The sequence below is a fragment of the Gadus chalcogrammus genome, chromosome 7 (genome assembly GCF_026213295.1).
Source record: "Gadus chalcogrammus isolate NIFS_2021 chromosome 7, NIFS_Gcha_1.0, whole genome shotgun sequence".
Taxonomy (NCBI): domain Eukaryota; kingdom Metazoa; phylum Chordata; class Actinopteri; order Gadiformes; family Gadidae; genus Gadus; species Gadus chalcogrammus.
In genome coordinates this window covers 4,692,283-4,832,915 of record NC_079418.1, presented here as the reverse complement: position 1 = coordinate 4,832,915, position 140,633 = coordinate 4,692,283, and the positions used below count along the sequence as shown (strand labels likewise).

The following is a 140,633-nucleotide window of genomic DNA, read 5'->3' as shown; positions in this document are numbered from 1 at the left end:
TCCCAGCAGCCAGACCAGCCCCTCCAGCACCACCTGCCCGCGGATGCCTCTGGTCTGGCTGCAACAATCAGAGGGCCGCTGGCCCCGGAGCTCTACGACCTCATGGTGAAGCAGCAGAGTGCCGCCGCCACCGCCACCGCCACCGCCCCCCCGGACCTCAGCCCGCTCTCAGCCGCGGCCACCGCTCCAGCCATTGCCGTCGCCATTGCTGGAGCCATGCCCCGCACCACTGCCTGGAGGCACAGGGTCCTGGAGGAGAAGGAGCGTCGTGCCCGGGAGCTAGGGGTCTACCTCAAGCCCCCTAAAAAGGTCTCCTCCTTTACCTGCAAGCGCTGTGGCCAGCACAAGACCAGGGAGAACGGCCACAGCCGCTACAAGCGGGAGACCTTTTGCGCCCGGGCCGACGGGGGAACGGTGGAGCAGTGGCGCCGAGATCGGCTGGCCAGAGACCGCGAGGCCCCCCCCCCGCCGCCACCCTGACATTCTCTCCCCCCCCCCCCCCCCCCCCCCCCCCAGCAGCAGTGTGGAGCTGGCTGTGTAGAGGGACCACCAGCCATTGTAAATTATGTATTATATATATAAACAGCCTACCGTTACCGAAAGACTCTGTGTTTTGTGTGGAAGAAAGAACGATTTTTGCTCAAATCACATCACAAAAAGAAAACACGCCTTAAAAGCTGGTTGAAAAAACACCATTCTTTATTAAACAATGTATAAATTAACAACACATAAAAGAGGGTTGCTAAAAGTCATTATTTTTTCCAGATCATGCATACGCATCCATTAATTTCTGCTACCTTTTTGGCTGTCCGAGTATTTTCCTTAAATCATGTCTTTAACTGCCACACACATACACACACACACACACACACACAACACTTCAAACAGCATGATGGACACACACACATCACACACATCTATCATGACAGTAGCAGTGGGAATTAGAAGTGAAGCGCAGAGAGCCCCCCCCCCCCCCCGACACCCTGAGTTCATTTCACACCTCCAACTTGGACTCTTTTGTCTATCAGGATGACTGATCAAGCCAAGACAAAAGATCAGACAGGGCAGCTGGCCTCGGGAAAGTCTCCCGTGTGCAGGTGAAGGTGAAGGTCCACCCCTTTCTCGTACAAGGTTCAAATAGGGCTGCAGGAGATGCCTCTAAACCACACTACGATGGAAGCCACTAACAGCAACCTCGGAGCGCAGCCTGAGCCAGAGGCCGTGGAACCAGAAGGTGTGTATCTAACTTGCTAAATTGTTGTGTGTGTGTGTGTGTGCACATCCATCCATTTAATTTGATCTAGACTAAAAGTGTTCTATATTGCCTTGTGTTCAGAGTCCGACAGCGCTGCTGCTGCTCCTCCTCCTCCATCAAAGAGGAAAAGGAAGCAAAAAAGGAAGCCAAGCAGGGTTACCATTTGCCGCCACAAGTCCCAACTGAGGCAGGACACCCGGGTGCTGGAGGAGCAAAAGGGGAAGCCCCAATGCCAGCCGGGGGACCCCTGCCCCACGTGCGCCCAACCCAGGACCCTGGACACGGGGCACGCGCTCTACAAGAGCAGTGCGTACTGCGAGTCAGAGGCGGGCCCTGGGGGCCTCACCGCTCGTGAGTGGCTAATCAGCCAACAGGCCCCCGAGGACGCCGGGAAGGTGCCCAGGACCACCCTCTGGAACATCGCCCGCAGGAAGGAGGTCGGCGACTCCTCTTCCCCTGGGCGCAAACCGCACAAGCTGCGGATCTGCCAGCGGTGCCTCCAGCCGGCGCAGAAAGATTTTGGCCACAGCCGGTTCGACGGGGAGAACTTCTGCTCCCTCTACGCCGGCAAAGGCGTAGACCTGTGGCTGGCCGAGAAGAGGGACCGCAAGAGGCGAAAGCCAAAGAGGTGAATTGATTGTTTCTGAATGCGTTTCGAAGTAAACTGCTTGCATTTACCTAAAGAACTAAAATTCGATGTTGAAATCCGTTCACCAGGAAGCAGAGGAAGCAGCGGGAGGAGAGGAGGGCGAAGGGCCCGGTGTCAGCCCCTGGAGAGGAACACAGCCCCGGCAGAGTGTGAGGCTGCTCCTCCCCGGGAACCCCCCTCCTGTGTTGTGCATGTTTTTAATTTAATAAATCTATTTGAATTACACACGCTTGTCCCTTCTTTTTACTTTAAGCAACAAGTCCACAACAACAATGATAACAAACGTTTTTAGTTTAATAATAAAAAAGCAATACATTAGAAACAGTGTAAAAGCGTCTCGAAATAAAGCCATTCTTTAAGAAACAATCACATTGAAAATAAAGCCTTTAATAAACACATTGAAAATAAAGCCATTCTTTAAGAAACAATCACATTGAAAATAAAGCCTTTAATAAACACATTGAAAATAAAGCCATTCTTTAAGAAACAAGCAATATATTGAAAATAAAGCCGCTCTTTGATAAACAATCAATACATTGAAAATAACGCCATTCTTTAATAAGCAATCACATTGAACATTAAAGCCTTCTTTGATAAACAATTGTGGCGACCCGGCGGCCCCAAACCCCTCAAGCCGGGCGGCCAGAGGGAGAGGCGGTGGATGGCGTATACCGCCGATGTCCACCAGCCGGAGCCCAAGAGGCCTCACCGACGGGGGTGACGAGACCCGCCCGGCCGGAGAGACAATTGCCATGGACACCACCGTGGCTCACCGAGTCACACGTATGATTTCTGATTTTCCCCTTATTTATAATAAATGAATATATAAATGAATTTATAATAAATGAATAAACGCCCTACCGAACGACTTGGCGTGTGTTGATTTCGGCGTGAGAGAGACGTTCCACACAATCGATACATTGAAAATAAAGCCGTTCTTTAACGAACAAGCAATACGTTGAAAATATAGCCTCTCTTTGATAAACAAGCGACGCGTTGCGATAACGGACACGGGTCGAATCAGACGAACGCTTGTTTATAACGGCACCGGTCCCTCGACATGGGCGTTTCCACCCGTGTCCCGACCCGACCCCGTGCGTTCCGTTTCGTTCCGATCGTTCCGATTTCGGCCTCTGCTCAAAGCAGACGGTGCGTTCCAATTCGACCCCGAACCGTCGGTTCGACCGGTTGGACCGAACTTATTCTCGGTCCGAGGTGCCCGCGGGGGCCGGGACGGCCCGAGGTGCGGCGGCCGAAAGGGGGCGCCAAAGCGGTCCGTCCCGCGGCTGCGCCGCGGGCCGGACCCCGATAGAGAAGAACGGTAACCTTCCTTTGCGCAGGGGCCATGCTAATCTTCTCTGTATCGTTCCAATTTTAGTAGATGTGATACCGAAGTAACACAAATACTGCCTAATCCTCAGTTAGCTATGTACCTCTGCTCAGACACCAAACGCTATCTGCTGGTGGAGCTACAACAGACGATTCCTACGTTGGACGATTTGCGGTTGCTGAGAAACGGAAAGCTTCGATGGACAGATGGCGCAAAAGATAACGTGGCTGAGAAACGTTCTTATCTTTATTTATCCGACAGAAAAGAGGAAAAAACCCACCTCACTCATCGCGTCGATAAAGAACTTTTTTTTTTACGACCCAGCAAAAAAGAGACACCAAAAGCGTTGGATCGAATCCCCGTGAAATCAACGCTTTTGACCTGCCGTTCTCGTCGGAAATGAAGACGAGAACCCTTTATTGTGTTATAATTATTATTACAATACTATATGCAAAATATGACAGACCAAAAGCACTTATTGTGAATTTTATTTTCTTGTCTTGTTACTTATAGACCTGAATTGCATCCTTGTCCAATAGGTGGCGCTCTTGAATAATGTCTGTAGAGCGTGGTGTGGGGAGGGGGGTCTTGACCTTGGTATGGTAACCGTTTTGTATTTATTTAGAATGAGATCGTATTTACTTAACGGTTGCTAAGTTATACTTTATGTCCAATAGGGGGCGCTCTCGAATAATATTCAGGATCGGAACGAGCCCAGCAAAAAAAAGGTATAAAAAAAAAAAAATGAAATTTTATCGGTTTTAAGTTATTTTCTCGGCCTAGGAAGGGTCTAGAAGCATAAATCCTGCAGATTCAGGATCGGAACGAGCCCAGCAAAAAAAAGGTTAAAAAAAACAAAAAAAAATGCAATTTTATCAGTTAGAAGTTATTTTCTCGGCCTAGGAAGGGTCTAGAAGCATAATTCATGCAGATTCAGGATCGGAACGAGCCCAGCAAAAAAAGGGTTAAAAAAAACAAAAACAAAAAATTAATGAATTTTCAAATTTCAAATTTGAAAAAAAAAAAGAATATATATGAATGTCCAAAAAAATGCACCACAGACCACCACCAAACGACTCAAAATGGCCTAAAACGTGATCCTAGACACTTTCTGTGGGGATTCCACACTTTTCACCAATTTTCACAAAATGTTCACAACATTTTCCAAGTATTTTTACATTGGGGTCAACGGCAGCTATGTGAAGGAAGTGAGCTACAACTCCAAAGATTCCCACACATGTAGAAGGAGCCTGGAAAACCTTCCACACCAATTTTCTTCAAAAGAAAATATTGGTAACACCCCTTTTTCCCGCGTTTAGTGAAAAACTTCAAATGCGATTTCTATACCAAAACAAGCCACCAGGTGGCCAGAACTTGGCACAGACTTAGCCCTGATCCATAGCTACCACTCCATAGGGTTTATATTCCCACGCCTCTCTCCCTGTTCCCATGGCAACGCTTTTAGGTGTTTTCCAATGTTAAAAAATGTTGCCACTAGGGGCGCCAAATTCCCTTCTGCTTCATATTTACCGTACCAAAATGAACCTTTAAATGGGGGGGGTCAATGGCAGCTATACGAAGGAAGTTGGCTAGAACTCCGAAACTTTGAATTAAAACTTAAAAGATAGAACGCTTCACGAATTTGCGTGTCATCCTTGCGCAGGGGCCATGCTAATCTTCTCTGTATCGTTCCAATTTTAGTAGATGTGATACCGAAGTAACACAAATACTGCCTAATCCTCAGTTAGCTATGTACCTCTGCTCAGACACCAAACGCTATCTGCTGGTGGAGCTACAACAGACGATTCCTACGTTGGACGATTTGCGGTTGCTGAGAAACGGAAAGCTTCGATGGACAGATGGCGCAAAAGATAACGTGGCTGAGAAACGTTCTTATCTTTATTTATCCGACAGAAAAGAGGAAAAACCCACCTCACTCATCGCGTCGATAAAGAACTTTTTTTCTACGACCCAGCAAAAAAGAGACACCAAAAGCGTTGGATCGAATCCCCGTGAAATCAACGCTTTTGACCTGCCGTTCTCGTCGGAAATGAAGACGAGAACCCTTTATTGTGTTATAATTATTATTACAATACTATATGCAAAATATGACAGACCAAAAGCACTTATTGTGAATTTTATTTTCTTGTCTTGTTACTTATAGACCTGAATTGCATCCTTGTCCAATAGGTGGCGCTCTTGAATAATGTCTGTAGAGCGTTGTGTGGGGAGGGGGGTCTTGACCTTGGTATGGTAACCGTTTTGTATTTATTTAGAATGAGATCGTATTTACTTAACGGTTGCTAAGTTATACTTTATGTCCAATAGGGGGCACTCTCGAATAATGTTCAGGATCGGAACGAGCCCAGCAAAAAAAAGGTATAAAAAAAAAAAAAAAAGACATTTTATCGGTTTTAAGTTATTTTCTCGGCCTAGGAAGGGTCTAGAAGCATAATTCCTGCAGATTCAGGATCGGAACGAGCCCAGCAAAAAAAGGTTAAAAAAAACAAAAAAAAATGCAATTTTATCGGTTTGAAGTTATTTTCTCGGCCTAGGAAGGGTCTAGAAGCATAATTCATGCAGATTCAGGATCGGAACGAGCCCAGCCAAAAAAGGGTTAAAAAAAACAAAAACAAAAAATTAATGAATTTTCAAATTTCAAATTTGAAAAAAAAAAAAGAATATATATGAATGTCCAAAAAAATGCACCACAGACCACCACCAAACGACTCAAAATGGCCTAAAACGTGATCCTAGACACTTTCTGTGGGGATTCCACACTTTTCACACCAATTTTCACAAATGTTCACAACATTTTCCAAGTATTTTACATTGGGGTCAACGGCAGCTATGTGAAGGAAGTGAGCTACAACACCAAAGATTCCCACACATGTAGAAGGAGCCTAGAAAACCTTCCACACCAATTTTCTTCAAAAGAAAATATTGGTAACACCCCTTTTTCCCGCGTTTAGTGAAAAACTTCAAATGCGATTTTCTATACCAAAACAAGCCACCAGGTGGCCAGAACTTGGCACAGACTTAGCCCTGATCCATAGCTACCACTCCATAGGGTTTATATTCCCACGCCTCTCTCCCTGTTCCCATGGCAACGCTTTTAGGTGTTTTCCAATGTTAAAAAATGTTGCCACTAGGGGCGCCAAATTCCCTTCTGCTTCATATTTACCGTACCAAAATGAACCTTTAAATGGGGGGGTCAATGGCAGCTATACGAAGGAAGTTGGCTAGAACTCCGAAACTTTGAATTAAAACTTAAAAGATAGAACGCTTCACGAATTTGCGTGTCATCCTTGCGCAGGGGCCATGCTAATCTTCTCTGTATCGTTCCAATTTTAGTAGATGTGATACCGAAGTAACACAAATACTGCCTAATCCTCAGTTAGCTATGTACCTCTGCTCAGACACCAAACGCTATCTGCTGGTGGAGCTACAACAGACGATTCCTACGTTGGACGATTTGCGGTTTGCTGAGAAACCGTGAAAAGCTTCGATGGACAGATGGCGCAAAGATAACGTGGCTGAGAAACGTTCTTATCTTTATTTATCCGACAGAAAAGAGGAAAAAAACCCACCTTCACTCATCCGCGTCGATAAAGAACTTTTTTTTTTACGACCCAGCAAAAAAGAGACACAAAAAGCGTTGGATCGAATCCCCGTGAAATCAACGCTTTTGACCTGCCGTTCTCGTCGGAAATGAAGACGAGAACCCTTTATTGTGTTATAATTATTATTACAATACTATATGCAAATATGACAGACCAAAAGCACTTATTGTGAATTTTATTTTCTTGTCTTGTTACTTATAGACCTGAATTGCATCCTTGTCCAATAGGTGGCGCTCTTGAATAATGTCTGTAGAGCGTGGTGTGGGGAGGGGGGTCTTGACCTTGGTATGGTAACCGTTTTGTATTTATTTAGAATGAGATCGTATTTACTTAACGGTTGCTAAGTTATACTTTATGTCCAATAGGGGCGCTCTCGAATAATGTTCAGGATCGGAACGAGCCCAGCAAAAAAAAGGGAATAAAAAAAAAAAAAATGAAATTTTATCGGTTTTAAGTTATTTTCTCGGCCTAGGAAGGGTCTAGAAGCATAATTCATGCAGATTCAGGATCGGAACGAGCCCAGCAAAAAAGAGTTAAAAAAAACAAAACAAAAAATTAATGAATTTTCAAATTTCAAATTTGAAAAAAAAAAAAGAATATATATGAATGTCCAAAAAAATGCACCACAGACACACCACCAACGACTCAAACTGGCCTAAAACGTGATCCTAGACACTTTCTGTGGGGATTCCACACTTTTCACCAATTTTCACAAAATGTTCACAACATTTTCCAAGTATTTTGACATTGGGTCAACGGCAGCTATGTGAAGGAAGTGAGCTACAACTCCAAAGATTCCCACACATGTAGAAGGAGCCTGGAAAACCTTCCACACCAATTTTCTTCAAAAGAAAATATTGGTAACACCCCTTTTTCCCGCGTTTAGTGAAAAACTTCAAATGCGATTTTCTATACCAAAACAAGCCACCAGGTGGCCAGAACTTGGCACAGACTTAGCCCTGATCCATAGCTACCACTCCATAGGGTTTATATTCCCACGCCTCTCTCCCTGTTCCCATGGCAACGCTTTTAGGTGTTTTCCAATGTTTAAAAAAATGTTGCCACTAGGGGCGCCAAATTCCCTTCTGCTTCATATTTACCGTACCAAAATGAACCTTTAAATGGGGGGGGTCAATGGCAGCTATACGAAGGAAGTTGGCTAGAACTCCGAAACTTTGAATTAAAACTTAAAAGATAGAACGCTTCACGAATTTGCGTGTCATCCTTGCGCAGGGGCCATGCTAATCTTCTCTGTATCGTTCCAATTTTAGTAGATGTGATACCGAAGTAACACAAATACTGCCTAATCCTCAGTTAGCTATGTACCTCTGCTCAGACACCAAACGCTATCTGCTGGTGGAGCTACAACAGACGATTCCTACGTTGGACGATTTGCGGTTGCTGAGAAACGGAAAGCTTCGATGGACAGATGGCGCAAAAGATAACGTGGCTGAGAAACGTTCTTATCTTTATTTATCCGACAGAAAAGAGGAAAAAACCCACCTCACTCATCGCGTCGATAAAGAACTTTTTTTTTTACGACCCAGCAAAAAAGAGACACCAAAAGCGTTGGATCGAATCCCCGTGAAATCAACGCTTTTGACCTGCCGTTCTCGTCGGAAATGAAGACGAGAACCCTTTATTGTGTTATAATTATTATTACAATACTATATGCAAAATATGACAGACCAAAAGCACTTATTGTGAATTTTATTTTCTTGTCTTGTTACTTATAGACCTGAATTGCATCCTTGTCCAATAGGTGGCGCTCTTGAATAATGTCTGTAGAGCGTGGTGTGGGGAGGGGGGTCTTGACCTTGGTATGGTAACCGTTTTGTATTTATTTAGAATGAGATCGTATTTACTTAACGGTTGCTAAGTTATACTTTATGTCCAATAGGGGGCGCTCTCGAATAATGTTCAGGATCGGAACGAGCCCAGCAAAAAAAAAGGTATAAAAAAAAAAAAAAATGACATTTTATCGGTTTTAAGTTATTTTCTCGGCCTAGGAAGGGTCTAGAAGCATAATTCCTGCAGATTCAGGATCGGAACGAGCCCAGCTAAAAAAAACAAAAAAAACAAAAAAAAATGAAATTTTATCGGTTTTAAGTTATTTTCCTCGGCCTAGGAAGGGTCTAGAAGCATAATTCCTGCAGATTCAGGATCGGAACGAGCCCAGCAAAAAAAAGGTTAAAAAAAAACAAAAAAAAATGCAATTTTATCGGTTTGAAGTTATTTTCTCGGCCTATGAAGGGTCTAGAAGCATAATTCATGCAGATTCAGGATCGGAACGAGCCCAGCAAAAAAAAGGGTTAAAAAAAACAAAAACAAAAAATTAATGAATTTTCAAATTTCAAATTTGAAAAAAAAAAAAAAGAATATATATGAATGTCCAAAAAAATGCACCACAGACCACCACCACCAACGACTCAAAATGGCCCTAAAACGTGATCCTAGACACTTTCTGTGGGGATTCCACACTTTTCCACCAATTTTCACAAAATGTTCACAACATTTTCCAAGTATTTTTACATTGGGGTCAACGGCAGCTATGTGAAGGAAGTGAGCTACAACTCCAAAGATTCCCACACATGTAGAAGGAGCCTAGAAAACCTTCCACACCAATTTTCTTCAAAAGAAAATATTGGTAACACCCCTTTTTCCCGCGTTTAGTGAAAAACTTCAAATGCGATTTTCTATACCAAAACAAGCCACCAGGTGGCCAGAACTTGGCACAGACTTAGCCCTGATCCATAGCTACCACTCCATAGGGTTTATATTCCCACGCCTCTCTCCCTGTTCCCATGGCAACGCTTTTAGGTGTTTTTCCAATGTTAAAAAATGTTGCCACTAGGGGCGCCAAATTCCCTTCTGCTTTCATATTTACCGTACCAAAATGAACCTTTAAATGGGGGGGGTCAATGGCAGCTATACGAAGGAAGTTGGCTAGAACTCCGAAACTTTGAATTAAAACTTAAAAGATAGAACGCTTCACGAATTTGCGTGTCATCCTTGCGCAGGGGCCATGCTAATCTTCTCTGTATCGTTCCAATTTTAGTAGATGTGATACCGAAGTAACACAAATACTGCCTAATCCTCAGTTAGCTATGTACCTCTGCTCAGACACCAAACGCTATCTGCTGGTGGAGCTACAACAGACGATTCCTACGTTGGACGATTTGCGGTTGCTGAGAAACGGAAAGCTTCGATGGACAGATGGCGCAAAAGATAACGTGGCTGAGAAACGTTCTTATCTTTATTTATCCGACAGAAAAGAGGAAAAAACCCACCTCACTCATCGCGTCGATAAAGAACTTTTTTTTTTACGACCCAGCAAAAAAGAGACACCAAAAGCGTTGGATCGAATCCCCGTGAAATCAACGCTTTTGACCTGCCGTCTCGTCGGAAATGAAGACGAGAACCCTTTATTGTGTTATAATTATTATTACAATACTATATGCAAAATATGACAGACCAAAAGCACTTATTGTGAATTTTATTTTCTTGTCTTGTTACTTATAGACCTGAATTGCATCCTTGTCCAATAGGTGGCGCTCTTGAATAATGTCTGTAGAGCGTGGTGTGGGGAGGGGGGTCTTGACCTTGGTATGGTAACCGTTTTGTATTTATTTAGAATGAGATCGTATTTACTTAACGGTTGCTAAGTTATACTTTATGTCCAATAGGGGGCGCTCTCGAATAATATTCAGGATCGGAACGAGCCCAGCAAAAAAAAGGTATAAAAAAAAAAAAAATGAAATTTTATCGGTTTTAAGTTATTTTCTCGGCCTAGGAAGGGTCTAGAAGCATAATTCCTGCAGATTCAGGATCGGAACGAGCCCAGCTAAAAAAAACAAAAAAAAACAAAAAAAAATGAAATTTTATCGGTTTTAAGTTATTTTCTCGGCCTAGGAAGGGTCTAGAAGCATAAATCCTGCAGATTCAGGATCGGAACGAGCCCAGCAAAAAAAAAGGTTAAAAAAAACAAAAAAAAAATGCAATTTTATCAGTTTGAAGTTATTTTCTCGGCCTAGGAAGGGTCTAGAAGCATAATTCATGCAGATTCAGGATCGGAACGAGCCCAGCAAAAAAAGGGTTAAAAAAAACAAAAACAAAAAATTAATGAATTTTCAAATTTCAAATTTGAAAAAAAAAAAAGAATATTATATGAATGTCCAAAAAAATGCACCACAGACCACCACCAAACGACTCAAAATGGCCTAAAACGTGATCCTAGACACTTTCTGTGGGGATTCCACACTTTTCACACCAATTTTCACAAAATGTTCACAACATTTTCCAAGTATTTTTACATTGGGGTCAACGGCAGCTATGTGAAGGAAGTGAGCTACAACACCAAAGATTCCACACATGTAGAAGGAGCCTAGAAAACCTTCCACACCAATTTTCTTCAAAAGAAAATATTGGTAACACCCCTTTTTCCCGCGTTTAGTGAAAAACTTCAAATGCGATTTTCTATACCAAAACAAGCCACCAGGTGGCCAGAACTTGGCACAGACTTAGCCCTGATCCATAGCTACCACTCCATAGGGTTTATATTCCCACGCCTCTCTCCCTGTTCCCATGGCAACGCTTTTAGGTGTTTTCCAATGTTAAAAAATGTTGCCACTAGGGGCGGCCAAATTCCCTTCTGCTTCATATTTACCGTACCAAAATGAACCTTTAAATGGGGGGGTCAATGGCAGCTATACGAAGGAAGTTGGCTAGAACTCCGAAACTTTGAATTAAAACTTAAAAGATAGAACGCTTCACGAATTTGCGTGTCATCCTTGCGCAGGGGCCATGCTAATCTTCTCTGTATCGTTCCAATTTTAGTAGATGTGATACCGAAGTAACACAAATACTGCCTAATCCTCAGTTAGCTATGTACCTCCTGCTCAGACACCAAACGCTATCTGCTGGTGGAGCTACAACAGACGATTCCTACGTTGGACGATTTGCGGTTGCTGAGAAACGGAAAGCTTCGATGGACAGATGGCGCAAAAGATAACGTGGCTGAGAAACGTTCTTATCTTTATTTATCCGACAGAAAAGAGGAAAAAACCCACCTCACTCATCGCGTCGATAAAGAACTTTTTTTTTTACGACCCAGCAAAAAAGAGACACCAAAAGCGTTGGATCGAATCCCCGTGAAATCAACGCTTTTGACCTGCCGTTCTCGTCGGAAATGAAGACGAGAACCCTTTATTGTGTTATAATTATTATTACAATACTATATGCAAAATATGACAGACCAAAAGCACTTATTGTGAATTTTATTTTCTTGTCTTGTTACTTATAGACCTGAATTGCATCCTTGTCCAATAGGTGGCGCTCTTGAATAATGTCTGTAGAGCGTGGTGTGGGGAGGGGGGTCTTGACCTTGGTATGGTAACCGTTTGTATTTATTTAGAATGAGATCGTATTTACTTAACGGTTGCTAAGTTATACTTTATGTCCAATAGGGGGCGCTCTCGAATAATGTTCAGGATCGGAACGAGCCCAGCAAAAAAAGGTATAAAAAAAAAAAAAAATGAAATTTTATCGGTTTTAAGTTATTTTCTCGGCCTAGGAAGGGTCTAGAAGCATAATTCCTGCAGATTCAGGATCGGAACGAGCCCAGCAAAAAAAAAGGTTAAAAAAAACAAAAAAAAATGCAATTTATATCGGTTTGAAGTTATTTTCTCGCCTAGGAAGGGTCTAGAAGCATAATTCATGCAGATTCAGGATCGGAACGAGCCCAGCAAAAAAAGGGTTAAAAAAAAACAAAAACAAAAAATTAATGAATTTTCAAATTTCAAATTTGAAAAAAAAAAAAAGAATATATATGAATGTCCAAAAAAATGCACCACAGACCACCACCAAACGACTCAAAATGGCCTAAAACGTGATCCTAGACACTTTCTGTGGGGATTCCACACTTTTCACACCAATTTTCACAAAATGTTCACAACATTTTCCAAGTATTTTTTACATTGGGGTCAACGGCAGCTATGTGAAGGAAGTGAGCTACAACACCAAAGATTCCCACACATGTAGAAGGAGCCTAGAAAACCTTCCACACCAATTTTCTTCAAAAGAAAATATTGGTAACACCCCTTTTTCCCGCGTTTAGTGAAAAACTTCAAATGCGATTTTCTATACCAAAACAAGCCACCAGGTGGCCAGAACTTGGCACAGACTTAGCCCTGATCCATAGCTACCACTCCATAGGGTTTATATTCCCACGCCTCTCTCCCTGTTCCCATGGCAACGCTTTTAGGTGTTTTCCAATGTTAAAAAATGTTGCCACTAGGGGCGCCAAATTCCCTTCTGCTTCATATTTACCGTACCAAAATGAAACCTTTAAATGGGGGGGTCAATGGCAGCTATACGAAGGAAGTTGGCTAGAACTCCGAAACTTTGAATTAAAACTTAAAAGATAGAACGCTTCACGAATTTGCGTGTCATCCTTGCGCAGGGGCCATGCTAATCTTCTCTGTATCGTTCCAATTTTAGTAGATGTGATACCGAAGTAACACAAATACTGCCCTAATCCTCAGTTAGCTATGTACCTCTGCTCAGACACCAAACGCTATCTGCTGGTGGAGCTACAACAGACGATTCCTACGTTGGACGATTTGCGGTTGCTGAGAAACGGAAAGCTTCGATGGACAGATGGCGCAAAAGATAACGTGGCTGAGAAACGTTCTTATCTTTATTTATCCGACAGAAAAGAGGAAAAAACCCACCTCACTCATCGCGTCGATAAAGAACTTTTTTTTTTTACGACCCAGCAAAAAAGAGACACCAAAAGCGTTGGATCGAATCCCCGTGAAATCAACGCTTTTGACCTGCCGTTCTCGTCGGAAATGAAGACGAGAACCCTTTATTGTGTTATAATTATTATTACAATACTATATGCAAAATATGACAGACCAAAAGCACTTATTGTGAATTTTATTTTCTTGTCTTGTTACTTATAGACCTGAATTGCATCCTTGTCCAATAGGTGGCGCTCTTGAATAATGTCTGTAGAGCGTGGTGTGGGGAGGGGGGTCTTGACCTTGGTATGGTAACCGTTTTGTATTTATTTAGAATGAGATCGTATTTACTTAACGGTTGCTAAGTTATACTTTATGTCCAATAGGGGGCGCTCTCGAATAATGTTCAGGATCGGAACGAGCCCAGCAAAAAAAAAGGGAATAAAAAAAAAAAAAAAAATGAAATTTTATCGGTTTTAAGTTATTTTCTCGGCCTAGGAAGGGTCTAGAAGCATAATTCATGCAGATTCAGGATCGGAACGAGCCCAGCAAAAAAAAGGGTTAAAAAAAACAAACAAAAATTAATGAATTTTCAAATTTCAAATTTGAAAAAAAAAAAAAGAATATATATGAATGTCCAAAAAAATGCACCACAGACCACCACCAAACGACTCAAAATGGCCTAAAACGTGATCCTAGACACTTTCTGTGGGGATTCCACACTTTTCACCAATTTTCACAAAATGTTCACAACATTTTCCAAGTATTTTTACATTGGGGTCAACGGCAGCTATGTGAAGGAAGTGAGCTACAACTCCAAAAATTCCCACACATGTAGAAGGAGTCGATTCCTACGTTGGACGATTTGCGGTTGCTGAGAAACGGAAAGCTTCGATGGACAGATGGCGCAAAAGATAACGTGGCTGAGAAACGTTCTTATCTTTATTTATCCGACAGAAAAGAGGAAAAAACCCACCTCACTCATCGCGTCGATAAAGAACTTTTTTTTTTACGACCCAGCAAAAAAGAGACACCAAAAGCGTTGGATCGAATCCCCGTGAAATCAACGCTTTTGACCTGCCGTTCTCGTCGGAAATGAAGACGAGAACCCTTTATTGTGTTATAATTATTATTACAATACTATATGCAAAATATGACAGACCAAAAGCACTTATTGTGAATTTTATTTTCTTGTCTTGTTACTTATAGACCTGAATTGCATCCTTGTCCAATAGGTGGCGCTCTTGAATAATGTCTGTAGAGCGTGGTGTGGGGAGGGGGGTCTTGACCTTGGTATGGTAACCGTTTTGTATTTATTTAGAATGAGATCGTATTTACTTAACGGTTGCTAAGTTATACTTTATGTCCAATAGGGGGCGCTCTCGAATAATGTTCAGGATCGGAACGAGCCCAGCAAAAAAAAGGTATAAAAAAAAAAAAAATGAAATTTTATCGGTTTTAAGTTATTTTCTCGGCCTAGGAAGGGTCTAGAAGCATAATTCCTGCAGATTCAGGATCGGAACGAGCCCAGCAAAAAAAAGGTTAAAAAAAACAAAAAAAATGCAATTTTATCGGTTTTAAGTTATTTCTCGGCCTAGGAAGGGTCTAGAAGCATAATTCCTGCAGATTCAGGATCGGAACGAGCCCAGCAAAAAAAAAGGTTAAAAAAAACAAAAAAAAAATGCAATTTTATCGGTTTGAAGTTATTTTCTCGGCCTAGGAAGGGTCTAGAAGCATAATTCATGCAGATTCAGGATCGGAACGAGCCCAGCAAAAAAAGGGTTAAAAAAAAACAAAAACAAAAAATTAATGAATTTTCAAATTTCAAATTTGAAAAAAAAAAAAGAATATATATGAATGTCCAAAAAAAATGCACCACAGACCACCACCAAACGACTCAAAATGGCCTAAAACGTGATCCTAGACACTTTCTGTGGGGATTCCACACTTTTCACCAATTTTCACAAAATGTTCACAACATTTTCCAAGTATTTTTACATTGGGGTCAACGGCAGCTATGTGAAGGAAGTGAGCTACAACTCCAAAAATTCCCACACATGTAGAAGGAGTCGATTCCTACGTTGGACGATTTGCGGTTGCTGAGAAACGGAAAGCTTCGATGGACAGATGGCGCAAAAGATAACGTGGCTGAGAAACGTTCTTATCTTTATTTATCCGACAGAAAAGAGGAAAAAACCCACCTCACTCATCGCGTCGATAAAGAACTTTTTTTTTTACGACCCAGCAAAAAAGAGACACCAAAAGCGTTGGATCGAATCCCCGTGAAATCAACGCTTTTGACCTGCCGTTCTCGTCGGAAATGAAGACGAGAACCCTTTATTGTGTTATAATTATTATTACAATACTATATGCAAAATATGACAGACCAAAAGCACTTATTGTGAATTTTATTTTCTTGTCTTGTTACTTATAGACCTGAATTGCATCCTTGTCCAATAGGTGGCGCTCTTGAATAATGTCTGTAGAGCGTGGTGTGGGGAGGGGGGTCTTGACCTTGGTATGGTAACCGTTTTGTATTTATTTAGAATGAGATCGTATTTACTTAACGGTTGCTAAGTTATACTTTATGTCCAATAGGGGGCGCTCTCGAATAATATTCAGGATCGGAACGAGCCCAGCAAAAAAAAAGGTATAAAAAAAAAAAAAAATGAAATTTTATCGGTTTTAAGTTATTTTCTCGGCCTAGGAAGGGTCTAGAAGCATAATTCCTGCAGATTCAGGATCGGAACGAGCCCAGCAAAAAAAAGGTTAAAAAAAAACAAAAAAAATGCAATTTTATCGGTTTTAAGTTATTTTCTCGGCCTAGGAAGGGTCTAGAAGCATAATTCCTGCAGATTCAGGATCGGAACGAGCCCAGCAAAAAAAAGGTTAAAAAAAACAAAAAAAAAAAAAAAAAATGCAATTTTATCGGTTTTAAGTTATTTTCTCGGCCTAGGAAGGGTCTAGAAGCATAATTCCTGCAGATTCAGGATCGGAACGAGCCCAGCTAAAAAAAACAAAAAAAACAAAAAAAAAATGAAATTTTATCGGTTTTAAGTTATTTTCTCGGCCTAGGAAGGGTCTAGAAGCATAATTCCTGCAGATTCAGGATCGGAACGAGCCCAGCAAAAAAAAGGTTAAAAAAAACAAAAAAAATGCAATTTTATCGGTTTTAAGTTATTTTCTCGGCCTAGGAAGGGTCTAGAAGCATAATTCCTGCAGATTCAGGATCGGAACGAGCCCAGCAAAAAAAAGGTTAAAAAAAAACAAAAAAAAATGCAATTTTATCGGTTTGAAGTTATTTTCTCGGCCTAGGAAGGGTCTAGAAGCATAATTCATGCAGATTCAGGATCGGAACGAGCCCAGCAAAAAAAGGGTTAAAAAAAACAAAAACAAAAAATTAATGAATTTTCAAATTTCAAATTTGAAAAAAAAAAAAAGAATATATATGAATGTCCAAAAAAATGCACCACAGACCACCACCAAACGACTCAAAATGGCCTAAAACGTGATCCTAGACACTTTCTGTGGGGATTCCACACTTTTCACCAATTTTCACAAAATGTTCACAACATTTTCCAAGTATTTTTACATTGGGGTCAACGGCAGCTATGTGAAGGAAGTGAGCTACAACTCCAAAAATTCCCACACATGTAGAAGGAGTCGATTCCTACGTTGGACGATTTGCGGTTGCTGAGAAACGGAAAGCTTCGATGGACAGATGGCGCAAAAGATAACGTGGCTGAGAAACGTTCTTATCTTTATTTATCCGACAGAAAAGAGGAAAAAACCCACCTCACTCATCGCGTCGATAAAGAACTTTTTTTTTTACGACCCAGCAAAAAGAGACACCAAAAGCGTTGGATCGAATCCCCGTGAAATCAACGCTTTTGACCTGCCGTTCTCGTCGGAAATGAAGACGAGAACCCTTTATTGTGTTATAATTATTATTACAATACTATATGCAAAATATGACAGACCAAAAGCACTTATTGTGAATTTTCTTTTCTTGTCTTGTTACTTATAGACCTGAATTGCATCCTTGTCCAATAGGTGGCGCTCTTGAATAATGTCTGTAGAGCGTGGTGTGGGGAGGGGGGTCTTGACCTTGGTATGGTAACCGTTTTGTATTTATTTAGAATGAGATCGTATTTACTTAACGGTTGCTAAGTTATACTTTATGTCCAATAGGGGGCGCTCTCGAATAATGTTCAGGATCGGAACGAGCCCAGCAAAAAAAAGGTATAAAAAAAAAAAAAATGAAATTTTATCGGTTTTAAGTTATTTTCTCGGCCTAGGAAGGGTCTAGAAGCATAATTCCTGCAGATTCAGGATCGGAACGAGCCCAGCAAAAAAAAGGTTAAAAAAAACAAAAAAACAAAAAAAAATGCAATTTTATCGGTTTTAAGTTATTTTCTCGGCCTAGGAAGGGTCTAGAAGCATAATTCCTGCAGATTCAGGATCGGAACGAGCCCAGCTAAAAAAAACAAAAAAACAAAAAAAAAATGAAATTTTATCGGTTTTAAGTTATTTTCTCGGCCTAGGAAGGGTCTAGAAGCATAATTCCTGCAGATTCAGGATCGGAACGAGCCCAGCAAAAAAAAGGTTAAAAAAACAAAAAAAATGCAATTTTATCGGTTTTAAGTTATTTTCTCGGCCTAGGAAGGGTCTAGAAGCATAATTCATGCAGATTCAGGATCGGAACGAGCCCAGCTAAAAAAAACAAAAAAACAAAAAAAAATGCAATTTTATCGGTTTTAAGTTATTTTCTCGGCCTAGGAAGGGTCTAGAAGCATAATTCCTGCAGATTCAGGATCGGAACGAGCCCAGCAAAAAAAAGGTTAAAAAAAAACAAAAAAAAATGCAATTTTATCGGTTTGAAGTTATTTTCTCGGCCTAGGAAGGGTCTAGAAGCATAATTCATGCAGATTCAGGATCGGAACGAGCCCAGCAAAAAAAGGGTTAAAAAAAACAAAAACAAAAAATTAATGAATTTTCAAATTTCAAATTTGAAAAAAAAAAAAGAATATATATGAATGTCCAAAAAAATGCACCACAGACCACCACCAAACGACTCAAAATGGCCTAAAACGTGATCCTAGACACTTTCTGTGGGGATTCCACACTTTTCACACCAATTTTCACAAAATGTTCACAACATTTTCCAAGTATTTTTACATTGGGGTCAACGGCAGCTATGTGAAGGAAGTGAGCTACAACTCCAAAGATTCCCACACATGTAGAAGGAGCCTAGAAAACCTTCCACACCAATTTTCTTCAAAAGAAAATATTGGTAACACCCCTTTTTCCCGCGTTTAGTGAAAAACTTCAAATGCGATTTTCTATACCAAAACAAGCCACCAGGTGGCCAGAACTTGGCACAGACTTAGCCCTGATCCATAGCTACCACTCCATAGGGTTTATATTCCCACGCCTCTCTCCCTGTTCCCATGGCAACGCTTTTAGGTGTTTTCCAATGTTAAAAAATGTTGCCACTAGGGGCGCCAAATTCCCTTCTGCTTCATATTTACCGTACCAAAATGAACCTTTAAATGGGGGGGGTCAATGGCAGCTATACGAAGGAAGTTGGCTAGAACTCCGAAACTTTGAATTAAAACTTAAAAGATAGAACGCTTCACGAATTTGCGTGTCATCCTTGCGCAGGGGCCATGCTAATCTTCTCTGTATCGTTCCAATTTTAGTAGATGTGATACCGAAGTAACACAAATACTGCCTAATCCTCAGTTAGCTATGTACCTCTGCTCAGACACCAAACGCTATCTGCTGGTGGAGCTACAACAGACGATTCCTACGTTGGACGATTTGCGGTTGCTGAGAAACGGAAAGCTTCGATGGACAGATGGCGCAAAAGATAACGTGGCTGAGAAACGTTCTTATCTTTATTTATCCGACAGAAAAGAGGAAAAAACCCACCTCACTCATCGCGTCGATAAAGAACTTTTTTTTTTACGACCCAGCAAAAAAGAGACACCAAAAGCGTTGGATCGAATCCCCGTGAAATCAACGCTTTTGACCTGCCGTTCTCGTCGGAAATGAAGACGAGAACCCTTTATTGTGTTATAATTATTATTACAATACTATATGCAAAATATGACAGACCAAAAGCACTTATTGTGAATTTTATTTTCTTGTCTTGTTACTTATAGACCTGAATTGCATCCTTGTCCAATAGGTGGCGCTCTTGAATAATGTCTGTAGAGCGTGGTGTGGGGAGGGGGGTCTTGACCTTGGTATGGTAACCGTTTTGTATTTATTTAGAATGAGATCGTATTTACTTAACGGTTGCTAAGTTATACTTTATGTCCAATAGGGGGCGCTCTCGAATAATGTTCAGGATCGGAACGAGCCCAGCAAAAAAAAGGTATAAAAAAAAAAAAAAATGACATTTTATCGGTTTTAAGTTATTTTCTCGGCCTAGGAAGGGTCTAGAAGCATAATTCCTGCAGATTCAGGATCGGAACGAGCCCAGCTAAAAAAAACAAAAAAACAAAAAAAAATGCAATTTTATCGGTTTTAAGTTATTTTCTCGGCCTAGGAAGGGTCTAGAAGCATAATTCCTGCAGATTCAGGATCGGAACGAGCCCAGCAAAAAAAAGGTTAAAAAAAACAAAAAAAAATGCAATTTTATCGGTTTGAAGTTATTTTCTCGGCCTAGGAAGGGTCTAGAAGCATAATTCATGCAGATTCAGGATCGGAACGAGCCCAGCAAAAAAAGGGTTAAAAAAAACAAAAACAAAAAATTAATGAATTTTCAAATTTCAAATTTGAAAAAAAAAAAAGAATATATATGAATGTCCAAAAAAATGCACCACAGACCACCACCAAACGACTCAAAATGGCCTAAAACGTGATCCTAGACACTTTCTGTGGGGATTCCACACTTTTCACACCAATTTTCACAAAATGTTCACAACATTTTCCAAGTATTTTTACATTGGGGTCAACGGCAGCTATGTGAAGGAAGTGAGCTACAACTCCAAAGATTCCCACACATGTAGAAGGAGCCTAGAAAACCTTCCACACCAATTTTCTTCAAAAGAAAATATTGGTAACACCCCTTTTTCCCGCGTTTAGTGAAAAACTTCAAATGCGATTTTCTATACCAAAACAAGCCACCAGGTGGCCAGAACTTGGCACAGACTTAGCCCTGATCCATAGCTACCACTCCATAGGGTTTATATTCCCACGCCTCTCTCCCTGTTCCCATGGCAACGCTTTTAGGTGTTTTCCAATGTTAAAAAATGTTGCCACTAGGGGCGCCAAATTCCCTTCTGCTTCATATTTACCGTACCAAAATGAACCTTTAAATGGGGGGGGTCAATGGCAGCTATACGAAGGAAGTTGGCTAGAACTCCGAAACTTTGAATTAAAACTTAAAAGATAGAACGCTTCACGAATTTGCGTGTCATCCTTGCGCAGGGGCCATGCTAATCTTCTCTGTATCGTTCCAATTTTAGTAGATGTGATACCGAAGTAACACAAATACTGCCTAATCCTCAGTTAGCTATGTACCTCTGCTCAGACACCAAACGCTATCTGCTGGTGGAGCTACAACAGACGATTCCTACGTTGGACGATTTGCGGTTGCTGAGAAACGGAAAGCTTCGATGGACAGATGGCGCAAAAGATAACGTGGCTGAGAAACGTTCTTATCTTTATTTATCCGACAGAAAAGAGGAAAAAAACCCACCTCACTCATCGCGTCGATAAAGAACTTTTTTTTTTACGACCCAGCAAAAAAGAGACACCAAAAGCGTTGGATCGAATCCCCGTGAAATCAACGGTTTTGACCTGCCGTTCTCGTCGGAAATGAAGACGAGAACCCTTTATTGTGTTATAATTATTATTACAATACTATATGCAAAATATGACAGACCAAAAGCACTTATTGTGAATTTTATTTTCTTGTCTTGTTACTTATAGACCTGAATTGCATCCTTGTCCAATAGGTGGCGCTCTTGAATAATGTCTGTAGAGCGTGGTGTGGGGAGGGGGGTCTTGACCTTGGTATGGTAACCGTTTTGTATTTATTTAGAATGAGATCGTATTTACTTAACGGTTGCTAAGTTATACTTTATGTCCAATAGGGGGCGCTCTCGAATAATATTCAGGATCGGAACGAGCCCAGCAAAAAAAAGGTATAAAAAAAAAAAAAATGAAATTTTATCGGTTTTAAGTTATTTTCTCGGCCTAGGAAGGGTCTAGAAGCATAATTCCTGCAGATTCAGGATCGGAACGAGCCCAGCTAAAAAAAACAAAAAAAACAAAAAAAAATGAAATTTTATCGGTTTTAAGTTATTTTCTCGGCCTAGGAAGGGTCTAGAAGCATAAATCCTGCAGATTCAGGATCGGAACGAGCCCAGCAAAAAAAAGGTTAAAAAAAACAAAAAAAAATGCAATTTTATCAGTTTGAAGTTATTTTCTCGGCCTAGGAAGGGTCTAGAAGCATAATTCATGCAGATTCAGGATCGGAACGAGCCCAGCAAAAAAAGGGTTAAAAAAAACAAAAACAAAAAATTTATGAATTTTCAAATTTCAAATTTGAAAAAAAAAAAAAGAATATATATGAATGTCCAAAAAAATGCACCACAGACCACCACCAAACGACTCAAAATGGCCTAAAACGTGATCCTAGACACTTTCTGTGGGGATTCCACACTTTTCACCAATTTTCACAAAATGTTCACAACATTTTCCAAGTATTTTTACATTGGGGTCAACGGCAGCTATGTGAAGGAAGTGAGCTACAACTCCAAAGATTCCCACACATGTAGAAGGAGCCTGGAAAACCTTCCACACCAATTTTCTTCAAAAGAAAATATTGGTAACACCCCTTTTTCCCGCGTTTAGTGAAAAACTTCAAATGCGATTTTCTATACCAAAACAAGCCACCAGGTGGCCAGAACTTGGCACAGACTTAGCCCTGATCCATAGCTACCACTCCATAGGGTTTATATTCCCACGCCTCTCTCCCTGTTCCCATGGCAACGCTTTTAGGTGTTTTCCAATGTTAAAAAATGTTGCCACTAGGGGCGCCAAATTCCCTTCTGCTTCATATTTACCGTACCAAAATGAACCTTTAAATGGGGGGGGTCAATGGCAGCTATACGAAGGAAGTTGGCTAGAACTCCGAAACTTTGAATTAAAACTTAAAAGATAGAACGCTTCACGAATTTGCGTGTCATCCTTGCGCAGGGGCCATGCTAATCTTCTCTGTATCGTTCCAATTTTAGTAGATGTGATACCGAAGTAACACAAATACTGCCTAATCCTCAGTTATCTATGTACCTCTGCTCAGACACCAAACGCTATCTGCTGGTGGAGCTACAACAGACGATTCCTACGTTGGACGATTTGCGGTTGCTGAGAAACGGAAAGCTTCGATGGACAGATGGCGCAAAAGATAACGTGGCTGAGAAACGTTCTTATCTTTATTTATCCGACAGAAAAGAGGAAAAAACCCACCTCACTCATCGCGTCGATAAAGAACTTTTTTTTTTACGACCCAGCAAAAAAGAGACACCAAAAGCGTTGGATCGAATCCCCGTGAAATCAACGCTTTTGACCTGCCGTTCTCGTCGGAAATGAAGACGAGAACCCTTTATTGTGTTATAATTATTATTACAATACTATATGCAAAATATGACAGACCAAAAGCACTTATTGTGAATTTTATTTTCTTGTCTTGTTACTTATAGACCTGAATTGCATCCTTGTCCAATAGGTGGCGCTCTTGAATAATGTCTGTAGAGCGTGGTGTGGGGAGGGGGGTCTTGACCTTGGTATGGTAACCGTTTTGTATTTATTTAGAATGAGATCGTATTTACTTAACGGTTGCTAAGTTATACTTTATGTCCAATAGGGGGCGCTCTCGAATAATGTTCAGGATCGGAACGAGCCCAGCAAAAAAAAAGGTATAAAAAAAAAAAAAAATGAAATTTTATCGGTTTTAAGTTATTTTCTCGGCCTAGGAAGGGTCTAGAAGCATAATTCCTGCAGATTCAGGATCGGAACGAGCCCAGCAAAAAAAAGGTTAAAAAAAACAAAAAAAAATGCAATTTTATCGGTTTGAAGTTATTTTCTCGGCCTAGGAAGGGTCTAGAAGCATAATTCATGCAGATTCAGGATCGGAACGAGCCCATCAAAAAAAGGGTTAAAAAAAACAAAAACAAAAAATTAATGAATTTTCAAATTTCAAATTTGAAAAAAAAAAAGAATATATATGAATGTCCAAAAAAATGCACCACAGACCACCACCAAACGACTCAAAATGGCCTAAAACGTGATCCTAGACACTTTCTGTGGGGATTCCACACTTTTCACCAATTTTCACAAAATGTTCACAACATTTTCCAAGTATTTTTACATTGGGGTCAACGGCAGCTATGTGAAGGAAGTGAGCTACAACTCCAAAAATTCCCACACATGTAGAAGGAGTCGATTCCTACGTTGGACGATTTGCGGTTGCTGAGAAACGGAAAGCTTCGATGGACAGATGGCGCAAAAGATAACGTGGCTGAGAAACGTTCTTATCTTTATTTATCCGACAGAAAAGAGGAAAAAACCCACCTCACTCATCGCGTCGATAAAGAACTTTTTTTTTTTACGACCCAGCAAAAAAGAGACACCAAAAGCGTTGGATCGAATCCCCGTGAAATCAACGCTTTTGACCTGCCGTTCTCGTCGGAAATGAAGACGAGAACCCTTTATTGTGTTATAATTATTATTACAATACTATATGCAAAATATGACAGACCAAAAGCACTTATTGTGAATTTTATTTTCTTGTCTTGTTACTTATAGACCTGAATTGCATCCTTGTCCAATAGGTGGCGCTCTTGAATAATGTCTGTAGAGCGTGGTGTGGGGAGGGGGGTCTTGACCTTGGTATGGTAACCGTTTTGTATTTATTTAGAATGAGATCGTATTTACTTAACGGTTGCTAAGTTATACTTTATGTCCAATAGGGGGCGCTCTCGAATAATGTTCAGGATCGGAACGAGCCCAGCAAAAAAAAAGGTATAAAAAAAAAAAAAATGAAATTTTATCGGTTTTAAGTTATTTTCTCGGCCTAGGAAGGGTCTAGAAGCATAATTCCTGCAGATTCAGGATCGGAACGAGCCCAGCTAAAAAAAACAAAAAAACAAAAAAAAATGAAATTTTATCGGTTTTAAGTTATTTTCTCGGCCTAGGAAGGGTCTAGAAGCATAATTCCTGCAGATTCAGGATCGGAACGAGCCCAGCAAAAAAAAGGTTAAAAAAAACAAAAAAAAATGCAATTTTATCGGTTTGAAGTTATTTTCTCGGCCTAGGAAGGGTCTAGAAGCATAATTCATGCAGATTCAGGATCGGAACGAGCCCAGCAAAAAAAGGGTTAAAAAAAACAAAAACAAAAAATTAATGAATTTTCAAATTTCAAATTTGAAAAAAAAAAAAGAATATATATGAATGTCCAAAAAAATGCACCACAGACCACCACCAAACGACTCAAAATGGCCTAAAACGTGATCCTAGACACTTTCTGTGGGGATTCCACACTTTTCACCAATTTTCACAAAATGTTCACAACATTTTCCAAGTATTTTTACATTGGGGTCAACGGCAGCTATGTGAAGGAAGTGAGCTACAACTCCAAAAATTCCCACACATGTAGAAGGAGTCGATTCCTACGTTGGACGATTTGCGGTTGCTGAGAAACGGAAAGCTTCGATGGACAGATGGCGCAAAAGATAACGTGGCTGAGAAACGTTCTTATCTTTATTTATCCGACAGAAAAGAGGAAAAAACCCACCTCACTCATCGCGTCGATAAAGAACTTTTTTTTTTACGACCCAGCAAAAAAGAGACACCAAAAGCGTTGGATCGAATCCCCGTGAAATCAACGCTTTTGACCTGCCGTTCTCGTCGGAAATGAAGACGAGAACCCTTTATTGTGTTATAATTATTATTACAATACTATATGCAAAATATGACAGACCAAAAGCACTTATTGTGAATTTTATTTTCTTGTCTTGTTACTTATAGACCTGAATTGCATCCTTGTCCAATAGGTGGCGCTCTTGAATAATGTCTGTAGAGCGTGGTGTGGGGAGGGGGGTCTTGACCTTGGTATGGTAACCGTTTTGTATTTATTTAGAATGAGATCGTATTTACTTAACGGTTGCTAAGTTATACTTTATGTCCAATAGGGGGCGCTCTCGAATAATGTTCAGGATCGGAACGAGCCCAGCAAAAAAAAGGTATAAAAAAAAAAAAAAATGAAATTTTATCGGTTTTAAGTTATTTTCTCGGCCTAGGAAGGGTCTAGAAGCATAATTCCTGCAGATTCAGGATCGGAACGAGCCCAGCAAAAAAAAGGTTAAAAAAAACAAAAAAACAAAAAAAAATGCAATTTTATCGGTTTTAAGTTATTTTCTCGGCCTAGGAAGGGTCTAGAAGCATAATTCCTGCAGATTCAGGATCGGAACGAGCCCAGCTAAAAAAAACAAAAAAACAAAAAAAAATGAAATTTTATCGGTTTTAAGTTATTTTCTCGGCCTAGGAAGGGTCTAGAAGCATAATTCCTGCAGATTCAGGATCGGAACGAGCCCAGCAAAAAAAAGGTTAAAAAAAACAAAAAAAATGCAATTTTATCGGTTTTAAGTTATTTTCTCGGCCTAGGAAGGGTCTAGAAGCATAATTCCTGCAGATTCAGGATCGGAACGAGCCCAGCAAAAAAAAGGTTAAAAAAAACAAAAAAAAATGCAATTTTATCGGTTTGAAGTTATTTTCTCGGCCTAGGAAGGGTCTAGAAGCATAATTCATGCAGATTCAGGATCGGAACGAGCCCAGCAAAAAAAGGGTTAAAAAAAACAAAAACAAAAAATTAATGAATTTTCAAATTTCAAATTTGAAAAAAAAAAAAGAATATATATGAATGTCCAAAAAAATGCACCACAGACCACCACCAAACGACTCAAAATGGCCTAAAACGTGATCCTAGACACTTTCTGTGGGGATTCCACACTTTTCACCAATTTTCACAAAATGTTCACAACATTTTCCAAGTATTTTTACATTGGGGTCAACGGCAGCTATGTGAAGGAAGTGAGCTACAACTCCAAAGATTCCCACACATGTAGAAGGAGCCTGGAAAACCTTCCACACCAATTTTCTTCAAAAGAAAATATTGGTAACACCCCTTTTTCCCGCGTTTAGTGAAAAACTTCAAATGCAATTTTCTATACCAAAACAAGCCACCAGGTGGCCAGAACTTGGCACAGACTTAGCCCTGATCCATAGCTACCACTCCATAGGGTTTATATTCCCACGCCTCTCTCCCTGTTCCCATGGCAACGCTTTTAGGTGTTTTCCAATGTTAAAAAATGTTGCCACTAGGGGCGCCAAATTCCCTTCTGCTTCATATTTACCGTACCAAAATGAACCTTTAAATGGGGGGGGTCAATGGCAGCTATACGAAGGAAGTTGGCTAGAACTCCGAAACTTTGAATTAAAACTTAAAAGATAGAACGCTTCACGAATTTGCGACCGGAATGTTGTTGTGCTCTACACCTGTGTTTCACTTGTTTCACTTGCTCCCCCGCCCTCGCGGAAAAACCACTCCTGTCTGATTGGTCTGTTTCATTTACTGGGCCAAAACCACGCATGGTTTGATTGGACTGTTTCATTTGCGTCCTGAGACGTGATTGGCTGCCGGCGGGGAGCGCAAGTTATCATAAGCTCCTCCAGCCGAAAAATGGCCACTACTTTGAAAGTTTTCAACCGTGTTCGACCATCACTTAAGTAAATTAATCGTGGAAACTGCATTAAAATGTGAGAGGACGATTTGGTTATATGCTATAGACCCTAGTGTGTATGTGGTATAAATGCTGGGAGGAATTTCGAATTATAAATATGTTAAACTTAATGTTGAAATTACGGAGTAGCGATCCCCATTGAAAGTGGTGGCGCGGCGGTTAGCATTCACAACGAGTGCTGTTAAATCTTGAAAAATGCATTAAAATGTGAGAGGGCGACTCGGTTATATGCTATAGACCCTAGTGTGAATTACGGAGTAGCGATCCCCATTGAAAGTGGTGGCGGGGCGGTTAGCATTCACAACGAGTGCTGTTAAATCTTGAAAAATGCATTAAAATGTGAGAGGGCGACTCGGTTATATGCTATAGACCCTAGTGTGTATGTGGTATAAATGCTGGGAGGAATTTCGAATTATAAATATGTTAAACTTAATGTTGAAATTACGGAGAGTAGCGATCCCCATTGAAAGTGGTGGCGCGGCGGTTAGCATTCACAACGAGTGCTGTTAAATCTTGAAAAATGCATTAAAATGTGAGAGGGCGACTCGGTTATATGCTATAGACCCTAGTGTGTATGTGGTATAAATGCTGGGAGGAATTTCGAATTATAAATATGTTAAACTTAATGTTGAAATTACGGAGTAGCGATCCCCATTGAAAGTGGTGGCGCGGCGGTTAGCATTCACAACGAGTGCTGTTAAATCTTGAAAAATGCATTAAAATGTGAGAGGGCGACTCGGTTATATGCTATAGACCCTAGTGTGTATGTGGTATAAATGCTGGGAGGAATTTCGAATTATAAATATGTTAAACTTAATGTTGAAATTACGGAGTAGCGATCCCCATTGAAAGTGGTGGCGCGGCGGTTAGCATTCACAACGAGTGCTGTTAAATCTTGAGAAATGCATTAAAATGTGAGAGGACGACTCGGTTATATGCTATAGACCCTAGTGTGTATGTGGTATAAATGCTGGGACGAATTTCGAATTATAAATATGTTAAACTTAATGTTGAAATTACGGAGTAGCGATCCCCATTGAAAGTGGTGGCGGGGCGGTTAGCATTCACAACGAGTGCTGTTAAATCTTGAGAAATGCATTAAAATGTGAGAGGACGACTCGGTTATATGCTATAGACCCTAGTGTGTATGTGGTATAAATGCTGGGACGAATTTCGAATTATAAATATGTTAAACTTAATGTTGAAATTACGGAGTAGCGATCCCCATTGAAAGTGGTGGCGGGGCGGTTAGCATTCACAACGAGTGCTGTTAAATCTTGAAAAATGCATTAAAATGTGAGAGGGCGACTCGGTTATATGCTATAGACCCTAGTGTGTATGTGGTATAAATGCTGGGAGGAATTTCGAATTATAAATATGTTAAACTTAATGTTGAAATTACGGAGTAGCGATCCCCATTGAAAGTGGTGGCGCGGCGGTTAGCATTCACAACGAGTGCTGTTAAATCTTGAAAAATGCATTAAAATGTGAGAGGGCGACTCGGTTATATGCTATAGACCCTAGTGTGTATGTGGTATAAATGCTGGGAGGAATTTCGAATTATAAATATGTTAAACTTAATGTTGAAATTACGGAGTAGCGATCCCCATTGAAAGTGGTGGCGCGGCGGTTAGCATTCACAACGAGTGCTGTTAAATCTTGAGAAATGCATTAAAATGTGAGAGGACGACTCGGTTATATGCTATAGACCCTAGTGTGTATGTGGTATAAATGCTGGGACGAATTTCGAATTATAAATATGTTAAACTTAATGTTGAAATTACGGAATAGCGATCCCCATTGAAAGTGGTGGCGGGGCGGTTAGCATTCACAACGAGTGCAGTTAAAGCAATGCATTGAAAATAAAGCCTTCTTTGATAAACAAGCGATGTATTGCAATAACGGACACAGGTTGAATCAGACAAACGCTTGTTTAACGGACACAGGTTGAATTAGACAACGCTTGTTTATAACGGCACCGCACCGGTCCCTCGACATGGGCGTTTCCACCCGTGTCCCGACCTGACCCCTGTGCGTTCCGTTTCGTTCCGTTTCGTTCCGATCGTTCCGATTTCGGCCTCTGCTCAAAGCAGACGGTGCGTTCCAATTCCGACCCCGAACCGTCGGTTCGACCGGTTGGACCGGACGAATTCCCGGTCCGAGGTGCCCGCCGGGGCCGGGACCGGCCCGAGGAGCGGCGGCCGAAAGGGGGCGCCAAAGGGGACCGTCCCGCGGCTGTGCCGCGGGCCGGACCCCCATAGAGAAGAACGGTAACCTTCCTTTGCGCAGGGGCCATGCTAATCTTCTCTGTATCGTTCCAATTTTAGTAGATGTGATACCGAAGTAACACAAATACTGCCTAATCCTCAGTTAGCTATGTACCTCTGCTCAGACACCAAACGCTATCTGCTGGTGGAGCTACAACAGACGATTCCTACGTTGGACGATTTGCGGTTGCTGAGAAACGGAAAGCTTCGATGGACAGATGGCGCAAAAGATAACGTGGCTGAGAAACGTTCTTATCTTTATTTATCCGACAGAAAAGAGGAAAAAACCCACCTCACTCATCGCGTCGATAAAGAACTTTTTTTTTTACGACCCAGCAAAAAAGAGACACCAAAAGCGTTGGATCGAATCCCCGTGAAATCAACGCTTTTGACCTGCCGTTCTCGTCGGAAATGAAGACGAGAACCCTTTATTGTGTTATAATTATTATTACAATACTATATGCAAAATATGACAGACCAAAAGCACTTATTGTGAATTTTATTTTCTTGTCTTGTTACTTATAGACCTGAATTGCATCCTTGTCCAATAGGTGGCGCTCTTGAATAATGTCTGTAGAGCGTGGTGTGGGGAGGGGGGTCTTGACCTTGGTATGGTAACCGTTTTGTATTTATTTAGAATGAGATCGTATTTACTTAACGGTTGCTAAGTTATACTTTATGTCCAATAGGGGGCGCTCTCGAATAATGTTCAGGATCGGAACGAGCCCAGCAAAAAAAAGGTATAAAACAAAAAAAAATGCAATTTTATCGGTTTTAAGTTATTTTCTCGGCCTAGGAAGGGTCTAGAAGCATAATTAATGCAGATTCAGGATCGGAACGAGCCCAGCAAAAAAAGGGTTAAAAAAAACAAAAACAAAAAATTAATGAATTTTCAAATTTCAAATTTGAAAAAAAAAAAAGAATATATATGAATGTCCAAAAAAATGCACCACAGACCACCACCAAACGACTCAAAATGGCCTAAAACGTGATCCTAGACACTTTCTGTGGGGATTCCACACTTTTCACCAATTTTCACAAAATGTTCACAACATTTTCCAAGTATTTTTACATTGGGGTCAACGGCAGCTATGTGAAGGAAGTGAGCTACAACTCCAAAAATTCCCACACATGTAGAAGGAGTCGATTCCTACGTTGGACGATTTGCGGTTGCTGAGAAACGGAAAGCTTCGATGTACAGATGGCGCAAAAGATAACGTGGCTGAGAAACGTTCTTATCTTTATTTATCCGACAGAAAAGAGGAAAAAACCCACCTCACTCATCGCGTCGATAAAGAACTTTTTTTTTTACGACCCAGCAAAAAAGAGACACCAAAAGCGTTGGATCGAATCCCCGTGAAATCAACGCTTTTGACCTGCCGTTCTCGTCGGAAATGAAGACGAGAACCCTTTATTGTGTTATAATTATTATTACAATACTATATGCAAAATATGACAGACCAAAAGCACTTATTGTGAATTTTATTTTCTTGTCTTGTTACTTATAGACCTGAATTGCATCCTTGTCCAATAGGTGGCGCTCTTGAATAATGTCTGTAGAGCGTGGTGTGGGGAGGGGGGTCTTGACCTTGGTATGGTAACCGTTTTGTATTTATTTAGAATGAGATCGTATTTACTTAACGGTTGCTAAGTTATACTTTATGTCCAATAGGGGGCGCTCTCGAATAATGTTCAGGATCGGAACGAGCCCAGCAAAAAAAAGGTATAAAACAAAAAAAAATGCAATTTTATCGGTTTTAAGTTATTTTCTCGGCCTAGGAAGGGTCTAGAAGCATAATTCATGCAGATTCAGGATCGGAACGAGCCCAGCCAAAAAAGGGTTAAAAAAAACAAAAAAAAAAAATTAATGAATTTTCAAATTTCAAATTTGAAAAAAAAAAAAGAATATATATGAATGTCCAAAAAAATGCACCACAGACCACCACCAAACGACTCAAAATGGCCTAAAACGTGATCCTAGACACTTTCTGTGGGGATTCCACACTTTTCACCAATTTTCACAAAATGTTCACAACATTTTCCAAGTATTTTTACATTGGGGTCAACGGCAGCTATGTGAGGGAAGTGAGCTACAACTCCAAAAATTCCCACACATGTAGAAGGAGCCTGGAAAACCTTCCACACCAATTTTCTTCAAAAGAAAATATTGGTAACACCCCTTTTTCCCGCGTTTAGTGAAAAACTTCAAATGCGATTTTCTATACCAAAACAAGCCACCAGGTGGCCAGAACTTGGCACAGACTTAGCCCTGATCCATAGCTACCACTCCATAGGGTTTATATTCCCACGCCTCTCTCCCTGTTCCCATGGCAACGCTTTTAGGTGTTTTCCAATGTTAAATTGTTTTGCCACTAGGGGCGCCAAATTCCCTTCTGCTTCATATTTACCGTACCAAAATGAACCTTTAAATGGGGGGGGTCAATGGCAGCTATACGAAGGAAGTTGGCTAGAACTCCGAAACTTTGAATTAAAACTTAAAAGATAGAACGCTTCACGAATTTGCGTGTCATCCTTGCGCAGGGGCCATGCTAATCTTCTCTGTATCGTTCCAATTTTAGTAGATGTGATACCGAAGTAACACAAATATTGCCTAATCCTCAGTTAGCAATGTACCTCTGCTCAGACACCAAACGCTATCTGCTGGTGGAGCTACAACAGACGATTCCTACGTTGGACGATTTGCGGTTGCTGAGAAACGGAAAGCTTCGATGTACAGATGGCGCAAAAGATAACGTGGCTGAGAAACGTTCTTATCTTTATTTATCCGACAGAAAAGAGGAAAAAACCCACCTCACTCATCGCGTCGATAAAGAACTTTTTTTTTTACGACCCAGCAAAAAAGAGACACCAAAAGCGTTGGATCGAATCCCCGTGAAATCAACGCTTTTGACCTGCCGTTCTCGTCGGAAATGAAGACGAGAACCCTTTATTGTGTTATAATTATTATTACAATACTATATGCAAAATATGACAGACCAAAAGCACTTATTGTGAATTTTATTTTCTTGTCTTGTTACTTATAGACCTGAATTGCATCCTTGTCCAATAGGTGGCGCTCTTGAATAATGTCTGTAGAGCGTGGTGTGGGGAGGGGGGTCTTGACCTTGGTATGGTAACCGTTTTGTATTTATTTAGAATGAGATCGTATTTACTTAACGGTTGCTAAGTTATACTTTATGTCCAATAGGGGGCGCTCTCGAATAATGTTCAGGATCGGAACGAGCCCAGCAAAAAAAAGGTATAAAACAAAAAAAAATGCAATTTTATCGGTTTTAAGTTATTTTCTCGGCCTAGGAAGGGTCTAGAAGCATAATTCATGCAGATTCAGGATCGGAACGAGCCCAGCAAAAAAAGGGTTAAAAAAAACAAAAACAAAAAATTAATGAATTTTCAAATTTCAAATTTGAAAAAAAAAAAGAATATATATGAATGTCCAAAAAAATGCACCACAGACCACCACCAAACGACTCAAAATGGCCTAAAACGTGATCCTAGACACTTTCTGTGGGGATTCCACACTTTTCACCAATTTTCACAAAATGTTCACAACATTTTCCAAGTATTTTTACATTGGGGTCAACGGCAGCTATGTGAAGGAAGTGAGCTACAACTCCAAAAATTCCCACACATGTAGAAGGAGTCGATTCCTACGTTGGACGATTTGCGGTTGCTGAGAAACGGAAAGCTTCGATGGACAGATGGCGCAAAAGATAACGTGGCTGAGAAACGTTCTTATCTTTATTTATCCGACAGAAAAGAGGAAAAAACCCACCTCACTCATCGCGTCGATAAAGAACTTTTTTTTTTACGACCCAGCAAAAAAGAGACACCAAAAGCGTTGGATCGAATCCCCGTGAAATCAACGCTTTTGACCTGCCGTTCTCGTCGGAAATGAAGACGAGAACCCTTTATTGTGTTATAATTATTATTACAATACTATATGCAAAATATGACAGACCAAAAGCACTTATTGTGAATTTTATTTTCTTGTCTTGTTACTTATAGACCTGAATTGCATCCTTGTCCAATAGGTGGCGCTCTTGAATAATGTCTGTAGAGCGTGGTGTGGGGAGGGGGGTCTTGACCTTGGTATGGTAACCGTTTTGTATTTATTTAGAATGAGATCGTATTTACTTAACGGTTGCTAAGTTATACTTTATGTCCAATAGGGGGCGCTCTCGAATAATGTTCAGGATCGGAACGAGCCCAGCAAAAAAAAGGTATAAAACAAAAAAAAATGCAATTTTATCGGTTTTAAGTTATTTTCTCGGCCTAGGAAGGGTCTAGAAGCATAATTCATGCAGATTCAGGATCGGAACGAGCCCAGCAAAAAAAGGGTTAAAAAAAACAAAAACAAAAAATTAATGAATTTTCAAATTTCAAATTTGAAAAAAAAAAAGAATATATATGAATGTCCAAAAAAATGCACCACAGACCACCACCAAACGACTCAAAATGGCCTAAAACGTGATCCTAGACACTTTCTGTGGGGATTCCACACTTTTCACCAATTTTCACAAAATGTTCACAACATTTTCCAAGTATTTTTACATTGGGGTCAACGGCAGCTATGTGAAGGAAGTGAGCTACAACTCCAAAAATTCCCACACATGTAGAAGGAGTCGATTCCTACGTTGGACGATTTGCGGTTGCTGAGAAACGGAAAGCTTCGATGGACAGATGGCGCAAAAGATAACGTGGCTGAGAAACGTTCTTATCTTTATTTATCCGACAGAAAAGAGGAAAAAACCCACCTCACTCATCGCGTCGATAAAGAACTTTTTTTTTTACGACCCAGCAAAAAAGAGACACCAAAAGCGTTGGATCGAATCCCCGTGAAATCAACGCTTTTGACCTGCCGTTCTCGTCGGAAATGAAGACGAGAACCCTTTATTGTGTTATAATTATTATTACAATACTATATGCAAAATATGACAGACCAAAAGCACTTATTGTGAATTTTATTTTCTTGTCTTGTTACTTATAGACCTGAATTGCATCCTTGTCCAATAGGTGGCGCTCTTGAATAATGTCTGTAGAGCGTGGTGTGGGGAGGGGGGTCTTGACCTTGGTATGGTAACCGTTTTGTATTTATTTAGAATGAGATCGTATTTACTTAACGGTTGCTAAGTTATACTTTATGTCCAATAGGGGGCGCTCTCGAATAATGTTCAGGATCGGAACGAGCCCAGCAAAAAAAAGGTATAAAACAAAAAAAAATGCAATTTTATCGGTTTTAAGTTATTTTCTCGGCCTAGGAAGGGTCTAGAAGCATAATTCATGCAGATTCAGGATCGGAACGAGCCCAGCAAAAAAAGGGTTAAAAAAAACAAAAACAAAAAATTAATGAATTTTCAAATTTCAAATTTGAAAAAAAAAAAGAATATATATGAATGTCCAAAAAAATGCACCACAGACCACCACCAAACGACTCAAAATGGCCTAAAACGTGATCCTAGACACTTTCTGTGGGGATTCCACACTTTTCACCAATTTTCACAAAATGTTCACAACATTTTCCAAGTATTTTTACATTGGGGTCAACGGCAGCTATGTGAAGGAAGTGAGCTACAACTCCAAAAATTCCCACACATGTAGAAGGAGTCGATTCCTACGTTGGACGATTTGCGGTTGCTGAGAAACGGAAAGCTTCGATGGACAGATGGCGCAAAAGATAACGTGGCTGAGAAACGTTCTTATCTTTATTTATCCGACAGAAAAGAGGAAAAAACCCACCTCACTCATCGCGTCGATAAAGAACTTTTTTTTTTACGACCCAGCAAAAAAGAGACACCAAAAGCGTTGGATCGAATCCCCGTGAAATCAACGCTTTTGACCTGCCGTTCTCGTCGGAAATGAAGACGAGAACCCTTTATTGTGTTATAATTATTATTACAATACTATATGCAAAATATGACAGACCAAAAGCACTTATTGTGAATTTTATTTTCTTGTCTTGTTACTTATAGACCTGAATTGCATCCTTGTCCAATAGGTGGCGCTCTTGAATAATGTCTGTAGAGCGTGGTGTGGGGAGGGGGGTCTTGACCTTGGTATGGTAACCGTTTTGTATTTATTTAGAATGAGATCGTATTTACTTAACGGTTGCTAAGTTATACTTTATGTCCAATAGGGGGCGCTCTCGAATAATGTTCAGGATCGGAACGAGCCCAGCAAAAAAAAGGTATAAAACAAAAAAAAATGCAATTTTATCGGTTTTAAGTTATTTTCTCGGCCTAGGAAGGGTCTAGAAGCATAATTCATGCAGATTCAGGATCGGAACGAGCCCAGCAAAAAAAGGGTTAAAAAAAACAAAAACAAAAAATTAATGAATTTTCAAATTTCAAATTTGAAAAAAAAAAAGAATATATATGAATGTCCAAAAAAATGCACCACAGACCACCACCAAACGACTCAAAATGGCCTAAAACGTGATCCTAGACACTTTCTGTGGGGATTCCACACTTTTCACCAATTTTCACAAAATGTTCACAACATTTTCCAAGTATTTTTACATTGGGGTCAACGGCAGCTATGTGAAGGAAGTGAGCTACAACTCCAAAAATTCCCACACATGTAGAAGGAGTCGATTCCTACGTTGGACGATTTGCGGTTGCTGAGAAACGGAAAGCTTCGATGTACAGATGGCGCAAAAGATAACGTGGCTGAGAAACGTTCTTATCTTTATTTATCCGACAGAAAAGAGGAAAAAACCCACCTCACTCATCGCGTCGATAAAGAACTTTTTTTTTTACGACCCAGCAAAAAAGAGACACCAAAAGCGTTGGATCGAATCCCCGTGAAATCAACGCTTTTGACCTGCCGTTCTCGTCGGAAATGAAGACGAGAACCCTTTATTGTGTTATAATTATTATTACAATACTATATGCAAAATATGACAGACCAAAAGCACTTATTGTGAATTTTATTTTCTTGTCTTGTTACTTATAGACCTGAATTGCATCCTTGTCCAATAGGTGGCGCTCTTGAATAATGTCTGTAGAGCGTGGTGTGGGGAGGGGGGTCTTGACCTTGGTATGGTAACCGTTTTGTATTTATTTAGAATGAGATCGTATTTACTTAACGGTTGCTAAGTTATACTTTATGTCCAATAGGGGGCGCTCTCGAATAATGTTCAGGATCGGAACGAGCCCAGCAAAAAAAAGGTATAAAACAAAAAAAAATGCAATTTTATCGGTTTTAAGTTATTTTCTCGGCCTAGGAAGGGTCTAGAAGCATAATTCATGCAGATTCAGGATCGGAACGAGCCCAGCCAAAAAAGGGTTAAAAAAAACAAAAAAAAAAAATTAATGAATTTTCAAATTTCAAATTTGAAAAAAAAAAAAGAATATATATGAATGTCCAAAAAAATGCACCACAGACCACCACCAAACGACTCAAAATGGCCTAAAACGTGATCCTAGACACTTTCTGTGGGGATTCCACACTTTTCACCAATTTTCACAAAATGTTCACAACATTTTCCAAGTATTTTTACATTGGGGTCAACGGCAGCTATGTGAAGGAAGTGAGCTACAACTCCAAAAATTCCCACACATGTAGAAGGAGCCTGGAAAACCTTCCACACCAATTTTCTTCAAAAGAAAATATTGGTAACACCCCTTTTTCCCGCGTTTAGTGAAAAACTTCAAATGCGATTTTCTATACCAAAACAAGCCACCAGGTGGCCAGAACTTGGCACAGACTTAGCCCTGATCCATAGCTACCACTCCATAGGGTTTATATTCCCACGCCTCTCTCCCTGTTCCCATGGCAACGCTTTTAGGTGTTTTCCAATGTTAAATTGTTTTGCCACTAGGGGCGCCAAATTCCCTTCTGCTTCATATTTACCGTACCAAAATGAACCTTTAAATGGGGGGGTCAATGGCAGCTATACGAAGGAAGTTGGCTAGAACTCCGAAACTTTGAATTAAAACTTAAAAGATAGAACGCTTCACGAATTTGCGTGTCATCCTTGCGCAGGGGCCATGCTAATCTTCTCTGTATCGTTCCAATTTTAGTAGATGTGATACCGAAGTAACACAAATATTGCCTAATCCTCAGTTAGCTATGTACCTCTGCTCAGACACCAAACGCTATCTGCTGGTGGAGCTACAACAGACGATTCCTACGTTGGACGATTTGCGGTTGCTGAGAAACGGAAAGCTTCGATGTACAGATGGCGCAAAAGATAACGTGGCTGAGAAACGTTCTTATCTTTATTTATCCGACAGAAAAGAGGAAAAAACCCACCTCACTCATCGCGTCGATAAAGAACTTTTTTTTTTACGACCCAGCAAAAAAGAGACACCAAAAGCGTTGGATCGAATCCCCGTGAAATCAACGCTTTTGACCTGCCGTTCTCGTCGGAAATGAAGACGAGAACCCTTTATTGTGTTATAATTATTATTACAATACTATATGCAAAATATGACAGACCAAAAGCACTTATTGTGAATTTTATTTTCTTGTCTTGTTACTTATAGACCTGAATTGCATCCTTGTCCAATAGGTGGCGCTCTTGAATAATGTCTGTAGAGCGTGGTGTGGGGAGGGGGGTCTTGACCTTGGTATGGTAACCGTTTTGTATTTATTTAGAATGAGATCGTATTTACTTAACGGTTGCTAAGTTATACTTTATGTCCAATAGGGGGCGCTCTCGAATAATGTTCAGGATCGGAACGAGCCCAGCAAAAAAAAGGTATAAAACAAAAAAAAATGCAATTTTATCGGTTTTAAGTTATTTTCTCGGCCTAGGAAGGGTCTAGAAGCATAATTAATGCAGATTCAGGATCGGAACGAGCCCAGCAAAAAAAGGGTTAAAAAAAACAAAAACAAAAAATTAATGAATTTTCAAATTTCAAATTTGAAAAAAAAAAAAGAATATATATGAATGTCCAAAAAAATGCACCACAGACCACCACCAAACGACTCAAAATGGCCTAAAACGTGATCCTAGACACTTTCTGTGGGGATTCCACACTTTTCACCAATTTTCACAAAATGTTCACAACATTTTCCAAGTATTTTTACATTGGGGTCAACGGCAGCTATGTGAAGGAAGTGAGCTACAACTCCAAAAATTCCCACACATGTAGAAGGAGTCGATTCCTACGTTGGACGATTTGCGGTTGCTGAGAAACGGAAAGCTTCGATGTACAGATGGCGCAAAAGATAACGTGGCTGAGAAACGTTCTTATCTTTATTTATCCGACAGAAAAGAGGAAAAAACCCACCTCACTCATCGCGTCGATAAAGAACTTTTTTTTTACGACCCAGCAAAAAAGAGACACCAAAAGCGTTGGATCGAATCCCCGTGAAATCAACGCTTTTGACCTGCCGTTCTCGTCGGAAATGAAGACGAGAACCCTTTATTGTGTTATAATTATTATTACAATACTATATGCAAAATATGACAGACCAAAAGCACTTATTGTGAATTTTATTTTCTTGTCTTGTTACTTATAGACCTGAATTGCATCCTTGTCCAATAGGTGGCGCTCTTGAATAATGTCTGTAGAGCGTGGTGTGGGGAGGGGGGTCTTGACCTTGGTATGGTAACCGTTTTGTATTTATTTAGAATGAGATCGTATTTACTTAACGGTTGCTAAGTTATACTTTATGTCCAATAGGGGGCGCTCTCGAATAATGTTCAGGATCGGAACGAGCCCAGCAAAAAAAAGGTATAAAACAAAAAAAAATGCAATTTTATCGGTTTTAAGTTATTTTCTCGGCCTAGGAAGGGTCTAGAAGCATAATTCATGCAGATTCAGGATCGGAACGAGCCCAGCAAAAAAAGGGTTAAAAAAAACAAAAACAAAAAATTAATGAATTTTCAAATTTCAAATTTGAAAAAAAAAAAGAATATATATGAATGTCCAAAAAAATGCACCACAGACCACCACCAAACGACTCAAAATGGCCTAAAACGTGATCCTAGACACTTTCTGTGGGGATTCCACACTTTTCACCAATTTTCACAAAATGTTCACAACATTTTCCAAGTATTTTTACATTGGGGTCAACGGCAGCTATGTGAAGGAAGTGAGCTACAACTCCAAAAATTCCCACACATGTAGAAGGAGTCGATTCCTACGTTGGACGATTTGCGGTTGCTGAGAAACGGAAAGCTTCGATGGACAGATGGCGCAAAAGATAACGTGGCTGAGAAACGTTCTTATCTTTATTTATCCGACAGAAAAGAGGAAAAAACCCACCTCACTCATCGCGTCGATAAAGAACTTTTTTTTTTACGACCCAGCAAAAAAGAGACACCAAAAGCGTTGGATTGAATCCCCGTGAAATCAACGCTTTTGACCTGCCGTTCTCGTCGGAAATGAAGACGAGAACCCTTTATTGTGTTATAATTATTATTACAATACTATATGCAAAATATGACAGACCAAAAGCACTTATTGTGAATTTTATTTTCTTGTCTTGTTACTTATAGACCTGAATTGCATCCTTGTCCAATAGGTGGCGCTCTTGAATAATGTCTGTAGAGCGTGGTGTGGGGAGGGGGGTCTTGACCTTGGTATGGTAACCGTTTTGTATTTATTTAGAATGAGATCGTATTTACTTAACGGTTGCTAAGTTATACTTTATGTCCAATAGGGGGCGCTCTCGAATAATGTTCAGGATCGGAACGAGCCCAGCAAAAAAAAGGTATAAAACAAAAAAAAATGCAATTTTATCGGTTTTAAGTTATTTTCTCGGCCTAGGAAGGGTCTAGAAGCATAATTCATGCAGATTCAGGATCGGAACGAGCCCAGCCAAAAAAGGGTTAAAAAAAACAAAAAAAAAAAATTAATGAATTTTCAAATTTCAAATTTGAAAAAAAAAAAAGAATATATATGAATGTCCAAAAAAATGCACCACAGACCACCACCAAACGACTCAAAATGGCCTAAAACGTGATCCTAGACACTTTCTGTGGGGATTCCACACTTTTCACCAATTTTCACAAAATGTTCACAACATTTTCCAAGTATTTTTACATTGGGGTCAACGGCAGCTATGTGAGGGAAGTGAGCTACAACTCCAAAAATTCCCACACATGTAGAAGGAGCCTGGAAAACCTTCCACACCAATTTTCTTCAAAAGAAAATATTGGTAACACCCCTTTTTCCCGCGTTTAGTGAAAAACTTCAAATGCGATTTTCTATACCAAAACAAGCCACCAGGTGGCCAGAACTTGGCACAGACTTAGCCCTGATCCATAGCTACCACTCCATAGGGTTTATATTCCCACGCCTCTCTCCCTGTTCCCATGGCAACGCTTTTAGGTGTTTTCCAATGTTAAATTGTTTTGCCACTAGGGGCGCCAAATTCCCTTCTGCTTCATATTTACCGTACCAAAATGAACCTTTAAATGGGGGGGGTCAATGGCAGCTATACGAAGGAAGTTGGCTAGAACTCCGAAACTTTGAATTAAAACTTAAAAGATAGAACGCTTCACGAATTTGCGTGTCATCCTTGCGCAGGGGCCATGCTAATCTTCTCTGTATCGTTCCAATTTTAGTAGATGTGATACCGAAGTAACACAAATATTGCCTAATCCTCAGTTAGCAATGTACCTCTGCTCAGACACCAAACGCTATCTGCTGGTGGAGCTACAACAGACGATTCCTACGTTGGACGATTTGCGGTTGCTGAGAAACGGAAAGCTTCGATGTACAGATGGCGCAAAAGATAACGTGGCTGAGAAACGTTCTTATCTTTATTTATCCGACAGAAAAGAGGAAAAAACCCACCTCACTCATCGCGTCGATAAAGAACTTTTTTTTTTACGACCCAGCAAAAAAGAGACACCAAAAGCGTTGGATCGAATCCCCGTGAAATCAACGCTTTTGACCTGCCGTTCTCGTCGGAAATGAAGACGAGAACCCTTTATTGTGTTATAATTATTATTACAATACTATATGCAAAATATGACAGACCAAAAGCACTTATTGTGAATTTTATTTTCTTGTCTTGTTACTTATAGACCTGAATTGCATCCTTGTCCAATAGGTGGCGCTCTTGAATAATGTCTGTAGAGCGTGGTGTGGGGAGGGGGGTCTTGACCTTGGTATGGTAACCGTTTTGTATTTATTTAGAATGAGATCGTATTTACTTAACGGTTGCTAAGTTATACTTTATGTCCAATAGGGGGCGCTCTCGAATAATGTTCAGGATCGGAACGAGCCCAGCAAAAAAAAGGTATAAAACAAAAAAAAATGCAATTTTATCGGTTTTAAGTTATTTTCTCGGCCTAGGAAGGGTCTAGAAGCATAATTCATGCAGATTCAGGATCGGAACGAGCCCAGCAAAAAAAGGGTTAAAAAAAACAAAAACAAAAAATTAATGAATTTTCAAATTTCAAATTTGAAAAAAAAAAAGAATATATATGAATGTCCAAAAAAATGCACCACAGACCACCACCAAACGACTCAAAATGGCCTAAAACGTGATCCTAGACACTTTCTGTGGGGATTCCACACTTTTCACCAATTTTCACAAAATGTTCACAACATTTTCCAAGTATTTTTACATTGGGGTCAACGGCAGCTATGTGAAGGAAGTGAGCTACAACTCCAAAAATTCCCACACATGTAGAAGGAGTCGATTCCTACGTTGGACGATTTGCGGTTGCTGAGAAACGGAAAGCTTCGATGGACAGATGGCGCAAAAGATAACGTGGCTGAGAAACGTTCTTATCTTTATTTATCCGACAGAAAAGAGGAAAAAACCCACCTCACTCATCGCGTCGATAAAGAACTTTTTTTTTTACGACCCAGCAAAAAAGAGACACCAAAAGCGTTGGATCGAATCCCCGTGAAATCAACGCTTTTGACCTGCCGTTCTCGTCGGAAATGAAGACGAGAACCCTTTATTGTGTTATAATTATTATTACAATACTATATGCAAAATATGACAGACCAAAAGCACTTATTGTGAATTTTATTTTCTTGTCTTGTTACTTATAGACCTGAATTGCATCCTTGTCCAATAGGTGGCGCTCTTGAATAATGTCTGTAGAGCGTGGTGTGGGGAGGGGGGTCTTGACCTTGGTATGGTAACCGTTTTGTATTTATTTAGAATGAGATCGTATTTACTTAACGGTTGCTAAGTTATACTTTATGTCCAATAGGGGGCGCTCTCGAATAATGTTCAGGATCGGAACGAGCCCAGCAAAAAAAAGGTATAAAACAAAAAAAAATGCAATTTTATCGGTTTTAAGTTATTTTCTCGGCCTAGGAAGGGTCTAGAAGCATAATTCATGCAGATTCAGGATCGGAACGAGCCCAGCAAAAAAAGGGTTAAAAAAAACAAAAACAAAAAATTAATGAATTTTCAAATTTCAAATTTGAAAAAAAAAAAGAATATATATGAATGTCCAAAAAAATGCACCACAGACCACCACCAAACGACTCAAAATGGCCTAAAACGTGATCCTAGACACTTTCTGTGGGGATTCCACACTTTTCACCAATTTTCACAAAATGTTCACAACATTTTCCAAGTATTTTTACATTGGGGTCAACGGCAGCTATGTGAAGGAAGTGAGCTACAACTCCAAAAATTCCCACACATGTAGAAGGAGTCGATTCCTACGTTGGACGATTTGCGGTTGCTGAGAAACGGAAAGCTTCGATGGACAGATGGCGCAAAAGATAACGTGGCTGAGAAACGTTCTTATCTTTATTTATCCGACAGAAAAGAGGAAAAAACCCACCTCACTCATCGCGTCGATAAAGAACTTTTTTTTTTACGACCCAGCAAAAAAGAGACACCAAAAGCGTTGGATCGAATCCCCGTGAAATCAACGCTTTTGACCTGCCGTTCTCGTCGGAAATGAAGACGAGAACCCTTTATTGTGTTATAATTATTATTACAATACTATATGCAAAATATGACAGACCAAAAGCACTTATTGTGAATTTTATTTTCTTGTCTTGTTACTTATAGACCTGAATTGCATCCTTGTCCAATAGGTGGCGCTCTTGAATAATGTCTGTAGAGCGTGGTGTGGGGAGGGGGGTCTTGACCTTGGTATGGTAACCGTTTTGTATTTATTTAGAATGAGATCGTATTTACTTAACGGTTGCTAAGTTATACTTTATGTCCAATAGGGGGCGCTCTCGAATAATGTTCAGGATCGGAACGAGCCCAGCAAAAAAAAGGTATAAAACAAAAAAAAATGCAATTTTATCGGTTTTAAGTTATTTTCTCGGCCTAGGAAGGGTCTAGAAGCATAATTCATGCAGATTCAGGATCGGAACGAGCCCAGCAAAAAAAGGGTTAAAAAAAACAAAAACAAAAAATTAATGAATTTTCAAATTTCAAATTTGAAAAAAAAAAAGAATATATATGAATGTCCAAAAAAATGCACCACAGACCACCACCAAACGACTCAAAATGGCCTAAAACGTGATCCTAGACACTTTCTGTGGGGATTCCACACTTTTCACCAATTTTCACAAAATGTTCACAACATTTTCCAAGTATTTTTACATTGGGGTCAACGGCAGCTATGTGAAGGAAGTGAGCTACAACTCCAAAAATTCCCACACATGTAGAAGGAGCCTGGAAAACCTTCCACACCAATTTTCTTCAAAAGAAAATATTGGTAACACCCCTTTTTCCCGCGTTTAGTGAAAAACTTCAAATGCGATTTTCTATACCAAAACAAGCCACCAGGTGGCCAGAACTTGGCACAGACTTAGCCCTGATCCATAGCTACCACTCCATAGGGTTTATATTCCCACGCCTCTCTCCCTGTTCCCATGGCAACGCTTTTAGGTGTTTTCCAATGTTAAATTGTTTTGCCACTAGGGGCGCCAAATTCCCTTCTGCTTCATATTTACCGTACCAAAATGAACCTTTAAATGGGGGGGGTCAATGGCAGCTATACGAAGGAAGTTGGCTAGAACTCCGAAACTTTGAATTAAAACTTAAAAGATAGAACGCTTCACGAATTTGCGTGTCATCCTTGCGCAGGGGCCATGCTAATCTTCTCTGTATCGTTCCAATTTTAGTAGATGTGATACCGAAGTAACACAAATATTGCCTAATCCTCAGTTAGCTATGTACCTCTGCTCAGACACCAAACGCTATCTGCTGGTGGAGCTACAACAGACGATTCCTACGTTGGACGATTTGCGGTTGCTGAGAAACGGAAAGCTTCGATGTACAGATGGCGCAAAAGATAACGTGGCTGAGAAACGTTCTTATCTTTATTTATCCGACAGAAAAGAGGAAAAAACCCACCTCACTCATCGCGTCGATAAAGAACTTTTTTTTTTACGACCCAGCAAAAAAGAGACACCAAAAGCGTTGGATCGAATCCCCGTGAAATCAACGCTTTTGACCTGCCGTTCTCGTCGGAAATGAAGACGAGAACCCTTTATTGTGTTATAATTATTATTACAATACTATATGCAAAATATGACAGACCAAAAGCACTTATTGTGAATTTTATTTTCTTGTCTTGTTACTTATAGACCTGAATTGCATCCTTGTCCAATAGGTGGCGCTCTTGAATAATGTCTGTAGAGCGTGGTGTGGGGAGGGGGGTCTTGACCTTGGTATGGTAACCGTTTTGTATTTATTTAGAATGAGATCGTATTTACTTAACGGTTGCTAAGTTATACTTTATGTCCAATAGGGGGCGCTCTCGAATAATGTTCAGGATCGGAACGAGCCCAGCAAAAAAAAGGTATAAAACAAAAAAAAATGCAATTTTATCGGTTTTAAGTTATTTTCTCGGCCTAGGAAGGGTCTAGAAGCATAATTCATGCAGATTCAGGATCGGAACGAGCCCAGCCAAAAAAGGGTTAAAAAAAACAAAAAAAAAAAATTAATGAATTTTCAAATTTCAAATTTGAAAAAAAAAAAAGAATATATATGAATGTCCAAAAAAATGCACCACAGACCACCACCAAACGACTCAAAATGGCCTAAAACGTGATCCTAGACACTTTCTGTGGGGATTCCACACTTTTCACCAATTTTCACAAAATGTTCACAACATTTTCCAAGTATTTTTACATTGGGGTCAACGGCAGCTATGTGAAGGAAGTGAGCTACAACTCCAAAAATTCCCACACATGTAGAAGGAGCCTGGAAAACCTTCCACACCAATTTTCTTCAAAAGAAAATATTGGTAACACCCCTTTTTCCCGCGTTTAGTGAAAAACTTCAAATGCGATTTTCTATACCAAAACAAGCCACCAGGTGGCCAGAACTTGGCACAGACTTAGCCCTGATCCATAGCTACCACTCCATAGGGTTTATATTCCCACGCCTCTCTCCCTGTTCCCATGGCAACGCTTTTAGGTGTTTTCCAATGTTAAATTGTTTTGCCACTAGGGGCGCCAAATTCCCTTCTGCTTCATATTTACCGTACCAAAATGAACCTTTAAATGGGGGGGGTCAATGGCAGCTATACGAAGGAAGTTGGCTAGAACTCCGAAACTTTGAATTAAAACTTAAAAGATAGAACGCTTCACGAATTTGCGTGTCATCCTTGCGCTATCTGCCCAGCGATGCTCTCTGTCTCTCAGCCAATCGTGGACCTTCCGCGTTGACCTGCACCCAATCAGCATTAAGTCCTTGGACTGACCTTCGCCCAATCAGCATTAAGTCCTTGGACTTTCCGCGTTGACCTTCGCCCAATCAGCAACCCGCATCAGCATCAACTCCAGGAAAACCTTCCACGTGTGTCAGCCATTATCTCTGCAGTCGGTGATAAGGTAGGATGTGGCGATTAGCCTTGAAAACGAGAGCTGGTAAACCGTGAAAAATGCGTTAAAATGTTAGAGGACGACTCGGTTATATGCTATAGACCCTATTGTGTATGTGGTATAAATGCTGGGACGAATTTCGAATTATAAATATGTTAAAATTAATGTTGAAATTACGGAGAGTCGCGATTGCCATTGAAACGGATTGCGCGGGAGTTAGCCTTGAAAACGAGTACTGGTAAATCGTGAAAAATGCGTTAAAATGTTAGAGGAAGACTCGGTTATATGCTATAGACCCTAGTGTGTATGTGGTATAAATGCTGGGACGAATTTCGAATTATAAATATGTTAAAATTAATGTTTAAATTACGGTGAGTCGCGATTCGCATTGAAACTGGTGGCGCGGCGATTAGCATTCCAACCTTTCAAACCTTCTGTTATCTTTCCTGTAAGCATCCATGAACATAAAAGTCACTTTAAGGTAGTAAACTGTAATGCTTGTTTAATGCAATGCTCGTTTAATGCTGTGTCGTGTCATTTGTTGTCATTGTAGATGTCTTTTGCAAATTTAAAACTGACGCCGTCGCATCAGTTGGTCCTGCGGGCCTCTGATGCGGCGGCGGCCTTCACCGCCGCCATGGGGCCACGCGGGACCCAGGCTCCCGCCAGCGCCAAGAGGCCGGAGGAGGTGGAGCAGGAGGCCCGAGCCCGCGTCGTCTCCGAGGGTGGTGACCCCGGGAACCCCATGCTGGTGCTGGGCTGCCACAGCATCCAGCCTGGCAAGTACCGGGGTCAGACCTTCCGGTGGCTCCTGGAGAACGACGCGGGCTACGCCTGTCACCTGGTCGCCAGTCACCAGCGGGAGCGGGAGACGAGTGCCTTGGACAGCCCGTTCATGGCCAACAAGGACAGCCTCGCCCGCTACTCCTGCGCCCACCCCGCTTTTGCGGAGCACCTCAAGTTCCGCCGGGCGCAGGAGGAGGCCCGGGCTCGCGCCACTCTGCCCGGGCGGGGGGGCGAGGCGCTTGTTGGCTTCGGGCTGTTCAAGGAGGACACCCTGAAGGACCTGTACGAATCCAAGGACAAGGACCGTCAGGAGTAAGTCATATTGTGGTGAAGGGCAGTGGAGACGGTGCTGTGACATGTTTATATTTTTTGATTTTCGATCATTGTCTTGCAGCTACGTCAAGTGGCTACGACGGAAGACACCGCAGCCTGGGAGCTCCATGGACGCCGCCATTCAGTACTTCTTGGGCCGAGACAAGGAGCGGTCGGCGGAGGCGGCTGCTACACCCCCTCCGCCCGCCAGCAGCAGCACCAGCAGCGGCCCCAGCACCACCACCAGCCAGGCCGCTGCTTCCACCGTGCTGCCGCCCCGCAAGCCGACCGCTCCCAATTTCTCGGCCCTTGTGCGCGGGCGTCCGATGGGCCCCAGGGAGCTGCAGGCCCAGATCAGGAGACTGATGAGCCCACCAGCACGGCCTGCAGCTCCAGGTCGGTAGCTCTTTCTTTCTGTTACACACAACAGAGGTTGAGTGTATACGATTTACTGACCGTTGCCCCCCCCCCCCATAGCGGTGTCTTCCGTCAGAGACCAGCGCCCCTCGGTTCCGCCGCCCCCCACCACAGAGGTGACGGACGAGGAGCTGGTCCGGATGGTCACTGATGTAGAAATGGGTAACTGGCACCACACCGGACGTGTCGCACTGTAACATTGGCCTTGGATATCTATTCTTGAGTCAGTATGTTTGTATTAACTGTAACTTTTTAATTTGCTGGTCGCTAAAGCTGATGCCTGAAGGATAAAGGTAGGTTTATCAGGTGATGTAGCCGTCTTTGTAGGTGGTAGACGCGCCGTCCTCTCTCACGTGGTGGTAATGTGGATTTGATTAAACTCCCAGTCTAGCCTTGTAACTAACAGTCGCCTTGTAGCACACCTCTTAACGTTCGCCTTGTAGCACTAAACCATTTTATCTAATCAACGGCATGCTGCACGTCATGAATGCTCAGACTCACTTAGTCTCGCTTGCCCGTGTGTTGCCCCGTCACTCTCATTGTGCTGATGCCATTTGGTTGTGCGTGACCGTGTCTGAAGCTGGCGTACAGGTCCTTCAGGCCCTCCCGCTCCCGCTGGTGACGCCTCCGACTCCACCTCCCCCGGCACCGTCCTCCACCCCACCACCACCACCACCACCACCACCACCACCACCACCACCACCACCACCACCACCACAAGTTGCGGCTGCTCCACCGACGGTCGGGCTTCCTGCTCGGGCTCCGGCGCAGACCAGGGTGGAGCCTCGTGGCGTCTCCGTGGAGGAGACGCCGTGCGGGGAGGCCACCCTGGCGCCGGAGCCGAAGAAGAAGAGGAGGAAGACGACGACGACGGGCGACGTGGAGCAGCCGGCAACGCCCGCTCCTGCTCGGGCTGAGGTACAGACACACGCCCGTCGTACTCACAGACACACGACTCGGTGGAGACGACCGTCAGACTGTGTACGCAGCAGCGACTCGCCCTCCTCACGGTGTGTTTGTCTGTGTTGTCTTCATCTTCCTCACAGACCCGGTTGCCTGAGGGCTGGCGGACAGCCCTCACCGGGGCAGAGCAGGAGTGGATCGGCCGGGCGCTGTTCCAGCAGACCAGCGGGGGGTCCCTCAAGCTAACCACGGACCTCAAGCTGTGGTGGGACCCCCCCCAGCCCCGGCTGAACTATACTCAGCCACCCGCCTCGGCGGCTGCCTTCTTCGCGTGTCGGTTGTTCCTCTGGGCGCCCCTGCACATGTGGGGTCCCCGGCCGACATGCTGCCAGAAACATCTCACCAAGTGTGGGATGTACAAGACCATCCGGAAGGTCTTGGACATCGACGGCTGGTACTTGATGGCCACCGAGTACCTGGAGTGCCGTCGGTGTCGGAGGAAGGTAGCCGCCTGGTCGCAGGAGGTCGTGAGGCAGCTGGGAGAGGGGCATCGCGCCCTCTTCCCGGCGATCCTCACCTACAAGTAAGCAGCTGTCTGAAAACTGTCGGTGTGTCTGCGTGTGGCTCTTCTGTAACACGTGCGCTCCCCTGTAGGCTTGCCTGCGACCGGCGGGTCATCATCCAGCTGCGTGAGCGTACTCGGGGGAACAGCGCCACGCAGCTGCAAAAAAAACTCTGTGAGGCACACACAGAGGCCTGGATGCGGCGGTCCATACACTACCTCAGCGTCATGGAGCCCTTCACGTCGACGGGTGTCGTGCGCCAGTGCACCCCACCGCCGAAACCATCGCCAGACGTGCCGCAGTACGGCTGGCTGTTGGTGGTGTACTGCCACGACATCCTGTCTCGCCTGGAGGACGTGAAGGCCCGGGTCACCTCAGTCTTCGGATCCATCTTGAAGATGGATTCGACCAAGAAGGTGAATGTGGTGTCGGAGCACGAGCGTTACTCTCTTGCGACGTGCGTGCAGCCCTATTGACTTGCGACGTGCGTGCAGCCTTATTGACGTGTGTGTGTGTGTGTGTGTGTGTGTGTGTGTGTGTGTCTGTGTCTGTGTCTGTGTCTGTGTCTGTGTCTGTCGCCTCGCCTTCAAACAGGTGACCCGGAAGCTCGCCGGTGCCGCCGCCCATACCGCAGCCTGGGCGACCAACGTGGGCAACGAGCACGGGCAGGTGCTAATGTCCGTGCTCACGGCCACCGAGGGGGGTGGCCTGTTGCCCATGGCCGCGGGGTTAATGCGGCGGTACCGGGACGCTGGGGTAGCGCAGCCTCGCGTCCTCTACGTCGACCGGGACTGCTGTTCGTCCCACGGGGGGTCCAAGGCAGCTGCTGCGTTCCAGGAGTGGGACAAGCTGGTGGTCCGGTTGGACATTTGGCACCTGATGCGACGCTACGCATCAGGTGTCACAACCGAGAGCCACCAGCTCTACAAGCCCTTCCTGCAGCAGCTGTCCGCCAGTATCTTCCTGTGGGACCCAGAGGACACAGCCCGGTTGCTCAACGCCAAGAGGAGGACGCTAGAGGCGCAGGGGATGACCTTCTCGTCCGAAGCCGGAGTGTGGAGGCACGTCAGCCGCAGGGAGATGGCTCTCCATTGCCGTCGCCGCACGCGTGGAGCTGCGGCGACCGAGCGGCTGATTGATGACCTCCTGCAAACCTTCGGCGGTGCCAACGGGCGAGACACCATGGGGATTCCCCTGCTGGACCGAGACCGCATCCAGGCAATCCGTGCGGAGCAGCGACGGCACCTCGAGTGCATCCAGGACCCGCCGGGCGTGGAGCTGTACACGGAGACAGGCAGGCTGACCAAGGGGGGGATCAGCCTGCCGACGTACCGTTGTGCGCGCGGCTCCACGTCCCTGGAGTCGTTCCATCTCCACCTCAACCGCTTCATTCCAGGTAAACCACGGGTTTCACCGTCGTGTCTATCTTTCACCGCCGCCGCCCTCGTTGTCGTTCACGTTGTGCGTGCTGACTAAACCGCTAAACGCGTCTGTGTTCCTCCTCAGGAGAAAGTGCCAACCCTTGGCACTTCCAGGCTTTTCTCCTGGAGGGGTTGGTGAGATGGAACGAGGACAGGGCGGCGTCCGCGGCACAGGAGGGTCGTCCGCTGCTCCGCACCTACAGTGGCCCCCTGCAGCACTCCCTTGACCAGCTCAGCCAACGGGTGCTTGGCTCGAGTTTGGTCAGGGACTACACCAAGCCCAGGGAGTACACGGGTAAGAACGTTTGAGCCGCCGTCACCACGCTTACACGTGTCCGCGCCGAGCGATGTTTGTACCAGATTGAGTGACGATGCCGTTGTGCTTCAGGGGAACTCATCGGCATCGAGTACCTGTACTCCCAGACGGGCAGAGTGCTGCAGGACGTCAGCTTGGACCCTGACGTTCCGGACGCGGGTCCACCGCCTACCGAGGAGGACGACGAGCTCGCCGAAGGCCGGCATGAGTTGGAGGACCTCACACTCCACGTGCCTGGCGAGTTCACCGCTCCTCGGACGGACCCGCGGTCAGGGCAACCAGCTGACGCACCCGCGCCCGAGCCATCCCGTCCGACCGATCCCCCCGAGCCCGCGCCCCGCTCCCCCGGCCGGTCCTCACCAGAGCCTCAGCAGACCGCTGAGGTGAGTGCGACAGCGGTGCGACTCACTGGCTCGATCAAACGCAGCGCTCTGTGGCGTCCGTCTGACTTGTTGTTTTCTGTATCCGCTTGTGTTCGCAGGACTACCGAGGACCAGACGACCAGCCGGGGTACCTGGCCGTGGTCCGCTTGGCCACGGCCTTAGTGGGGCTGCGCCACGAACAGGCCCTGTCCGAGGGGAGGGTAGACGAGCTCATCGGGCTCTACGAGGCCCTGTCCCCGTTCGACAGGGCCCGAGTAGTTTACCCTCCCCGCTACACGGACGGGGCAGCTCGGGGGGGTCGATTCATGGCAGCGAAGCCAGGCCGCACCAGTATCCCTGGTGTGGAGAGCCTGCGACGGTGAGGAGGCTAAGCTTCGGTCGTACATTTCCCCGACGTACACGCAGGCCGCTTTACGTAACGTCTGTCGTTGTTTTTGTCCCTCGTCCGCAGCTGCCTGGTCGGACAGACCTCTGGACCCGCCAGCAGTCCCAGCACAAGCCGGCTGGTAGAAGCAGTGTGCGTCCAGCTCTGCAACCTGTACCCTACGGGCACCCGTGTGCAAGGCGGCGCCCGGGGTACACGGTGGGACAGCGCACTGCTTCGTTACCGCCACATCCGGGAGCTTGTGCTGGGACACCAGAGGTTGATGGCTCGGGCGCCCGTTCAGCTCTTTGAGCTGAACGCTAGGACCCTCTCGCTGTGGTGCGTTGGATGCTTTGGGCAGTGACACGCTTGAACCACACGCTCTCGATGGTGTAACTGTGACTAAAACACTATGTCGCCACCCGCTCTCAGGTTTACCCGGACGCAGCGAGAGAAGGAGAGGGCTGTGCTGACTCCAGGCGTTGCAGCAGACGGAGGACGACCACCGGCGGCGGCGGCCGCGGCGACAGCGCCGGGCCCGGCCTCAGCAGCGGCGGTGGATCGTCCGGCGGCAGCAGCAACGGCGACGCCGGCGGTGCCTCAAGGCCGGGCGACGACAGCGGCAGCGAGGGGGGCGGCGGCGGCGGCCCCGGCAGCGGCACCGGCTGTGGCAGCACCGGTGCCCGCTCTGCCGGCGCCCAGACGGCTACTGGCACCTCGACAGCCCGCCCCCTCGGCTGCTTACCCGGTCTTCCTGCCGACGGCTGCTGCTGCCGCAGCTGCAACTGGACCTTTAAGAGCAGCACAGCCTCTCCTTGTGGACCTCTCACTGCCCCGGCAGTATGTGTGGGTGCTCCCCGTCCCCCCCCCCCACCTGACGCTCCCTCGGACATTGCCGGCTCCACACGTCCTCCCTCGGCCGCTGGCCGCCGCACAGCACGCCGGCCCTGAGCTGCCTGTAGCCCTGCCCGCCGCACAGCACGCCGGTGAGCTCCCTGTACCCCTGAGAACTGTACAATGGAGGAGGCTGACCGCCGAGCGGCGGGCGGAGGGGGGGAACCGCTCTAGCCGGGCCAACGTGGGCGTGCCACAGGCACATAAGTGCAGTAAATGCGGCCAGCCGAGGCGGAGGGAGACCGGACACTCCCGCCACGGCAGAGAATACTTCTGCTCTGTCGCGGCGGGTCAGAGTGTGGAGGACTGGCTGAGGGAGAAGAAGGAGCGGGACCAGGGTGGAGCCCCGCGCTGATGCGCACTCACTTGCCGGGGATGGTGTTGTACATAGTTATTTTGTATATAGTTGTTATTCTGTTGTGTATATAGTTATTTTGCAGTGTTAGTGTATATAGTTATTTTGCAGTGTATATAGTTGTTTAGTGTGTATAGTTCTGTTTTGTTGGTTAATTACTAAGTGCATACACACTGCCATATTTATTCATATGGCATATAACATAACATAGCATATAACATATAACATAGCATCTAACTTCGCGGAGGACGGTTCACGACTCATTAATTCCTGATAATGGACACCTCGTCGGGCATCATCCCTTACATACATATATATATATATATATACTGTATATGAATGAATAATAAAATAAGTTTTCTCTTTCGACAGTACATGCTTGTCCCTTGTTTTTTCTTCTTTAGCAAAAAGTCCACAAGAATAATAATTAATGGTTTATTTCAATAAAGTCATAACACTGACAGCAAATGGATTCTAAATATATACATAAAGCAATAAGTTGACAATAAATGATGTTCTTTTAATATAATACTCACAAGAATAATAATAAATGGTTTTTTTATTTCAATAAACTCATAACACTGACAGCAAATGGATTATAAAAAGATATCATTGAAAGCAATAAGTTGACAATAACAAATGGCATTATTTTAATATAAAAAATCACAAGAATAAATGGTTTGTTTAATTCAATGAAAGCAAGTAATATAAGCGTTGGTTTGACGGGGGTTCGATCCGACGCTTTGGGCTTCTCCGTCGTAGTCGTCGTCCTCGTCGCTGATTGGTGGGTCGTCAAAAAAAACTTTCTTTATCGGCCGCGAGGGGGCGGGCTTTTTCGTCTTTTTCTGCAGGATCAACACAGGAGTGCGGGGTGTCAAAACAGAGAGGAATGCGGGGTGTCCTTTGCGCCACCGGAATGTTGTTGTGCTCTACACCTGTGTTTCACTTGTTTCACTTGCTCTCCCGCCCTCCCCCGCCCTGGCGGAAAAACCACTCCTGTCTGATTGGTCTGTTTCATTTACTGGGCCAAAACCACGCATGGTTTGATTGGACTGTTTCATTTGCGTCCTGAGACGTGATTGGCTGCCGGCAGGGAGCGCAAGTTATCATAAACTCCTCCAGCCGAAAGATTTTCATTACTTTGACAGTTTTCAACCGTCACTAGTTTTCCGTTCACTACCATCACGTAAGTAAATGACTAGAATCGTGGAAACTGCATTAAAGTGTGAATAGACGACTCGGTTATATGCTATAGACCATAGTGTGTATGTGGTATAAAGGCTGGGACGAATTTCGAATTATAAATAAGTAAAACGAATTGTTGAAAGTACGGAGCTTCCCTCTTCCCATTCAAACGCATTGCGCGACGGTTAGCCTTCTCAACATCGAGAGCTTCTGGTAAATCGTGAAAAATGCATAAAAATGCGAACAGACGACTCGGTTGTATTCTATGGACCATAGTGTGTATGTGGTATAAAGGCTGGGACGAATTTCGAATTATAAATAAGTAAAACGAATTGTTGAAAGTACGGAACATTCCCTCTTCCCATTCAAACGCATTGCGCGACGGTTAGCCTTCTCAACGTCGAGTGCTTCTGGTAAATCGTGAAAAATGCATAAAAATGCGAACAGACGACTCGGTTATATTCTATAGACCATAGTGTGTATGGGGTATAAATGATGGGACGAATTTCGAACTATAAATATGTAAAACGAATTGTTGAAAGTACGGAGATTCGCGCTTCCCATTCATACGTATGGGGAGTGCTGCTTGTAAATCGTGAAAAATGCATTGGTGTAATTGTGATATAAAGGCTGGTCTAAATGTGAAATTATTAATGTGTGATTTCGGTGTTTGAAATGCAACCGCGATTTGCATAGGAGAGGTGTTAATAGTGGGGGGAGAGCAACAGGTCACTTTCAGGCTAAACCTAATGGTCTCTTGACATTAACGTTGACAGTATTAACCTAACACCCCTGATGGTTAAAGGCCTCTTTTTGTATATTGGGTAAAAAAACCCTCTAATTTGCCGAAATTGAGTGATAGGTTATACAATTAAGAATAAACAACGGTGGGCCTCTTCATGACTAATTTATATATATTTTTAATTCAATAATGTAATTGTTATTATGTATTTATTTTTACAAACCTTAATTCTGCCCCCCCCCCCCCCCCCCCCGGGGGGCCTGCCTAATGGGCTGATCTCCTGACATTAACATTGTTATCAACATTGTTATCTTAACACCCAATTAGTACATTGTAATACACTTCACTGACTTGTTTTGTTTCTTCTTGTCTTTCAGAAAATGTCTTTTGCTCCCCTTTTCCGGTTCGAACCCTCTTCCTCCGAGCTCACCCTTCGCCCCTCTGATGCCGCTGACGCAGTGGCAAGCAAACGCCAGGCCTCTACCACTGGGTCTCAGGTGAAGAGGGGTGATGTGGTTCGAGCCGAGGCGAGGGCCAGAGCCCTGCAGAAGGGTGGCATGTCGGGCGAGTTTGTGCTGGCGGAGAGCGAGGTGCAGTTTGGCCTGTACCGCGGCCAAACTTTCCAGTGGCTGCTGGGAAATGCGGTGGGGTACGCCGTCACCATCTTGGTGTCCCACCAGATGGAGAGAGAGGGAGGAGACACCAGCAAGTCGCCCCTCATGGAGAACAAGGACGCCCTCGCCTCCTACGCCGGGCTGTTCCCACCCATGGTGACGGCCGTCGCCAGGCGTAGGTTGTGCGAGGGCTCCGGGTCTTCCAGGGGGCTGGACGACGCGCTGGTGGGGTTCGGGGTGCATTCACACCGGACCTACAAGTCCCTGTATGGCGCGCGGGACCAAGAGAGTCGAACGTAAGTAGTGTGTGTGTGTGTGTGTGTTGATTTTATGTGTGTGTGTGTGTGTGTGTGTGTGTGTGTGTGCTGATTTTGTGTGTTTTTTCTTTGCTCTACTACAGCTATGTGGCTTGGGTCAGGACGCAGAAGGTGGGAGCTACTGCGTCAAGGATGGGGACCCTGAAGCAGTATGTGCTGGCCCGGGACGCTGAGCCCACAGCAGCACCGGAGCCAGGACATGTCCTCCCACGGCCAGGTAACTGCACCGTCTACAAAACAGCCTGGGAGGTGCTTTTAACAACACACCAGTGCTTCATCAGTTCATGTTGTCGTCTCGTTGTCGTTCTTTGCAGGTGTCTCCTACTCTGACCCGACCGACGCCGAACTGCTCGCCGCTGCCAACGAGGTCGACCCTCCCAGTGAGTATACGTTTTGATGTGAATACACTTGTACCGCACGTGTAACGTACCTCCCTAACGCTCATATGGGTTGTCAGGCACGTCCAGGGACGCCCCGCCGGCCGCGGCCCCGCTGGAAGGACCAGCACCAGGTCCAGGACCAGGACCGATGGCCACGAGGCCTGCCTCCGGCAAAGAGGTTTGTATAATGTGTGTGTGTGTGTGTGTGTGTGTGTATATGATGTGTGTGTGTATGTGTGCCTGTCTGCTGAACATTCACACCCGCTAACTGTGTGTGTCTGCTGCGTGTGTGTTTCAGCTGCTTCCCCTCAGCTGGAGGAAGACGCTGCCTGAGGAGCAGCAGGAGTGGGTGGGCCGGGCGCTGTTCCGCAGGGACCCCAGCAGCGGGAAGGCTGTGCTCACCACACCGCCCCGACTGTGGTGGTACCCGCCAGGCGCCCGGCTCCTCTACACTCAGCCCCCCGCCACTGCCCACTCCTTCTTCCAGCGCCCCTTCTTCCTCTGGCTTCCGTACCGGATGTGGGCGTACCACCTCAAGTGCCCCGCCGATGGGGGTAAGCTGATGGGCGCTGGCCTATACAAGACCGTGCGGAGGGTCTTGGACAGGAGCGGGTGGTATTATATGGCCACAGAGTGCCTTCAGTGCCCCTCCTGCGGCAAGAAGGTGGCGGGCTGGTCCCAGGACATCCTGGAGCAGCTGGACGTTGCTCACCGCGAGCAATTCCCGGCCGTTCTTACCTACAAGTATGTCACTTTTAGTCATTCTGCGTTTACCCAGCGTTTTGTCGCTCGTGGTTAACTACGGTTAACTGTCTGTGTTCTCTGTTTCCAGGTTGTCCTGCGACAGGGCGGTGATAGCCATGCTCAAGGAGCGCACCTTGGGCAACGGCGTCTCTCGCCTCCGTGCCTCCCTGGTGGAGCAGCACTCCAGGGACTGGATGCAGCGCTCCATCGCCTACCTGTCTGTGCTCCGCAAGCTGAGGGGACCCGGAGCGGCCCGGAAGGACGACGTGTCCCTGCCGACCTTCGTCAAGGTGCCCGGGCTCACCTGGTTTGGTCGGGTGTACGTGCTGGAGGCCGTGACCAGGCTGGACGAGACCAAGGCCAGGGTGACGTCGATCTTCGGCGACATCCTAAAGATGGACTCCACCAAGAAGGTGAGGTTTCTCTCTCCGTGTGCCGTCGCCTCGTATGACGTCTGTGTGCCGTCCGTCCGTCCGTGTGTCTAAACGTGTGTTTGTGTCTTGCAGATCGCCAAAAAGCTTGCGGGCGCCGCCGCCGGGTCTGCCGCCTGGATGACCAACGTTGGCAACGAGTACGGGCAGGTGCTCGTGTCCGTTCTCACCTCGGCCGAGGGGGAGGGACTTACCAACATGGCGGTCGGCCTCATGCGGCGGTACCGCGAAGCCGGGAAGGCCCCTCTGAGGGTCCTGTATGTGGACCGGGACTGCTGTGCCGCCGTGGGCAATTCTGCCACGCACGGCATGTACCACGAGTGGCAAGAGCTGGTGGTGCGGCTGGACGTGTGGCACCTCATGCGGTGCTTCGCGAGGGGCGTCACCACCGACAGCCACCAGCTCTACGGCCTCTTCATGGCCAGGCTGTCCTTCGCCATCTTTGAGTGGGACGGCGAGGACGTGCGGCGCCTGAAGGAGGCCAAGCAGTCCTCGGAGGGGAGGGACGCCCAGGTCACGCTGTCCGCCAAGGAGCTGGCTCGCCACTGTCGCCGCCGTACGAGGGGTGCGGCGGAGACGGAGCGGCTCATCCAGGAGGTGCTGGACGCCTTCTGGCATGTGACGGACACCATGGGCGTCGCTTTGATCGACCGCGCCCGCATGGAGGACATCTGGGGCACGCAGCGCCGCCACCTCGACTGCGTCCAGGACCCAGAGGGGGTGGAGCTGTACACCAAGACGGGAGAGATCACCAAGGGTGGTGTGAGGCTCCCCGTCTTCCGGTGCGCTCGCGGCTCCACCTCCCTCGAGTCCTTCCACCTGCACCAGTGCCGCTTCGTTCCGGGTAAATCTATTTCCACCGCGTTGACAAAGTTCTGCTTGTTTGTTTTCCTTTTTCACTAACTCTTCTCCCCCTCGTGTTTTATGTACAGGTACCACCTCGAGTGACGTCCACTATCAGGTGTACCTGCTGGAGGGCCTGGCTCGGTGGAACGAGGACCGCGGCAGGGCGGCAGTCGAGGGAGGACCGCGAGCGGCGCTGCGGTGCTACAGCGCCCGGCTGCAGCACAGCTTCAACGAGCTGGCCTCTGAGGTCAACGGGGTCCAGCCGGTCGACGACTTCACCCAGCCCAGAGAGTACACAGGTACATGGAGATTAGCGACAGAGAGTGTTTGCTGCGGCTGTTCTTGTGGCATCTGCTAATGTGTGTGTGTATGTGTGTGTGTGTGTGTGTGTGTGTGTGTGTGTGTGTGTGTGTGTGTGTGTGTGTGTGTGTGTGTGTGTGTGTGTGTGTGTGTCTCTCTCTCTGCAGGGGAACTCTTAGGGGTGGAGTACTTGTACTCCCAGTCGGGCGCTGTGCTGCAGCCGGATCCCGAACCTCTGGATGGGGCAGAGGAGGAGGAAGAGGCCGCCGCCGATGACGGCTTCGAGGAGGAGGAGGAGCACCCGGAGGAGGAGCCAGAGGAGATCCGTCTCCTGGCACACCACAGCGCCCTGCTCCAGGAGCCCTGCGGTGTGCTCCAGGTCCAGGTCGATGCCACCTTGGGATTGCCCCTTTCCGAGGTGGAGGAGGAGATGGAGGAGGAGGAGGAGGAGGAAGTGAGTGGCAGTCGCCTGTCCACATTTCATATCGGCCGCGGTGTTTGTGTGCGGCGTCTCATCGTGTGCCGTGTCTGTGCGTTTTTTTCAGGACGTCGTCGGGCCGGACGGTCAGCCCGGGTACCACCACGCGGTGGCCCTGGCCCACGGCCTCGTGGAGCTGCGTAACCACGCCTTCGTCACCGCCCGTCAGACCAGAGGCATCATCGCTCTCTGGGAGAGGCTGACGGAGCGGGACAAGGCCGCGGTGACCTTCACCCCCCGCCACCAGGACCGGCTGGCTAAAGGTCGGTTCAAGACCAGCAACCGCCACGGCCACATCCCGGGAGTGGACAGTGTGAAGCGGTAAGCAGTGCATTAACAATTTCCTTCAATCTTTTTTTTTTTAACAGCCCCCTATAATCAGTAACTAACACGCTCTCGCTCTCTCTCTCTCTCTCTCTCTCTCTCTCTCTCTACAGTGTCGTCGTGGGTAAGGGTGCGGGAGCGGCACAGTACCCAAGCCTCAGCAGGGTCGTCGAGGCCATCATGTTGGAGCTGTGCCGCGTCCACAGCGGCGACGCCAAGACCATCGCCGGGGCACGCCTCAACCGCTGGGGTGCCGTCATGAGGGACTACAAGTTGATCCAGGACAACGTGGTCAACTGTCCTGCCCTCATGGCGAGCACCCGCATCCAGCTGTACGACGTTAACCAGCGGACCCTGTCCATGTGGTAAGTCCATATACTTTGGCTCGCAGAACTGATGTGTGTGTGTGTGTGTGTCGTCGTGATTGATATCTTTGTCATAATTAACGCATTGTTTCTATTTCTTGAAAGGCAAAACACCAGGGAAAAAAAAATGATGAGGGACACCCTCTCCATCGCAGTCCCGGGGCCCAGCGCTCCCCAGACTGCAGCGGAGCCCCTGTCGGCCCCACGGACTCTTCTGCAGCAGCCCCAGCAGCCAGACCAGCCCCTCCAGCACCACCTGCCCGCGGATGCCTCTGGTCTGGCTGCAACAATCAGAGGGCCGCTGGCCCCGGAGCTCTACGACCTCGTGGTGAAGCAGCAGAGTGCCGCCGCCGCCACCGCCACCGCCACCGCCCCCCCGGACCTCAGCCCGCTCTCAGCCGCGGCCACCGCTCCAGCCATTGCCGCTCCGGCCGTCGCCATTGCTGGAGCCATGTCCCGCACCACTGCCTGGAGGCACAGGGTCCTGGAGGAGAAGGAGCGTCGTGCCCGGGAGCTAGGGGTCTACCTCAAGCCCCCTAAAAAGGTCTCTGCCTTTACCTGCAAGCGCTGTGGCCAGCACAAGACCAGGGAGAACGGCCACAGCCGCTACAAGCGGGAGACCTTTTGCGCCCGGGCCGACGGGGGAACGGTGGAGCAGTGGCGCCGTGATCGGCTGGCCAGAGACCGCGAGGCCCCCCCCCCCGCCGCCACCCTGACATTCTCTCCCCCCCCCCCCCCCCCCCAGCAGCAGTGTGGAGCTGGCTGTGTAGAGGGACCACCAGCCATTGTAAATTATGTATATATATATATAAACAGCCTACCGTTACCGAAAGACTCTGTGTCGTTTGTGTGGAAGAAAGAACGATTTTTGCTCAAATCACATCACAAAAAGAAAACACGCCTTAAAAGCTGGTTGAAAAAACACCATTCTTTATTAAACAATGTATAAATTAACAACACATAAAAGAGGGTTGCTAAAAGTCATTATTTTTTCCAGATCATGCATACGCATCCATTAATTTCTGCTACCTTTTTGGCTGTCCGAGTATTTTCCTTAAATCATGTCTTTAACTGCCACACACATACACACACACACAACACTTCAAACAGCATGATGGACACACACACATCACACACATCAATCATGACAGTAGCAGTGGGAAATAGAACTGAAGCGCAGAGAGCCCCCCCCCAACACCCTGAGTTCATTTCACACCTCCAACTTGGACTCTTTTGTCTATCAGGATGACTGATCAAGCTAAGACAAAAGATCAGACAGGGCAGCTGGCCTCGGGAAAAGTCTCCCGTGTGCAGGTGAAGGTGAAGGTCCACCCCTTTCCCGTACAAGGTTCAAATAGGGCTGCAGGAGATGCCTCTAAACCACACTACGATGGAAGCCCCTAACAGCAACCTCGGAGCGCAGCCTGAGCCAGAGGCCGTGGAACCAGAAGGTGTGTATCTAACTTGCTAAATTTGTGTGTGTGTGTGTGTGTGTGTGTGTGCACATCCATCCATTTCATTTGACCTAGACTAAAAGAGTTCTATATTGCCTTGTGTTCAGAGTCCGACAGCGCTGCTGCTGCTCCTCCTCCTCCAACAAAGAGGAAAAGGAAGCACAGGGGGACGCCACACAGGGTTACCCTGTGCCGCCACAAGTCTCACCTAAGGCAGGACACCCGGGTGCTGGAGGAGCAAAAGGGGAAGCCCCAATGCCAGCCGGGGGACCCCTGCCCCACGTGCGCCCAACCCAGGACCCTGGACACGGGGCACGCACTCTACAAGAGCAGCGTGTACTGCGAGTCGGAGGCGGGCCCTGGGTGCCTCACCGCTCGTGAGTGGCTCATCAGCCAACAGGCCCCGGAGGACGCCGGGAAGGTGCCCAGGACCACCCTCTGGAACATCGCCCGCAGGAAGGAGGGACAGGTCGGCGACTCCTCTTCCCCTGGGCGCAAACCGCACAAGCTGCGGATCTGCCAGCGGTGCCTCCAGCCTGCGCAGAAAGATTTTGGCCACAGCCGGTTCGACGGGGAGTACTTCTGCTCCCTCTACGCCGGCAAAGGAGTAGACCTGTGGCTGGCCGAGAGGAGGGACCGCAAGAGGCGAAAGACAAAGAGGTGAATTGATTGTTTCTGAATGCGTTTCGAAGTAAAACTGCTTGCATTTACCTAAAGAACTAAAATTCGATGTTGAAATCCATTCACCAGGAAGCAGAGGAAGCAGAAGAAGCAGCGGGAGGAGAGGAGGGCGAAGGGCCCGGCGTCAGCCCCTGGAGAGGAACACAGCCCCGGCAGAGTGTGAGGCTGCTCCTCCCCGGGAACCCCCCTCCTGTGTTGTGCATGTTTTTAATTTAATAAATCTATTTGAATTACACACGCTTGTCCCTTCTTTTTACTTTAAGCAACAAGTCCACAACAACAATGATAACAAACGTTTTTAGTTTAATAATAAAAAAGCAATACATTAGAAACAGTGTAAAAGCGTCTCGAAATAAAGCCATTCTTTAAGAAACGACTGAACGACTTGGCGTGTGTTGATTTCGGCGTGAGAAAGACGTTCCACACAATCGATACATTGAAAATAAAGCCGTTCTTTAACGAACAAGCAATACGTTGAAAATAAAGCCTATAAACAAGCGACGCGTTGCAATAACGGACACGGGTCGAATCAGACGAACGCTTGTTTATAACGGCACCGGTCCCTCGACATGGGCGTTTCCACCCGTGTCCCGACCCGACCCTGTGCGTTCCGTTGCGTTCCGATTTCGGCCTCTGCTCAAAGCCGACGGTGCGTTCCGATTCCGACCCCGAACCGTCGGTTCGACCGGTTGGACCGGACGAATTCCCGGTCCGAGGTGCCCGCCGGGGCCGGGACCGGCCCGAGGAGCGGCGGCCGAAAGGGGGCGCCAAAGCGGTCCGTCCCGCGGCTGCAGGGGCCATGCTAATCTTCTCTGTATCGTTCCAATTTTAGTAGATGTGATACCGAAGTAACACAAATACTGCCTAATCCTCAGTTAGCTATGTACCTCTGCTCAGACACCAAACGCTATCTGCTGGTGGAGCTACAACAGACGATTCCTACGTTGGACGATTTGCGGTTGCTGAGAAACGGAAAGCTTCGATGGACAGATGGCGCAAAAGATAACGTGGCTGAGAAACGTTCTTATCTTTATTTATCCGACAGAAAAGAGGAAAAAACCCACCTCACTCATCGCGTCGATAAAGAACTTTTTTTTTTACGACCCAGCAAAAAAGAGACACCAAAAGCGTTGGATCGAATCCCCGTGAAATCAACGCTTTTGACCTGCCGTTCTCGTCGGAAATGAAGACGAGAACCCTTTATTGTGTTATAATTATTATTACAATACTATATGCAAAATATGACAGACCAAAAGCACTTATTGTGAATTTTATTTTCTTGTCTTGTTACTTATAGACCTGAATTGCATCCTTGTCCAATAGGTGGCGCTCTTGAATAATGTCTGTAGAGCGTGGTGTGGGGAGGGGGGTCTTGACCTTGGTATGGTAACCGTTTTGTATTTATTTAGAATGAGATCGTATTTACTTAACGGTTGCTAAGTTATACTTTATGTCCAATAGGGGGCGCTCTCGAATAATGTTCAGGATCGGAACGAGCCCAGCAAAAAAAAGGTATAAAAAAAACAAAAACAAAAAACAAAAATGAAATTTTATCGGTTTTAAGTTATTTTCTCGGCCTAGGAAGGGTCTAGAAGCATAATTCCTGCAGATTCAGGATCGGAACGAGCCCAGCAAAAAAAAGGTTAAAAAAAACAAAAAAACAAAAGAAAATGAAATTTTATCGGTTTTAAGTTATTTTCTCGGCCTAGGAAGGGTCTAGAAGCATAATTCCTGCAGATTCAGGATCGGAACGAGCCCAGCAAAAAAAAGGTTAAAAAAAACAAAAAAACAAAAGAAAATGAAATTTTATCGGTTTTAAGTTATTTTCTCGGCCTAGGAAGGGTCTAGAAGCATAATTCCTGCAGATTCAGGATCGGAACGAGCCCAGCAAAAAAAAGGTTAAAAAAAACAAAAAAACAAAAAAAAATGCAATTTTATCGGTTTTAAGTTATTTTCTCGGCCTAGGAAGGGTCTAGAAGCATAATTCATGCAGATTCAGGATCGGAACGAGCCCAGCAAAAAAAGGGTTAGAAAAAAAAAAATTAAAAAAAATAATGAATTTTCAAATTTCAAATTTGAAAAAAAAAAAAGAATATATATGAATGTCCAAAAAAATGCACCACAGACCACCACCAAACGACTCAAAATGGCCTAAAACGTGATCCTAGACACTTTCTGTGGGGATTCCACACTTTTCACCAATTTTCACAAAATGTTCACAACATTTTCCAAGTATTTTTACATTGGGGTCAACGGCAGCTATGTGAAGGAAGTGAGCTACAACTCCAAAACTTCCCACACATGTAGAAGGAGCCTGGAAAACCTTCCACACCAATTTTCTTCAAAAGAAAATATTGGTAACACCCCTTTTTCCCGCGTTTAGTGAAAAACTTCAAATGCGATTTTCTATACCAAAACAAGCCACCAGGTGGCCAGAACTTGGGACAGACTTAGCCCTGATCCATAGCTACCACTCCATAGGGTTTATATTCCCACGCCTCTCTCCCTGTTCCCATGGCAACGCTTTTAGGTGTTTTCCAATGTTAAAAAATGTTGCCACTAGGGGCGCCAAATTCCCTTCTGCTTCATATTTACCGTACCAAAATGAACCTTTAAATGGGGGGGGTCAATGGCAGCTATACGAAGGAAGTTGGCTAGAACTCCGAAACTTTGAATTAAAACTTAAAAGATAGAACGCTTCACGAATTTGCGTGTCATCCTTGCGCTATCTGTCCAGCGATGCTCTCTGTTTCTCAGCCAATCGGCAGCCGCAAATCTTCCCTCGACTTTCGCCCGCCCAATCAGCAACCCCGCATCGACTCGAGGGACCTCAGCTCGAGGGACTCCCCGCCCAATCAGCAACCCGCATCAGCATCAGCATCAACTCGAGGAAAACCTTCCACGTGTGTCAGCCATTATCTCTGCATTCGATGATAAGGTAGGATGTGGCGATTAGCCTTGAAAACGAGAGCTGGTAAACCGTGAAAAATGCGTTAAAATGTTAGAGGACGACTCGGTTATATGCTATAGACCCTACTGTGTATGTGGTATAAAGGCTGAGACGAATTCCGAATTATAAATATGTTAAAATTAATGTTGAAATTACGCAGAGTCGCGATTCCCATTGAAACGGATTGCGCGGCAGTTAGCCTTGAAAACGAGTACTGGTAAATCTTGAAAAATGCTTTAAAATGTGAGAGGACGACTCGGTTATATGCTATAGACCCTATTGTGTATGTGGTATAAATGCTGGGACGAATTTCGAATTATAAATATGTTAAAATTAATGTTGAAATTACGGAAAGTCGCGATTCCCATTGAAACGGATTGCGCGGGAGTTAGCCTTGAAAACGAGTACTGGTAAATCGTGAAAAATGCATTAAAATGTGAGAGGACGACTCGGTTATATGCTATAGAGCATAGTCTGTATGTGGTATAAAGGCTGGGACGAATTTCGAATTATAAATATGTTAAAATTAATGTTGAAATTACGGAGAGTCGCGATTCCCATTGAAACGGATTGCGCGGCGGTTAGCATTCCAACCTGTCAAACCATCTGTTATCTTTCATGCAAGCATCCATGAACACAAAAGTCACTTTAAGGGAGTGAACTGTAATGCTCGTTTAATGCAATGCTCGTTTAATGCTGTGTCGTGTCATTTGTTGTCATTGTAGATGTCTTTTGCAAATTTAAAAATGACGCCGTCGCCGTCGCATCAGTTGGTCCTGCGGGCCTCTTCACCGCCGCCATGGGGCCACGCGGGCCCCAGGATCCCGCCAGGGCCAAGAAGCCGGGGGAGGTGGAGAAGGAGGCCCGAGCCCGCGTCGTCTCCGAGGGTGGTGACCCTGGGAACCCCATGCTGGTGCTGGGCTGCCACAGCATCCAGCTGGGGAAGTACCAGGGTCAGACCTTCCGGTGGCTCCTGGAGAACGACGCGGGCTACACCTGTCACCTGGTCGCCAGTCACCAGTGGGAGCGGGAGACGAGTGCCTTGGACAGCCCGTTCATGGCCAACAAGGACAGCCTCGCCCGCTACTCCTGCGCCCACCCCGCTTTTGCTGAGCACCTCGAGTTCCGCCGGGCGCAGGAGGAGGCCCGGGCTCGCGCCACTCTGCCCGGGCGGGGGGGCGAGGCGCTTGTTGGCTTCGGGCAGTTCAAGGAGGACACCCTGAAGGACCTGTACGACTCCAAGGAGAAGGAGCGTCAGAAGTAAGTCATATTGTGGTGAAGGGCAGTGGAGACGGTGCTGTGACATGTTTATATTTAATATTTATATATAGTTGATTTTCGATCATTGGCTTGCAGCTACGTCAAGTGGCTACGGCGGAAGACCCCGCAGCCTGGGAGCTCCATGGACGTCGCCATAAAGTACATTCTGGGCCGAGACAAGGAGCGGTCGGCGGAGGCGGCTGCTACACCCCCTCCGCCCGCCAGCAGCAGCACCAGCAGCGGCCCCAGCACCACCACCAGCCAGGCCGCTGCTTCCACCGTGCTGCCGCCCCGCAAGCCGACCACTCCCAATTTCTCGGCCCTTGTGCGGGGGCGTCCGATGGGCCCCAGGGAGCTGCAGGCCCAGATCAGGAAACTGATTAACCCACCAGCACGGCCTGCAGCTCCAGGTCGGTAGCTCTTTCTTTCTCTTTCACACAACAGAGGTTGAGTGTATACGATTTACTAACCATTGCCCCCCCCCCCCCCATAGCGGTGTCTTCCGTCAGAGACCAGCGCCCCTCGGTTCCGCCGCCCCCCACCACAGAGGTGACGGACGAGGAGCTGGTCCAGATGGTCACTGACGTAGAAATGGGTAACTGGCACCACACCGGACGTGTCGCACTGTAACATTGGCCTTGGATATCTATTCGTGAGTCAGTATGTTTGCATTAACTGTAACTTTTTCATTTGCTGGTCGCTAAAGCTGATGCCTGAAGGATAAAGGTAGGTTTATCAGGTGATGTAGCCGTCTTTGTAGGTGGTAGACGCGCCGTCCTCACTCACGTGGTGGTAATGTGGATTTGATTAAACTCCCAGTCTAGCAAACCTCGCCTTGTAACTAACAGTCGCCTTGTAGCACATCTCTTAACGGTCGCCTTGTAGCACTAAACCATTCTATCTAATCAACGGCATACTGCACGTCATGAATGCTCAGACTCACTTTGGCCCTTTCCCAATCCTTTGGTCTAAAGAAAATCTCAGCCCTAGCCCTCGCTGTTGCGCGTGCACGCACCGTGGAGCAATGTCCCAATACCGCTTTAAGGTAGCTTTAAGGGGTAAGGGGGAGGACTAACATCCCCTCAAAATTGAGATTTTCGATGGGCACCCTCAAAGCGATTCAATTCTGACTTGCTCCCACAATACCTTGCGAGAAAACGGAAAATCCAGAAATATCCTAGACAAGATGGAGGACGAAAAGATGCGACAGGATTGGAAAAACACAAATGTAAGTATTTTCTCTGTAATTAACTAGTAATTATTTTATTAATTATACTCTGCAGCCCGGCTGCGGGCTTCGAAGCCCGGCCAAGGACTCTCGGAAGATCGCGAAAGTCTGTGGCCGACTTTCGCGGAAGATCGCGAAAGTGCCCGGCCGACTTTCAAGGGCCGCCCGACCCCGGTTCTCGGCCGGGCTGCAGCCCGTGATCGTGCTCTGCGGCCCGGCCGAGAGCCGGGGTCGGGCGGCCCACTCTGCGGCCCGGCCGTCTGACTTTCGCAGGCCACCCGACCCCGGTTCTCGGCCGGGCTGCAGCCCGTGATCGTGCTCTGCGGCCCGGCCGAGAGCCGGGGTCGGGCGGCCCACTCTGCGGCCCGGCCGTCGGACTTTCGCAGGCCGCCCGACCCCGGTTCTCGGCCGGGCTGCAGCCCATGATCGTGCTCTGCGGCCCGGCCGGGAGCCGGGGTCGGGCGGCCCGCGGGGGTCCGACGGCCGGGCTGCAAGACCGGGCTGGATATCATGTCGTATGATATCCAGATCTTCCATGTTCTAGTGACTCCAGGTTAAAAATAAGCTTTATACTAATAAATTATATTATATTAGTAACATTCTATAAGTAATATTATATATACTAATATATTATATTATATTAGTAATATTACATGGTTAATCAACGTAATTTTTGGCAGTACTATATTGTGTACATAGCTATTATATATTGTACGTAACATATGGCCATATCACCCAGTTCTGGCATATAATTCCTAATTCCTTCTTATTCGTTTTCTTTCAGTACATCATTGAGTCCACTGCCACCAGCCCCCCCACCTCTCCCTCATGCTCCTCCACCCCAGGCACCTCTTCCACCACCCCAGACACCCCTTCCAAGAGGAGAGTGCCAGGGAGCAGGCGAGGCATGAGGAGAGCGAGGCAAAGTTGGCGGAATGGTGGAGAAGATGTGATTCTCCACCATTCTCTCAAAAGCTGAGAGAGGGTGTGTGTGTGTGTGTGTGTATTTTTAGGTGTGCGTGTGTGTGTATTTTTTGATGTGTGGTTCAGTGTTTATTTAAATAAAGTGTTTCTTCTAAAGTGTTCTTGTTCTTAACCGATTATTATCTAAGGGTGCACTCACACACCTTTAACATGTAGCTAAGTGACATTCAAAATAAAGGTATATTACGAGGGACAAATAGTATTATTATTTTTATTTTTTTTCAACACTTTATTTAAACATGCCAATTACAAAATATAAGTACCATTTCAGGTTAAACATCTTTACAATGGGTCTTGCTCGTTGCCCGAGACAATGGCAGCCAGTCTGTCTCTTGTAACATTGCTAGGGGGCACGGGGAGGCCATGATGACGTCACAGGGTAGGTTTGTCCCATTTGGTAGGGTCGGTTAGGGGTAGCAATGAGGGGTAGCAATGAGCATGAGCAATGAGGGTTAGGGTTGAGATGTAGGGTTGAGACAGTGAGCAAAGAAACGGGATTGGGCCTTAGTCTCGCTTGCCTGTGTGTTGCCCCGTCACTCTCATTGTGCTGATGCCATTTGGTTGTGTGTGACCGTGTCTGAAGCTGGCGTACAGGTCCTTCAGGCCCTCCCGCTCCCGCTGGTGACGCCTCCGACTCCACCTCCCCCGGCACCGTCCTCCACCCCATCCCCACCACCACCACCACCACCACCACCACCACAGGTTGCGGCTGCTCCACCGACGGTCGGGCTTCCTGCTCGGGCTCCGGCGCAGACCAGGGTGGAGCCTCGTGGCGTCTCCGTGGAGGAGACGCCATGCGGGGAGGCCACCCTGGCGCCAGAGCCGAAGAAGAAGAGGAAGACGACGACGACGGGCGACGTGGAGCAGCCGGCAACGCCCACTCCTGCTCGGGCTGAGGTACAGACACACGCCCGTCGTACTCACAGACACACAACTCGGTGGAGACGACCGTAAGACTGCGTACGCAGCAGCCTCCTCACGGTGTGTTTGTCTGTGTTGTCTTCATCTTCCTCACAGACCCGGTTGCCTGAGGGCTGGCGGACAGCCCTCACCGGGGCAGAGCAGGAGTGGATCGGCCGGGCGCTGTTTCAGCAGACCAGCGGGGGGTCCCTCAAGCTCACCACGGACCTCAAGCTGTGGTGGGACCCCCCCCAGCCCCGGCTGAACTACACTCAGCCACCCGCCTCGGCGGCTACATTCTTCGCGTGTCGGTTGTTCCTCTGGGCGCCCCTGCACATGTGGGGTCCCCGGCCGACATGCTGCGAGAAGCATCTCACCAAGTGTGGGATGTACAAGACCATCCGGAAGGTCTTTGACATCGACGGCTGGTACTTGATGGCCACCGAGTACCTGGAGTGCCGTCGGTGTCGGAGGAAGGTAGCCGCCTGGTCGCAGGAGGCAGCTGGGAGAGGGGCATCGCGCCCTCTTCCCGGCGATCCTCACCTACAAGTAAGTAGCTCTCTGAAAACTGTCGGTGTGTCTGCGTCTGGCTCTTCTGTAACACGTGCGCTCCCCTGTAGGCTTGCCTGCGACCGGCGGGTCATCATCCAGCTGCGTGAGCGTACTCGGGGGAACAGCGCCACGCAGCTGCAAAAAAAACTCTGTGAGGCACACACAGAGGCCTGGATGCGGCGGCCCATACACTACCTCAGCGTCATGGAGCCCTTCACGTCGACGGGTGTCGTGCGCCAGTGCACCCCATCGCCGAAACCATCGCCAGACGTGCCGCAGTACGGCTGGCTGTTGGTGGTGTACTGCCACGACATCCTGTCTCGCCTGGAGGACGTGAAGGCCCGGGTCACCTCAGTCTTTGGATCCATCCTGAAGATGGATTCGACCAAGAAGGTGAATGTGGTGTCGGAGCACGAGCGTTACTCTCTTGCGACGTGCGTGCAGCCTTATTGACTTGTGTGTGTGTGTGTCTGTGTCTGTGTCTGTGTCTGTCGCCTCGCCTTCAAACAGGTGACCCGGAAGCTCGCCGGTGCCGCCGCCCATACCGCAGCCTGGGCGACCAACGTGGGCAACGAGCACGGGCAGGTGCTAATGTCCGTACTCACGGCCACCGAGGGGGGTGGCCTGTTGCCCATGGCCGCGGGGTTAATGCGGCGGTACCGGGACGCTGGGGTAGCGCAGCCTCGGCTCCTCTATGTCGACCGGGACTGCTGTTCGTCCCACGAACGCAGCAACTGCTGCGTTCCAGGAGTGGGACAAGCTGGTGGTCCGGCTGGACATTTGGCACCTGATGCGACGCTACGCATCAGGTGTCACAACCGAGAGAGCCAACAGCTCTACAAGCCCCTCCTGCAGCAGCAGTCTGCCAGTATCTTCCTGTGGGACCCAGAGGACACAGCCCGGTTGCTGAACGCCAAGAGGAGGACGCTATAGGCGCAGCGGATGACCTTCTCGTCTGACGCCGGAGTGTGGAGGCACGTCAGCCGCAGGGAGATGGCTCTCCATTGCCGTCGCCGCATGGTGGAGCTGCGGCGACGGAGCGGCTGATCGATGACCTCCTCCAAACCTTCGGCGGTTGATGAGATGGAACGAGGACAGGGCGGCGTCCGCGGCCCAGGAGGGTCGTCCGCTGCTCCGCACCTACAGTGGCCCCCTGCAGCACTCCCTTGACCGGCTCAGCCAACGGGTGCTTGGCTCGAGTTTGGTCAGCGACTACACCAAGCCCAGGGAGTACACGGGTAAGAACGTTTGAGCCGCCGTCACCACGCTTACACGTGTCCGCGCCGAGCGATGTTTGTACCGGATTGAGTGACTTATGCCCTTGTGCTTCAGGGGAACTCATCGGCATCGAGTACCTGTACTCCCAGACGTCAGCTTGGACCCTGACGTTCCGGACGCGGGTCCACGTCCTACCGAGGAGGACGACGAGCTCGCCGAAGGCCGGCAGGAGTTGGAGGACCCCACCCTCCACGTGCCTGGCGAGTTCACCGCTCCTCGGACGGACCCGCGGTCAGGGCATCCGGCTGACGCACCCGAGCCATCCCGTCCGACTGATCCCCCCGAGCCCCGCTCCCCCGGCCGGTCCTCGCCAGAGCCTCAGCAGGCCGCTGAGGTGAGTGCGACTCACTCGCTCGATCAAACGCTGAGCTCTGTGGCGTCCGTTTGACTTGTTTTCCGTGTCAGCGTGTGTTCGCAGGAGTATCGAGGACCAGATAACCAGCCGGGGTACCTGGCCGTGGTCCGCTTGGCCACGGCCTTAGTGGGGCTGCGCAACGAACAGGCCCAGCCACCCCCAGCCCTGGAAACACACACAGCCATGACACAGAGACCCCGCCCACACCAAGGTCACTTGTGTGCGCAGTGACACTGAGCACACAGCCCGAACCCACCGTACCCTTTTCAATGCAATTGTTCTTGCAAGAGGACCTCCACAGTTTGTTCCATGACCAACACATGTCACCCACATCCACAGACGCATTTAATGCATACTTAACTGATCCAATTGGCTAACTTGTGTTCCATTGTTGATATGTTCCATTGTTGTTATGTTAATATATTCTATTGTTGATATGTTTAAATGTTCCAATGTTACAGCATTAATAAGTAAATGCTTTATTGTTGACCGTCTTATCGTCTTGTTTAGTGATGAAGTGACATTTTTAATTAGGAATAATTATGGCCAAATCCATCTCAACACATATTATATATAGAATATACATAAAACCCTGTAGATGTTGGTGTGTTTGTGACAATGTTTTGATTTTGACAAATTATAAATACTTTTATTTAGTTTATTTATAATTCGTTTATAGTTTAGTTTATTTGTTTGCTCAAGAATTAGTCTCAGCATTGAACATGTGTTGATTTGTAAATTGGATTTTTTGTCAGTGTCACCATTGAACATTAACACCAGTTAATTTCGGATTACAAATGCATTGTTACTGAGATTTGTTCAGAGTAAAATATTACCTTTTTTTGTAATGCCTTACATTGCCGCAAAAAGTAATACATTACAGTAATCACATTACTTTTGTAAGGCGTTACTCCCAACACTCCTCATGAGTAGATCTTGATGGAACTTTACTTGACGAAAATTGTACCGGCCTACGTCATAAATTGTCCGTTACCAGGCAACGGACAACAGATTACGTAAGGGGTTGTCCGATGCCAGGCAGGTTTCAATCGCACTCATGTTGCCGAAGACGAAATAATATAATACAGATAACGGATCGCTAGATAACACTTGTTTTTACTTTATATTTGTATTGCATTTAATTGTTTAATCGAATTTAGCTAGTAAACTGAGTGTTTAATGTGTATCATAGTCTAGCTAACTTGTGTTCACTTAATTTCCTTAATTCAATTTAGAGAATAGATTATAGGTAATAGATAGATAGTTATCTGTCTTGTCGCGCTCAATGAACGAGTTCGCGAATGTTCAAGAACCTTCCACGTCATTCGACGCGATCGTCTGTTGCCAGGCAGGTTTGGAATGGATTAGTATGGATGACGTAGGCCGGTACAATCTTCGCCCCCGGTACAACTTTAACGTGACACCGCCCATAGGTTTGGCATAGTTATAATGGCGCTCGACGGCGTATTTATGCGTTTTGATGTAAACTACAACTTTTTTGAAAACAATGTGTTATTTTGGAAAACGAAGGGGGGGAAATATTTGTTTCTATAAATACCCTGCTACGTATAAACGTGGCCTGAAACAGCATGCTCGAAGGCGCATTCAGGGCTCTCTTGGCTTGGGTGTGAGGAGAGACCAGCCGTTGTGGCTGTGGTGGTTCCACCCAGCGGAACCAGGCAGTGGATCCCGCCAATTATCTTTTTGTTATTTTAAGTAAAAGATCCTTGTTTTGTATTATTAAAAGTGTCTTTGTGGCTTAAGAACTAAAGAGAATCGTGTGCTGTTTGAGGAGGCGGTCCAGTCCCCGAGCCGGGTTGCCACAGTATGTGTGAATGAATGAATCAGGGGGGTATACCACGAACCTCGCTGAACATACCCAGGCTTTCTTGGGAAAACCTGGCTCGACAGAGCCGCAACTCGCAATCAGAGTTAAATGGTACCACAACGCTCACTTTAGATTCAATTAGTTGAACCAGGTTTTCCGCTTTAGGTTCAATGCGCGTTCACATAAAAGGGGCGTTTCTCGCATCATTTGACTCACCCTTATGCAAAATAAATCGCGCGAGAGCGGTGTATTTCATCCAAGGCGAGCAGTGTATTATTATGAACTCCTACAAGGAATTCAAAGTTCAAATCACAGCCAAGGGGAACACGGTTGCCCATAATATAGCTATGTGAAATAAGTGGCTGCCTCTGCCATGAATCGTCCCCCCCAAGTTGCGTATGGCAAAAACCTGTTACTTTATGCAACTAATTGCTGACTCAAAAGGGGAAAGCAATGAGCCCCGGGCTTAAGCCCGGTTCACTCCGCGGTTACCTATTGATCTCTGGCCTCTCCAACTGAATCACGCGCTATTGCCCGTCAAGTGGGCGTGGCCTATGTGAAGTGGGCGTGGCCTATTAGCATCGGCTTCCTCACCTGTCTGAGGTGCTGCCTTCTGTGGATGGAGTAGCTATTGCAGCCTTCAGTAAGGTCCTGCTCCCCTTGTGGCTATGTACAGTATTTACGGCTTATATGTTCGGTCCTGCTTCCTAATGGCTATGTGGGGGCAGCTTATGTGCTTAAAATACAAACATATTAAAGATTTATATCAAAGCGAGATTGTTAAAGATATAATGGAGTTACGGCTAAGGCCAAGGATTATTTTGGATAGGATTCTTAAATTATTAAACACAGTTCTGTTGTTCAAGTGCCAGTGACTCATGTTGTCAACTGCTCCATCAGAAGTAATGAATTTCCTGTGCCCCGGAAAAAGGCAATTATAACTTCCATTCACAAGTCTGGTTCAGCGGACCTGGGGCCTGTACTGCGAAGCTCGATTAGAGGATTAGCGAGATATGTTGAGCTGAAAGCCTGGGTTAGCTGTACCACTTAAATCTCTTTAAGCGTCGCTGTATCACGATGGTGACTTATGCTCGCAACCAAACCTGGTCGGGAGCAGCTTTTCAGCTTAGTCTACCTGGAGATCGGCTACTTAATCGGTGTGCGCAGCTTCCTAGCCCCTCCTCCGACAATGGTGTCACCATTTTTGGTTGTTCCCGTGGACCTCTGCACACTATTCGTACAGGCGTCTCTCTGGAGAGACAGAACCGATCCCCTGGCATTGTCTGACGATATTCTTTAGAGATACAGATTCTCATCAGAGGGTATTCGTTATTTGATTGTCCTTGTTGGACCGTATGTAGGTAATGCTACACAAAGAAGCCGTGCACTTACTGTTGCGCAGTGTGTCTGTGTTTGAAGTTCAAAGGTGGCCCCACGTTCAACGTACATTAACCTTGGATAGTCAAGTGCCGTGTTGTCCATTATCCCTTACATAACCGCTATGCCAGTGACACAATTAGGCCTAGGCATTTTTTATTCTCCAAATTCATATTATAGCTGTGAGAATTGTTAAGAAAAATCTCCTCCATAGCCGCCCTGGAGTCACAGGCCGACAGAGTCTCCTGCAAGAATCTAGGGAAACCTAGACATTCTTTCCAAAGATTAAACATTTAGAAGATACGTGACACTTTGCTTTGATACTTATATACCTCTGATTGTAGATTGATCGTCGGCGGCTCCTCCAAAATAATGTTTGTACCTTCAACTAAAAATGACACAATTAATTTACACTTAATCATTTCACATTTGATTAGCAAGACAATTATTTATGTCCATTGCCAATACATGAATACATGCTCATTTCAAATGCCTTGGATGTCGAGGCAGTGGGGTCAGAGGACATCCCCCCTTCCACTCCTACCATCATCGGCCGACCTTTGTTATTAATTGGCGAGCCAGCTCCTCCGAAGTGGTGAAGAGAACTCCCCCTCCCAGTCGTATTAATTTGGGTTTTCTTTTTATTTGCTACAGGTAATCAACATGAGATTAAAAGGTTGGAACCTAGGCCATTGCAAATCATAGGCTAGATTCACCTGAAATTATTCAAATGGATGCTTACAACTTACCACATTGAATAATATTTTTATATTTATTTTTGACTTGGCCCCATGTTCGTAGGAGCGTGCTGGCACCACATCTATGGGGGTAAATGGCATGATGATAGCTACATGATATTCTTTAGACCAGCCGTTCTCAATCTGTGGTACGCGTACCACTGGTGGTACGCGAGCGCCCTCCGTTAAAAAGCAGGGATGGGCGTGGAGAATCGATAACTCGAGTACTACTCGTTACAAATGAACTCGGTTGGTGGACAGGCAAACTCGAGTTTGCATACACACAAACAAACAAAGTTTTCTGAAGCAAATGTATCAATTTTCTGTGCGGCGCCACTAACGCATGCCGTGGGCACAAAGCAAATTAAATGTATCCATTTCTGTGTGGCGCATTCCGTGCCGTGTGCAGGCACGCCAGAATAAGAGATGGCGGTTAAAGCAAAGCGCAGCGAAGAATTGAAATAGGCCTACTTTAAAGAAATAGGAGATCATAAGGTGAAATGTAAAATATGCCAAGCGAAATCGAGCTACCAGAGTAGCTACTACAAGCACTAGGCGGCAACATATGCTCCTGAAACACAACGGTGAGTTTGGGAAAGCAGACCCGCAGCAACCAAGTGTGTCGCTATTTTAACCGCCGCAAGACGCAGCCGTAATCCCGGCCGTGTAGAGAAGATCACAATGCGTAATCCATAGTCCATTTGCTGCCGTTTTATTTGCAGCTTTAAATTATTTGCAATGGTTAGGCTACTTGTTTCATTTTAGTTTTTTTTTAAACTGTTACAGGCCTTGGTTCGACGTGATTTAAATTGTGAGACGCATAGGCCTATTTATTTTTGTAAGGAAAATGTGTTTTGAACGTTTGCAAAAATAAATAATGAATACTCTGATAACGCTGACTGTTTTGATGGAGAATAAGCATTAGGCCTACATGTTTGGTTGGTAATATTGCCGTTCATCATCAGGCCTCTTCCTGCTGCAGTTGCGTTGCATTCTAAAAATAGATTTGATTAAACGAGTACTCGATCTCGATTGATCCTCGAGGATTTCCTTCGATCACTCGAGTTTACTCGTGCCCATCCCTAGGCCATGTACCCATCATATGCAATCATCTTAAACCTGCATTGACTAACTGCTGTGACGACGAGTAGGGGAAGCAACATTTTTGCAAAATCGTCCTGTGACGAGACGTTGAAAGTCTGCTTTCAGAGGCCAGACATTTCTGGACTTTTGGATGCAGCGACGCAGCGAATATCCTGCGCTTTCAGACAAGGCTGTGCGCTTTCTCATTCCATTTGCGACCAGGCTTCTCTTGGTCGCAAATGGTCGCAAATCTTAATTTATCCCCAAAAACGCAGCTGATCGGACGCATCACACGATTCGGAGGCATGCATCACATTTAACATTTAATTTTTTTTAAAAAATGCATTCGGAAGAGAAGGGAGACTAGCGTTGCTCACGGGTTGGAATGAAAGTGAGAAAAGGGGACAGAGTTGCCTGCGGAAGCGATGTCTGAGATGCAGAGACTGCTTCACGCTACCAGTGTCAGTTTCGTACGGTGTGGAATGAGAGCTCGGGAAGGCACTATTGCGCAAATACGCCTGCGTGCTGGCGCAATAGCATACTGCCCGAGAATGCAGTATCGCTGTCAAATCTGTCCCTGGGAAAAGTAACGTTGCTTGCGCCGAATTGAAAAAGGAAACCGCTATAATGAAATAGCGGTAATATTTCCACATTAATTGATAAAATAACAGGGGATGGCTGTTTCAGAAGGGGGATGATTTTGATCATTTTAATTCCAAAGGGGGATGCCATCCCCCCTCAACTTGTGTGCTGGAAGCAGGTTGGATACTGAACCAAGTCTGAGGCTAAAGCTAACCTCAATCGACCCAGACATCACACCCCTCCCACTAAGCATGATCGGCCTAATTTTCAATGTGTGCCTGAGTACATTCTCCTTCAAACCTAAACATAGTTTATATTCTGACTTTATGGCACTTACTGCAGTATTTTTTAATACTGAATACGTTGTTTTTCTATGATACACTTGTTCTTACTCATGATAGTTTGATCACAGTGTTATCGCAGTACACATGATTTCTCTCTTTGCTGCGCATGATTACTTATAACAGGATTGTTTGACTCCAGTATTTAAATATTCATGTTCAATTCTTTGAATGTTTTGATGCAGTACAATTTACCTCACATGATTGGTTGACTGCAGTTGTTAAAATTAATATTCAGTGCTCTGAATGCTTTAATGCAGTATACTTGTTAATAACCTCACTAGATTGACTGGTATGTTATATGCCAGATGATATCCCCATTTGCTGGGTAGCCCTATTGAGGCAGTTGTTCAATTGTTAGTATTATCCCGTTGCAAGTGTTTAAATACAATACATGAGTTATAGACAATTGGTTGCTTCAGTCAAGTCAAGTTATGTGAATAATAAATCGTGTTATTAGGGGTCCAAGCCAACAGGTTGGATCCCTATTGTTTTTGTAGTGTTTATTATTATACTTCCGTGGTTAGAAGTGGTACTACAGCCCAAACCGTAAATGTTGCACACAAGCCCATTACATGACTAGATCCAGATCTGTTCGGACTACGCAGACGCCAAAATCCAGACATTTTGGTCACTAGGTGGCGCTATACCTAAGAAAACGTATTTGGGGCTCTAACTCCCACACCGAACCTCCCACAGCACAAAACGTTATACCAGCAGATGCACTGGAGTCTGCTGCATCTTTTGGCCTGGGCCACGCCCATTTGCGTCCATGAATATTTTTCGCTAAATCGCGAAAACCGCAAAACTGTATTTTCGCTACTTCTCCCACATTTATTGACCAATCAACACCAAACTTTGCACAGGGCATCTTCAGACGCACACGCAAAGAGATCATAGACAGTTTTTTGATCCAACCTTCGACGACGAAACGGTAGAGTTTTGAATATTTGTTTATAAGCTAAATTAGACGTGGAAAATTAAAAAACAAAAAAATCCAAAATTCGACATCGGATCGAGTCTGGGGCTATAACTCCCACACCGAACCTCCCACAGTCCAAAACCTTATACCCACAGATGCACTGGAGTCTGCTGCATCTTTTGGCATAGGCCACGCCCATTTGCGTCCATAATTTTTTTTCGCAAAATCGCGAAAACCGTAAAACTGTTTTTTTGCTACTCCTCCCACATTTCTTGACCAATTGACACAAAACTTTGCACACGGCATCTTCAGACGCACACGCAAAGAAATCATAGACACTTTTTTGATCCGACCTTCGACGACGAAACGGTAGCGTTTTGAATATTTGTTTATTAGCTAAATTAGACGTGAAAAATCAAAGATCCAAAGAAATCCAGAATTATACATCGGATCGAGTCCAAATTTTACAGACATGTCGGTGCTAACCTTAATGACGTTCGATAAAAATATCGGAACATTTCGCCATTAGGGGGCGCAATAAACGAGGAAGTTGTATATTTTCTACAAAATTTCGCCGCAAAAACGCTACACTGACTTCTCGCTACTCCTACCACAGTCAAATCCTTTGTATCCACAGGTTCAGGGTAGCGTTTTGAACACATGCTTCGCGTTGTGCCGGCGAAATGCACACTTCTTGGACCCCTGCATAACTGCTTGCAGTTCTAGTTATTAGGGGTCCAAGCCAACAGGTTGGATCCCTATTGTTTTTGTAAGGATTTTTCTTCCTATTATTAGGGGTCCAAGCCAACAGGTTGGATCCCTATTGTTTTTGTAAGGATTTTTATTAGGGGTCCAAGCCAACAGGTTGGATCCCTATTGTTTTTGTAAGGATTATTAGGGGTCCAAGCCAACAGGTTGGATCCCTATTGTTTTTGTAAAGATTTTTCTTTTTTTTTTATTAGGGGTCCAAGCCAACAGGTTGGATCCCTATTGTTTTTGTAAGGATTATTGGGTGTCAAGCAACTATGTTGCGAGACAACCTATTGTTTTTGTACGAATTCCTATTATTATTATTGGGTGTCAAGCAACTATGTTGCGAGACAACCTATTGTTATTGTACGAATTCTTATTATTGGGTGTCAAGCAACTATGTTGCGAGACAACCTATTGTTATTGTACGAATTCTTATTATTGGGTGTCAAGCAACTATGTTGCGAGACAACCTATTGTTATTGTACAAATTCTTATTGGGTGTCAAGCAACTATGTTGCGAGACAACCTATTGTTATTGTACGAATTCTTATTATTGGGTGTCAAGCAACTATGTTGCGAGACAACCTATTGTTATTGTACGAATTCTTATTATTATTATTGGGTGTCAAGCAACTATGTTGCGAGACAACCTATTGTTATTGTACGAATTCTTATTATTGGGTGTCAAGCAACTATGTTGCGAGACAACCTATTGTTATTGTACGAATTCTTATTATTATTATTATTATTATGCTGCCATTGGAGTCAATGGCAGCCCATAGAACCGCTTGGCGAAAAGTTGTGAAATTTGGCACACTTGTTCAGGACTGCCCCATTAGCCCATTAAGCCAATCTAAGGTTGCTAGCCCAACAGCTCTAGCGCCACCAACAGGTCAAAGTTGGGCATGCATTCATGTTCATAACTTTTGACCTATTCGACCAATTTTCACAAACCAGGTATCATTGGATTCCTTGAACCAAGCCCAGTTCAACACATCATATGACGTCATTGCGCCATGACGTATATGTCCGCCATCTTGGTTTATGTCAAAAACCTTCAAAATGCTACTCCTATCACAAATCTTGTCCAATCATCTCGAAACTTGGCACACATGATCTTCTGGCCATCCTTGATGAAAAACATCGAATAGATTTGTCAAATTCAAAACCGTTTGCCCGCTAAAGCCAATCGAATTTGGCGGCGAAGCCGCCAAACAGGAAGTGAGCCGATTTCTCAGCATCCCTTTGACATATCATAACCAGACTTGGTATATAGACCCATGGCCTCATAAAGGTGACACTGATTTAATTTGGTGACCTTTGACCTGTAGGGGGCGCTGTTATTAATGTCCATGTGTTTTGACCTCTTTCTCTTCACATGAGTACATTTAGAACTTATTTTCAATGTCTGGTGATACTATCAGACCTCCCCGTATAGCTAGTATATTATAACTTGCACAAATATCCGCGACAGCCAATGATATTCAACCGCGAAGCCGCCAAACTGGAAAAACGCCAATATCTCAGTATCCCTTGGACAAATCATAACCAAACTTGATACATAGACCCATAACATCATTATGGGGACACTCAATGAATTTGGTGACCATTGACCTCTAGGGGGCGCTATAATTAATGAAGACGTGTTTTAACTCCTCTCTCTTCACATGAGTACATTTCAAACTTATTATCAATGTTTAATGATACTGTCAGACCTCCCCATATATCTTGTAAATTATTTTGTTGATATTGTTCCGAATACCCCTATGTATTTGTGACATTTGTTCTGTCAGGCAGACTGCATTGCGCCCTTACCTCTAGGTGGGGTCCTTTTTCCCATTTACTCATCCCACCGGCTGTCGGCATTGCCGATTTCCGAGGCGGTCGTCATGTAGCCCCCTGGCCAAATGCGTCTATCCGGCAGAATTAGCCTACCGAGTCCGATTATGCTTGACACCCACATTGCTGCTCGCAGCTATATTTATTATTATCCTTCAGTGGGAGTCAATGGCAGCCCATAGAACCGCTTGGCGAAAAGTTGTGAAATTTGGCACACTGGTTCAAGACAGCCCCATTAGCCCATTAACCCAATCTCAGGTCGCTAGCCCCACAGCTCTAGCGCCACCAATAGGTCAAAGTTGGACATGCATTCATGTTCATAACTTTCGACCTATTCGACCAATATTCACAAACCAGGTATCATTTGATTCCTTGAACCAAGCCCAGTTCAACAAACCCTATGACGTCATTGCGCCATGACGTATATTTCCGCCATCTTGGTTTATGTCAAAAACCATCAAAATGCTACTTCTATCACAAATCTTGTCCAATCATCTCGAAACTTGGCACAAATGATCTTCTGGCCATCCTTGATGAAAAACATCGAATAGATTTGTCAAATTCAAAACTCTTTGCCCGCTTAAGCCAATCAAATTTGGCGGCGAAGCCGCTAAACAGGAAGTGAGCCGATTTCTCAGCATCCCTTAGAAATATCATAACCAGACTTGGTATATAGACCCATGGCCTCATAAAGGTGACACTGATTGAATGTGGTGACCTTTGACCTCTAGGTGGCGCTGTTATTAATGTCGAAGTGTTTTGACTCCTCTCTCTTCACATGAGTACATTTCAAACTTATTTTCAATGTCTGGTGATACTAACAGACCTCCCCGTGTGGCTAGCATATTATTTATTGCAGAAATATCCGTGACAGCCAATGATATTCGACCGTGAAGCCACCGAACCGGAAACACGCCAATATCTCAGCATCCCTTTGACATATCATGACCAAACTTGTTAAATAGACCCATAACATCATCATGGGAACACTCAATGCATTTGGTGACCATTGACCTCTAGGGGGCGCTATAATTAATGAAGACGTGTTTTAACTCCTCTCTCTTCACATGAGTACATTTCAAACTTATTTTCAATGTTTAATGATACTTTCAGACCTCCCCATATATCTTGTAAATTATTTTGTTGATATTGTTCCGAATACCCCTATGTATTTGTGACATTTGTTCTGTCAGGCAGACTGCATTGCGCCCTTACCTCTAGGTGGGGTCCTTTTCCCATTTACTCATCCCACCGGCTGTCGGTATTGCCGATTTCCGAGGCGGTCGTCATGTAGCCCCCTGGCCGATTGCGTCCATCCGGCAGAAAAAGCCTACCGAGTCCAAATATGCTTGACACCCACATTGCTGCTCGCAGCTATATTTGGGTGTCAAGCAACTATGTTGCGAGACAACCTATTGTTATTGTACGAATTCTTATTATTGGGTGTCAAGCAACTATGTTGCGAGACAACCTATTGTTTTTGTATGAATTCCTATTATTATTATTATCCTTCAGTGGGAGTCAATGGCAGCCCATAGAACCGCTTGGCGAAAAGTTGTGAAATTTGGCACACTGGTTCAGGACAGCCCCATTAGCCCATTAAGCCAATCTCAGGTCGCTAGCCCAACAGCTCTAGCGCCACCAACAGGTCAAAGTTGGGCATGCATTCATGTTCATAACTTTCGACCTATTCGACCAATATTCACAAACCAGGTATCATTGGATTCCTTGAACCAAGCCCAGTTCAACACACCCTATGACGTCATTGTGCCATGACGTATATTTCCGCCATCTTGGTTTATGTCAAAAACCTTCAAAATGCTACTTCTATCACAAATCTTGTCCAATCATCTCGAATCTTGACACACATGATCTTCTGGCCATGCTTGATAAAAAACATCGAATAGATTTGTCAAATTCAAAACCGTTTGTCCGCTAAAGCCAATCAAATTTAACCGCCAAGTTGCCAAACCGGAAGTAAGCCCATATCTCAGAAGCCCTTTGACCTATCATAACCAACCTTGGTAGAGAGACCCATGACCGCATCACGGTGACACTGAATGAATTTGGTGACCCTTGACCTCTAGGTGGCGCTGTTATTAATGTCGATGTGTTTTGACTCCTTTCTCTTCACATGAGTACATTTAAAACTTATTTTCAATGTCTGGTGATACTATCAGACCTCCCCATATAGCTCATATATTACGTCTTGCAGAAATATCCGCGACAGCCAATGATATTCGAGCGCGAAGCCGGAAAACCGGAAACACGCCAATATCTCTGCAGCCCTTTGACATATCATAACCAAACTTGATACATTGACCCATAACATAATCATGGGGACACTCAAAGAATTTGGTGACCATTGACCGCTAGGGGGCGCTATAATTAATGAAGACGTGTTTTAACTCCTCTCTCTTCACATGAGTACATTTCAAACTTATTTTCAATGTCTGATGATACTGTCAGACCTACTCATATAGCTTATAAATTATTTCTCATTATTATTGGGTGTCAAGCAACTATGTTGCGAGACAACCTATTGTTATTGTACGAATTCTTATTATTCTTATTATTGGGTGTCAAGCAACTATGTTGCGAGACAACCTATTGTTTTTGTACGAATTCCTATTATTATTATTGGGTGTCAAGCAACTATGTTGCGAGACAACCTATTGTTATTGTACGAATTCTTATTGGGTGTCAAGCAACTATGTTGCGAGACAACCTATTGTTATTGTACGAATTCTTATTATTGGGTGTCAAGCAACTATGTTGCGAGACAACCTATTGTTATTGTACGAATTCTTATTATTGGGTGTCAAGCAACTATGTTGCGAGACAACCTATTGTTATTGTACGAATTCTTATTATTATTGGGTGTCAAGCAACTATGTTGCGAGACAACCTATTGTTATTGTACGAATTCTTATTATTGGGTGTCAAGCAACTATGTTGCGAGACAACCTATTGTTATTGTACGAATTCTTATTATTATTATTGGGTGTCAAGCAACTATGTTGCGAGACAACCTATTGTTATTGTACGAATTCTTATTATTGGGTGTCAAGCAACTATGTTGCGAGACAACCTATTGTTATTGTACGAATTCTTATTATTATTGGGTGTCAAGCAACTATGTTGCGAGACAACCTATTGTTATTGTACGAATTCTTATTATTATTATTATTATTATGCTGCCATTGGAGTCAATGGCAGCCCATAGAACCGCTTGGCGAAAAGTTGTGAAATTTGGCACACTTGTTCAGGACTGCCCCATTAGCCCATTAAGCCAATCTAAGGTCGCTAGCCCAACAGCTCTAGCGCCACCAACAGGTCAAAGTTGGGCATGCATTCATGTTCATAACTTTTGACCTATTCGACCAATTTTCACAAACCAGGTATCATTGGATTCCTTGAACCAAGCCCAGTTCAACACATCCTATGACGTCATTGCGCCATGACGTATATGTCCGCCATCTTGGTTTATGTCAAAAACCTTCAAAATGCTACTCCTATCACAAATCTTGTCCAATCATCTCGAAACTTGGCACACATGATCTTCTGGCCATCCTTGATGAAAAACATCGAATAGATTTGTCAAATTCATAACCGTTTGCCCGCTAAAGCCAATCAAATTTGGCGGCGAAGCCGCCAAACAGGAAGTGAGCCGATTTCTCAGCATCCCTTTGACATATCATAACCAGACTTGGTATATAGACCCATGGCCTCATAAAGGTGACACTGATTTAATTTGGTGACCTTTGACCTGTAGGGGGCGCTGTTATTAATGTCCATGTGTTTTGACCTCTTTCTCTTCACATGAGTACATTTACAACTTATTTTCAATGTCTGGTGATACTATCAGACCTCCCCGTATAGCTAGTATATTATAACTTGCACAAATATCCGCGACAGCCAATGATATTCAACCGCGAAGCCGCCAAACTGGAAAAACGCCAATATCTCAGTATCCCTTGGACAAATCATAACCAAACTTGATACATAGACCCATAACATCATTATGGGGACACTCAATGAATTTGGTGACCATTGACCTCTAGGGGGCGCTATAATTAATGAAGACGTGTTTTAACTCCTCTCTCTTCACATGAGTACATTTCAAACTTATTATCAATGTTTAATGATACTGTCAGACCTCCCCATATATCTTGTAAATTATTTTGTTGATATTGTTCCGAATACCCCTTTGTATTTGTGACATTTGTTCTGTCAGGCAGACTGCATTGCCCCCTTACCTCTAGGTGGGGTCCTTTTCCCATTTACTCATCCCACCGGCTGTCGGTATTGCCGATTTCCGAGGCGGTCGTCATGTAGCCCCCTGGCCGATTGCGTCCATCCGGCAGAATAAGCCTACCGAGTCCGATTATGCTTGACACCCACATTGCTGCTCGCAGCTATATTTATTATTATTATGCTGCCATTGGAGTCAATGGCAGCCCATAGAACCGCTTGGCGAAAAGTTGTGAAATTTGACACACTTGTTCAGGACTGCCCCATTAGCCCATTAAGCCAATCTAAGGTCGCTAGCCCAACAGCTCTAGCGCCACCAACAGGTCAAAGTTGGGCATGCATTCATGTTCTTAACTTTTGACCTATTCGACCAATTTTCACAAACCAGGTATCATTGGATTCCTTGAACCAAGCCCAGTTCAACAAACCCTATGACGTCATTGCGCCATGACGTATATGTCCGCCATCTTGGTTTATGTCAAAAACCTTCAAAATGCTACTCCTATCACAAATCTTGTCCAATCATCTCGAAACTTGGCACACATGATCTTCTGGCCATCCTTGATGAAAAACATCGAATAGATTTGTCAAATTCAAAACCGTTTGCCCGCTAAAGCCAATCAAATTTGGCGGCAAACTCGCCAAACAGGAAGTGAGCCGATTTCTCAGCATCCCTTTGACATATCATAACCAGACTTGGTATATAGACCCATGGCCTCATAAAGGTGACACTGATTTAATTTGGTGACCTTTGACCTCTAGGGGGCGCTGTTATTAATGTCGATGTGTTTTGACTTCTTTCTCTTCACATGAGTACATTTCCAACTTATTTTCAATGTCTGGTGATACTATCAGACCTCCCCGTATAGCTAGTATATTATAACTTGCACAAATATCCGCGACAGCCAATGATATTCAACCGCGAAGCCGCCAAACTGGAAAAACGCCAATATCTCAGCATCCCTTGGACAAATCATAACCAAACTTGATAGATAGACCCATAACATCATTATGGGGACACTCTATGAATTTGGTGACCATTGACCTCTAGGGGGCGCTATAATTAATGAAGACGTGTTTTAACTCCTCTCTCTTCACTTGAGTACATTTCAAACTTATTTTCAATGTTTAATGATACTGTCAGACCTCCCCATATATCTTGTAAATTATTTTGTTGATATTGTTCCGAATACCCCTTTGTATTTGTGACATTTGTTCTGTCAGGCAGACTGCATTGCCCCCTTACCTCTAGGTGGGGTCCTTTTCCCATTTACTCATCCCACCGGCTGTTGGTATTGCCGATTTCCGAGGCGGTCGTCATGTAGCCCCCTGGCCGATTGCGTCCATCCGGCAGAATAAGCCTACCGAGTCCGATTATGCTTGACACCCACATTGCTGCTCGCAGCTATATTTATTGGGTGTCAAGCAACTATGTTGCGAGACAACCTATTGTTTTTGTATGAATTCCTATTATTATTATTATCCTTCAGTGGGAGTCAATGGCAGCCCATAGAACCGCTTGGCGAAAAGTTGTGAAATTTGGCACACCTGTTCAGGACAGCCCCATTAGCCCATTAGGCCAATCTCAGGTTGCTAGCCCAACAGCTCTAGCGCCACCAACAGGTCAAAGTTGGACATGCATTCATGTTCATAACTTTCGACCCATTTGACCAATATTCACAAACTAGGTATCATTGGATTCCTTGAACCAAGCCCAGTTCAACAAACCCTATGACGTCATTGCGCCATGACGTATATTTCTGCCATCTTGGTTTATGTCGAAAACCTTCAAAATGCTACTACTATCACAAATCTTGTCCAATCATCTCGAAACTTGGCACACATGATCTTCTGGCCATCCTTGATGAAAAACATCAAATAGATTTGTCAAATTCAAAACCGTTTGCCCGCTAAAGCCAATCAAATTTGGCGGCAAACTCGCCAAACAGGAAGTGAGCCGATTTCTCAGCATCCCTTTGACATATCATAACCAGACTTGGTATATAGACCCATGGCCTCATAAAGGTGACACTGATTTAATTTGGTGACCTTTGACCTCTAGGGGGCGCTGTTATTAATGTCGATGTGTTTTGACTTCTTTCTCTTCACATGAGTACATTTCCAACTTATTTTCAATGTCTGGTGATACTATCAGACCTCCCCGTATAGCTAGTATATTATAACTTGCACAAATATCCGCGACAGCCAATGATATTCAACCGCGAAGCCGCCAAACTGGAAAAACGCCAATATCTCAGCATCCCTTGGACAAATCATAACCAAACTTGATAGATAGACCCATAACATCATTATGGGGACACTCTATGAATTTGGTGACCATTGACCTCTAGGGGGCGCTATAATTAATGAAGACGTGTTTTAACTCCTCTCTCTTCACTTGAGTACATTTCAAACTTATTTTCAATGTTTAATGATACTGTCAGACCTCCCCATATATCTTGTAAATTATTTTGTTGATATTGTTCCGAATACCCCTATGTATTTGTGACATTTGTTCTGTCAGGCAGACTGCATTGCGACCTTACCTCTAGGTGGGGTCCTTTTCCCATTTACTCATCCCACCGGCTGTCGGTATTGCCGATTTCCGAGGCGGTCGTCATGTAGCCCCCTGGCCGATTGCGTCCATCCGGCAGAATAAGCCTACCGAGTCCGATTATGCTTGACACCCACATTGCTGCTCGCAGCTATATTTATTATTATTATCCTTCATTGGGAGTCAATGGCAGCCCATAGAACCGCTTGGCGAAAAGTTGTGAAATTTGGCACACTGGTTCAGGACAGCCCCATTAGCCCATTAACCAAATCTCAGGTCGCTAGCCCAACAGCTCTAGCGCCACCAACAGGTCAAAGTTGGACATGCATTCATGTTCATAACTTTCGACTTATTCGACCAATATTCACAAACCAGGTATCATTGGATTCCTTGAACCAAGCCCAGTTCAACAAACCCTATGACGTCATTGCGCCATGACGTATATTTCTGCCATCTTGGTTTATGTCGAAAACCTTCAAAATGCTACTACTATCACAAATCTTGTCCAATCATCTCGAAACTTGGCACACATGATCTTCTGGCCATCCTTGATGAAAAACATCAAATAGATTTGTCAAATTCAAAACCGTTTGCCCGCTAAAGCCAATCAAATTTGGCGGCAAACTCGCCAAACAGGAAGTGAGCCGATTTCTCAGCATCCCTTTGACATATCATAACCAGACTTGGTATATAGACCCATGGCCTCATAAAGGTGACACTGATTTAATTTGGTGACCTTTGACCTCTAGGGGGCGCTGTTATTAATGTCGATGTGTTTTGACTTCTTTCTCTTCACATGAGTACATTTCCAACTTATTTTCAATGTCTGGTGATACTATCAGACCTCCCCGTATAGCTAGTATATTATAACTTGCACAAATATCCGCGACAGCCAATGATATTCAACCGCGAAGCCGCCAAACTGGAAAAACGCCAATATCTCAGCATCCCTTGGACAAATCATAACCAAACTTGATAGATAGACCCATAACATCATTATGGGGACACTCTATGAATTTGGTGACCATTGACCTCTAGGGGGCGCTATAATTAATGAAGACGTGTTTTAACTCCTTTCTCTTCACATGAGTACATTTCAAACTTATTTTCAATGTCTGAGGATACTGCCAGACCTCCTTATATAGCTTATAAATTATTTCTCATTGCAACATCAGAACTTGGCCGCCATGTTGAAAGTTGTCAAAATCAGTTGTAAAGTTCCACATGCCACAAATGATGTCCAATCTTCATAAAACTTGGCATATATGATCTTCAGACCAAGCTGAAAAAATACATTAAACAGCTTTCTCAAATTCAAAACCGTTTGGCCGTGACAGGCAATCAAACATGACGGCGCTCATTAATGGGTAGACACTGCACTAGTGTGGCGATAAGCGGTACTTAATGTATAATGCAACAATGACTATATTTACCATTCCGCCCACTTACAATATAAACTGCAATTCCCACTGGATTAGATGCTTCACGAACCACCTCCAGAACGGATGCTTGTTTACATTGTGTCTCTTTTAGGGATATTGTTCCGAATACCCCTATGTATTTGTGACATTTGTTCTGTCAGGCAGACTGTACTGCGCCCTTACCTCTAGGTGGGGTCATTTTCCCAATTGGTAAACATTGACGCATACTTGCATAGCGCTCATCCCACCAGCTGTCGGTATTGCCGATTACCGAGACGGTCGTCATGTAGCCCCCTGGCCGATTACGTCCGTCCGGCAGAATTTGCCTTCCGAGTCCCATTATGCTTGACACCCACATTGCTGCTCGCAGCTATATTTGGGTGTCAAGCAACTATGTTGCGAGACAACCTATTGTTTTCGTACGAATTCCTATTATTGGGTGTCAAGCAACTACGTTGCGAGACAACCTATTGTTATTGTACGAATTCTTATTATTATTATTATTATGCTGTCATTGGAGTCAATGGCAGCCCATAGAACCGCTTGGCGAAAAGTTGTGAAATTTGGCACACTTGTTCAGGACTGCCCCATTAGCCCATTAAGCCAATCTAAGGTCGCTAGCCCAACAGCTCTAGCGCCACCAACAGGTCAAAGTTGGGCATGCATTCATGTTCATAACTTTTGACCTATTCGACCAATTTTCACAAACCAGGTATCATTGGATTCCTTGAACCAAGCCCAGTTCAACACTTCCTATGACGTCATTGCGCCATGACGTTTATGTCCGCCATCTTGGTTTATGTCAAAAACCTTCAAAATGCTACTCCTATCACAAATCTTGTCCAATCATCTCGAAACTTGGCACACATGATCTTCTGGCCATCCTTGATGAAAAACATCGAATAGATTTGTCAAATTCAAAACCATTTGCCCGCTAAAGCCAATCAAATTTGGCGGCGAAGCCGCCAAACAGGAAGTGAGCCGATTTCTCAGCATCCCTTTGACATATCATAACCAGACTTGGTATATAGACCCATGGCCTCATAAAGGTGACACTGATTTAATTTGGTGACCTTTGACCTGTAGGGGGTGCTGTTATTAATGTCCATGTGTTTTGACCTCTTTCTCTTCACATGAGTACATTTACAACTTATTTTCAATGTCTGGTGATACTATCAGACCTCCCCGTATAGCTAGTATATTATAACTTGCACAAATATCCGCGACAGCCAATGATATTCAACCGCGAAGCCGCCAAACTGGAAAAACGCCAATATCTCAGTATCCCTTGGACAAATCATAACCAAACTTGATACATAGACCCATAACATCATTATGGGGACACTCAATGAATTTGGTGACCATTGACCTCTAGGGGGCGCTATAATTAATGAAGACGTGTTTTAACTCCTCTCTCTTCACATGAGTACATTTCAAACTTATTATCAATGTTTAATGATACTGTCAGACCTCCCCATATATCTTGTAAATTATTTTGTTGATATTGTTCCGAATACCCCTATGTATTTGTGACATTTGTTCTGTCAGGCAGACTGCATTGCCCCCTTACCTCTAGGTGGGGTCCTTTTCCCATTTACTCATCCCACCGGCTGTTGGTATTGCCGATTTCCGAGGCGGTCGTCATGTAGCCCCCTGGCCGATTGCGTCCATCCGGCAGAATAAGCCTACCGAGTCCGATTATGCTTGACACCCACATTGCTGCTCGCAGCTATATTTATTATTATTATTATGCTGCCATTGGAGTCAATGGCAGCCCATAGAACCGCTTGGCGAAAAGTTGTGAAATTTGGCACACTTGTTCAGGACTGCCCCATTAGCCCATTAAGCCAATCTAAGGTCGCTAGCCCAACAGCTCTAGCGCCACCAACAGGTCAAAGTTGGGCATGCATTCATGTTCATAACTTTTGACCTATTCGACCAATTTTCACAAACCAGGTATCATTGGATTCCTTGAACCAAGCCCAGTTCAACAAACCCTATGACGTCATTGCGCCATGACGTATATGTCCGCCATCTTGGTTTATGTCAAAAACCTTCAAAATGCTACTCCTATCACAAATCTTGTCCAATCATCTCGAAACTTGGCACACATGATCTTCTGGCCATCCTTGATGAAAAACATCGAATAGATTTGTCAAATTCAAAACCGTTTGCCCGCTAAAGCCAATCAAATTTGGCGGCAAAGCCGCCAAACAGGAAGTGAGCCGATTTCTCAGCATCCCTTTGACATATCATAACCAGACTTGGTATATAGACCCATGGCCTCATAAAGGTGACACTGATTTAATTTGGTGACCTTTGACCTGTAGGGGGCGCTGTTATTAATGTCCATGTGTTTTGACCTCTTTCCCTTCACATGAGTACATTTACAACTTATTTTCAATGTCTGGTGATACTATCAGACCTCCCCGTATAGCTAGTATATTATAACTTGCACAAATATCCGCGACAGCCAATGATATTCAACCGCGAAGCCGCCAAACTGGAAAAACTTGATACCTAGACCCATAACATCATTATGGGGACACTCAATGAATTTGGTGACCATTGACCTCTAGGGGGCGCTATAATTAATGAAGACGTGTTTTAACTCCTCTCTCTTCACATGAGTACATTTCAAACTTATTATCAATGTTTAATGATACTGTCAGACCTCCCCATATATCTTGTAAATTATTTTGTTGATATTGTTCCGAATACCCCTATGTATTTGTGACATTTGTTCTGTCAGGCAGACTGCATTGCCCCCTTACCTCTAGGTGGGGTCCTTTTCCCATTTACTCATCCCACCGGCTGTCGGTATTGCCGATTTCCGAGGCGGTCGTCATGTAGCCCCCTGGCCGATTGCGTCCATCCGGCAGAATAAGCCTACCGAGTCCGATTATGCTTGACACCCACATTGCTGCTCGCAGCTATATTTGGGTGTCAAGCAACTATGTTGCGAGACAACCTATTGTTATTGTACGAATTCCTATTATTATTGGGTGTCAAGCAACTATGTTGCGAGACAACCTATTGTTTTTGTATGAATTCCTATTATTATTATTATCCTTCAGTGGGAGTCAATGGCAGCCCATAGAACCGCTTGGCGAAAAGTTGTGAAATTTGGCACACTGGTTCAAGACAGCCCCATTAGCCCATTAACCCAATCTCAGGTCGCTAGCCCCACAGCTCTAGCGCCACCAATAGGTCAAAGTTGGACATGCATTCATGTTCATAACTTTCGACCTATTCGACCAATTTTCACAAACCAGGTATCATTGGATTCCTTGAACCAAGCCCAGTTCAACACACCCTATGACGTCATTGCGCCATGACGTTTATGTCTGCCATCTTGGTTTATGTCAAAAACCCTCAAAATGCTACTTCTATCACAAATCTTGTCCAATCATCTCGAAACTTGGCACCCATGATCTTCTGGCCATGCTTGATACAAAACATCTAATAGATTTGTCAAATTCAAAACCGTTTGCCCGCTACAGCCAATCAAATTTGGCGGCGTAGCCGCCAAACCGGATGTAAGCCCATATCTCAGCAGCCCTTTGACATATCATAACCAACCTTGGTAAATAGACCCATGACCCCATAAAGGTTACACTGAATGAATTTGGTGACCTTTGACCTCTAGGGGGCGCTGTTATTAATGTCGATGTGTTTTGACTCCTCTCTCTTCACATGAGTACATTTCAAACTTATTATTAATGTCTGGTGATACTATCAGACCTCCCCGTATGGCTAGCATATTATATATTGCAAAAATATCCGCGACGGCCAATGATATTCGAGCGCGAAGCCGCCAAACCGGAAACACGCCAATATCTCAGCAGCCCTTTGACATATCATAACCAAACTTAATAGATAGACCCATAACATCATCATGGGGACACTCAATGAATTTGGTGACCATTGACCTCTAGGGGGCGCTATAATTAATGAAGACGTGTTTTAACTCCTCTCTCTTCACATGAGTACATTTCAAACTTATTATTAATGTCTGGTGATACTATCAGACCTCCCTGAATGGCTAGCATATTATTTATTGCAGAAATATCCGCGACAGCCAATGATATTCGACCGCGAAGCCGCCAAACTGGAAACACGGCAATATCTCAGCAGCCCTTTGACATATCATAACCAAACTTGATACATAGACCCATAACATCATCATGGGGACACTCAATGAATTTGGTGACCATTGACCTCTAGGAGGCGCTATCATTAATGAAGACGTGTTTTAACTCCTCTCTCTTCACATGAGTACATTTCAAGCTTATTTTCAATGTCGGATGATACTGTCAGACCTCCCCATGTCGCCTATGAATTATTTCTCATGGCAACATCAGAACTTGGCCACCATGTTGAAAGTTGACAAAATCAGTTGCAAATTTCCACAGGCCACAAATTACGTCCAATCTTCATGAAATTTGGCAAATATGATCTTCAGACCAAGTTGAACAAATTTATTAAACAGCTTTCTCAAATTCAAAACCGTTTGGCCGTGACAGCCAGTCAAACTTGACGTTGCTCATTAATGGGTAGACACTGCACTCGTGTGGCGCTCATTAATGGGTAGACACTGCACTCGTGTGGCGACAAGCGGTACATAATGTATGATGCAACAATGACTATATTCATCATTCCGCCCACCTACAATATAAACCGCAATTCCCACTGGATAAGATGCTTCACGAACAACCTCCAGAACGGATGCTTGTTTACATTGTGTCTCTTTTAGGGATATTGTTCCGAATACCCCTATGTATTTGTGACATTTGTTCTGTCAGGCAGACTGCATTGCGCCCTTACCTCTAGGTGGGGTCCATTTCCCATTTACTCATCCCACCGGCTGTCGGTATTGCCGATTTCCGAGGCGGTCGTCATGTAGCCCCCTGGCCGATTGCGTCCATCCGGCAGAATTAGCCTACCGAGTCCGATTATGCTTGACACCCACATTGCTGCTCGCAGCTATATTTGGGTGTCAAGCAACTATGTTGCGAGACAACCTATTGTTATTGTACGAATTCTTATTGGGTGTCAAGCAACTATGTTGCGAGACAACCTATTGTTATTGTACGAATTCTTATTATTATTGGGTGTCAAGCAACTATGTTGCGAGACAACCTATTGTTATTGTACGAATTCTTATTATTGGGTGTCAAGCAACTATGTTGCGAGACAACCTATTGTTATTGTACGAATTCTTATTATTATTATTATTATTATGCTGCCATTGGAGTCAATGGCAGCCCATAGAACCGCTTGGCGAAAAGTTGTGAAATTTGGCACACTTGTTCAGGACTGCCCCTTTAGCCCATTAAGCCAATCTAAGGTCGCTAGCCCAACAGCTCTAGCGCCACCAACAGGTCAAAGTTGGGCATGCATTCATGTTCATAACTTTTGACCTATTCGACCAATTTTCACAAACCAGGTATCATTGGATTCCTTGAACCAAGCCCAGTTCAACAAACCCTATGACGTCATTGCGCCATGACGTAAATGTCCGCCATCTTGGTTTATGTCAAAAACCTTCAAAATGCTACTCCTATCACAAATCTTGTCCAATCATCTTGAAACTTGGCACACATGATCTTCTGGCCATCCTTGATGAAAAACATCGAATAGATTTGTCAAATTCAAAACCGTTTGCCCGCTAAAGCCAATCAAATTTGGCGGCGAAGCCGCCAAACAGGAAGTGAGCCGATTTCTCAGCATCCCTTTGACATATCATAACCGGACTTGGTATATAGACCCATGGCCTCATAAAGGTGACACTGATTTAATTTGGTGACCTTTGACCTGTAGGGGGCGCTGTTATTAATGTCCATGTGTTTTGACCTCTTTCTCTTCACATGAGTACATTTACAACTTATTTTCAATGTCTGGTGATACTATCAGACCTCCCCGTATAGCTAGTATATTATAACTTGCACAAATATCCGCGACAGCCAATGATATTCAACCGCGAAGCCGCCAAACTGGAAAAACGCCAATATCTCAGTATCCCTTGGACAAATCATAACCAAACTTGATACATAGACCCATAACATCATTATGGGGACACTCAATGAATTTGGTGACCATTGACCTCTAGGGGGCGCTATAATTAATGAAGACGTGTTTTAACTCCTCTCTCTTCACATGAGTACATTTCAAACTTATTATCAATGTTTAATGATACTGTCAGACCTCCCCATATATCTTGTAAATTATTTTGTTGATATTGTTCCGAATACCCCTATGTATTTGTGACATTTGTTCTGTCAGGCAGACTGCATTGCCCCCTTACCTCTAGGTGGGGTCCTTTTCCCATTTACTCATCCCACCGGCTGTCGGTATTGCCGATTTCCGAGGCGGTCGTCATGTAGCCCCCTGGCCGATTGCGTCCATCCGGCAGAATAAGCCTACCGAGTCCGATTATGCTTGACACCCACATTGCTGCTCGCAGCTATATTTGGGTGTCAAGCAACTATGTTGCGAGACAACCTATTGTTATTGTACGAATTCCTATTATTATTGGGTGTCAAGCAACTATGTTGCGAGACAACCTATTGTTTTTGTATGAATTCCTATTATTATTATTATCCTTCAGTGGGAGTCAATGGCAGCCCATAGAACCGCTTGGCGAAAAGTTGTGAAATTTGGCACACTGGTTCAAGACAGCCCCATTAGCCCATTAACCCAATCTCAGGTCGCTAGCCCCACAGCTCTAGCGCCACCAATAGGTCAAAGTTGGACATGCATTCATGTTCATAACTTTCGACCTATTCGACCAATTTTCACAAACCAGGTATCATTGGATTCCTTGAACCAAGCCCAGTTCAACACACCCTATGACGTCATTGCGCCATGACGTTTATGTCTGCCATCTTGGTTTATGTCAAAAACCCTCAAAATGCTACTTCTATCACAAATCTTGTCCAATCATCTCGAAACTTGGCACCCATGATCTTCTGGCCATGCTTGATACAAAACATCTAATAGATTTGTCAAATTCAAAACCGTTTGCCCGCTACAGCCAATCAAATTTGGCGGCGTAGCCGCCAAACCGGATGTAAGCCCATATCTCAGCAGCCCTTTGACATATCATAACCAACCTTGGTAAATAGACCCATGACCCCATAAAGGTTACACTGAATGAATTTGGTGACCTTTGACCTCTAGGGGGCGCTGTTATTAATGTCGATGTGTTTTGACTCCTCTCTCTTCACATGAGTACATTTCAAACTTATTATTAATGTCTGGTGATACTATCAGACCTCCCCGTATGGCTAGCATATTATATATTGCAAAAATATCCGCGACGGCCAATGATATTCGAGCGCGAAGCCGCCAAACCGGAAACACGCCAATATCTCAGCAGCCCTTTGACATATCATAACCAAACTTAATAGATAGACCCATAACATCATCATGGGGACACTCAATGAATTTGGTGACCATTGACCTCTAGGGGGCGCTATAATTAATGAAGACGTGTTTTAACTCCTCTCTCTTCACATGAGTACATTTCAAACTTATTATTAATGTCTGGTGATACTATCAGACCTCCCTGAATGGCTAGCATATTATTTATTGCAGAAATATCCGCGACAGCCAATGATATTCGACCGCGAAGCCGCCAAACTGGAAACACGGCAATATCTCAGCAGCCCTTTGACATATCATAACCAAACTTGATACATAGACCCATAACATCATCATGGGGACACTCAATGAATTTGGTGACCATTGACCTCTAGGAGGCGCTATCATTAATGAAGACGTGTTTTAACTCCTCTCTCTTCACATGAGTACATTTCAAGCTTATTTTCAATGTCGGATGATACTGTCAGACCTCCCCATGTCGCCTATGAATTATTTCTCATGGCAACATCAGAACTTGGCCACCATGTTGAAAGTTGACAAAATCAGTTGCAAATTTCCACAGGCCACAAATTACGTCCAATCTTCATGAAATTTGGCAAATATGATCTTCAGACCAAGTTGAACAAATTTATTAAACAGCTTTCTCAAATTCAAAACCGTTTGGCCGTGACAGCCAGTCAAACTTGACGTTGCTCATTAATGGGTAGACACTGCACTCGTGTGGCGCTCATTAATGGGTAGACACTGCACTCGTGTGGCGACAAGCGGTACATAATGTATGATGCAACAATGACTATATTCATCATTCCGCCCACCTACAATATAAACCGCAATTCCCACTGGATAAGATGCTTCACGAACAACCTCCAGAACGGATGCTTGTTTACATTGTGTCTCTTTTAGGGATATTGTTCCGAATACCCCTATGTATTTGTGACATTTGTTCTGTCAGGCAGACTGCATTGCGCCCTTACCTCTAGGTGGGGTCCATTTCCCATTTACTCATCCCACCGGCTGTCGGTATTGCCGATTTCCGAGGCGGTCGTCATGTAGCCCCCTGGCCGATTGCGTCCATCCGGCAGAATTAGCCTACCGAGTCCGATTATGCTTGACACCCACATTGCTGCTCGCAGCTATATTTGGGTGTCAAGCAACTATGTTGCGAGACAACCTATTGTTATTGTACGAATTCTTATTGGGTGTCAAGCAACTATGTTGCGAGACAACCTATTGTTATTGTACGAATTCTTATTATTATTGGGTGTCAAGCAACTATGTTGCGAGACAACCTATTGTTATTGTACGAATTCTTATTATTGGGTGTCAAGCAACTATGTTGCGAGACAACCTATTGTTATTGTACGAATTCTTATTATTATTATTATTATTATGCTGCCATTGGAGTCAATGGCAGCCCATAGAACCGCTTGGCGAAAAGTTGTGAAATTTGGCACACTTGTTCAGGACTGCCCCTTTAGCCCATTAAGCCAATCTAAGGTCGCTAGCCCAACAGCTCTAGCGCCACCAACAGGTCAAAGTTGGGCATGCATTCATGTTCATAACTTTTGACCTATTCGACCAATTTTCACAAACCAGGTATCATTGGATTCCTTGAACCAAGCCCAGTTCAACAAACCCTATGACGTCATTGCGCCATGACGTAAATGTCCGCCATCTTGGTTTATGTCAAAAACCTTCAAAATGCTACTCCTATCACAAATCTTGTCCAATCATCTTGAAACTTGGCACACATGATCTTCTGGCCATCCTTGATGAAAAACATCGAATAGATTTGTCAAATTCAAAACCGTTTGCCCGCTAAAGCCAATCAAATTTGGCGGCGAAGCCGCCAAACAGGAAGTGGGCCGATTTCTCAGCATCCCTTTGACATATCATAACCGGACTTGGTATATAGACCCATGGCCTCATAAAGGTGACACTGATTTAATTTGGTGACCTTTGACCTGTAGGGGGCGCTGTTATTAATGTCCATGTGTTTTGACCTCTTTCTCTTCACATGAGTACATTTACAACTTATTTTCAATGTCTGGTGATACTATCAGACCTCCCCGTATAGCTAGTATATTATAACTTGCACAAATATCCGCGACAGCCAATGATATTCAACCGCGAAGCCGCCAAACTGGAAAAACGCCAATATCTCAGTATCCCTTGGACAAATCATAACCAAACTTGATACATAGACCCATAACATCATTATGGGGACACTCAATGAATTTGGTGACCATTGACCTCTAGGGGGCGCTATAATTAATGAAGACGTGTTTTAACTCCTCTCTCTTCACATGAGTACATTTCAAACTTATTATCAATGTTTAATGATACTGTCAGACCTCCCCATATATCTTGTAAATTATTTTGTTGATATTGTTCCGAATACCCCTATGTATTTGTGACATTTGTTCTGTCAGGCAGACTGCATTGCCCCCTTACCTCTAGGTGGGGTCCTTTTCCCATTTACTCATCCCACCGGCTGTCGGTATTGCCGATTTCCGAGGCGGTCGTCATGTAGCCCCCTGGCCGATTGCGTCCATCCGGCAGAATAAGCCTACCGAGTCCGATTATGCTTGACACCCACATTGCTGCTCGCAGCTATATTTATTATTATTATTATGCTGCCATTGGAGTCAATGGTAGCCCATAGAACCGCTTGGCGAAAAGTTGTGAAATTTGGCACACTGGTTCAGGACAGCCCCATTAGCCCATTAAGCCAATCTCAGGTCGCTAGCCCAACAGCTCTAGCGCCACCAACAGGTCAAAGTTGGGCATGCATTCATGTTCATAACTTTCGACCTATTCGACCAATATTCACAAACCAGGTATCATTGGATTCCTTGAACCAAGCCCAGTTCAACACACCCTATGACGTCATTGTGCCATGACGTATATTTCCGCCATCTTGGTTTATGTCCAAAACCTTCAAAATGCTACTTCTATCACAAATCTTGTCCAATCATCTCGAAACTTGGCACACATGATCTTCTGGCCATCCTTGATGAAAAACATCGAATAGATTTGTCAAATTCAAAACTCTTTGCCCGCTTAAGCCAATCAAATTTGGCGGCGAAGCCGCTAAACAGGAAGTGAGCCGATTTCTCAGCATCCCTTAGAAATATCATAACCAGACTTGGTATATAGACCCATGGCCTCATAAAGGTGACACTGATTGAATGTGGTGACCTTTGACCTCTAGGTGGCGCTGTTATTAATGTCGAAGTGTTTTGACTCCTCTCTCTTCACATGAGTACATTTCAAACTTATTTTCAATGTCTGGTGATACTAACAGACCTCCCCGTGTGGCTAGCATATTATTTATTGCAGAAATATCCGTGACAGCCAATGATATTCGACCGCGAAGCCACCAAACCGGAAACACGCCAATATCTCAGCATCCCTTTGACATATCATGACCAAACTTGTTACATAGACCCATAACATCATCATGGGAACACTCAATGAATTTGGTGACCATTGACCTCTAGGGGGCGCTGTTAATAATGTCGATGTGTTTTAACTCCTCTCTCTTCACATGAGTACATTTCAAACTTATTTTCAATGTTTAATGATACTGTCAGACCTCCCCATATATCTTGTAAATTATTTTGTTGATATTGTTCCGAATACCCCTATGTATTTGTGACATTTGTTCTGTCAGGCAGACTGCATTGCGCCCTTACCTCTAGGTGGGGTCCTTTTCCCATTTACTCATCCCACCGGCTGTCGGTATTGCCGATTTCCGAGGCGGTCGTCATGTAGCCCCCTGGCCGATTGCGTCCATCCGGCAGAATAAGCCTACCGAGTCCGATTATGCTTGACACCCACATTGCTGCTCGCAGCTATATTTATTATTATTATCCTTCAATGGGAGTCAATGGCAGCCCATAGAACCGCTTGGCGAAAAGTTGTGAAATTTGGCACACTGGTTCAAGACAGCCCCATTAGCCCATTAACCCAATCTCAGGTCGCTAGCCCAAAAGCTCTAGCGCCACCAACAGGTCAAAGTTGGACATGCATTCATGTTCATAACTTTTGACCCATTCGACCAATATTCACAAACCAGGTATCAATGGATTCCTTGAAACAAGCCCAGTTCAACACACCCTATGACCTCATTGCGCCATGACGTATATTTCCGCCATCTTGGTTTATGTCAAAAACCATCAAAATGCTACTTCTATCACAAATCTTGTCCAATCATCTCGGAACTTGGCGCACATGATCTTCTGGCCATCTTTGATAAAAAACATTGAATAGATTTGTCATATTCAAAACCGTTTGCCCGCTAAAGCCAGTCAAATTTGGCGGCGAAGCCGCCAAACAGGAAGTGAGCCAATTTCTCAGCATCCCTTTGACATATCATAACCAGGCTTGGTATATAGACCAATGGCCTCATAAAGGTGACACTGATTGAATTTGGTGTTCTTTGACCTCTAGGGGGCGCTGTTATTAATGTCGATGTGTTTTGACTCCTTTCACTTCACATGAGTATATTTAAAACTTATTTTCAATGTTTGGTGATACTATTAGACCTATCAGTATAGCTAGTGTATTATTTCTTGCAGAAATATCCGCGACAGCCAATGATATTCGACCGCGAAGCCGCCAAACCGGAAACACGCCAATATATCAGCAGCCATTTGACATATCATAACCAAACTTGATACATAGACCCATGGCCTCATTAAGGTGACACTCAATGAATTTGGTGACCATTGACCTATAGGGGGCGCTGTTATTAATGACGATGTGTTTTAACTCCTCTCTCTTCACATGAGTACATTTCAAACTTATTTTTAACGTCTGAGGATACTGCCAGACCTCCTTATATAGCTTATGAATCATTTCTCATTGCAACATCAGAACTTGGCCGCCATGTTGAAATTTGTCAAAATCAGTTGAAAATTTCCTAAGGCCACAAATTATGTCTAATCTTCATGGAACTTGGCATATATGTTCTTCAGACCAAGCTGAACAAAGGTATCAAACAGCTTTCTCAAATTCAAAACCGTTTGGCCGTGACAGCCAATCAAACTTGACGGCGCTCATTAATGGGTAGACACTGCACTCGTGTGGCGACATGCGGTACTTAATGCATAATGCAACAATGACTCTATTAACCATTCCGCCCGCTTACGATATAAACTGCAATACCCACTGGATTAGATGCTTCACGAACCACCTCCAGAACGGATACTTGTTTACATTGTGTCTCTTTTAGAGATATTGTTCCGAATACCCCTATGTATTTGTGACATTTGTTCTGTCAGGCAGACTGCATTGCGCCCTTACCTCTAGGTGGGGTCCTTTTTCCCATTTACTCATCCCACCGGCTGTCGGTATTGCCGATTTCCGAGGCGGTCGTCATGTAGCCCCCTGGCCAAATGCGTCCATCCGGCAGAATTAGCCTACCGAGTCCGATTATGCTTGACACCCACATTGCTGCTCGCAGCTATATTTATTATTATGCTGCCATTGGAGTCAATGGTAGCCCATAGAACCGCTTGGCGAAAAGTTGTGAAATTTGGCACACTGGTTCAGGACAGCCCCATTAGCCCATTAAGCCAATCTCAGGTCGCTAGCCCAACAGCTCTAGCGCCACCAACAGGTCAAAGTTGGGCATGCATTCATGTTCATAACTTTCGACCTATTTGACCAATATTCACAAACCAGGTATCATTGGATTCCTTGAACCAAGCCCAGTTCAACACACCCTATGACGTCATTGTGCCATGACGTATATTTCCGCCATCTTGGTTTATGTCAAAAACCTTCAAAATGCTACTTCTATCACAAATCTTGTCCAATCATCTCGAATCTTGGCACACATGATCTTCTGGCCATGCTTGATGAAAAACATCGAATAGATTTGTCAAATTCAAAACCGTTTGTCCGCTAAAGCCAATCAAATTTAACCGCCAAGTTGCCTAACCGGAAGTAAGCCCATATCTCAGAAGCCCTTTGACCTATCATAACCAACCTTGGTAGAGAGACCCATGACCGCATCACGGTGACACTGAATGAATTTAATGACCTTTGACCTCTAGGTGGCGCTGTTATTAATGTCGATGTGTTTTGACTCCTTTCTCTTCACATGAGTCCATTTAAAACTTATTTTCAATGTCTAGTGATACTATTAGACCTCCCCGTATAGCTAGTATATTATTTCTTGCAGAAATATCCGCGACAGCCAATGATATTCGACCGCGAACCCGCCAAACCGGAAACACGCCAATATCTCAGCATCCCTTTGACATATCATAACCAAACTTGTTACATAGACCCATAATATCATCTTGGGGGCAATTAATGAATTTGGTGACCATTGACCTCTAGGGGGCGCTATAATTAATGAAGACGTGTTTTAACTCCTTTCTCTTCACATGAGTACATTTCAAACTTATTTTCAATGTCTGATGATACTGTCAGACCTCCCCATATAGCTTACAAATTATTTCTCATTGCAACCTCAGAACTTGGCCACCATGTTGAAAGTTGTCAAAATCAGTTGTAAATTTCCACAGGCCACAAATCATGTCCAATCTTCATGGAACTTGGCATATATGATCTTCAGACCAAGCTGAACAAATGTATCAAACAGCTTTCTCAAATTCAAAACTGTTTGGCCGTGACAGCCAATCAAACTTGAGGGCGCTCATTAATGGGTTGACACTGCACTCGTGTGGCGACAAGCGGTACTTAATGTATAATGCAACAATGACTATATTTACCATTCCGCCCACCTACAATATAAACTGCAATTCCCACTGGATCAGATGCTTCACGAACCACCTCCAGAAGGGATGCTTGTTTACATGGTGTCTCTTTTAGGGATATTGTTCCGAATACCCCTATGTATTTGTGACATTTGTTCTGTCAGGCAGACTGCATTGCGCCCTTACCTCTAGGTGGGGTCCTTTTTCCCATTTACTCATCCCACCGGCTGTCGGTATTGCCGATTTCCGAGGCGGTCGTCATGTAGCCCCCTGGCCAAATGCGTCCATCCGGCAGAATTAGCCTACCGAGTCCGATTATGCTTGACACCCACATTGCTGCTCGCAGCTATATTTATTATTATTAGGGGTCCAAGCCAACAGGTTGGATCCCTATTGTTTTTGTAAGGATTATTATTATTATTATTAGGGGTCCAAGCCAACAGGTTGGATCCCTATTGTTTTTGTAAGGATATTTTTTTTTTTTATTATTTGTACCTCCCTAAAAGTGGTACCACAGCCCAAACCGTAAATGGTGCCGACACGCCAATTGCATGACTAGATCCAGATCTCTTCGGACTACGCAGACGACCAAATCCAGACATGCCGGCCACTAGGTGGCGCTATACCAAGGAATACGCGTTTGGGGCTATAACTCCCACACCGAACCTCCCACATTCAAAAACGTGTACCCACATATTCACTGGAGTCTGCTGCATCTTTTGGCCTAGGCCACGCCCATTTGCGTCAATGAATATTTTTCGCAAAATCGCGAAAACCGCAAAACTGTTTTTTCGCTACTTCTCCCACATTTCTTTACCAATTGACACAAAACTTTGCAGACGGCATCTTCAGACGCACACGCAAAGAAATCATCAACAATTTTTTGATCCGACCTTCGACGACGAAACGGTAGCGTTTGGAATATTGGTATATTAGCTAAATTAGACGTGGAAAATCAAAAATACCAAAAAATCCAAAAGTAGACATCGGATCGAGTCTTAATTCTACACACATGTTGGTGCTAACCTTAATGTCGTTCGATAAAAAAATCGGAAAATTTCGCCATTAGGGGGCGCAATAAACGAGGAAATTGTATATCTTCTACAAAATCTAGCCGCGAAAACGCTACACTGACTTCTCGCTACTCCTACCACAGTCAAATCCTTTGTATCCACAGGTTCAGGGTAGCGTTTTGAACACATGCTTCGCGTTGTGCCGGCGAAATGCACATTTCTTGTCGCGTTGTGCCGGCGAAATGCACACTTCTTGGACCCCTGCATAACTGCTTGCAGTTCTAGTTAGGGGTCCAAGCCAACAGGTTGGATCCCTATTGTTTTTGTAAGGATTTTTCTTATTAGGGGTCCAAGCCAACAGGTTGGAACCCTATTGTTTTTGTAGTGTTTATTTTTATTTTTATACTTACCTCCCTAAAAGTGTGCCCACAGCCCAAACCGTAAATGGTGCAGACATGCCAAATGCATGACTAGATCAAGATCCGTGGCGACTACGCAGACGACAAAATCCAGACATGCCGGCCACTAGGTGGCGCTATACCAAGGAATACGCGTTTGGGGCTATAACTCCCACACCGAACCTCCCACAGTCAAAATCGTTATACCCACAGATGCACTGGAGTCTGCTGCATCTTTTGGGCTAGGCCACGCCCATTTGCGTCTATGAATATTTTTCGCTAATTCGCGAAAACCGCAAAACAGTTTTTTCCCTACTCCTCCCACATTTCTTGACCAATCAACACCAAACCTTTCCACCCGACATCTTCCGACGCACACGCAAAGGAATCATCAACAGTTTTTTTATCCGACCTTCGACGACGAAACGGTAGCGTTTTGAATATTTGTTTATTGGCTACGTTTTACGTCGAAACGCAAAAATTCAAAGAATACCAAAAGTAGACGTCGGATCAAGTCCAAATTTTAGACACATGTCGGTGCTACCCTTAGTGACGTTCAATAAAGAATTCGGAATATTTCGCCATTAGGGGGCGCAATAAACGAGGAAATTGTATATCTTCTAATTGGCCAAAGGAATGTTCTTCAAACTATAAGGGAACCATCAAGGGGCAAACCCGAGTCTATATAAAAAATATGGCCAAGAATTAATAATGTAGGCGGGAGTTATTTGGCAAAGGAAAATTGTCTTTGGAAAATTTCGCCAACAGGGCGGCGCCAAAAAACGATGAAATAATATATCTCCTATTTGGCCAATGGAATGTTCTGAAAACGCGTTTTAGGCTATAACTCCCACACCGAAGCTCCCACAGTCAAAAACGTTATACGCAAAGATTCACTGGAGTCAGCTGCATCTTTTGGCATAGGCCAGGCCCATTTGCGTCAGTATTTTTATTATTAGGGGTCCAAGCCAACAGGTTGGATCCCTATTGTTTTTGTAAGGATTTTTTTTATTATTATTAGGGGTCCAAGCCAACAGGTTGGATCCCTATTGTTTTTGTAAGGATTTTTCTTATTAGGGGTCCAAGCCAACAGGTTGGATCCCTATTGTTTTTGTAAGGATTTTTAGGGGTCCAAGCCAACAGGTTGGATCCCTATTGTTTTTGTAAGGATTTTTTTTATTAGGGGTCCAAGCCAACAGGTTGGATCCCTATTGTTTTTGTAAGGATTTTTATTATTATTATTAGGGGTCCAAGCCAACAGGTTGGATCCCTATTGTTTTTGTAAGGATTTTTTTAGGGGTCCAAGCCAACAGGTTGGATCCCTATTGTTTTTGTAAGGATTTTTTTTATTATTATTCCCCCCTAGAAGTGGGTCCACAGCCCAGACCGTAAATGGTGCCGACATGCCAATTGCATGACTAGATCCAGGTCCGTGAAGACTATTCAGACGACAAAATCCAGACACGCCGGTCACTAGGTGGCGCTATACCAAGGAATACGCGTTTGGGGCTATAACTCCCACACCGAACCTCCCACAGTCAAAAACTTGTACCCACATATTCACTGGAGTCTGCTGCATCTTTTGGCATAGGCCACGCCCATTTGCGTCTATGAATATTTTTCGCAAAATCGCGAAAACCGCAAAACAGTTTTTTCCCTACTCCTCCCACATTTTTTGACCAATCAACACCAAACTTTGCACACGACATCTTCAGACGCACACGCAAAGAAATTATCGGACAGTTTTTTGATCCGACCGTCGACGACGAAACGGTAGCGTTTTGAATATTGGTTTATTAGCTAAATTAGACGTGGAATATCAAAAATCCAAAGAAATCCAAAATTAGACATCGGATCGAGTCCAAATTTTAAACACATGTTGGTGCTAACCTTACTGTCGTTCGATAAAAATTTCGGAAAATTCCGCCATTAGGGGGCGCAATAAACGAGGAAATTGTATATCTTCTACAAAATTTTGCCGCGAAAACGCTACACTGACTTCTCGCTACTCCTACCACAGTCAAATCCTTTGTATCCACAGGTTCAGGGTAGCGTTTTCAACACATGCTTCGCGTTGTGCCGGCGAAATGCACATTTCTTGTCGCGTTGTGCCGGCGAAATGCACACTTCTTGGACCCCTGCATAACTGCTTGCAGTTCTAGTTTATTATTATTCCCCCCTAGAAGTGGGTCCACAGCCCAAACCGTAAATGGTGCCGACACGCCAATTGCATGACTAGATCCAGGTGCCTGAGTTCTAGGTAGACGACAAAATCCAGACACGCCGGCCACTAGGTGGCGCTATACCAAGGAAAGACTCGTTTGGGGCTATAACTCCCACACCGAACCTCCCACAGTCCAAAAACTTGTACACACAGATGCACTGGAGTCTGCTGCATCTTTTGGCCTAGGCCACGCCCATTTGCGTCTATGAATATTTTTCGCTAAATCGCGAAAACCGCAAAACTGTTTTTTCCCTACTCCTCCCACAATTTTTGACCAATCGACACCAAACTTTGCACACGACATCTTCCGACGCACGCGCAAAGAAATTATCGGACAGTTTTTTGATCCGACCTTCGATGACGAAACGGTAGCGTTTTGAATATTGGTTTATGAGCTAAATTAGACCTGGAATAACAAAAATCCAAAAAAATCCAAAATTAGACATCGGATTGAGTCCACATTTTACACACATGTTGGTGCCAACCTTAATGTCGTCCGTTAAAAAATTCGGAAGATTCCGCCATTAGGGGGCGCAAAAAACGAGGGAATTGTATATCTTCTACAGAATTTCGCCTCGAAAACGCTACACTGACTTCTCGCTACTCCTACCACAGTCAAATCCTTTGTATCCACAGGTTTAGGGTAGCGTTTTAAACACATGCTTCGCGTTGTGCCGGCGAAACGCACATTTCTTGTTAGGGGTCCAAGCCAACAGGTTGGATCCCTATTGTTTTTGTAAGGATTTTTAGGGGTCCAAGCCAACAGGTTGGATCCCTATTGTTTTTGTAAGGATTTTTCTTATTATTATTCCCCCCTAGAAGTGGGCCCACAGCCCAAACCGTAAATGGTGCCGACATGCCAATTGCATGACTAGATCCAGTTCCCTGAGTTCTAGGCAGACGACAAAATCCAGACACGCCGGCCACTACGTGGCGCTATACCAAGGAATACGCGTTTAGGGCTATAACTCCCACACCGAACCTCCCAGAGTCCAAAAACTTGTACACACAGATTCACTGGAGTCTGTTGCATCTTTTGGCCTAGGCCACGCCCATTTGCGTCTATGAATATTTTTCGCTAAATCGCGAAAACCGCAAAACTGTTTTTTCCCTACTCCTCCCACATTTTTTGACCAATCGACACCAATCTTTGCACACGACATTTTATGACGCACGCGCAAAGAAATTATCGGACAGTTTTTTGATCCGACCTTCGACGACGAAACGGTAGCGTTTTGAATATTGGTTTATGAGCTAAATTAGACGTTGAATAACAAAAATCCCAAAAAATCCAAAATTCGACATCGGATCGAGTCCAAATTTTACACACATGTTGGTGCCAACCTTAACGTCGTCCCTAAAAAAAATCGGAAGATTCCGCCTTTAGGGGGCGCAATAAACGAGGAAATTGTATGTCTTCTAATTGGCCAAAGGAATGTTCTTCAAACTCAAGTGAAACCATCAAGGGGCAAACCCGAGTCTATACAGAAAATATGGCTTATAATTATTAATGTGGGCGGGAGTTATTTGGCAAAGGAAAATTGTCTTTGGAAAATTTCGCCAACAGGGCGGCTCCAAAAAACGACGACATTGTCTATCTCCTATTTGGCCAATGGAATGTTCTGAAAACGCGTTTTAGGCTATAACTCCCACACCGAAGCTCCCGCAGTCAAAACCTTTATATCCACATGTTGTTCACGGTAGCGTTTTGAATACTTGCTACGCGTTGTGCCGGCGAAATGCACATTTCTTGTCGCGTTGTGCCGGCGAAATGCACACTTCTTGTTATTCTTACCTCCCTAAAAGTGGGACCACAGCCCAAACCGTAAATGGTGCCGACACGCGAATTGCATGACTAGATCCAGATCTCTTCGGACTACGCAGACGACAAAATCCAGACACGCCGAACACTAGGTGGCGCTATACCAAGGGAAAACGCGTTTGGGGCTATAACTCCCACACCGAACCTCCCACAGTCAAAAACTTGTACCCACATATCCACTGGAGTCTGCTGCATCTTTTGGCATAGGCCACGCCCATTTGCGTCTATAATTTTTTTTCGCAAAATCGTGAAAACCGTAAAACTGTTTTTTCGCTACTCCTCCCACATTTCTTGACCAATCAACACCAAACTTTGCACACGAAATCTTCAGACAGACACGCAAAGAAATTTTTGAACACTTTTTTGATTTGCCCTTTGACGACGAAACGGTAGCGTTTTGAATATCTGTTTATTAGCTACGTTTTACGTCGAAACGCAAAAAAATTAAAAAATACCAAAATTAAACATCGGATCAAGTCCACATTTTTGACACATGTCGATGCTACCCCTACTGGCGTTCAGTAAAATAATCGGAATATTTCGCCATAAGGGGGCGCAATAAACGAGGAAATTGTATATCTTCTAATTGGCCAAAGGAATGTTCTTCAAACTATAAGGGAACCATCAAGGGGCAAACCCGAGTCTATATAAAAAATATGGCCAAGAATTATTAATGTGGGCGGGAGTTATTTGGCAAAGGAAAATTGTCTTTGGAAAATTTCGCCACAAGGGGTCGCAAAAAAACGACGAAATAATATATCTCCTAACTGGCCAATGGAATGTTCTCAAAACGCGTTTTGGGCTATAACTCCCACAACGAACCTCCCACAGTCAAAACCTTTATATCCACAGATTCACTGGAGTCAGTTGCATCTTTTGGCATAGGCCAAGCCCATTTGTTTTGAACACATACTCCGCGTTGTGCCGGCGAAATGCACACTTCTTGGACCCCTGCATAACTGCTTGCAGTTCTAGTTAGGGGTCCAAGCCAACAGGTTGGATCCCTATTGTTTTTGTAAGGATTTTTCCTATTATTATTCTTCCCCCCGTACTTGTTGGACTACAGCCCAAACCGTAAATGGTGCACACGTGCCAATTGCATGACTAGAACCAGTACCGGCACCGCTACTCAGATAACCAAATCCAGACATGCCGGCCACTAGGTGGCGCTATACCAAGGAGAAACACGTTTGGGGCTATAACTCCCACACCGAACATCCCAGAGTCCAAAAACGTGTACACACAGATGCACTGGAGTCTGCTGCATCTTTTGGCCTAGGCCACGCCCATTTGCGTCTATGAATATTTTTCGCTAAATCGCGAAAACCGCAAAACTGTTTTTTCCCTACTCCTCCCACATTTCTTGACCAATCAACACCAAACTTTGCACACGACATCTTCAGACGCACACGCAAAGAAATGATAGACAGTTTTTTGATCCGACTTTCGACGACGAAACGGTAGCGTTTTGAATATTGGTTTATTAGCAAAATTTGACGTGGAAAATCAAAAATCCACAAAAAACAAAAATTAGACATCGGATCGAGTCCAAATTGTACACACATGTTGGTGCTAACCTTAATGTCGTTCGAAAAAAATTTCGAAAAATTTCGCCATTAGGGGGCGCAATAAACGAGGAAATTGTATATCTTCTACAAAATTTCGCCGCGAAAACGCTACACTGACTTCCCGCTACTCCTAACACAGTCAAATCCTTTGTATCCACAGGTTCAGGGTAGCGTTTTGAACACATTCTTCGCATTGTGCCGGCGAAATGCACATTTCTTGTCGCGTTGTGCCGGCGAAATGCACACTTCTTGGACCCCTGCATAACTGCTTGCAGTTCTAGTTAGGGGTCCAAGCCAACAGGTTGGATCCCTATTGTTTTTGTAAGGATTATTATTATTTCGTACGCCTTAGAAGTGGTACCACAGCCCAAACCGTAAATGGTGCACACGCGCCAATTGCATGACTAGATCCAGAATCGGCACCGCTACTCAGATAACAAAATCCAGACACGCCGGTCCCTAGGTGGCGCTATACCAAGGAATACGCGTTTGGGGCTATAACTTCCACACCGAACCTCCCAGAGTCCAAAAACTTGTACACACAGATGCACTGGAGTCTGCTGCATCTTTTGGCCTAGGCCACGCCCATTTGCGTCTATGAATATTTTTCGCTAAATCGCGAAAACCGCAAAACTGTTTTATCGCTACTCCTCCCACATTTCTCGCCCGATCAACACCAAACTTTGCACACGACATCTTCAGACGCACACGCAAAGAAATCCTAGACAGTTTTTTGATCCGACCTTCGACGACGAAACGGTAGCGTTTTGAATATTTGTTTATTAGCTAAATTAGACGTGAAAAGTCAAAAATCCGAAGAAATCCAGAATTATACATCGGATCGAGCCCAAATTTTACAGACATGTTGGTGCTAACCTTAATGACGTTCGATAAAAATATCGGAAAATTTCGCCATTAGGGGGCGCAATAAACAAGGAAATTGTATATCTTCTACAAAATTTCGCCGCGAAAACGCTACACTGACTTCTCGCTACTCGTACCAAAGTCAAATCCTTTGTATCCACAGGTACAGGGTAGCGTTTTGAACACATGCTTCGCGTTGTGCCGGCGAAATGCACATTTCTTGTCGCGTTGTGCCGGCGAAATGCACACTTCTTGGACCCCTGCATAACTGCTTGCAGTTCTAGTTAGGGGTCCAAGCCAACAGGTTGGATCCCTATTGTTTTTGTAAGGATTTTTCTTCCTATTATTATTATTTTTATACTTACCCCCCTAAAAGTGGTACCACAGCCCAAACCGTAAATGGTGCACACACGCCAATTACATGACTAGATCCAGATCTCTTCGGACTACGCAGACGACAAAATCCAGACATGCCGGCCACTAGGTGGCGCTATACCAAGGAATACGCGTTTGGGGCTATAACTCCCACACCGAACCTCCCACAGTCCAAAAACTTGTACACACAGATGCACTGGAGTTTGCTGCATCTTTTGGTCTAGGCCACGCCCATTTGCGTCCATGAATATTTTTCGCTAAATCGCGAAAACCGCAAAACTGTTTTTTCGCTACTCCTCGCACATTTCTTGACCAATCAACACCAAACTTTGCACACGGCATCTTCAGACGCACACGCAAAGAAATCATATACAGTTTTTTGATCCGACCTTCGACGACGAAACGGTAGAGTTTTGAATATTCTTTTATTAGCTAAATTAGACGTGGAAAATTTAAAAACCAAAAAATTCCAAAATTAGACATCGGATCGAGTCCAAATTTTAGATACATGTTGGTGCTAACCTTAATGTCGTTCGATAAAAATTTCGGACAATTTCGCTGTTAGGGGGCGCAATAAACGAGGAAATTGTATATCTTCTACAAAATTTTGCCGCGAAAACGCCACACTGACTCCTCGCTACTCCTACCACAGTCAAAACCTTTATATCCACAGGTTGTTCACGGTAGCGTTTTGAACACATGCTTCGCGTTGTGCCGGCGAAATGCACATTTCTTGTCGCGTTGTGCCGGCGAAATGCACACTTCTTGGACCCCTGCATAACTGCTTGCAGTTCTAGTTATTATTATTATTATACTTCCCGCGCTAAAAGTGGGTCCACAGCCCAAACCGTAAATGGTGCCGACACGCCAATTGCATGACTAGATCCAGGTCCGGCACCGCTACTCAGATAACAAAATCCAGACACGCCGGCCACTAGGTGGCGCTATACCAAGGGAAAATGCGTTTGGGGCTATAACTCCCACACCGAACCTCCCACATTCAAAACCTCGTACACACAGATTCACTGGAGTCTGCTGCATCTTTTGGCATAGGCCACGCCCATTTGCGTCCATAATTTTTTTTCGCAAAATCGCGAAAACCGCAAAACTGTTTTTTCACTACTCCTCCCACATTTCTTGACCAATCGACACAAAACTTTGCACACGACATCTTCAGACGCACACGCAAAGGAATCATATACAGTTTTTTGATCCGACCTTCGACGACGAAACGATAACATTTTGAATATTGGTATATTAGCTAAATTAGACGTGGAAAATCAAAAATACAAAAAAATCCAAAATTAGACATCGGATCGAGTCCAAATTCTACACACATGTTGGTGCTAACCTTAATGACGTTCGATAAAAATTTCGGAAAATTCCGCCATTACGGGGCGCAATAAACGAGGAAATTGTATATATTCTACAAAATTTCGCCGCAAAAACGCTACACTGACTTCTCGCTACTCCTACCACAGTCAAATCCTTTGTATCCACAGGTTCAGGGTAGCGTTTTCAACACATGCTTCGCGATGTGTCGGCGAAATGCACATTTCTTGTCGCGTTGTGCCGGCGAAATGCACACTTCTTGGACCCCTGCATAACTGCTTGCAGTTCTAGTTATTAGGGGTCCAAGCCAACAGGTTGGATCCCTATTGTTTTTGTAAGGATTTTTCTTTTTATTATTATTTTTATACTTACCCCCCTAAAAGTGGTACCACAGCCCAAACCGTAAATGGTGCACACACGCCAATTACATGACTAGATCCAGATCTCTTCGGACTACGCAGACGACAAAATCCAGACACGCCGGCCACTAGGTGGCGCTATACCAGGGAATACGCGTTTGGGGCTATAACTCCGACACCGAACCTCCCAGAGTCCAAAAACTTGTACACACAGATGCACTGGAGTCTGCTGCATCTTTTGGTCTAGGCCACGCCCATTTGCGTCTATGAATATTTTTCGCTAAATCGCGAAAACCGCAAAACTGTTTTTTCCCTACTCCTCCCACATTTCTTGACCAATCGACACCAAACTTTGCACACGACATCTTCAGACGCACACGCAAAGGAATCGTATACAGTTTTTTGATCCGACCTTCGACGACGAAACGGTAGAGTTTTGAATATTTGTTTATTAGCTAAATTAGACGTGGAAAATTAAAAATCCAAAAAAATCCAAAATTAGACATCGGATCGAGTCCAAATTGTACACACATGTTGGTGCTAACCTTAATGTCGTTCGATAAAAATTTCGGAAAATTTCGCCATTAGGGGGCGCAATAAACGAGGAAATTGTATATCTTCTACAAAATTTCGCCGCGAAAACGCTACACTGACTTCCCGCTACTCCTACCACAGTCAAATCCTTTGTATCCACAGGTTCAGGGTAGCGTTTTGAACACATTCTTTGCATTGTGCCGGCGAAATGCACATTTCTTGTCGCGTTGTGCCGGCGAAATGCACACTTCTTGGACCCCTGCATAACTGCTTGCAGTTCTAGTTATTATTATTATTCCCCCCTAGAAGTGGGTCCACAGCCCAAACCGTAAATGGTGCCGACACGCCAATTGCATGACTAGATCCAGGGCCCTGAGTTCTAAGCAGACGACCAAATCCAGACACGCCGGCCACTAGGTGGCGCTATACCAAGGAAAGACGCGTTTGGGGCTATAACTCCCACACCGAACCTCCCACATTCAAAACCTTGTACACACAGATTCACTGGAGTCTGCTGCATCTTTTGGTATAGGCCACGCCCATTTGCGTCTATGAATATTTTTCGCTAAATCGCGAAAACCGCAAAACTGTTTTTTCGCTACTCCTCGCACATTTCTTGACCAATCAACACCAAACTTTGCACACGGCATCTTCAGACGCACACGCAAAGAAATCATATACAGTTTTTTGATCCGACCTTCGACGACGAAACGGTAGAGTTTTGAATATTCTTTTATTAGCTAAATTAGACGTGGAAAATTAAAAAACCAAAAAATTCCAAAATTAGACATCGGATCGAGTCCACATTTTAGACACATGTTGGTGCTAACCTTATTGACCTTCGATAAAAATTTCGGACAATTTCGCCATTAGGGGGCGCAATAAACGAGGAAATTGTATATCTTCTACAAAAATTTCGCCGCGAAAACGCTACACTGACTTCTCGCTACTCCACAGGTTCAGGGTAGCGTTTTGAACACATGCTTCGCGTTTTTCCGGCGAAATGCACATTTCTTGTCGCGTTGTGCCGGCGAAATGCACACTTCTTGGACCCCTGCATAACTGCTTGCAGTTCTAGTTCTTTTTATTAGGGGTCCAAGCCAACAGGTTGGATCCCTATTGTTTTTGTAAGGATTATTATTAGGGGTCCAAGCCAACAGGTTGGATCCCTATTGTTTTTGTAAGGATTATTCCTATTATTATTCCAGCACTAAAAGTGTGCCCACAGCCCAAACCGTAAATGGTGCCGACACGCCAATTGCATGACTAGATCCAGGTCCGTGAGGTGACGGCAGACGACAAAATCCAGACATGCCGGCCACTAGGTGGCGCTATACCAAGGAATACGCGTTTGGGGCTATAACTCCCACACCGAACCTCCCACCTTCAAAACTTTATACACACAGATGCACTGGAGTCTGCTGCATCTTGTGGCCTAGGCCACGCCCATTTGCGTCCATGAATATTTTTCACTAAATCGCGAAAACCGCAAAACTGTTTTTTCCCTACTCCTCCCACATTTCTTGACCAATCGACACCAAACTCTGCACACTACATCTTCAGACGCACACGCAAAGAATGCATCAAACACTTTTTTGATCAGACCTTCGACGACGAAACGGTAGCGTTTTGAATATTGGTTTATTAGCTAAATTAGACGTGGAATATCAAAAATCCAAAGAAATCCAAAATTATACATCGGATCGAGTCCAAATTTTACACACATGTTGGTGCTAACCTTACTGTCGTTCGATAAAAAATTCGGAAAATTTCGCCATTAGGGGGCGCAATAAACGAGGAAATTGTATATCTTCTACAAAATTTTGCCGCGAAAACGCTTCACTGACTTCTCGCTACTCCTACCACAGTCAAATCCTTTGTATCCACAGGTTCAGGGTAGCGTTTGGAACACAAGCTTCGCTTTGTGCCGGCGAAACGCACATTTCTTGTCGCGTTGTGCCGGCGAAATGCACACTTCTTGGACCCCTGCATAACTGCTTGCAGTTCTAGTTAGGGGTCCAAGCCAACAGGTTGGATCCCTATTGTTTTTGTAAGGATTTTTTTTATTAGGGGTCCAAGCCAACAGGTTGGATCCCTATTGTTTTTGTAGGGATTTTTCTTATTATTATTATTATTATACTTACCCCCCTAAAAGTGGTACCACAGCCCAAACCGTAAATGCTGCACACACGCCAATTACATGACTAGATCCAGATCTCTTCGGACTACGCAGACGACCAAACCCAGACACGCCGGCCACTAGGTGGCGCTATACCAAGGAAAGACACGTTTGGGGCTATAACTCCCACACCGAACCTCCCACATTCAAAACCTTGTACACACAGATTCACTGGAGTCTGCTGCATCTTTTGGTATAGGCCACGCCCATTTGCGTCTATGAATATTTTTCGCTAAATCGCGAAAACCGCAAAACTGTTTTTTCGCTACTCCTCGCACATTTCTTGACCAATCAACACCAAACTTTGCACACGGCATCTTCAGACGCACACGCAAAGAAATCATATACAGTTTTTTGATCCGACCTTCGACGACGAAACGGTAGAGTTTTGAATATTCTTTTATTAGCTAAATTAGACGTGGAAAATTAAAAAACCAAAAAATTCCAAAATTAGACATCGGATCGAGTCCAAATTCTACACACATGTTGGTGCTAACCTTAATGACGTTCGATAAAAATTTCGGAAAATTCCGCCATTAGGGGGCGCAATAAACGAGGCAATTGTATATCTTCTACAAAATTTCGCCGCAAAAACGCTACACTGACTTCTCGCTACTCCTACCACAGTCAAATCCTTTGTATCCACAGGTTCAGGGTAGCGTTTTCAACACATGCTTCGCGATGTGCCGGCGAAATGCACATTTCTTGTCGCGTTGTGCCGGCGAAATGCACACTTCTTGGACCCCTGCATAACTGCTTGCAGTTCTAGTTATTATTATTCCCCCCTAGAAGTGGGTCCACAGCCCAAACCGTAAATGGTGACGACACGCCAATTGCATGACTAGATCCAAGGCCCTGAGTTCTAAGCAGACGACAAAATCCAGACACGCCGGCCACCAGGTGGCGCTATACCAAGGAAAGACGCGTTTGGGGCTATAACTCCCACACCGAACCTCCCACATTCAAAACCTCGTACACACAGATTCACTGGAGTCTGCTGCATCTTTTGGCATAGGCCACGCCCATTTGCGTCTATAATTTTTTTTCGCAAAATCGCGAAAACCGCAAAACTGTTTTTTCGCTACTCCTCGCACATTTCTTGACCAATCAACACCAAACTTTGCACACGGCATCTTCAGACGCACACGCAAAGAAATCATATACAGTTTTTTGATCCGACCTTCGACGACGAAACGGTAGAGTTTTGAATATTCTTTTATTAGCTAAATTAGACGTGGAAAATTAAAAAACCAAAAAATTCCAAAATTAGACATCGGATCGAGTCCAAATTTTAGACACATGTTGGTGCTAACCTTAATGACCTTCGATAAAATTTTCGGAATATTTCGCCATTAGGGGGCGCAATAAACGAGGAAATTGTATATCTTCTTATTGGCCAAAGGAATGTTCTTCAAACTCAAAGGAAACCATCAAGGGGCAAACCCGAGTCTATATAAAAAATATGGCCAAGAATTATTAATGTGGGCGGGAGTTATTTGGCAAAGGAAAATTGTCCTTGGAAAATTTCGCCACAAGGGGTCGCAAATAAACGACGAAATAATATATCTCCTAACTTGCCAATGGAATGTTCTGAAAACGCGTTTTGGGCTATAACTCCCACACCGAAGCTCCCACAGTCAAAAACGTTATATCCACAGATTCACTGGAGTCAGCTGCATCTTTTGGCATACGCCGTTCCTCAATTTCGAACACATGCTTCGCGTTGTGCCGGCGAAATGCACACTTCTTGGACCCCTGCATAACTGCTTGCAGTTCTAGTTATTATACTTCCCGCGCTAAAAGTGGGTCCACAGCCCAAACCGTAAATGGTGCCGACACGCCAATTGCATGACTAGATCCAGGTCCGGCACCGCTACTCAGATAACAAAATCCAGACACGCCGGCCACTAGGTGGCGCTATACCAAGGGAAAATGCGTTTGGGGCTATAACTCCCACACCGAACCTCCCACATTCAAAACCTCGTACACACAGATTCACTGGAGTCTGCTGCATCTTTTGGCCTAGGCCACGCCCATTTGCGTCCATGAATATTTTTCGCTAAATCGCGAAAACCGCAAAACTGTTTTTTCGCTACTCCTCGCACATTTCTTGACCAATCAACACCAAACTATGCACACGGCATCTTCAGACGCACACGCAAAGAAATCATATACAGTTTTTTGATCCGACCTTCGACGACGAAACGGTAGAGTTTTGAATATTCTTTTATTAGCTAAATTAGACGTGGAAAATTAAAAAAACAAAAAATTCCAAAATTAGACATCGGATCGAGTCCAAATTTTAGACACATGTTGGTGCTAACCTTAATGACCTTCGATAAAAATTTCGGAAAATTTCGCCATTAGGGGGCGCAATAAACGAGGAAATTGTATATCTTCTACAAAAATTTCGCCGCGAAAACGCTACACTGACTTCTCGCTACTCCACAGGTTCAGGGTAGCGTTTTGAACACATGCTTCGCGTTTTTCCGGCGAAATGCACATTTCTTGTCGCGTTGTGCCGGCGAAATGCACACTTCTTGGACCCCTGCATAACTGCTTGCAGTTCTAGTTATACTTCCCGCGCTAAAAGTGGGTCCACAGCCCAAACCGTAAATGGTGCCGACACGCCAATTGCATGACTAGATCCAGGTCCGGCACCGCTACTCAGATAACAAAATCCAGACACGCCGGCCACTAGGTGGCGCTATACCAAGGGAAAATGCGTTTGGGGCTATAACTCCCACACCGAACCTCCCACATTCAAAACCTCGTACACACAGATTCACTGGAGTCTGCTGCATCTTTTGGCATAGGCCACGCCCATTTGCGTCTATAATTTTTTTTCGCAAAATCGCGAAAACCGCAAAACTGTTTTTTCGCTACTCCTCCCACATTTCTTGACCAATCGACACAAAACTTTGCACACGACATCTTCAGACGCACCCGCAAAGGAATCATATACAGTTTTTTGATCCGACCTTCGACGACGAAACGATAGCATTTTGAATATTGGTATATTAGCTAAATTAGACGTGGAAAATCAAAAATACAAAAAAATCCAAAATTAGACATCGGATCGAGTCCAAATTCTACACACATGTTGGTGCTAACCTTAATGACGTTCGATAAAAATTTCGGACAATTTCGCCATTAGCGGGCGCAATAAACGAGGAAATTGTATATCTTCTACAAAATTTCGCCGCAAAAACGCTACACTGACTTCTCGCTACTCCTACCACAGTCAAATCCTTTGTATCCACAGGTTCAGGGTAGCGTTTTCAACACATGCTTCGCGATGTGCCGGCGAAATGCACATTTCTTGTCGCGTTGTGCCGGCGAAATGCACACTTCTTGGACCCCTGCATAACTGCTTGCAGTTCTAGTTTTTATTCTTCCCCCCGTACTTGTGGGACCACAGCCCAAACCGTAAATGGTGCACACGCGCTAATTACATGACTAGAACCAGTACCGGCACCGCTACTCAGATAACCAAATCCAGACATGCCGGCCACTAGGTGGCGCTATACCAAGGAGAAACACCTTTGGGGCTATAACTCCCACATTGAACCTCCCAGAGTCCAAAAACTTGTACACACAGATGCACTGGAGTCTGCTGCATCTTTTGGCCTAGGCCACGCCCATTTGCGTCCATGAATATTTTTCGCTAAATCGCGAAAACCGCAAAACTGTTTTTTCCCTACTCCTCCCACATTTCTTGACCAATCGACACCAAACTTTGCACACGACATTTTCAGACGCACACGCAAAGAAATCATATATACTTTTTTGATCCGACCTTCGACGACGAAACGGTGGCGTTTTGAATATTTGTTTATTAGCTAAATTAGACGTGGAAAATCAAAAATCCAAAAAAATCCAAAATTAGACATCGGATCGAGTCCAAATTTTACACACATGTTGGTGCTAACCTTAATGTCGTTCGATAAACATTTCGGAAAATTTCGCCATTAGGGGGCGCAATAAACGAGGAAATTGTATATCTTCTACAAAATTTTGCCGCGAAAACGCAACACTGACTTCTCGCTACTCCTACCACAGTCAAATACTTTGTATCCACAGGTTCAGGGTAGCGTTTTAAACACATGCTTTGCGTTGTGCCGGCGAAACGCACATTTCTTGTCGCGTTGTGCCGGCGAAATGCACACTTCTTGGACCCCTGCATAACTGCTTGCAGTTCTAGTTAGGGGTCCAAGCCAACAGGTTGGATCCCTATTGTTTTTGTAAGGATTTTTTTTATTATACTTCCTACCAAGAAAGTGGTACCACAGCCCAGACCGTAAATGGTGCCGACATGCCAATTGCATGACTAGATCCAGGTCCGTGAAGACTATTCAGACGACAAAATCCAGACACGCCGGTAACTAGGTGGCGCTATACCAAGGAATACGCGTTTGGGGCTATAACTCCCACACCGAACCTCCCACAGTCAAAAACTTGTACCCACATATTCACTGGAGTCTGCTGCATCTTTTGCCATAGGCCACGCCCATTTGCGTCTATGAATATTTTTCGCAAAATCGCGAAAACCGCAAAACAGTTTTTTCCCTACTCCTCCCACATTTTTTGACCAATCAACACCAAACTTTGCACACGACATCTTCAGACGCACACGCAAAGAAATTATCGGACAGTTTTTTGATCCGACCGTCGACGACGAAACGGTAGCGTTTTGAATATTGGTATATTAGCTAAATTAGACGTGGAAAATCAAAAATCCAGAAAAATCCAAAAGTAGACATCGGAACGAGTCCAAATTTTACACACATTTTGGTGCTAACCTTATTGTCATTCGATAAAAAAATCGGAAAATTTCGCCATTAGGGGGCGCAATAAACGAGGAAATTGTATATCTTCTACAAAATTTCGCCGCGAAAACGCAACACTGACTTCTCGCTAATCCTACCACAGTCAAATACTTTGTATCCACAGGTTCAGGGTAGCGTTTTAAACACATGCTTTGCGTTGTGCCGGCGAAACGCACATTTCTTGTCGCGTTGTGCCGGCGAAATGCACACTTCTTGGACCCCTGCATAACTGCTTGCAGTTCTAGTTAGGGGTCCAAGCCAACAGGTTGGATCCCTATTGTTTTTGTAAGGATTTTTTTTATTATTATTCCCCCCTAGAAGTGGGTCCACAGCCCAGACCGTAAATGGTGCCGACATGCCAATTGCATGACTAGATCCAGGTCCGTGAAGACTATTCAGACGACAAAATCCAGACACGCCGGTCACTAGGTGGCGCTATACCAAGGAATACGCGTTTGGGGCTATAACTCCCACACCGAACCTCCCACAGTCAAAAACTTGTACCCACATATTCACTGGAGTCTGCTGCATCTTTTGGCATAGGCCACGCCCATTTGCGTCTATGAATATTTTTCGCAAAATCGCGAAAACCGCAAAACAGTTTTTTCCCTACTCCTCCCACATTTTTTGACCAATCAACACCAAACTTTGCACACGACATCTTCAGACGCACACGCAAAGAAATTATCGGACAGTTTTTTGATCCGACCGTCGACGACGAAACGGTAGCGTTTTGAATATTGGTTTATTAGCTAAATTAGACGTGGAATATCAAAAATCCAAAGAAATCCAAAATTAGACATCGGATCGAGTCCAAATTTTAAACACATGTTGGTGCTAACCTTACTGTCGTTCGATAAAAATTTCGGAAAATTCCGCCATTAGGGGGCGCAATAAACGAGGAAATTGTATATCTTCTACAAAATTTTGCCGCGAAAACGCTACACTGACTTCTCGCTACTCCTACCACAGTCAAATCCTTTGTATCCACAGGTTCAGGGTAGCGTTTTGAACACATGCTTCGCGTTGTGCCGGCGAAATGCACATTTCTTGTCGCGTTGTGCCGGCGAAATGCACACTTCTTGGACCCCTGCATAACTGCTTGCAGTTCTAGTTATTATACTTCCTACCAAGAAAGTGGGAATACAGCCCATACCGTAAATGTTGCACACACGCCAATTGCATGACTAGATCCAGGTCAGTGAAGACTATGCAGACGACAAAATCCAGACACGCCGGCCACTAGGTGGCGCTATACCAAGGAATACGCGTTTGGGGCTATAACTCCCACACCGAACCTCCCACAGTCCAAAAACTTGTACACACAGATGCACTGGAGTCTGCTGCATCTTTTGGCCTAGGCCACGCCCATTTGCGTCTTTGAATATTTTTCGCTAAATCGCGAAAACCGCAAAACTGTTTTTTCCCTACTCCTCCCACATTTCTTGACCAATCGACACCAAACTTTGCACACGACATCTTCAGACGCACACGCATAGAAATCTTAGACAGTTTTTTGATCCCACCTTCGACGACGAAACGGTAGCGTTTTGAATATTGGTTTATTAGCTAAATTAGACGTGGAAAATCAAAAATACCAAAAAATCCAAAAGTAGACATCGGATCGAGTCTTAATTCTACACACATGTTGGTGCTAACCTTAATGTCGTTCGATAAAAAATTCGGAAAATTTCGCCATTAGGGGGCGCAATAAACGAGGAAATTGTATATCTTCTACAAAATCTAGCCGCGAAAACGCTACACTGACTTCTCGCTACTCCTACCACAGTCAAATCCTTTGTATCCACAGGTTCAGGGTAGCGTTTTGAACACATGCTTCGCGTTGTGCCGGCGAAATGCACATTTCTTGTCGCGTTGTGCCGGCGAAATGCACACTTCTTGGACCCCTGCATAACTGCTTGCAGTTCTAGTTATTATTATTATTTCGTACGCCTTAGAAGTGGTACCACAGCCCAAACCGTAAATGGTGCACACGCGCCAATTGCATGACTAGATCCAGAATCGGCACCGCTACTCAGATAACAAAATCCAGACACGCCGGTCCCTAGGTGTCGCTATACCAAGGAATACGCGTTTGGGGCTATAACTTCCACACCGAACCTCCCAGAGTCCAAAAACTTGTACACACAGATGCACTGGAGTCTGCTGCATCTTTTGGCCTAGGCCACGCCCATTTGCGTCTATGAATATTTTTCGCTAAATCGCGAAAACCGCAAAACTGTTTTTTCGCTACTCCTCCCACATTTCTCGCCCGATCAACACCAAACTTTGCACACGACATCTTCAGACGCACACGCAAAGAAATCCTAGACACTTTTTTGATCCGACCTTCGACGACGAAACGGTAGCGTTTTGAATATTTGTTTATTAGCTAAATTAGACGTGAAAAGTCAAAAATCCGAAGAAATCCAGAATTATACATCGGATCGAGCCCAAATTTTACAGACATGTTGGTGCTAACCTTAATGACGTTCGATAAAAATATCGGAAAATTTCGCCATTAGGGGGCGCAATAAACAAGGAAATTGTATATCTTCTACAAAATTTCGCCGCGAAAACGCTACACTGACTTCTCGCTACTCGTACCACAGTCAAATCCTTTGTATCCACAGGTACAGGGTAGCGTTTTGAACACATGCTTCGCGTTGTGCCGGCGAAATGCACATTTCTTGTTATTATTATTCCCCCCTAGAAGTGGGTCCACAGCCCAAACCGTAAATGGTGCCGACACGCCAATTGCATTACTAGATCCAGGGCCCTGAGTTCTAAGCAGACGACCAAATCCAGACACGCCGGCCACTAGGTGGCGCTATACCAAGGAAAGACGCGTTTGGGGCTATAACTCCCACACCGAACCTCCCACATTCAAAACCTTGTACACACAGATTCACTGGAGTCTGCTGCATCTTTTGGCATAGGCCACGCCCATTTGCGTCTATGAATTTTTTTCGCAAAATCGCGAAAACCGCAAAACAGTTTTTTCCCTACTCCTCGCACATTTTTTTACCAATCGACACCAAACTTTGCACACGGCATCTTCAGACGCACACGCAAAGAAATCATCAACAGTTTTTTGATCCGACCTTCGACAACGGAACGGTAGCATTTTGAATATTTGTTTATTAGCTAAATTAGACGTGGAAAAGCAAACAATTAAAAAAATACCAAATTTAGACTTCAGATCAAGTCCAAATTTTAGACACATGTCGGTGCTGGCCTTAATGGCGTTCAATAAAGAATTCGGAATATTTCGCCATTAGGGGGCGCAATAAACGAGGAAATTGTATATCTTCTAATTGGCCGAAAGAATGTTCTTCAAACTATAAGGGAACCATCAAGGGGCAAACCCGAGTCTATATAAAAAATATGGCCAAGAATTATTAATGTGGGCGGGAGTTATTTGGCAAAGGAAAATTGTCTTTGGAAAATTTCGCCACAAGGGGGCGCAAATAAACGACGAAATAATATATCTCCTAACTGGCCAATGGAATGTTCTGAAAACGCGTTTTAGGCTATAACTCCCACACCGAAGCTCCCACAGTCAAAAACGTTATATCCACAGATTCACTGGAGTCAGCTGCATCTTTTGGCTTACGCCGTTCATCAATTTCGAACAAATGCTTTGCGTTGTGCCGGCGAAATGCACACTTCTTGGACCCCTGCATAACTGCTTGCAGTTCTAGTTAGGGGTCCAAGCCAACAGGTTGGATCCCTATTGTTTTTGTAAGGATTATTATTAGGGGTCCAAGCCAACAGGTTGGATCCCTATTGTTTTTGTAAGGATTTTTATTCTTACCCCCCTAAAAGTGGGACCACAGCCCAAACCGTAAATGGTGCCGACACGCGAATTGCATGACTAGATCCAGATCTGTTCGGACTAAGCAGACGACAAAATCCAGACGCGCCGGTCACTAGGTGGCGCTATACCAAGGAATACGCGTTTGGGGCTATAACTCCCACACCGAACCTCCCACAGTCAAAAACTTGTACCCACATATTCACTGGAGTCTGCTGCATCTTTTGGCCTAGGCCACGCCCATTTGCGTCTATGAATATTTTTCGCTAAATCGCGAAAACCGCAAAAATGTTTTTTCGCTACTCCTCCCACAATTCCCGACCAATCAACACCAAACTTTGCACACAGCATCTTCAGACGCACACGCAAAGGAACCATCAACAGTTTTTTGATCCGACCTTCGACGACGAAACGGTAGCGTTTTGAATATTTATTTATTGGCTACGTTTTACGTCGAAACGCAAAAATTCAAAGAATACCAAAATTAGACATCGGATCAAGTCCAAATTTTAGACACATGTCGGTGCTACCCTTAATGGCGTTCATTAAAAAATTCGGAATATTTCGCCATTAGGGGGCGCAATAAACGAGGAAATTGTATATCTTCTAATTGGCCTGAGGAATGTTCTTCAAACTCGAGGGAAAACATCAAGGGGCAATCCCGAGTCTATCTAGGAAATATGGCCAAGAATTATTAATGTGGGCGGGAGTTATTTGGAAAAGGAAAATTGTCTTCGTAAAATTTCGCCAACAGGGCGGCGCCAAAAAACGACAACATTATCTATCTCCCATTTGGCCAATGGAATGTTCTGAAAACGCGTTTTAGGCTATAACTCCCACACCGAAGCTCCCACAGTCAAAACCTTCATATCCACAGATTCACTGGAGTCAGCTGCATCTTTTGGCATACGCTGTTTCTCAATTTTTGAACACATGCTTCGCGTTGTGCCGGCGAAATGCACACTTCTTGGACCCCTGCATAACTGCTTGCAGTTCTAGTTAGGGGTCCAAGCCAACAGGTTGGATCCCTATTGTTTTTGTAAGGATTTTTATTTTTAGGGGTCCAAGCCAACAGGTTGGATCCCTATTGTTTTTGTAAGGATTTTTTTTATTAGGGGTCCAAGCCAACAGGTTGGATCCCTATTGTTTTTGTAATGATTTTTCTTTTTAGGGGTCCAAGCCAACAGGTTGGATCCCTATTGTTTTTGTAAGGATTTTTAGGGGTCCAAGCCAACAGGTTGGATCCCTATTGTTTTTGTAAGGATTTTTATTATTTTTATTATTATACTTCCTACCAAGAAAGTGGGAATACAGCCCATACCGTAAATGTTGCACACACGCCAATTGCATGACTAGATCCAGGTCAGTGAAGACTATGCAGACGACAAAATCCAGACACGCCGGCCACTAGGTGGCGCTATACCAAGGAATACGCGTTTGGGGCTATAACTCCCACACCGAACCTCCCACAGTCCAAAAACTTGTACACACAGATGCACTGGAGTCTGCTGCATCTTTTGGCCTAGGCCACGCCCATTTGCGTCTATGAATATTTTTCGCTAAATCGCGAAAACCGCAAAACTGTTTTTTCCCTACTCCTCCCACATTTCTTGACCAATCGACACCAAACTTTGCACACGACATCTTCAGACGCACACGCATAGAAATTTTAGACAGTTTTTTGATCCGACCTTCGACGACGAAACGGTAGAGTTTTGAATATTGGTTTATTAGCTAAATTAGACGTGGAAAATTAAAAATCCAAAAAAATCCAAAATTAGACATCGGATCGAGTCCAAATTCTACACACATGTTGGTGCTAACCTTAATGACGTTCGATAAAAATTTCGGAAAATTCCGCCATTAGGGGGCGCAATAAACGAGGAAATTGTATATCTTCTACAAAATTTCGCCGCGAAAACGCTACACTGACTTCTCGCTACTCCTACCACAGTCAAATCCTTTGTATCCACAGGTTCAGGGTAGCGTTTTCAACACATGCTTCGCGTTGTGCCGGCGAAATGCACATTTCTTGTCGCGTTGTGCCGGCGAAATGCACACTTCTTGGACCCCTGCATAACTGCTTGCAGTTCTAGTTAGGGGTCCAAGCCAACAGGTTGGATCCCTATTGTTTTTGTAGGGATTTTTAGGGGTCCAAGCCAACAGGTTGGATCCCTATTGTTTTTGTAAGGATTTTTATTATTATACTTCCTACCAAGAAAGTGGGAATACAGCCCATACCGTAAATGTTGCACACACGCCAATTGCATGACTAGATCCAGGTCAGTGAAGACTATGCAGACGACAAAATCCAGACACGCCGGCCACTAGGTGGCGCTATACCAAGGAATACGCGTTTGGGGCTATAACTCCCACACCGAACCTCCCACAGTCCAAAAACTTGTACACACAGATGCACTGGAGTCTGCTGCATCTTTTGGCCTAGGCCACGCCCATTTGCGTCCATGAATATTTTTCGCTAAATCGCGAAAACCGCAAAACTGTTTTTTCCCTACTCCTCCCACATTTCTTGACCAATCGACACCAAACTTTGCACACGACATCTTCAGACGCACACGCATAGAAATCTTAGACAGTTTTTTGATCCGACCTTCGACGACGAAACGGTAGAGTTTTGAATATTGGTTTATTAGCTAAATTAGACGTGGAAAATTAAAAATCCAAAAAAATCCAAAATTAGACATCGGATCGAGTCCAAATTCTACACACATGTTGGTGCTAACCTTAATGACGTTCGATAAAAATTTCGGAAAATTCCGCCATTAGGGGGCGCAATAAACGAGGAAATTGTATATCTTCTACAAAATTTCGCCGCGAAAACGCTACACTGACTTCTCGCTACTCCTACCACAGTCAAATCCTTTGTATCCACAGGTTCAGGGTAGCGTTTTCAACACATGCTTCGCGATGTGCCGGCGAAATGCACATTTCTTGTCGCGTTGTGCCGGCGAAATGCACACTTCTTGGACCCCTGCATAACTGCTTGCAGTTCTAGTTATTATTATTATTATTATTATTATACTTCCTACCAAGAAAGTGCTACTACAGCCCAAACCGTAAATGGTGCACACACGCCAATTACATGAGTAGATCCAGGTACGTGAAGACTATGAAGACGACAAAATCCAGACACGCCGGCCACTAGGTGGCGCTATACCAAGGAAAGACGCGTTTGGGGCTATAACTCCCACACCAAACCTCCCACAGTCAACAACTTCTACCCACATATTCACTGGAGTCTGCTGCATCTTTTGGCCTAGGCCACGCCCATTTGCGTCTATGAATATTTTTCGCAAAATCGTGAAAACCGCAAAACGTTTTTTTCGCTACTCCTCCCACATTTCTTGACCAATTGACACAAAACTTTGCATACGGCATCTTCAGACGCACACGCAAAGAAATCTTAGACACTTTTTTGATCCGACCTTCGACGACGAAACGGTAGCGTTTTGAATATTTGTTTATTAGCTAAATTAGACGTGGAAAATCAAAAATACAAAGAAATCCAGAATTATACATCGGATCGAGCCCAAATTTTACACACATGTTGGTGCCAACCTTAACGTCGTCCTTAAAAAAATTCGGAAGATTCCGCCTTTAGGGGGCGCAATAAACGAGGAAATTGTATATCTTCTAATTGGCCAAAGGAATGTTCTTCAAACTCAAGTGAAACCATCAAGGGGCAAACCCGAGTCTATACAGAAAATATGGCTTATAATTATTAATGTGGGCGGGAGTTATTTGGCAAAGGAAAATTGTCTTTGGAAAATTTCGCCAACAGGGCGGCTCCAAAAAACGACGACATTGTCTATCTCCTATTTGGCCAATGGAATGTTCTGAAAACGCGTTTTAGGCTATAACTCCCACACCGAAGCTCCCACAGTCAAAACCTTTATATCCACATGTTGTTCACGGTAGCGTTTTGAATACTTGCTACGCGTTGTGCTGGCGAAATGCACATTTCTTGTCGCGTTGTGCCGGCGAAATGCACACTTCTTGGACCCCTGCATAACTGCTTGCAGTTCTAGTTAGGGGTCCAAGCCAACAGGTTGGATCCCTATTGTTTTTGTAAGGATTATTATTAGGGGTCCAAGCCAACAGGTTGGATCCCTATTGTTTTTGTAGGGATTTTTCTTATTATTATTATTATACTTCCTACCAAGAAAGTGGGAATACAGCCCATACCGTAAATGTTGCACACACGCCAATTGCATGACTAGATCCAGGTCAGTGAAGACTATGCAGACGACAAAATCCAGACACGCCGGCCACTAGGTGGCGCTATACCAAGGGAAAATGCGTTTGGGGCTATAACTCCCACAACGAACCTCCCACAGTCAAAAACTTGTACCCACATATTCACTGGAGTCTGCTGCATCTTTTGGCCTAGGCCACGCCCATTTGCGTCTATGAATATTTTTCGCTAAATCGCGAAAACCGCAAAACTGTTTTTTCGCTACTCCTCCCACATTTCTCGCCCGATCACCACCAAAATTTGCACATGGCATCTTCAGACGCACACGCAAAGAAATCATAGACAGTTTTTTGATCCGACCTTCGACGACGAAACGGTAGAGTTTTGAATATTTGTTTATTAGCTAAATTAGACGTGGAAAATTAAAAATCCAAAAAAATCCAAAATTAGACATCGGATCAAGTCCAAATTCTAAACACATGTTGGTGCTAACCTTAATGACGTTCGATAAAAATTTCGGAAAATTCCGCCATTAGGGGGCGCAATAAACGAGGAAATTGTATATCTTCTACAAAATTTCGCCGCAAAAACGCTACACTGACTTCTCGCTACTCCTTCAGGTTCAGGGTAGCGTTTTGAACACATGCTTCGCGTTGTGCCGGCGAAATGCACATTTCTTGTCGCGTTGTGCCGGCGAAATGCACACTTCTTGGACCCCTGCATAACTGCTTGCAGTTCTAGTTATTATTATTCCCCCCCTAGAAGTGGGCCCACAGCACAAACCGTAAATGGTGCAGACATGCCAAATGCATGACTAGATCAAGATCCGTGGCGACTACGCAGACGACAAAATCCAGACATGCCGGCCACTAGGTGGCGCTATACCAAGGAATACGCGTTTGGGGCTATAACTCCCACACCGAACCTCCCACAGTCAAAAACGTTATACCCACAGATGCACTGGAGTCTGCTGCATCTTTTGGGCTAGGCCACGCCCATTTGCGTCTATGAATATTTTTCGCTAAATCGCGAAAACCGCAAAACAGTTTTTTCCCTACTCCTCCCACATTTCTTGACCAATCAACACCAACCTTTGCACACGACATCTTCAGACGCACACGCAAAGGAATCATCAACAGTTTTTTGATCCGACCTTCGACGACGAAACGGTAGCGTTTTGAATATTTGTTTATTGGCTACGTTTTACGTCGAAACGCAAAAATTCAAAGAATACCAAAAGTAGACGTCGGATCAAGTCCAAATTTTAGACACATGTCGGTGCTACCCTTAGTGGCGTTCAATAAAGAATTCGGAATATTTCGCCATTAGGGGGCGCAATAAACGAGGAAATTGTATATCTTCTAATTGGCCAAAGGAATGTTCTTCAAACTATAAGGGAACCATCAAGGGGCAAACCCGAGTCTATATAAAAAATATGGCCAAGAATTAATGATGTAGGCGGGAGTTATTTGGCAAAGGAAAATTGTCTTTGGAAAATTTCGCCACAAGGGGGCGCAAATAAACGGCAAAATAATATATCTCCTAACTGGCCAATGGAATGTTCTGAAAACGCGTTTTAGGCTATAACTCCCACACCGAAGCTCCCACAATCAAAAACGTTATATCTACAGATTCACTGGAGTCAGCTGCATCTTTTGGCATACGCCGTTCCTCAATTTCGAACACATGCTTCGCGTTGTGCCGGCGAAATGCACACTTCTTGGACCCCTGCATAACTGCTTGCAGTTCTAGTTATTATTCTTACCTCCCTAAAAGTGGGACCACAGCCCAAACCGTAAATGGTGCCGACACGCGAATTGCATGACTAGATCCAGATCTCTTCGGACTACGCAGACGACAAAATCCAGACACGCCGAACACTAGGTGGCGCTATACCAAGGGAAAACGCGTTTGGGAATATAACTCCCACACCTAACCTCCCACAGTCAAAAACTTGTACCCACATATCCACTGGAGTCTGCTGCATCTTTTGGCATAGGCCACGCCCATTTGCGTCTATAATTTTTTTTCGCAAAATCGCGAAAACCGTAAAACTGTTTTTTCGCTACTCCTCCCACATTTCTTGACCAATCAACACCAAACTTTGCACACGACATCTTCAGACAGACACGCAAAGAAATTTTTGAACACTTTTTTGATTTGCCCTTTGACGACGAAACGGTAGCGTTTTGAATATTTGTTTATTAGCTACGTTTTACGTCGAAACGCAAAAAAATTAAAGAATACCAAAATTAAACATCGGATCAAGTCCAAATTTTTGACACATGTCGATGCTACCCCTACTGGCGTTCAGTAAAATAATCGGAATATTTCGCCATAAGGGGGCGCAATAAACGAGGAAATTGTATATCTTCTAATTGGCCAAAGGAATGTTCTTCAAACTATAATGGAACCATCAAGGGGCAAACCCGAGTCTATATAAAAAATATGGCCAAGAATTATTAATGTGGGCGGGAGTTATTTGGCAAAGGAAAATTGTCTTTGGAAAATTTCGCCACAAGGGGGCGCAAATAAACGACGAAATAATACATCTCCTAACTGGCCAATGGAATGTTCTGAAAACGCGTTTTGGGCTATAACTCCCACACCGAAGCTCCCACAGTCAAAACCTTTATACCCACAGATTCACTGGAGTCAGCTGCATCTTTTGGCACACGCTGTTTCTCAATTTTTGAACACATGCTTCGCGTTGTGCCGGCGAAATGCACACTTCTTGGACCCCTGCATAACTGCTTGCAGTTCTAGTTTTTATTCTTCCCCCCGTACTTGTGGGACCACAGCCCAAACCGTAAATGGTGCACACGCGCTAATTACATGACTAGAACCAGTACCGGCACCGCTACTCAGATAACCAAATCCAGACATGCCGGCCACTAGGTGGCGCTATACCAAGGAGAAACACCTTTGGGGCTATAACTCCCACATTGAACCTCCCAGAGTCCAAAAACTTGTACACACAGATGCACTGGAGTCTGCTGCATCTTTTGGCCTAGGCCACGCCCATTTGCGTCTATGAATATTTTTCGCTAAATCGCGAAAACCGCAAAACTGTTTTTTCCCTACTCCTCCCACATTTCTTGACCAATCGACACCAAACTTTGCACACGACATTTTCAGACGCACACGCAAAGAAATCATATATACTTTTTTGATCCGACCTTCGACGACGAAACGGTAGCGTTTTGAATATTGGTTTATTAGCTAAATTTGACGTGGAAAATCAAAGATCCAAAAAAATCCAAAAGTAGACATTGGATCGAGTCCAAATTTTACACACATGTTGGTGCTATCCTTACTGTCGTTCGATATAATTTTCGGAAGATTTCGCCATTAGGGGGCGTAATAAACAAGGAAATTGTATATCTTCTACAAAATTTTGCCGCGAAAACGCTACACTGACTTCTCGCTACTCCTACCACAGTCAAATCCTTTGTATCCACAGGTTCAGGGTAGCGTTTTGAACACATGCTTCGCTTTGTGCCGGCGAAACGCACATTTCTTGTCGCGTTGTGCCGGCGAAATGCACACTTCTTGGACCCCTGCATAACTGCTTGCAGTTCTAGTGATTTTTCTTTTTAGGGGTCCAAGCCAACAGGTTGGATCCCTATTGTTTTTGTAAGGATTTTTTTTATTATTATTATACTACCTCCCCGTGAAAGTGGAACCACAGCCCAAACCGTAAATGGTGCACACGCGCCAATTGCATGGCTAGATCCAGAATCGGCACCGCTACTCAGATAACAAAATCCAGACACGCCGGCCACTAGGTGGCGCTATACCAAGGAAAGACGCGTTTGGGGCTATAACTCCCACACCGAACCTCCCACATTCAAAACCTCGTACACACAGATTCACTGGAGTCTGCTGCATCTTTTGGCATAGGCCACGCCCATTTGCGTCCATAATTTTTTTTCGCAAAATCGCGAAAACCGCAAAACTGTTTTTTCGCTACTCCTCCCACATTTCTTGACCAATCGACACAAAACTTTGCACACGACATCTTCAGACGCACACGCAAAGGAATCATATACAGTTTTTTGATCCGACCTTCGACGACGAAACGGTAGCGTTTTGAATATTTGTTTATTGGCTACGTTTTACGTCGAAACGCAAAAATTCAAAGAATACCAAAAGTAGACATCGGATCAAGTCAAAATTTTAGACACATGTCGGTGCTACCCTTATTGGCGTTCAATAAGAAATTCGGAATATTTCGCCATTAGGGGGCGCAATAAACGAGGAAATTGTATATCTTCTAATTGGCCAAAGGAATGTTCTTCAAACTATAAGGGAACCATCAAGGGGCAAACCCGAGTCTATATAAAAAATATGGCCAAGAATTAATAATGTAGGCGGGAGTTATTTGGCAAAGGAAAATTGTCTTTGGAAAATTTCGCCAACAGGGCGGCGCCAAAAAACGACGAAATAATATATCTCCTATTTGGCCAATGGAATGTTCTGAAAACGCGTTTTAGGCTATAACTCCCACACCGAAGCTCCCACAGTCAAAAACGTTATACGCACAGATTCACTGGAGTCAGCTGCATCCTTTGGCATAGGCCAGGCCCATTTGCGTCAGTATTTTCTTTATGCAAAATCGCAAAAACAGCTAAACTGCCTTTTCGCTACTCCTCCCACATTTCTTGCCCAATTGACACCAAACTTTGCACACGACATCTTCAGACGCACACTACAAGAAATCAGCAAAACTATTTTGATCCGACCATCGTTGACGAAACGGTAGCGTTTTGAATATATGTTTTGCGTTGCAAATCAGTAAAAACTATTTTGATCCAACGACGACTAAACGGTAGCGGAAAATGCGTTTGGGGCCGAAACTCCCACACTGAACCTCTCACAGTCAAAACCTTTATATCCACAGGTTGTTCACGGTAGCGTTTTGAATACTTGGTTCGCGTTGTGCCGGCGAAATGCACATTTCTTGTCGCGTTGTGCCGGCGAAATGCACACTTCTTGGACCCCTGCATAACTGCTTGCAGTTCTAGTTAGGGGTCCAAGCCAACAGGTTGGATCCCTATTGTTTTTGTAAGGATTTTTATTATTATTATTATTATTATTATACTTCCTACCAAGAAAGTGCTACTACAGCCCAAACCGTAAATGGTGCACACACGCCAATTACATGAGTAGATCCAGGTACGTGAAGACTATGAAGACGACAAAATCCAGACACGCCGGCCACTAGGTGGCGCTATACCAAGGAAAGACGCGTTTGGGGCTATAACTCCCACACCAAACCTCCCACAGTCAACAACTTCTACCCACATATTCACTGGAGTCTGCTGCATCTTTTGGCCTAGGCCACGCCCATTTGCGTCTATGAATATTTTTCGCAAAATCGTGAAAACCGCAAAACGTTTTTTTCGCTACTCCTCCCACATTTCTTGACCAATTGACACAAAACTTTGCATACGGCATCTTCAGACGCACACGCAAAGAAATCTTAGACACTTTTTTGATCCGACCTTCGACGACGAAACGGTAGCGTTTTGAATATTTGTTTATTAGCTAAATTAGACGTGAAAAGTAAAAAATCCAAAGAAATCCAGAATTATACATCGGATCGAGCCCAAATTTTACACACATGTTGGTGCCAACCTTAACGTCGTCCTTAAAAAAATTCGGAAGATTCCGCCTTTAGGGGGCGCAATAAACGAGGAAATTGTATATCTTCTAATTGGCCAAAGGAATGTTCTTCAAACTCAAGTGAAACCATCAAGGGGCAAACCCGAGTCTATACAGAAAATATGGCTTATAATTATTAATGTGGGCGGGAGTTATTTGGCAAAGGAAAATTGTCTTTGGAAAATTTCGCCAACAGGGCGGCTCCAAAAAACGACGACATTGTCTATCTCCTATTTGGCCAATGGAATGTTCTGAAAACGCGTTTTAGGCTATAATTCCCACACCGAAGCTCCCACAGTCAAAACCTTTATATCCACATGTTGTTCACGGTAGCGTTTTGAATACTTGCTACGCGTTGTGCTGGCGAAATGCACATTTCTTGTCGCGTTGTGCCGGCGAAATGCACACTTCTTGGACCCCTGCATAACTGCTTGCAGTTCTAGTTAGGGGTCCAAGCCAACAGGTTGGATCCCTATTGTTTTTGTAAGGATTATTATTATTATTCTTACCTCCCTAAAAGTGGGACCACAGCCCAAACCGTAAATGGTGCCGACACGCGAATTGCATGACTAGATCCAGATCTCTTCGGACTACGCAGACGACAAAATCCAGACACGCCGAACACTAGGTGGCGCTATACCAAGGGAAAACGCGTTTGGGAATATAACTCCCACACCGAACCTCCCACAGTCAAAAACTTGTACCCACATATCCACTGGAGTCTGCTGCATCTTTTGGCATAGGCCACGCCCATTTGCGTCTATAATTTTTTTTCGCAAAATCGCGAAAACCGTAAAACTGTTTTTTCGCTACTCCTCCCACATTTCTTGACCAATCAACACCAAACTTTGCACACGACATCTTCAGACAGACACGCAAAGAAATTTTTGAACACTTTTTTGATTTGCCCTTTGACGACGAAACGGTAGCGTTTTGAATATTTGTTTATTAGCTACGTTTTACGTCGAAACGCAAAAAAATTAAAGAATACCAAAATTAAACATCGGATCAAGTCCAAATTTTTGACACATGTCGATGCTACCCCTACTGGCGTTCAGTAAAATAATCGGAATATTTCGCCATAAGGGGGCGCAATAAACGAGGAAATTGTATATCTTCTAATTGGCCAAAGGAATGTTCTTCAAACTATAATGGAACCATCAAGGGGCAAACCCGAGTCTATATAAAAAATATGGCCAAGAATTATTAATGTGGGCGGGAGTTATTTGGCAAAGGAAAATTGTCTTTGGAAAATTTCGCCACAAGGGGGCGCAAATAAACGACGAAATAATACATCTCCTAACTGGCCAATGGAATGTTCTGAAAACGCGTTTTGGGCTATAACTCCCACACCGAAGCTCCCACAGTCAAAACCTTTATACCCACAGATTCACTGGAGTCAGCTGCATCTTTTGGCACACGCTGTTTCTCAATTTTTGAACACATGCTTCGCGTTGTGCCGGCGAAATGCACACTTCTTGGACCCCTGCATAACTGCTTGCAGTTCTAGTTTTTATTCTTCCCCCCGTACTTGTGGGACCACAGCCCAAACCGTAAATGGTGCACACGCGCTAATTACATGACTAGAACCAGTACCGGCACCGCTACTCAGATAACCAAATCCAGACATGCCGGCCACTAGGTGGCGCTATACCAAGGAGAAACACCTTTGGGGCTATAACTCCCACATTGAACCTCCCAGAGTCCAAAAACTTGTACACACAGATGCACTGGAGTCTGCTGCATCTTTTGGCCTAGGCCACGCCCATTTGCGTCCATGAATATTTTTCGCTAAATCGCGAAAACCGCAAAACTGTTTTTTCCCTACTCCTCCCACATTTCTTGACCAATCGACACCAAACTTTGCACACGACATTTTCAGACGCACACGCAAAGAAATCATATATACTTTTTTGATCCGACCTTCGACGACGAAACGGTAGCGTTTTGAATATTGGTTTATTAGCTAAATTTGACGTGGAAAATCAAAGATCCAAAAAAATCCAAAAGTAGACATTGGATCGAGTCCAAATTTTACACACATGTTGGTGCTATCCTTACTGTCGTTCGATATAATTTTCGGAAGATTTCGCCATTAGGGGGCGTAATAAACAAGGAAATTGTATATCTTCTACAAAATTTTGCCGCGAAAACGCTACACTGACTTCTCGCTACTCCTACCACAGTCAAATCCTTTGTATCCACAGGTTCAGGGTAGCGTTTTGAACACATGCTTCGCTTTGTGCCGGCGAAACGCACATTTCTTGTCGCGTTGTGCCGGCGAAATGCACACTTCTTGGACCCCTGCATAACTGCTTGCAGTTCTAGTTATTATTATTCCCCCCTAGAAGTGGGTCCACAGCCCAAACCGTAAATGGTGCCGACACGCCAATTGCATGACTAGATCCAGGGCCCTGAGTTCTAAGCAGACGACAAAATCCAGACACGCCGGCCACTAGGTGGCGCTATACCAAGGAAAGACGCGTTTGGGGCTATAACTCCCACACCGAACCTCCCACATTCAAAACCTCGTACACACAGATTCACTGGAGTCTGCTGCATCTTTTGGCATAGGCCACGCCCATTTGCGTCTATAATTTTTTTTCGCAAAATCGCGAAAACCGCAAAACTGTTTTTTCGCTACTCCTCCCACATTTCTTGACCAATCGACACAAAACTTTGCACACGACATCTTCAGACGCACACGCAAAGGAATCATCAACAGTTTTTTGATCCGACCTTCGACGACGAAACGGTAGCGTTTTGAATATTTGTTTATTGGCTACGTTTTACGTCAAAACGCAAAAATTCAAAGAATACCAAAAGTAGACGTCGGATCAAGTCCAAATTTTAGACGCATGTCGGTGCTACCCTTAATGGCGTTCAATAAAGAATTCGGAATATTTCGCTATTAGGGGGCGCAATAAACGAGGAAATTGTATATCTTCTAATTGGCCAAAGGAATGTTCTTCAAACTATAAGGGAACCATCAAGGGGCAAACCCGAGTCTATATAAAAAATATGGCCAAGAATTAATAATGTAGGCGGGAGTTATTTGGCAAAGGAAAATTGTCTTTGGAAAATTTCGCCAACAGGGCGGCGCCAAAAAACGACGAAATAATATATCTCCTATTTGGCCAATGGAATGTTCTGAAAACGCGTTTTAGGCTATAACTCCCACACCGAACCTCCCACAGTCAAAAACGTTATACGCACAGATTCACTGGAGTCAGCTGCATCTTTTGGCATAGGCCAGGCCCATTTGCGTCAGTATTTTCTTTATGCAAAATCGCAAAAACAGCTAAACTGCCTTTTCGCTACTCCTCCCACATTTCTTGCCCAATTGACACCAAACTTTGCACACGACATCTTCAGACGCACACTACAAGAAATCAGCAAAACTATTTTGATCCGACCATCGTTGACGAAACGGTAGCGTTTTGAATATATGTTTTGCGTTGCAAATCAGTAAAAACTATTTTGATCCAACCGTCGACGACTAAACGGTAGCGGAAAATGCGTTTGGGGCCGAAACTCCCACACTGAACCTCTCACAGTCAAAACCTTTATATCCACAGGTTGTTCACGGTAGCGTTTTGAATACTTGCTTCGCGTTGTGCCGGCGAAATGCACATTTCTTGTCGCGTTGTGCCGGCGAAATGCACACTTCTTGGACCCCTGCATAACTGCTTGCAGTTCTAGTTATTAGGGGTCCAAGCCAACAGGTTGGATCCCTATTGTTTTTGTAAGGATTTTTAGGGGTCCAAGCCAACAGGTTGGATCCCTATTGTTTTTGTAAGGATTATTATTATTTCGTACGCCTTAGAAGTGGTACCACAGCCCAAACCGTAAATGGTGCACACGCGCCAATTGCATGACTAGATCCAGAATCGGCACCGCTACTCAGATAACAAAATCCAGACACGCCGGTCCCTAGGTGGCGCTATACCAAGGAATACGCGTTTGGGGCTATAACTTCCACACCGAACCTCCCAGAGTCCAAAAACTTGTACACACAGATGCACTGGAGTCTGCTGCATCTTTTGGCCTAGGCCACGCCCATTTGCGTCTATGAATATTTTTCGCTAAATCGCGAAAACCGCAAAACTGTTTTATCGCTACTCCTCCCACATTTCTCGCCCGATCAACACCAAACTTTGCACACGACATCTTCAGACGCACACGCAAAGAAATCCTAGACAGTTTTTTGATCCGACCTTCGACGACGAAACGGTAGCGTTTTGAATATTTGTTTATTAGCTAAATTAGACGTGAAAAGTCAAAAATCCGAAGAAATCCAGAATTATACATCGGATCGAGCCCAAATTTTACAGACATGTTGGTGCTAACCTTAATGACGTTCGATAAAAATATCGGAAAATTTCGCCATTAGGGGGCGCAATAAACAAGGAAATTGTATATCTTCTACAAAATTTCGCCGCGAAAACGCTACACTGACTTCTCGCTACTCGTACCACAGTCAAATCCTTTGTATCCACAGGTACAGGGTAGCGTTTTGAACACATGCTTCGCGTTGTGCCGGCGAAATGCACATTTCTTGTCGCGTTGTGCCGGCGAAATGCACACTTCTTGGACCCCTGCATAACTGCTTGCAGTTCTAGTTATTTTTATTATTATACTTCCTACCAAGAAAGTGGGAATACAGCCCATACCGTAAATGTTGCACACACGCCAATTGCATGACTAGATCCAGGTCAGTGAAGACTATGCAGACGACAAAATCCAGACACGCCGGCCACTAGGTGGCGCTATACCAAGGAATACGCGTTTGGGGCTATAACTCCCACACCGAACCTCCCACAGTCCAAAAACTTGTACACCCAGATGCACTGGAGTCTGCTGCATCTTTTGGCCTAGGCCACGCCCATTTGCGTCTGTGAATATTTTTCGCTAAATCGCGAAAACCGCAAAACTGTTTTTTCCCTACTCCTCCCACATTTCTTGACCAATCGACACCAAACTTTGCACACGACATCTTCAGACGCACACGCATAGAAATCTTAGACAGTTTTTTGATCCGACCTTCGACGACGAAACGGTAGAGTTTTGAATATTGGTTTATTAGCTAAATTAGACGTGGAAAATTAAAAATCCAAAAAAATCCAAAATTAGACATCGGATCGAGTCCAAATTCTACACACATGTTGGTGCTAACCTTAATGACGTTCGATAAAAATTTCGGAAAATTCCGCCATTAGGGGGCGCAATAAACGAGGAAATTGTATATCTTCTACAAAATTTCGCCGCGAAAACGCCACACTGACTTCTCGCTACTCCTACCACAGTCAAATCCTTTGTATCCACAGGTTCAGGGTAGCGTTTTCAACACATGCTTCGCGTTGTGCCGGCGAAATGCACATTTCTTGTCGCGTTGTGCCGGCGAAATGCACACTTCTTGGACCCCTGCATAATTAGGGGTCCAAGCCAACAGGTTGGATCCCTATTGTTTTTGTAAGGATTATTATTATTCCTATACTTACCCCCCTAAAAGTGATACCACACCCCAAACCGTAAATGGTGCCGACACGCAAATTGCATGACTAGATCCAGATCTGTTCGGACTAAGCAGACGACAAAATCCAGATGCGTCGGTCACTAGGTGGCGCTATACCAAGGAATACGCGTTTGGGGCTATAACTCCCACACCGAACCTCCCACATTCAAAACCTTGTACACAAAGATGCACTAGAGTCTGCTGCAACTTTTGGCATAGGCCACGCCCATTTGCGTCACTAAAAATTTTCGGCAAAATCGCGAAAACCGAAAAACAGTTTTTTCCCTACTCCTCCCACATTTCTTAACCAATCGACACCAAACTTTGCACACGACATCTTCAGACGCACACGCAAAGGAATCATCAACAGTTTTTTGATCCGACCTTCGACGACGAAACGGTAGCGTTTTGAATATTTGTTTATTAGCTATGTTTTACGGCGAAACGCAAAAATTCAAAAAATACCAAAATTAGACATTGGATCAGGTCCAGATTTTAGACACATGTCGGTGCTACCCTTATTGGCGTTCAACAAAAAAATCGGAATATTTCGCCATTAGGGGGCGCAATAAACGAGGAAATTGTATATCTTCTAA

At 44.4% G+C, this 140,633-nt stretch overlaps 5 protein-coding genes, 13 non-coding genes and 3 pseudogenes across 19 annotated transcripts; 5 read left to right on the top strand and 16 right to left on the bottom strand.

The window, feature by feature from the left end:
- Window positions 1-1,173: 1,173 nt before the first annotated feature.
- On the top strand, window positions 1,174-2,547 carry LOC130385505 (uncharacterized). The gene is made up of 3 exons (XM_056594020.1): window positions 1,174-1,234; window positions 1,337-1,883; window positions 1,973-2,547. The coding sequence occupies exons 1-3, from the start codon at window positions 1,174-1,176 to the stop codon at window positions 2,055-2,057; spliced, it is 693 nt and encodes a 230-aa protein (XP_056449995.1). The 3' UTR covers window positions 2,058-2,547.
- Window positions 2,548-3,230: 683 nt separating this feature from the next.
- LOC130386750 (U6 spliceosomal RNA) lies at window positions 3,231-3,305 on the bottom strand (annotated as a pseudogene).
- Window positions 3,306-4,852: 1,547 nt separating this feature from the next.
- LOC130386734 (U6 spliceosomal RNA) lies at window positions 4,853-4,958 on the bottom strand. Its single transcript, XR_008896195.1, has one exon. It is a non-coding gene; the product is annotated as a U6 spliceosomal RNA (small nuclear RNA).
- Window positions 4,959-6,505: 1,547 nt separating this feature from the next.
- On the bottom strand, window positions 6,506-6,611 carry LOC130386732 (U6 spliceosomal RNA). The gene has a single exon (XR_008896193.1). It is a non-coding gene; the product is annotated as a U6 spliceosomal RNA (small nuclear RNA).
- Window positions 6,612-8,045: 1,434 nt separating this feature from the next.
- LOC130386731 (U6 spliceosomal RNA) lies at window positions 8,046-8,151 on the bottom strand. Its single transcript, XR_008896192.1, has one exon. It is a non-coding gene; the product is annotated as a U6 spliceosomal RNA (small nuclear RNA).
- Window positions 8,152-9,832: 1,681 nt separating this feature from the next.
- On the bottom strand, window positions 9,833-9,938 carry LOC130386791 (U6 spliceosomal RNA). Its single transcript, XR_008896233.1, has one exon. It is a non-coding gene; the product is annotated as a U6 spliceosomal RNA (small nuclear RNA).
- A 1,672-nt stretch (window positions 9,939-11,610) lies between these two features.
- On the bottom strand, window positions 11,611-11,716 carry LOC130386730 (U6 spliceosomal RNA). Its single transcript, XR_008896191.1, has one exon. It is a non-coding gene; the product is annotated as a U6 spliceosomal RNA (small nuclear RNA).
- A 1,556-nt stretch (window positions 11,717-13,272) lies between these two features.
- Window positions 13,273-13,378, bottom strand: LOC130386729 (U6 spliceosomal RNA). Its single transcript, XR_008896190.1, has one exon. It is a non-coding gene; the product is annotated as a U6 spliceosomal RNA (small nuclear RNA).
- Window positions 13,379-19,219: 5,841 nt separating this feature from the next.
- LOC130386728 (U6 spliceosomal RNA) lies at window positions 19,220-19,325 on the bottom strand. Its single transcript, XR_008896189.1, has one exon. It is a non-coding gene; the product is annotated as a U6 spliceosomal RNA (small nuclear RNA).
- Window positions 19,326-20,995: 1,670 nt separating this feature from the next.
- LOC130386727 (U6 spliceosomal RNA) lies at window positions 20,996-21,101 on the bottom strand. Its single transcript, XR_008896188.1, has one exon. It is a non-coding gene; the product is annotated as a U6 spliceosomal RNA (small nuclear RNA).
- A 1,670-nt stretch (window positions 21,102-22,771) lies between these two features.
- Window positions 22,772-22,877, bottom strand: LOC130386725 (U6 spliceosomal RNA). The gene has a single exon (XR_008896187.1). It is a non-coding gene; the product is annotated as a U6 spliceosomal RNA (small nuclear RNA).
- Window positions 22,878-29,692: 6,815 nt separating this feature from the next.
- LOC130386749 (U6 spliceosomal RNA) lies at window positions 29,693-29,767 on the bottom strand (annotated as a pseudogene).
- Window positions 29,768-32,180: 2,413 nt separating this feature from the next.
- LOC130386724 (U6 spliceosomal RNA) lies at window positions 32,181-32,286 on the bottom strand. The gene has a single exon (XR_008896186.1). It is a non-coding gene; the product is annotated as a U6 spliceosomal RNA (small nuclear RNA).
- Window positions 32,287-37,643: 5,357 nt separating this feature from the next.
- LOC130386723 (U6 spliceosomal RNA) lies at window positions 37,644-37,749 on the bottom strand. The gene has a single exon (XR_008896185.1). It is a non-coding gene; the product is annotated as a U6 spliceosomal RNA (small nuclear RNA).
- Window positions 37,750-41,143: 3,394 nt separating this feature from the next.
- On the bottom strand, window positions 41,144-41,249 carry LOC130386722 (U6 spliceosomal RNA). The gene has a single exon (XR_008896184.1). It is a non-coding gene; the product is annotated as a U6 spliceosomal RNA (small nuclear RNA).
- Window positions 41,250-44,642: 3,393 nt separating this feature from the next.
- LOC130386719 (U6 spliceosomal RNA) lies at window positions 44,643-44,748 on the bottom strand. The gene has a single exon (XR_008896182.1). It is a non-coding gene; the product is annotated as a U6 spliceosomal RNA (small nuclear RNA).
- Window positions 44,749-47,613: 2,865 nt separating this feature from the next.
- Window positions 47,614-48,332, top strand: LOC130385730 (disintegrin and metalloproteinase domain-containing protein 15-like). Of its 2 annotated transcripts, XM_056594393.1 has the most exons (3): window positions 47,614-47,926; window positions 48,008-48,109; window positions 48,221-48,332. In XM_056594393.1, the coding sequence occupies exons 1-3, from the start codon at window positions 47,659-47,661 to the stop codon at window positions 48,229-48,231; spliced, it is 381 nt and encodes a 126-aa protein (XP_056450368.1). In that variant the 5' UTR covers window positions 47,614-47,658; the 3' UTR covers window positions 48,232-48,332. The 2 variants fall into 2 exon arrangements, with proteins under 2 accessions (XP_056450368.1, XP_056450367.1); XM_056594392.1 differs by having other exon boundaries at window positions 48,008-48,332.
- Window positions 48,333-48,340: 8 nt separating this feature from the next.
- On the top strand, window positions 48,341-53,510 carry LOC130385728 (uncharacterized). The gene is made up of 9 exons (XM_056594389.1): window positions 48,341-48,865; window positions 48,994-49,433; window positions 49,505-49,829; window positions 50,008-50,809; window positions 50,920-51,129; window positions 51,223-51,533; window positions 51,632-51,891; window positions 51,985-52,236; window positions 52,330-53,510. The coding sequence occupies exons 1-9, from the start codon at window positions 48,419-48,421 to the stop codon at window positions 53,144-53,146; spliced, it is 3,864 nt and encodes a 1,287-aa protein (XP_056450364.1). The 5' UTR covers window positions 48,341-48,418; the 3' UTR covers window positions 53,147-53,510.
- A 792-nt stretch (window positions 53,511-54,302) lies between these two features.
- Window positions 54,303-61,276, top strand: LOC130385504 (uncharacterized). The gene is made up of 14 exons (XM_056594019.1): window positions 54,303-54,332; window positions 55,451-55,983; window positions 56,088-56,221; window positions 56,319-56,384; window positions 56,462-56,562; window positions 56,683-57,128; window positions 57,217-57,541; window positions 57,635-58,403; window positions 58,492-58,704; window positions 58,873-59,159; window positions 59,251-59,504; window positions 59,621-59,872; window positions 59,978-60,529; window positions 61,117-61,276. Exons 2-14 carry the CDS (start codon window positions 55,454-55,456, stop codon window positions 61,274-61,276), a joined length of 4,089 nt encoding a protein of 1,362 aa, XP_056449994.1. The 5' UTR covers window positions 54,303-54,332; window positions 55,451-55,453.
- Window positions 61,277-62,796: 1,520 nt separating this feature from the next.
- LOC130386755 (U6 spliceosomal RNA) lies at window positions 62,797-62,862 on the bottom strand (annotated as a pseudogene).
- Window positions 62,863-65,990: 3,128 nt separating this feature from the next.
- LOC130385729 (uncharacterized) lies at window positions 65,991-67,111 on the top strand. The gene is made up of 3 exons (XM_056594391.1): window positions 65,991-66,217; window positions 66,314-66,627; window positions 66,711-67,111. The coding sequence occupies exons 1-3, from the start codon at window positions 66,015-66,017 to the stop codon at window positions 66,845-66,847; spliced, it is 654 nt and encodes a 217-aa protein (XP_056450366.1). The 5' UTR covers window positions 65,991-66,014; the 3' UTR covers window positions 66,848-67,111.
- Window positions 67,112-140,633: the final 73,522 nt, after the last annotated feature.

Excerpts from the sequence above, each read along its gene's own strand:
- LOC130385505 (XM_056594020.1), top strand. The coding sequence starts at position 1,174 with ATGGAAGCCACTAACAGCAACCTCGGAGCGCAGCCTGAGCCAGAGGCC. Across the intron at positions 1,235-1,336 it reads AGAGGCCGTGGAACCAGAAG|AGTCCGACAGCGCTGCTGCT; the intron begins GTGTGTATCTAA and ends CCTTGTGTTCAG. Across the intron at positions 1,884-1,972 it reads AAGAGGCGAAAGCCAAAGAG|GAAGCAGAGGAAGCAGCGGG; the intron begins GTGAATTGATTG and ends TCCGTTCACCAG.
- LOC130385730 (XM_056594392.1), top strand. The coding sequence starts at position 47,659 with ATGGACGCCGCCATTCAGTACTTCTTGGGCCGAGACAAGGAGCGGTCG. Across the intron at positions 47,927-48,007 it reads AGCACGGCCTGCAGCTCCAG|CGGTGTCTTCCGTCAGAGAC; the intron begins GTCGGTAGCTCT and ends CCCCCCCCATAG.
- LOC130385728 (XM_056594389.1), top strand. The coding sequence starts at position 48,419 with ATGCTGCACGTCATGAATGCTCAGACTCACTTAGTCTCGCTTGCCCGT. Across the intron at positions 51,892-51,984 it reads GGTGTGGAGAGCCTGCGACG|CTGCCTGGTCGGACAGACCT; the intron begins GTGAGGAGGCTA and ends CCTCGTCCGCAG. Across the intron at positions 52,237-52,329 it reads GCTAGGACCCTCTCGCTGTG|GTTTACCCGGACGCAGCGAG; the intron begins GTGCGTTGGATG and ends ACCCGCTCTCAG.
- LOC130385504 (XM_056594019.1), top strand. The coding sequence starts at position 55,454 with ATGTCTTTTGCTCCCCTTTTCCGGTTCGAACCCTCTTCCTCCGAGCTC. Across the intron at positions 57,129-57,216 it reads CCGGCCGTTCTTACCTACAA|GTTGTCCTGCGACAGGGCGG; the intron begins GTATGTCACTTT and ends CTCTGTTTCCAG. Across the intron at positions 57,542-57,634 it reads AGATGGACTCCACCAAGAAG|ATCGCCAAAAAGCTTGCGGG; the intron begins GTGAGGTTTCTC and ends TGTGTCTTGCAG.
- LOC130385729 (XM_056594391.1), top strand. The coding sequence starts at position 66,015 with ATGGCCAACAAGGACAGCCTCGCCCGCTACTCCTGCGCCCACCCCGCT. Across the intron at positions 66,218-66,313 it reads AAGGAGAAGGAGCGTCAGAA|CTACGTCAAGTGGCTACGGC; the intron begins GTAAGTCATATT and ends ATTGGCTTGCAG. Across the intron at positions 66,628-66,710 it reads AGCACGGCCTGCAGCTCCAG|CGGTGTCTTCCGTCAGAGAC; the intron begins GTCGGTAGCTCT and ends CCCCCCCCATAG.